The sequence below is a fragment of the Nesoenas mayeri genome (assembly GCF_963082525.1).
Source record: "Nesoenas mayeri genome assembly, chromosome: 3".
Taxonomy (NCBI): Eukaryota; Metazoa; Chordata; class Aves; order Columbiformes; family Columbidae; genus Nesoenas; species Nesoenas mayeri.
In genome coordinates, this window is record NC_137544.1 from 67,530,083 (window position 1) to 67,642,117 (window position 112,035).

At 41.6% G+C, this 112,035-nt stretch overlaps 1 protein-coding gene across 1 annotated transcript; it reads right to left on the bottom strand.

Moving 5' to 3' along the window:
* Positions 1-19,279: 19,279 nt before the first annotated feature.
* On the bottom strand, positions 19,280-69,904 carry PPP1R14C (protein phosphatase 1 regulatory inhibitor subunit 14C). Its single transcript, XM_080341720.1, has 4 exons — positions 69,052-69,904; positions 30,013-30,096; positions 28,633-28,665; positions 19,280-19,413 (listed from the first exon to the last, which is right to left on the bottom strand). Exons 1-4 carry the CDS (start codon positions 69,331-69,333, stop codon positions 19,339-19,341), a joined length of 474 nt encoding a protein of 157 aa, XP_080197846.1. The 5' UTR covers positions 69,334-69,904; the 3' UTR covers positions 19,280-19,338.
* Positions 69,905-112,035: the final 42,131 nt, after the last annotated feature.

The following is a 112,035-nucleotide window of genomic DNA, read 5'->3' on the forward strand; positions in this document are numbered from 1 at the left end:
ATCTCTCAATTCCTGTCATGGCATCGGTAACATTTCTGCCCTGCAGACAGGAGATACACAGATACTCTGCCTGTTTGCCTGCACCCATTCCTCACATACTGACTGCCTGCTAAATTAAAAGGAGGTTATACAAATACACCAGTGCAGTTTCAGCAAGATGCTGTTCTCCTGGTTTCAGGACAAAGTAGAGCCTGATGTGAAAGACTGCTGCAGAGATCTTTTCTGCTTACACCTGACAGCCTGACACCAAGCACCGCACAGGTGATCAAAACCTGAAAAAAAAGACATTGTTTCTGCCAGTTGTTTTCATCTACTATACAGTCTTTGTGATGTGACCACATCTTTTTTCCACAGGATTCTTCCCTTGTTCACTGCACAGAATAGTTAGGTTTCACCTAGCAGTTATTCAATATTTTGGTTTTCCCTTTATTTTTCTGCATGAGGCATAATTTAATCCCTGCTCTGGAGAAAGAAATAGTCACTTCCTCCTGTGTTTTTCAAGGCTGTCATCCCTATCAGATCTCTGAGCATGTTAGAGACATTCAAATGTCAAGTGGGGAAAAATATGTGCAAACCCTGCCAGACTATAAACATGCAGCTGACTGCTGCCACTCGAAAGAGAAGCACAAGTGAGACCCAAACTTGGTTTGCTTCTTTTATCATCTGCAGCATGAGGAAAGATGGGACATTTGCCCAAGGCTTTCCCACATGCCTCCTGACAGCAGAGAAAGAGGAAAAAATAAAAACTTGAGTTGTTGTTACGGGCTTAGGAGTAAAGGCTGCCTTGGTGGACACTGCTTTGGGTCCTCTACCCATGACCTAAAATCTGACCTCTTTTGCCTCTCAAAGCTAAAATAAAAAGACACTAAAACTTCTCAAATAAAATGTCACCGGTCCTTTTTTCAGCATAGTCACAGCAACATTTTCCACTGCATCAAGGATATGGTGGCTGGGAGATGGTCCATTCCCCACTCACAGCAGAGCTATCAGCAAAGCTGCATCAAGTCAGTCACAGCTTCATCTAGCTCAGGCCCAAAAAGCTCCAAGGGCCCTCTGGGTACCTTTTCCTGTGCAGCACTACACTCCTTTTTCCTCACGTCCAACCTAAACATCCATGGCACGCTTTGTGGGCACTGATCCTTGGTATACTGCCTGGCACTACTGAGTGGAATTTGGTCCTTTATCTTTGTGACTATTTTTCAAGTACTTGAGTACCTCAGCCTTTTCTGTGTCAACCATTGCTAGGCTGCCTCCCCCACCTGTGAGCAGATCCATATTTACCCTAAATTTATTCTAGCAGTGAACGTACCTGCAAGATTCCTCCTTTTTACCCTTAAAGTCTGTCTCAAGTCTTTGCTCCAGCTGAGCTTTTGTCTTCTTGATTTTGTCCTTAGGCACACAAGTGATGCTTTTTTACTCCTCTTCTATTGTCTGTCCTCACTTCCATCTCCTGCATGCTCCCAGTCTCATCCCAGTTGTCTTGAAATGCTGTTTTTCAAAGACATTCAGCCTGAGGCAGGCACCTGGTATGGAAAGTTACAGCCCAGTCATAGCTTCCTAGACCTATAAGCAACTGAAATGAGGATCTTTTAATGAGCAGGATCAGGAAATCTTAATAATTAGTAACTCTGCCCTTCACACCTATAATTATTTATTGTCACATGTTACAGTCAGCATTCACTATACTCTGGCCAGAGCCATGTAATCCTTTTAAGCAATCCCGAGGCGTATTTGCATTACCTGAATAAATACAGTATTGAATTATACTAATAAATGAATACACACTTGCTCTTTTTAATATTATTGTATTATTTACCACTATTTCTGCAGCGCCAGCCATTTTTACTTTATTTCCATGATTTTAATCTGCTTCCCCAGCCATACCTTATTTTATGCTCTCTGGCCCATGCTGAGTTTTCTATGTGGATTTTTATTATATCTAATATCACTTGCCTGTACTCTGTTCCACTTTTTCTCACTTGACCTCAAGCTGTTCCTTGCCTCTCAGGCTCCTGCTCCCTTTATTTCCCCTCCTCTACCTCACACACAAGCTGCTCCCCTGCATTTCTCTCTCACACACAATCAGTTCCTATCATCTTCCCATACACAGCTCTTCTGGCTTGACACAAGCTCACGTCCATCATACCCATTTTATCCCAGCACAATTCAGCATCACACATCTTCCCTCCTGTCACGGAGACCAGGCTCAAGCACAGCATTTCCCTCAGGCACATTCACCCCCTCCCCCTCCAGACTAAGCTCACCCCTCGTCTCCACAGCCAGCAGCTGTCCAGGCACCCTGTGCTTGGCAGTCCAGCCCCACATGCAGACATGTCCTCAGTCCACCTGCAGAGCCAGCAGCCTGGGAGAGCCATTCCTGGCCTTTGGCATCAGCAGACAGATGGGAGATTCTCTAAGCAGAGCTGCTCTTGCATCCAGGTTCAGACAGATGTTGGGTTTGGTTTTGTGGGGTTTATTTGGTTGCGTTTGGTTTTGGATTTGGGTTTTTATGGTTCGTTTGGTTGGTTGGTTTTTTGTGTGTTTTGTTTTCCTTCTTCTTGACAGCAACCTGTGATTAGTGTTTTACCTGGTACAAAGGCCATCAGCCTTTCCCAGAGAACTAAGGTCAGTAAGTCATACCCACTCCTTCCACTCCACTGCTGTAAAGCAGAGCGAACATCTGCCCCTCACTGTTTTTGGATGCCACCAGCAACAATGGGAGGGACACTGGGCCAAGCTCCTGTGGCAGCAGCCAGGGAAAACAATAAATTCAGCAAACTCAGAGGTAAAGCCCCTGCCCCATACTTTTCTGTGTGATCCTGGCCAAGTTGTTCAGCTGCTTTGCAATCCCTAATGAGAATAGCGCTTTCTTGAACGTACTTGATCTCCTCCACCAGCCTGAGAAATCCTGAAAATATATAAAGCACTATGAATATTGATCAAATAAACAGGACTTTAGAATAAGGAATCAAGATATCTGCCAAGGGAATGTTTTCTATTTTCTTTGACTGGGGGAAGTGCGATAACTATCCATTCACTTTGGCAACATCCACCCACACATAAGGGAAAATAGAAGGAAGCTGGCAGAGAGGGAGCTCCAGCTCAGGTCTACAAGGACATACCACAGGGAGATTTGCCCACAGCAGATGCATCTTTAGAAAGGAAAGTGTCTGGTTCCCATGGTGGCTGAGCAAAAAGGTAAATCCAGGAGCTGTGGAGCAGCTGAGTCTACAGGATCATTGTTCTAACAGCAACAACCATTGAACTGATCAGTCAGCCCCCCGTGGAAATCCAGATCAGCCAGATGGTCTCCCATCATTGTGCAGACTTCTTGGTACGAGGCAAATGGCCCTTGTGTGCTTGTCTTCTGAAGTGTCACCTAGTTTGTTTTTAACTGTTTAAAAATTAAGTGCATCCTCAACCCTTTAGCTACTCTTGTTTGTTTGCTTTATTCTGTTAGTAAGTGCTAAATAATTAAAAACGGTCTTATAAGGTACCATCTAACAGCAGGTTCAGTTGTTGTTGCGCTGCACGTTAATAATTTAAGCCCCCTCTGGAATAAAAACGAAGCCTGGAATAGTGCATTGGTATAATCTTTGTATTACACCTCTGTGTGCAGGCACACAGGAGATTACAGCAAGGGGCTGCTGAGACTGCAGTGAGATGGCTCAACATTCAAGAACCTCCCCTTCCACTCCTACCTCTCACAACTTCTGCCTCTCCGAACCTGATAATGAGCTGCCTCCTTCTCCATTCAACTCTCTCCCTTCCTTCTTTGCTCCACGCACATGTGGAGGCTGCTTGTCACTCCAGGAACACAGCAGCACACAGGTAGCCGTGCTGCCTCTGTGTAAGAGATGCTTTATCCCGGTGCCACAGGCTTACCGGCATTGGACATGCAGGCATCTCCCTGCACATTGAAGGAGTAAGAGACAGTCAACGCAGGGGACAAGCTGTAGATTGACCTTCCCCACTCCTTCAGAAAACTCCCTTTTTTTTCAGGGGAATTCCCATGACTGTTTTGGCTTTTGTTGCAAATAACTGTCTCATTTGCTCTCCCAGCAGCTCTCCTTCCACAGGCGTCCTTACAGTTCTCAATATGTATCACCAGGTCCCTTGCAAGGCAGCCACATTTCCCAGGCAGCTCTGCCAGCAGCGCAAAAGTTTCACCGAGCAGCAGATCATGCCCTCCTGCAAGCCTCCATCAGAGAGCAGGTCAGACATGCAAAAAGGAGCTTTGGGACTGTAATTATTTACCCTGTCAACTTGCCTGTGCATGTTCAGTGGTGTTTGCACACGCAAGCTGACTAGGAAAGCATCAAGCTGTCAGGCCAAAAAAAAAAAAGGTCACAGAAGCCATTTGTATTCCTAAGACTAATGTCACAAAGGCAGGTGGAGGGTGCTGGGACTCTGCAAGTACAACTCTGAGTATTTGAACCAGACAATAAAAGCTTTGTCATATTCAGGTTTCTGGCTACAAGACAGATACATATATACATTTTTATGCACAAGAGCATAAGTCTATAATGTAAGTAAAAAAGGGAGGGAAAAAAAAGGCAAACCAAAATCCAGAAAATTAATACAGGCACTTAAGTGGAAACACCAACTTTACCTCAAGTAACCTGGCATCTGGAGGCACTGCTGGGTAACAACGCTTCAAACAACACAGGCAGAACTTTAAAAATAGTAACATGGGAATTATTAGCACACCAGCTTGCTATTCCCCTTCAGCTCTGTAACCTGAGAGGGCTCTGCTTCTGTTGAGCAAAATGCAAGGCACATACCATAGGTAGCATTAGCCTTGTAAGTACAGCACTTCCCACACTGTTAAAAATAACCTTTCTAGTCTCTATACACTGGACTTTGGAGTTGGTTTTGTCTTCTGCTTTAAAATATCAATAGTTTTGAGGCAAGCTAAGAAAATTTACTTCACCAAGGTGAAACTTCATGGGTGAGTTACGCATTCTGTCAATTGTGTTCGATAAAAAACAGCCAAGTGGCCAATGTCATCACGATGCTTTCCTGCCTCTGCTGCATTTATCCTGACAATACCCCTGTGACACAATCAGCTCTGGATCATTACTGCAAGGGGGCTGATACCCAGAAGCAACTTTCTCAAAGAGGAAAGCCTTTCAGAGGAGGCTGCTAGCAGAACAGTGAGCTTAAGTCCCAGTTTGCAGAGGTAAGGAGATCCCTTATTGACTGATTTTTTTTTTCTGCATTGCAGCCAAGCTCATTTGTATTGCAACTGCCTCCCTTCCAAACAGGTGAAATCCCCAGAAAAACACTCACATACATCACAGAAATAATAGCTCAGGAAATCCCTGTAATTTCTCACAGGGTGATGCTATGCAGCCTCTTGGCTGTGAGCACCAGCCCTCAGCTCGAGTCGAGACCTGTGAACCTTCCTCACACTGTCAAACAGCACCAAGCTGATAAAGCTGAACAGAGCCCTGGGGAGAAGGGAGGGGGTTCAGAGGCAGGTCAAGATGCCAAAGCAGGCGGGGTCAGTGTGTGGGCAAGGGAGAGCAAAGACAGCCTCCAGTGCCTGGGGGCCACGGAGATGGGCATTGTAGGGTGCCCCAACAGGGCAGGCACAGCAGGAGAAATGTAGGGTTTGCTCTATACTGTGTCATTTGGCTTTTCTACTGAGCTGGATCAAGCCTCGGGCCAGAATAGGCTGGCAACATCTGAAAGGAGATGCGCCAAGGCAGCATTATGTAGCCAGAGTGGACAGTTTAAAAAAAGAGCAATACATGAAACTAAAAATGGACTAAGCACCCAAGAAACCCCACACATGCTACTTCCTTCTCAGAGCAGCTGTAGTGTTTTAATAGCACATTTGAGTCATCCAGCTCTTTTCATGCTGCCCACTGGGCTGGAAACCTTGCTGTCAGGCACTCAAGGTTTCTTCTTCCCTCCTGGCTGGGTCAGAAAGAGGCCCCCAAGGTTTTCTGCCATCTCCCAGGCAGGCAAAACCAGGCTACAAACCCAAGAATTAATGGCTGCATACACAAAACCCTTTAAACACCACTCACGGTCCAATGTTTCTTATTTCATTTTACTCCAGTATAAAGCCAGCTCACAAAGCAACTCATCTCTTGCACTTGTCAGCAAACATCGTTTGAAGCTGACCTTCACTTGGCCTGCAGTATGCCCAGACCCTGTAACAACCCGAGCTTCCTCCGAGCCTCATCCTGAACTCAGAAATGCACCATTTGGCTTGAGGATTTCAAGCTCTGTTTGCTGATCATGAACATTGTGCAATCAAGCCCTTCTCTTTATCCTGAGCTAGTTACCGGTGATTGCCTTGGCTTGGTTCATTGATTTATTCCCTTCCTCCGCCTGTTGCAGATGACCTTGGCGCTGCTCTGCATGCCGGAAAGGCCACGCTTTGCAGCAAAGAATCTCTCATGCCCTGAACCGAGGCACACAAACACACCGGAACGCCTCTCCTCGCTTCAAACAGCAGCGAGTGCTGCATACACATCAGGGACAAAGGAAGCAGTGATCAGCGTTAAATGAATACATAATGTTACCTACTGCTTTTTAAAGCAAGATGTTGGGGTAACCGAAGGCGGTTTGGGAGGGTTTAATGTAACCTATTATTTTTTATACGGCAAAAGAGCGTACTGCCTGCTATACAAATCAGATGCTAACACTATTATGTCAGAAAAAGGCAGTTTATGTAACCATAAAGCCTGGCTTTTTATTATTATTTTTTTTTTATTTACTGTTACCACACTAAGCGGCCACAGGCGCTGCCTTAATAGGTGTACATTATTCATTCATCTTATCGATATCCAGAAGATTTTCAAGAATGGCCAGTAAGCAATTTGGGAACCTCAAATTCATAGTATTCGAGGTGAGAAACAATATGAGGAGAGTCACGCTTTTTAAAATAGTGGTCCTTTTAACATGCCTCAGGTTGGAACAATGAGAAATCAAGGCACTTCAAATCAGCAGTTAATTATGAATGTCTCAGCCATTGGCCTTAAGAAGCTTGCAGCAGAATAAGCAGAATGTGTTGCTAGTAAAAGAAAATACTCAGTTAGGCTGGGCTAATCTAAGTAGACTATTTAGACTATAGGAACTTTATTTGTCCATAGCGTATTCCCTTCTGGTATAAAAAGTGATGCACCACTAATGTTCTGGAAGGATAGAGGTTATTTTCTCATTAATAATTATAAATACCTTAATCCTATTTAAACCTTTGAAATATACCCAAAAAAACAAGAAGTCCCTCAACAGGATTCCTGCTTGTTACATCTGCCACAGCACCCTCTCCCCACTCCCCAGTCATCTTATACTACACAGTTCACAACAATTATTTCATATTTTTCCAAGGTATCTTAACATACTATATTATTTATGAGTCCTGCCAGTAAGGAACTGAGAAGTGATGGAGGTAAGAAATAGAGAAACACGAGCAAGACTCCTCAGCACTCAACACTAAAACACATTAATCCTCCAAAATTAAAGAGGTCAGTGTGCTGCTTCTGGCTCTGATGTGTTCAGTTTAAATGAGGCCTATGCTGCCAGGAGGCAGGTCCAGCTGGTAGGGAAAGATGTTAGAAGGCCACTGAATCAGCCAAGAGACTCCCTGCAGATTCGCTTCATATTTCCAAGTCACTGCCAGCTTCCCACAGACTCCTCCTTGATGCTTTTGACATGTCATCTGCTAGAAGGACCAACTCCGCTCTTTTAGGAAACTAGGAATAAGGAAGAAAAAAAAAAAAATACTGATATACCATTAGATACTGTCCTGAGAAGCTCTGATGTCAAAACTGTGAAGGGCACCAGGACTTGAGATGAAGACTTTTCCTTTCCTTCTTCAGAGAAAATCACTGCAATCTGCTTTGACAACGTGACCTAGTATTAGATGGAGGAGAGTTCACATGGTTGTTTTCCTACAGGCAGACTGTCTAGTACACAAAGCTTTCAGCTCATTGACTGTTAAGAGCTCCATGAAGAGGAGAGGAAGCACCACTCCTTGTTCTTTGACTCCTCTGTTGACTAAGCACAGGTGACAAACCTGTCCGAGATGTGTACCAGTAGGGAGCACTACTCGTGTCTGGGCTTCCAGCTGTGGGACTTGCTGACACCACTGTGGGCAGCCTCTGTGTGTGTCAGGATCTGCATGCTCTACCCAAGTCCCAAGAGGAACAAGGTCATGCTCCCTGGAGCCCACCTTGTTGCCTAAGCAGTGATGGACAGTACACTGTCATGAACCAGCTAGAGACAGTGCAAAAGTAGGAATTAACAGCCAGTTTCTGTCATGGCAGTGGATTAATGTAAAGTGCTGTCTTGTATCCTCTTGTGGAAAACATTTCTCCAAGCAAGCAGAAGACAGACAACAAAATGGCAGACAGTAACACACATTTAGGTTGGAACAGGATGGATGAGACAGAAACTTCAGGCTGCGACAGGCTGAGTGGGCACCAGAACAACAGATGAAGAAGAGAGCTCAGTTCTATTTAATTGATGCCAACAAATAGGGGAAAAATATTTTGTGGTACATATTTTGAATATGAGTTCACTCATTTGCTGTCCCTAGGCAAGTAACTTCGAGTCTTCTGTGCACTCTTGAAAAAATGAGTTACCAGCACTTACCTCTGCTAAGCTCCAAGCTGTCCACCAAGTGATGAACAGGTGAGATCACCTGCCCTTCTATGCAGCCCTGCTCCTTCTCCAGGAACCCTTCCAATTCCCTGTGTTATCCTAAGCAGGGTGTCCCATGCACTGGAGAATAAGATACTGTTTATTTTTACTAACTCCCACCAGTAGTCACACACTTGTTTTATAAGATGATCCATGTCCAAAGCTCTGCACAGAAAGCCAACACTAGTTGTGCCTTTCCCTCAGCAGTATAATAGTCCCAGATTCTGTGGGAAAGATGTGTGGGTAACTGAACCACACACCTAATCTGTCATTTACAGAAAGAGGATGTCATGGAAACATTGTCATTTTAGTTTGTTCCCCCTGGCCCTCCAACACATGGCATAGAAAGCTGTGGATCCGTTTCCCAAATACCATTACACAGCTCTGAAAACAGCAAATTTTGAGCATCAACTACCATTCATTTATCAGAGTTGTTTGCTCTCAGCAAGTGACACTTTTAACAATAAGAACTCAAAGACCTCCATCATTTTCAGGCAGTCCAGCATTTGATAGCCTTTTCCTGTCCCCAAAGGGCAAAATTTGGAAGTATAATTGGTTGGGGTGTTAGCTAGGCTTCACTGAAACACTTTCAATCTAAGCACATTTTAAAAAACAGCTTGCTTCTTTCTGTCCTCAACTATTTACACAAAAAAAATGAGCTGTTTGTTTCTAGTACACATCCAAGAGGGTCCCTATGTACCGTAGCAAAGCACAGAAGTGATATACAAAAACCCACAACCACTAACCCAATTTAAAGGGAAGTTGCTTTCTTGTTCATGAAATGAGTAGCGTGCATTCAACTGGATAGAGGGTAAACTACATCAGCTCTAAACCCAACTGATGTCAGCATATTTTAATTTTATCTAGCTTGTCTATCTCATGTGTTTCTGTGCACAAGCAGACCTGGGGTCCTAACAGCACAGGGAGGAGTTTCACTGGCTACAAGAGGTGCACCGAGAAGGGCAGCAGAGCACAGCAGGAACATAGTCAGCTCCAGCATCTACAAATGTTATTTTCCTGGTTGTTCCTGATCTTTTTTTGTTTTTCCACAAGTCCAGCATCCTTCCTAGGATTTCTGTTCCTGAAATTGCTAGAGATGGGAAAAGAAGTTTTAATCCTTCATCAACAGAGTTAAAAACTTACAAGTGGCCCCTGAGAAAGCATCTCAAGAAACAATCAATCCCATATGTATTATAAAACATTCAGGACTCTGTAGCCTCAGAGTGACTACGTTACTTACCTCATGATTTTTAAGCATCTGAGACTAGCAAGCTTCAGACAGGGATGAAACTTTGAAATAAGTGCAAAGTCAGCATATTCCTGTACCATATCTGCTGTTTGATCTGGGTTCCCAACCCTGATACATATTTGACAGCTGCTCCTCAATTTCTAGTTAACAAGAGGCAGTGGTTAGATACAAAGGCTCTGAACAGTCCCTTTTTTTTTTAAAGCCAACCTCATACATGAGCCAGATCTGAGATATGTGAACCAACTCCTAGATATTTAAGCAATTTCTTTCATGTGCTTCCTGCCTAGAAAAACAGATGTGAAATTCAATTGGGCTGAGCAAGATAGCTGAACTTTCTTCAGCAAACACAGAAATACAGTGGGTTAATCTGATTTATTTGCTCTCGCTTGAATCCCTGCCTAGTTATATTTGCTGGTGCAGCAGAGGTGGCATAATTTTGACATACTTGAATCTCTATGTGAGCACTAGAGAGGAATTCTGAAGAAGAACAGTAGGTAGAGCAGATACCAACTGCAATCATAAGTAAAAAAACCAAAAAATACAAGTACTAAGTGAATTAGGAAGCGGCTAATGAGATCATAGCTAAAAGTCATACTAATTCCAGGAAGTGCTCAGATTTTCATATGCAAGAGGTAACCAGAAGGGGAAAAGTTAAACAATTATAACTTCAACTCCAGCATTAAAACTTCTGATTTTTGAAGAGTTGACATACATTTTTAAACATATTGTCCTTGTGCCAAGGACAGAAAATCCAGCCTCAGTATGATTAAGTGCTGAGCTGAATGTACAGCTTCATAGACGAAGAAATAATCAATACAATATGCTAAGTGGCAGCTCTTGACCAAGGCACATCAGAGGACAAAAGAACAAACAGGTACTTGAGGCAGACCATTAAAATTCTAAGCATTTATCATTATAAAACACACACTACTGTGGTACATTGTTGATATGGAAACAGAAACACCTTCAAGACAAGTATAAAGAGGCTAATCTTGCAAACGAGTTATAGCTTACATAGACTTTTTCCAATATGGGATCACTTTGTGCTTAAGTCTAAACCAGCATCAGAAAAATTCCCCAAAGAATTATGTTAAAGCATTTCTAATGACTGTGAAAGTGATATTAAAAGGGCAGCTGGAGTTTGGGCGGCATGAATTAATGGGTCCAGATAAATGAACATTAAACAGCCTCATTTTCTCCCCAAACCAGACATTATCAGTTGGTAATAGCATATGTATAGATATACCTATTTGAAATGCTTTTTAGGTACATATATCAGATTAACAGAGTTATTTTTATGTCTGGGTTGGAAACAAGCTCCTGTCCCTCCCAAACAAAAACCATGCTTTGTCCTAATTTCAAGGCTGAAAAGCTGCAGCATTCCTTACTAGCAGTAACAGCAGAGACTACACACATCACAGCCACTGCAAAATGGAGCAGGGTGATGACATATCCCACCGACGCTCTGCCTGACACACTGGCTTATTGGTAACCCAAACACTGGATTCAGGGCTGAGCAAGTGAGCTGGTACACGATTACACAAACATGCTTGTATCTGCACTACACCTGGCAAGCCAGGACTCACCTCTCCATGGGGCTACTGCCTGGATCCAGTGCAAAGCTCAGCAGAGCCCAATGGAAGGAAGTTAATCCCCATGACAAAGTGCCAGGCTCAGGAGACACTAATTTTATTTTACAAAGGGCAAAGAATGTCTCCATTTGGGGAGTCTCTGTGTCTGCCACCAGTTATTCCTTGTTTTGTTATTTGTGCTACAACCCCAAGTTTCTAAACAAAAACATTTCTGTGGTCCTGCAAATGCTGCTGGAGCATCTTCCAGGTATTTGGGAGAAAAAAAAAAAAAAAAAACAACACTAAAGAGCAAATTTTTTCTCCCCTCCATCCTGCACTGCCCCCGACCCTAAATGTAAGAGAAGTTGTTTTACTAGCTCCAGGATCACAGAATGTTGGAGATTGGAAGGGACCTCAAAAGATCATCTAGTCCAATCCCCCTGTCAGAGCAGTAACACCTAGATGAGGTTACACAGGAATGTGTTCAGGTGGGTTTTGAATGTCTCCAGAGTAGGAGACTCCACAACTCCCCTGGGCAGCCTGTTCCAGTGCTCTGTCACCCCCACTGAGAAGAAGTTTCTTCTCAAGTTTAAGTGGAACCTCTTATGTTCCAGCTTAAACCCATTACCCCTTGTCCTACCATTGGTTGTCACCAAGAAGAGCCTGGCTCCATCCTTGTGACACTCATCCTTCGTATATTTGTAAACATTAATGAGGCCACCCCTCAGTCTCCTCTTCTCCAAACTAAAGAGCCCCAGCTCCCTCAGCCTTTCCTCATAGGGAAGTTTCTCCACTCCCTTAATCATCTTCATTGCCCTGTGCTGGACTCTCTCCAGCAGTTCCCTGTCCTTCTTGAACTGAGGGGCCCAGAACTGGACACAATATTCCAGATGTGGTCTCACCAGGGCAGAGTAGAGGGGAAGGAGAACTTCTCTCAACCTACTAACCACCCCCCTTCTGATACACCCCAGGATGTCATTGGCCTTCCTGGCCACAAGGGCACAGCACTGGCTCATGGTCATCCTGCTGCCCACCAGGATCCCCAGGTCCCTCTCCTCTACACTGCTCTCTAATGGATCATTCCCCAACATATACTGGAACCTGGGTTTGTTCCTGCCCAGATGCCAGGCTCTACACTTGCCCTTGTGATATTTCATTACATTTTTCCCCACCCAACTCTCCAGGCTGTCCAGGTCTTGCTGGATGGCAGCACAGCCTTCTGGTGTGCCAGCCACTCCTCCCAGCTTGGTGTCATCAGCAAACTTGCTGATACACTCTAGTCCCTTATCCAAGTCATTGATGAATATATTGCACAGTACTGGCCCCAGCACCGACCCCTGAGGCACTCCACTAGATACAGGCCTCCAACCAGACTCTGCCCCATTGACCATGACTCTCTGGCTTCTTCCCTTCAGCCAGTTCTCAGTCCACCTCACTACCCAATTGTCCAGACCACACTTCCTCAGTTGAGAATGCTGTGGGAGACTGTGTCAAATGCTTTACTCAAGTCAAGGTAGACCACATCCACCGCCCTGCCATCATCTATCCACCTCATTATATCTTCATAAAAGGCTATGAGGTTGGTCAAGCATGACTTCTTTGTTCTCTCCTTATAGTGTGTGGCTGAGTTGCATTCACACACTGATGAAGAATTACATGGGAAAGCAAAGTAAAGAAATAAGGTAAAAAGTGAATAAGCTCCAGCAGGATAAGATCATGATTCAGTAGACACTAAAATTTACATTATCCTTTCTAGTCTTCTGGATTGATTTGCTATTGGCAGCAGAGGCTCTGTGGCAGAAATGGCACCAGATGACACATTCCTATTTCCACTGAGTAGTAAAAGGTCCTTGAGAGAAATAACCAAGCTGTTAAACTTGAAGGAATGGAGAAGATTAATACAGACTGTAGATAAATGCACCATGACAATACTGGAGGCAATGGATGCTAAAACCAATTCAGTAACTACTGCTTTGGTAGGCTTAAAATTAGAACCAGAGAGAGACACAACAGAAAACATGGAGTTCACTGAAGATTCCTAGTTGCAAGTGCAAGCTATGAAACTGCCCGAGAGCCCATGTTAGCTCAGGCTGAGCCCAATTCCACTTCTGGTATGGTAGTCAAACACGACACGTAGTCCTTTACATTTCTACAGGCATTAGGCAGTGCACAGCCACCTTCTGCCCACAGTGATGTCCAGGTACACTGAGTGGAAGCAACCCACAAGCAGCATCCAGAAGTCCTCTCTGTTGTGGCAACTCTTAGGACACACCTGAAGCCTACCTACTCAGCCTACCATAGTAAGTCAATGCTAGTGCCTTTGTCTCAGGAACCATCATAGCACACTGTAGTCTTGACATGGCTCTGTACTGGTTGCTGGACAAGTCTGAGGCACCTGTTGCAGCCTTTTAATTTGCTTTATGAAGCTACCTGCTACTTAGTCCAGTAGCAGAGGCTGCACAAATACAAGTCAGGCCCTGACCCAAAGCAAGAGCTGTGGGGAAACCTTCCTGCAGGGTCTGCACAGCCACGAGTGCCACAAACTGGCTTCTCTTACTGGGAGACAGTAGATACCAATACGAGTTTCAACATACCATCTCTACTGGGATTCCCTCTTTGGTATAGATCAATATATTAAATAAAGATTATTCAGACCTGGGGTTGCCTCAGGTCAAGCAACATGAAGGGATATACAGAGCCTGGATAAGCACAATCCTGCCATAGACCTGCATGCTCTAATTCTTTATATACCTGATAGCACTCACTACTCCAAGACACACAAGCCCTAGTATGACTATGGGCTGCATGAGGGCACACAGACCCATCTACAGAGCCAGGAAAAGAGTCAGAGCCTTGCTGACACTGATGTAGGGTCCTCATGTGGGGGAGCTTCTTGTGCTCTTGTGCCCTAGTGCACCCCAGAGGGGGTGGTCAGGCAAGTCTGTGTCCTTGAAGTGGGTCAGATCCTATATTTGTTGGTAATTAGTTACTTGCTTCAAGTCCAACCCAGTATTATACAGTTAGTCAATTAGACTGAATCTCTACTAAGGCCTATCCCAGGATATTATTTTGTTTTTTAAATTGGGGATGGGGGCGGGGGGGGAGGAGGCAGAATCAACTAAATAAACATCCATGCAGTGAGAGAAGACATCTAGGTTTACTACCAAAAAAACCCTGTTAACTGCTCTTCCAAAAGAAGTTTCAGCCTTAAATACATTTTAAAAATTCAAGTAGCCTGGTTTCTTTGATTTTAAATACTTAATGTTAGCTTTTGTTGGGAAATTAAAGTCTATGTAGTGTAAACTAATAGCTCAGAGAACTTGGTCATTAGTGCTACCAAAAAAAAATAAAGCAGATAAAATCCCATCAGCACTAAGATGCTTCAGAAACATTGTATTTACACTGCTAGCAGAGTCCTAAAATGGTAAGAATAAATTTTACAGCACCAGTTACTTTCTATGCACATTTTCTCTTCTTCCATTTCTCTCTGACTTTCCATAGAAACTTGAATTACACTCACACCATTTGCTTACTGCCAAGTCAAAAAAAAAAAAGCAAGTAACATAGAAGTAAAAAGTAGTAGAGTTATATATGATACATATAACCTGTACTAGTGATTTGTCCATTACATAAGCATAATACCTAAACATACAAGAGTTTCTTACTGGTTTCATCTGCTTTATACAATTCTAGAAAAAAAAAAAATTGAAGCAGGCATCCAATGTTTTAAGGCCTTTAATTATCTTGACTGAAGTGAATAACTCAGCCAACGAGAACTTACCCCCAAAAGCATCCAATTTCAATTTGAGTATACTAATAGATGGTGATCTTACCTGTTCTCTCAGTACCAGGTTCAGAGGGCTTCTCACCATCAACGTGCTCTACCTTCTTCCACACTTGAAGTTTCCTTCCTTCATCTTCCAGGCATTACTCTTTATGCTTTTCTCCAAATACCTGAAAAACCTTACATCTCTCATTTTCTTCCCATACAGAAGTATTTGCACCAAGGCAAGACTTTTTTCTTAATAGCTAAACATGTAACAGAGTAATTTTCTTAGTATTTTTTTTCTAGACTTCACAGTATTTAATCTCTTTTCTGACTCCCTCCAAAAACCTCAACATCCTTTTAGAAGCATTGCATGCAGTTATTCAGTACCTGTTTAACATCTGTACATGATGCTGGCAATGGCAAACTTTATGGAGCCAAAAAGCAATTAATCCTTTTGTTATAGCACTTCACCAAGAGTTTAAGTTCAACTGTTTGTTCAGAATGAGACTTGTAACTTCTTCCAGTCTCCAAGCAATGGACACTCCGCTGATGTGGCACACATTTTTTCCCCCTCCTAGAGGTACATGTTTACATTAGGGCCATCTTAAATTGCAAGCTCATCATACAAATAGATAGCTGAGTGATTCCAATATTACATACACTATTACACTTACCAGGGTAATGTGCTAAAGACTCTTACCAAGACTCAGTGTCAAAGAGTTTGAAGTGCACAAAAGGAGCAGACATGTTGCCCCTGCTTCTATCAGTCATTCTCTGACAATAAGGAAAGCTTCCCTCCCACATTTTCCCCGGGCGCTCCCTACACAAATGATAACTTTAGGAGTAAAATCCACTGCAGGAACAACGAGGTAGGGAGGGAGACAAAACCAAGGCTGGCAGAAGAATGTCTCTTCATCTTTCCTCTGTGCTGCAGGAATAAACTATCCTGTCACTGTAGCCTCACGAGGCACACTATGATTACAAGCATTGTCCTCCTCTTTCTGAACCAACTGGAAGATCAGCCACAGGAGACATCAGACTGTCAGCTTCTGCTGCAAAACATGCAAAGGCTAATTACGCCACGAAGCAGATTCCTGAAACACGTGCTCTTGCTGGCAACCTTTGCACACTGTAGAGCCACTTCAATACCAAAGCAAAAACCTCAGCCTCTCTATATACATAAGAGGGAACTCCAGTTCCATTCATTAGCCACTTTAAAAGCCTAGAGGAAGCTCTCACTGCAGCCAGGCTTGGCCCTTCACAAGAAGGCTGTCCAGCCAAGGCACTGAAGGGCCACGGCTGTAAGATTTGATTTCAAGTTGTTTCAGTAACAGTGTGCTATTGATATGCCCCTTGAATATTGCCCAGAGCCAAGAACACCCACACAGTATAAAGACATAAAGCACAATGAAATCTTAAGTGAATGGGTCAATTCTCCCCCTCATACCAAGGCCAAGAGTTTCTCCATTAAGTAAAAATCAGCAAGAATGAGACCCTGTAAGTCTCCAGTAAAATCAGGCCAGCTGCAAACAAAAGCCATTTAGAGTTTGTTTTTGCTCACTGACACTTGTAAGACAGTGAAACATGTAAAGCTGGAGAAGAGGAAGCCCTTCACAGAAGTGACTGTCCCATCCACAAGACAAGAAAATAGTAAGGACTGGCCCAGTCTTCATTGTTTAAGTGTTTCATCAAATCAGTTGGTTTTAGAAGGGGTACACTTATTTTCCACAGCTACTTCAATGCAAGACAAATGAGACAGAAGACACAAATGTGTGATGCACACAGTTGGGCAAGCATTTTTTAGCCAAGTAACATGAGGAAAAAGATAGTTGTGGAGTAGCATTTTGCTCTAGGAGGTGAGAGAACTGGTGCAGTTGCCAGTACTTGACATTTCTGATTTTGAACACCATTATTATAAATTAAAAAAATTATATTTGAAATTGTAAGTGAAGTCACAAAACATATCTGTGGATGTAGAAATTACTAGAGCCTTTAATGTTCAGACTTGGGGTTGTTTCTAAATATCACCTGCAAAATGTAGGTAGCTGTAACCACCTCAGAAGTTGAACAGGTGTTATCACATGCTCTCAGTTGTTTCAGCCCACATGTTTAAAGCACATGAATACATTTATGAGTCAGGAATAGTACCCATGAGCAGAAAGCATTTCAGACATCAGCTCAAAACTCTAAACATTGCTAACAAGCCTCAAATCAAAAGGGTTTTTTCCCCAGTTTGGGCATAATAAAATTGATGCTCAGAAAAGGCTCTCAGTGGTTTACAAACAGCCCTTCCAGAAAACAGCCTGTGGAAGTATGTGCACAGTCCATCTGCAAACCATCAGAAGTTTGCAAGTAATTAAGACTTCTTTACTAACACCACTGATTTCTGCCTCCAGAGTTGAGTGCAGGGGAAAAAACAAACACACACCACAACACACACACCCCACCATACAAAAACCCCCACAACTAACAAAAGGCCCCTTGCCTCAGGAGTTAAGGAAGCTTTTCCTGTATCTCTCTTTCCTTCAAAGGGTAATGATACAGACTTGATCATTTAGATCTATGAATAGCTACAACAGATCCTCTGCAAGGAGCACGTGTTGAGGAGAGAATCTCCTTATGGCAAGACAGGTCATTCACATAGGCCACTTCCAGAATGAAAGACATCCCACTGATAATGCTGACAACGACAGCAAGAGATCCCAACACAAAACCAGATGAAATCACAAACTCCCCCCAGTTTCCCTGGGTTCCCATGTACTTATCACTTCATATGCTTCTCTTTCTGACAAGCAAGTTGATTTACCAACTTACTCAGCAACAGCTTTGTATAAAGTGTACATGTAACAAGTCACAAGTTGTTCCATTTATTTGAGTAAATATCCGGTAAATAAAATCATCGGTAAACATTACAAAATTAAATACATTAAAAAAGCTTGCCAGTACACATAAAATTCACAAACATGTACTTCTTTTGAAAAATAAAATATGTTCAGAGCACCCTTGATATAAAATGCCTGACTAATGTCACCTACCAGCATATGGTAGCTTATTGAACATTTTAGTTAGGACATTTTCCAGGAGGGAGCAGGGATGTCTCCTCTGTTCTTGCTTTTGCAAGAAAGAGAGCCCAAGTTAAGAAGTCTTCCCACTTCTCAGGGCAGAACCATAAACAAAGATTATAATATTCTTCACCTATCTTAATAGGAGAGTAATCTGCATTTGATTCAGACCACAGCACTAAACACAAGGCAATTCTTGTAATTCATTCTGGTAGCAATGCCTTTCCTCCACTGGGAAGCAGATTTTTAAATGGTGATAGACATTTCTCTAGATATCACTGCAGGCCCTTAATTCAGTATAGGTTAGCATTGTTCCAAGACACTATGAGGTGGAGAGGAAACAACCTGGCGAAGCATCAAAGTCAGTCAAATAAATTTGAGTCTACAAATTAAGCCCTTAAAATTCCCAATTTTCATATGGTGCAGTATAAACAAGGAGATATGATGAAATTTTTCACTGGGCTACTTTAAAGGTATTTAGAAAAATGGCAGCACTCATTATAGTAATCTAAATTGGTACCTTCTGGTAACAAATTTGCAATAACCACCATTTAAATAATTTACTGTAACAAATTTTTCCTTCCATTCATGTGAAACAGTATTCACCACCCACTTTATAATTTATGTACAGACAAGCACAAGAAACTTGACATCCATGAGTTCAATGTACAACCAACTTAATGTTATCCAACTAGTTGCAAGAAGTCTCCTAGCTCTGTAAATTTACAAGATCTTCTGGATCACCACGTAGGCTTGCTGCCCCTCATCACTAACTCTTGGATTCTTCACTTGCTTCCGTAATCCTCAAGTGAAAGTTGAGCAGCATCCAAATTGTTGATATTCTTGATAAAAAAAATTGACACTTAAAAAAAGAACCCTTAAAACACACAAAAGAAATTCCTTGAGTCAAAACTGAATGAAATCAAAAAAGTTGTGGAGAAAGACAACTATTTTAATAAAGGCCTTATATTCAAAGTCCCTTTTCCCTTGCCATGTCTTTTACAGAGTGCTACTGCTTGAAGTTATTTATATACTCTTCTTTTGAGGGGGACTGAGTTTCCTCATTCCTCTTATCCGAGTTAGCAGCTCTTTGATAAATTCCTAGGAAAAAAAGATTAGAAAATATGAGTAATTTTTATGATCCCATAATACCATGATTGAGTTAAAAAAATTAACCAAACTATACATTTTAACTTAGGCTTTTACTGCTAAGCTGGAATCTCTCTGGCCTGACCTCCAGAAACCTTATATGCACACCCTTATCACACAGTGGAGGTGTGAACAACCAGCTTTTCCTCTGCATGAGAGTTCATGCTCAGCTGCTAGCCTTCTTCCAGGCTTTTTCTACACAGAGCCTTCTACCAATTGTTGAATCAAACAAATTCTATGGTTGGATAGAACACAAATTGTCAAAGCAAACTTTCACAGTTGAAGCCTGCACAGAAATCAGCACTCATGCCAAAAGAGGTGTTTCTCTCACCGCTCTCCACACCAGCACTAGCATTTTGGTTGGCTGCATCCTCAGCTGGAACAGAGAGCTGATCAGGCTAACTGCTCAGCTGCTTTTCCTCTTGCCCTGCTGCTTTCCAAGCTGGCTCAGCTCTGCAACCAGGCTCACTGCTCAGCCCCACACCAACACTCATGCCAATCTCAGGCAATGCAGGAACAAGGAGCCAGAGGCAATGCCACTGGCTTATGCTGGGTGAGCCTGGTTGTGGAGCATGTGACATTATTCTGAAAATATATTCATGGACCAGGTCTTTATTCACTGTTGTAATACTTCTCCCAGCTTCAGCAGATTTTCTCTTTTTAAATTGTGGGAGAACAAAAGCTTACAGACTTGCACCATTATCTAAAATTCTTTTGGGATACGATTTCATATAATAACTGTGGAAGCATGAAAAGCTAAATCACCCCCTTACTGTCACATTTTACCCTTAGCACTATGTTTACCCTTAGCACTATGAATACACCTACAAAAGTGTTCTTATCATGAAATCATTTAGCTATAAACATGGAAAGTAATTACGGATTTAGTCAGGCTGATGTGAAAGGACAAAAAGTGTGACTTCCTAGCTGAATGCTTCAGGCTAAAAATTCCAGCAAGCAAGGTCACCACCTAAATGACAACACAATGCCCTTCAAAAAGAGTCACACTGAAATATCTGTTATCCAGGTGCTACACTGTGCACAAGGGAAGTTTCTGTAAATGTGTATTTTAACTTGAGAAAGATGTCAGGTTTCTCTGGTAGGACGACAACCCTGGCAAGCATCACCCCAGCAGAGCTATTTCCCTTCCTAACAGCTTATGCACATCTATCCCGTACTGCATGCACTGCTGCACCACGGTTGCTGTTGCACCCACACCAGCTGTGGCATCAGCAAACAGTAGCAAAGGCAGAGCAGTTAACACAGCCATGTGGGCTACAAATGCTCACTGAGAGCCTTGTCTACTCCGGCCGCCCCTCCTGAGCTAACTAAAGCAGGGGTGTCAAACTCATTTTCACCAGGGACCACATCAGCCTCACTGTTGCCTTCAAAGGGCCGAATGTAATTTTAGCACTGCATAAATATAGGAGTAGGTACATTTATACAGTGCTAAAATTACATTCGGCCCTTTGAAAACAACCAAAAGGCTGATGTGGCCCCTAGTAAAAATGAGGAGCACATCAATGCATATCAGTAGTGCACTTCACATCTGGATAGACAGGTAGCCTAAAGAGATGATTGGAAAAGCAAATTCGTTAAGACCAAGTCCTCCTCCTCCATCCTCTAGACCACAGAGGCACAAACCACTGCAACTATATCCATTCTGAACTTGTCAGAGTAACAAACATCCATGCAGAAGACAAAAAAAAGGGATACAGGTTTACTCTAAAAATTCACAGCTTTCAATTCACTATGCACTGGTTCTGTGTTATCCTTCCACCATTGTAAAGATCGGCTATATAATGTTAAACCAATGTGGCATAGTGCTGTTTGAAATATATAAATACACTTTAGGACTTTTTACTATCAAACTTAAATGAAGCCCTGCAGTGAAATCATTATAGAAATAAACTCTCTAAAGTGATCTTTAAAGCTTTTTACTTGGGATTAATGTAATTACCATTGCCTTTCAACAAGCTATACTCCCATGCCAAAACAGACAAAGACAGCTTTGGGAAGGAACAGAGCGAAGTTCAGTTCTTCCCTTTGAATGACTCTATTAGTTGTCTGTCAAAGACACAAATACTCTACAGCACCTTTACCCACTACAAAGGCAGCAACAGGAAGCTGCCAAATGCTTCACTGATGTTGAAAGAAATACCATTATGGGAAGGATTCTGGACAGAGAAATCTTTGGGCATCATTCTACATGTACCCACTTGGGATATCCCTATTTGAAAGGCACTTCTGCCATTTTGCTGTCCCTTTTCTCCCACAACTCAGTAAAATTGGGAGCAAGTTGCTCTTGATTATAAAACACTGACAGGGGTCAGTTGCTTATCAATACAACATTATAGTATGGGAGGGGAGTTCCTCCCCTTATATTCTGACATGGTACCAGAAGCACCTTCTTTTGCAAAACAAGGTATTTGCTTGAAGCTTTCAATATTAACATCACCTAGAAACTTCTAGGTGCTGCCACAATAAACCAAACTTTATAGGCAACTCCCTAACTAGATCTGAAGTAGCTAAGGCTATTCTTAAGGAAGGGGAAAATAACTGTGTTCACTTGAATTATATATAATAGTTGAAAATGTTTTAACCCTCAGAAACTACTTCTCTTGAAATAAGGGTCTGTAGTACCAAGCAGTAAAACCCAGCAAGAGCATGTTATATGTGGCATATATTTCACATAAAGCAGCAGTGCTGTAGCACACATTCTATGGGTGCGCAAACCAGAGCACTGGTTCAGTACATTTCTGATTTAAGTATCATTTTGCATCTGGTGCATGCACAGGGCTGGCTGTCATTAACACCATTGTGTTCCTGTGCTTGTGACTTTGTTTTGCAGCTCTCCATCAAGGCAAGGCAGTGTTGTAGAAAAGATGCACATTTTCCCACTCAGAGGCAGGAAAGGAGACTTCACAGCACTTCAATAAGCCTTCACTTTATAACCAACCAACTCAGTTTTGTGACATACAGTAATACCCCTTTGTTTTTTTATAAACATCACCAAAAACTGCAGTTTTATTCCATGTAGAGATTTGACTTGAGGCTTAATACCCACATCTATCTTAACCTCATACATAAAATTGTACACAGAGCATTTTCTTGAAATCCCCTCTAGGAAATACGTGTGGAGTTTAGCAGGATGCTTTTGGAAGGTGGTCATATACCAATCTACATTAAAAGTAGTTCTGTAACGCAGTTTGGATTATCTACTGCTATATACTCACACAATACTTACTTAATTCACAAAATTGGAAAACATTTAATAATTCAGCTAAAGATTCAAGAATTTATTAATTACTCCTTGGAAAGCTACAGCCAGAAATACACAAGTCACATCTACTTTTAATAGATGAAAAACCTCATAGCAGCACTTTGGGTCTCAGTAAATGGAAAAAAGTATACAAACTCAGTTTAATTTTGTTTGGTTGTTTTTTTGAGGGCTTTGTTGTTTCTATAGATTTTGTGCAAGGAGACCACCTTTACATATAGTCTTGTTACAAGTAAGTCCTGTTAATTTATAATACAAAATCATTGTTTCTAGAAGATGTCTCTCTAATTCTAAAGGCAAATTTAAATGAGAGACAGACACTAAATCTATAGTTAATTTGAACTCATCTATATTCAGCCTTAGGCATTTGTCTTCTCCCTTCTCTAATGCTTTCCCTTGAATCAAAGGCATTCAGTTCAGCAAAAGCACTCATCTAACACAAGAGGAAAAAGAAAGACGACAAACAAAGGTGAAATGATAATTCAGGAAAGGAGAGGAAATCACTTCCCCTCTCTGCTTTGGAGGTGTGATTCATTGTTTTAATGAGGTCATTTGACAGACAATGAATTCTAGGCTTCCCAGTCAAGTCTTCCAATTAATTCTGGAGACTAATTAGATCCTGTCTCCCCAGATTTCTCTTCTATGAACAGAACACATGTTATAGGGCTAGTTCTCAAACCAAAACATGGGTTTTCTAGTCCTCCTGCTTCACTAGAGCATTAAATGTATCCTAAGACAGCTTTTCTCCACAGCTTTACTTCCCTGCAGCCAAGTAAATAAATAAAACCATCAAGATCTCCTTGACTGGTTGCCCAAGGCCATTTCCTGAAGAGAGTTTGATTGTTTGGATGTAAAACATAGAATGAGCCTCCAGAGCAATCCCCACAGCTACTTGAGGAAAAATCTAAACAAAAACTCAAAAATGCCAGTCAAGGTAAAAAAGGAATCCTACCAGAAAACACCTTCCCTTCCCCACAGGCTCAAACCTGAGGTCAGCTGCATGGGAAGAAGGGAACTGATGAGGGAAGTCACAGATACTTTGTGAGAAGGGGATCAGAAGCTGCCTTTTGTCAGTGAGAACTGGGGCAGTGTCTCTGTAGCCTCCCTGAACAAGCCCATCAGTGCAGCCTCTCCAGTGAGGCCACAGCACCAGCAGTGCCCAGAGGAGGACAACATGCAGCAATTCAGCCTCTCAGTGAGCCCTATACAAGGCATTGACTAAAGACCATAAAGTTTGGCTATGGGCAAGGCACATAGTTCAGTTATTCTCCAGTTAGGTGGCATGTAAACAAACTTCTTGTCAAATCACCATTTGCTCCTCCATTGTTACAATATTGCTATGGGTATTTGCAAGTTGTTTTCATTAGTACTTGCTGAAAAAAAAACAAAACATGTCAGCTTAATTCCCTCCAACATTGCTGTATAATATAGGGCAGATCTCAGCAGGCATATAAAGTTCTAGTTCACTGAATTCAGAGCGGTCAAACATATGAGCAAGAAACTATGTTTTTTAGACATGCCTCTGTATTGCTTTTAAATATGCATGTTTCTTAACTTTTTTCTCTAGTAAATGTCCTATTTGATTTCAAGTACTGTGGGTTAATAATTTACCACCCATCAGCTGAGCTACAGTAAAGTCTATGAAATTCTAGGTTCCCCCAGATGCAAGGCAGTACACAGCACTGAGGCTTAGGACACATCACTGGTTACTATTGCTTCAAATGCATATTCTACCTATTGCTGCCTTGCAGTTATATTAAAAACCAAATAGTTACATGAATTCAAAAGTAGTCATAACATAGTAGGAACAGAAATCCATGATACTTGAAAATTTTAGAAGTTCTATTTCAGAAGGATTGAGCCTTCTATTCCTATCTGAAACTAAGCACATACATTATCTGAAGACATACCCACAATAGTTTTTAATTAAAAAAAAAAAAACACCAAATAAACACAATGCTTAGACCACTAACGAGCTGCATCACAAGCCTGTCATTTGCTCCAACTAGGAATTAAACTTCGAGAACATATAAAGAGATGCATCTCTACTTTTCTTAACATTGTTAAAAGCTGCTGAAATAGTCTGGCCACTGAAGTAACTGAGTAGTCAGTAACTTAAATCTCTGCCCAAACTCCCCAAAGAACATGGACAGCAATTCAATATTGTTTGGAAATAATACTGAAAAACGTTATTAATTAAAAGTTCCCAGCAAAATAGCTTTCTTTTAGAAGACTTCACCTCCTTTTTCTACTGTGTTGCACTGTGAGAAGAATTATACTAATAGGATGGTCTGGACAGATTTAATCCTGCCTGCCTCAGTGGGAGAGATCTCTAGCCCACTTGCTTGAAGCTTTGTATTATTTCTATGGGGGGAGGGCTGGAAGCAAAGAAACCCCAAATCTAGTTTATCCATTTCTCTTCAAAGATTAGTTATCTGCAGACACTGTGTAGCTCAACCACATTGTTCAGAGTCAGTAAACAAAAATCACCCACTCATCAGACTTCTCTTCCATGGTAGTTTAATAGTCTCCTTGTCATTTCTCATCATCACTTTGGTAGTCACACCAGTGGAAGCTCTAATTCACACCAGCCACAAATACTTCAGATTTTTTCTAAAGCCTATTGCTGCTACCAATAATAACAGATTTACCCAATCTCCTTCAAACTATATGTCTTAAGAAAGCCATATTGAATTCATGCCCACAGTCTTCCTATACTAAATTAGTCTTTTGTCAAATATCAAAACCCTACCACCAAGATTACAGATTATATTTAAATTTCTTTAACATGAGACTCAAAATTCCCTGTGACATATATTAAGATTCTCCATCACAGACAGAACACAGACAACAACTTGACAATGGTCTGAATGGGATTTTCCACAGGTGATGCTTGGCACTGAGTGAAGCACTGGCTGTTCTGGAATGTGGGTGATGCAGGAGGTACCTTTTCAACCACAAAAATTCAGATCCAAGATTTGGTAATCACACTGATTTTGCAGATAGCCTATCCTTCAAGTCTGCACATATCTAGAAATTAACAGCTCTTCTCTCATGTCAAGCCTTGTCTCATGTCAAGGCTATTTGACGTGGTCTGCTTTCGAACTAGGTATGATAGCAACACGAAAGAAAGGGAAACTGAGAAAGTGTAAACTGTCTGAAGAATGCTTGTAGCTCTGTTTAATTCTGCATGGTGGGAAGACCATCACTTGTGAAAGCAGTGTCCACATTTGAGATCCCAAAGCCTATGCCTTGAGTCAGGCTGCTACTCAACCTTTCCTCAACAAGTGCAACTTAACTATATACAGCAAGGAGATCCTGGCTCAAATGAAATAATGCGAAATATAAATACAAGTCACATATTGCAGTGATTAACATCAGTAAACACATACTTTACCAATCCACAATACATGCAAAAATCCCTCAACCTTTCCTTTAACCTTTAGTCTAAGCAGAAGACACTAAGCAAAACTGCCTTAAGATATACATTTGGGGTGGTTGTTTTTTTGGGCATGGTTTTATGTCTGGTTGGTTTGGGTTTTTTTTGTTTTTTAACAGATGGGATAAGAGCTTTGAGTTAAGCTTTCTGTCTGTACCATTTTTCTTTATGTTCTGAAAAGTGGAGACATCACATTAAATACATTTTCTCCTCCTAGGGATTACTGGTTTTTGCAAACTGTATAATTCCTGATGCTAAAATCCCTAGTGCACTTGACTGACTGTATTTGATTGGTCAAGAGAAATTCTATCAGCTCACATCCTTTCTCTACAAATCTTCTAGAAATCCTTTCACAAACCAATTACCTCTATAGCTTTGAATGGTCTGCAAATATGAAAGGATGGCAGATTTTCTACATTAGGATCCTCATATAGCAAGTTTAAGCCAATTTAAAGCTCTTAGCTTTACACATAGCAGCCTAAAAGAGCAAAAAACAACCTCCAACACTATTTTGAAGTGGCCTTAGTTAGCAGTCATGCAGTATTATTGGCCTTAGCTACAGATGAAAAGGTGCTGTTGTGAAAACAGTCCTGGGAAATGACTCCCATTTTGGCAACTACCCTCACAGAAGAGTGGATTAAGTAATTCTCTCAATTTGGTATCTCAAAAGATTGTCAAGGAAGATGGATGTTCTTCCAGCTAAAAAGGAGATGCCTCCATTCCATCAGCAGAGGACTGAAGAGACAACTAACAAGTTCAATATTAAAATCTCGCCTTGATTCAAGCACATTGAGGGTTGTTGAGTACACATGTCCAAGATGTTGTTTCTTATGAATTGCCGTGCCATGTGGGTTAATTAAGTTGGCATAAATATTTCATGCAGTTCTATGACCAACGTTTCTAGTGGAAAAACTCCCTAACATCTGTCGTTTATGCTTATCAGAGCTCTGAAATTTGTCATTGCATCAAGTGTCAGACTTCAGAACTAAGGAAAACAATTCATATTACATGCTCAATGAAGGAGGAAGAAGGGTAAGGATTTGAATCTCTGCCTTCCTCATCTGCCTTCAGATAACAGAGATAAGAGATCAGCACAGGGGGCTGCTAAACCCTTTAGCAACCTGTTCCTCCCACCTACCTGCAACCCCCATTTCCTCTCACTAGCCTGGGACAAGAACCACATCAGGTTCCACATGCCACATTAGTATTCACACCAATCTTACAAACAACTAAGGTTCAACAGCACTTGCTGAGAGGTGGCTGGAGGAGGCTGATGGGTTGTTTGTAGTGTAGCATTACTACAGTGAGACATCTGAAGACTTGATATTTTGGTCTCGCATCTCCATATTGGGAGATTGGGTTATCTGCTGTGAAGAAACCAAGGTACAACACAGACCAAGCTCTACAAGGGTTGCCATGCAAGTCTTTCTGGGCAATTCCCTGCACTGTCAAAAAGTACCAGCAACTGTAATAGCAATTCTGGAGAACTTTCCCAGTCTACCACAGCAATTAATAGAAACTGAAGAACCCTGGAGAAGGTACCTGATGGACTGGGAAACATCTGTTTAACCATACCAGTGGTTCTCCCTGACAGTCCTTAAGCCCTAATAGTTTAAGCGCCTACAGCTACAAATGTCACCAAGGATCTAAGCTACATGCAGCCTTGTTTCAAACCAAACATCTGGCTTCTAATCACACAGCTGAAATGTCCCTGACTAGGGGAATCCTGTAAGCCACCCACTATATTAAATACTGCACAGCAGCTGCTGGTGGAAAAGCGCTGACTCTGTAAATTGAACTAGGAAACTGACCCACAACCTAGACTTTTTTTTTTTAAACAGCAAGTCCAAGTTTTTGTTACACTACTTACTCCTCCTAGTAAGCACATGTTACTATGAGAAGTAGGCTATATTCGCCCAGGACACATTAATGGATATTCACGTTAAATGTCAAGTACTTTTAACTAAATCCTGGTAGTTCAGGTTGTCCCACAATTCTATTTAGGTCCATTAACAAACACAATTAGCTGAGCTGCATTATCTACATAACAGTTCCCAGAATAAACAATTTTACCAGAGATAAAATTAAATGGCTTCACATTGAAGAGCACATAGTCCATCTCTCAAGTTGAAATTTCATGCAACAATTGTAGGGTTTTAAACATCTGATGATATTTGTGTTTAGTTCCCTTGTAACATGACAGCTCCAAGCATCAGTAAAGTCAATAAGGACATTATCGAAGACAATACTGGAATGACAACCATTTCTTCTGCAGAGTCCAATCCTGTTCCTATTGTAGTCAAGTGACAGGCACAAACATTCCCAGGATATAAAGCCCCAAGCTCATAATATTCCCATATTTACTTTATTGTAAGTATAAAACAAAGTTACTCTAGCTTGAACATTACCACACTTTTCATAGATGAATAGTATTTAAGTAAAGTCTGTTTACCTCTGTTGGTTTGTAGCAATCTACAAGAGTTTCCTAGAAGTAAAATATGAAAAAGTCAGTTCCAATAACAGAGTAACAGTGAACATAACCAAGTCTACAGTATGAAACCTGGCAAGGAATTGGAAAGAAAAGGAGCAAGAACCAAGAATCTCTGGATGAAGATGCTGCTGAAAACTGAGTGTTGTAGCAAGTCACCTTTTCTCCCCAGGTAGATCAGAATGATTCACAACAGGAGAGAAATTATGGCTGCTTCCTCCAGGTTAGGGTTTACAGAATTCCTCTCTCCAAGAAAAAGAAAACAAAAACAAGGAGAGAAGAATCCAAGAACATTTCTCCCAGTAACACACATGTGAAAGGCAGCTTTCTGTAAGGGCACCACAGCCTTTGTAATGTAGAAATCCAGGCACTAGCTAGGTCTGGAGGCTGCAGCTGCCAGTTAAGGAAGAAGGAAAGCTATTTATGAATGCTGAATCCACAGCCCATGTCTCTGAGCCTGGACAATGGGTACTTAAGCAGAAAGTACCAACAGGCACTACAATCAGACGTGGTGCACTGTGAGCACCAGGTTAGTCACTTCCCAGGAGTGAGCTGAGGGCAAACCACTCCTCTGGGACAGGTTTCCTTCCTTTAATACATCGGAAAAGATTATAAACAGAGACTTTCATATTGGTTTTGTATCTCAATTTAGCTATAGATATATATATATATATATATATATATATATATATAAGACAATGATATTTCTTTCCTTCATTCTTCCATTCATAAACTTTTTCCTCAAGCAGGATTCATAGAATTACAGAGCTGGTTTGAATTGTTTCATTTCAGCAGACAGCTTCTGAATTTCCCTAGTAATTCCTGTTGCTGAGCATATTATCCATTCCTCAAGCTTCTAGACAGGTTACTCCAAACTAACTCAATGGCCTCCAATTTCTAGCTAGTATAGACAGAAACAACACTTCCAGCATCCTAAAGACAAGGGAGAATATACACACATGTTATTTGCTGCAGCAGCAGAAATATACAGGTACATCATAACTGGTTCTCAGGTACATAATTTTTTCTATGTGGCTGTTATTTTATATAACTTGTAAAACTGAGTAGAACAAAAAAAAAAACCATGGCTTTCTAAACTGTCTCAGTATATCTCCCTATATTACTGGACTCTTTGAACTTTCTTTTACTCCTGTTATCACCTACCTTACAGAAATTTCTTATCCTAAAGGATTTTGATTACATTTGTAGAGTCCAGTAGATTATGCTAAACTCAGACATATTAACCTCTTTTCTAATTCTACACTTACAGTGGATTCAACACAAGATAGACCCAGATGCATTCTTTCAGCCACATTCTGATTTAAAATTAGTAAATAATATTACCTGTAATTTGAGAGTTCTCTCCTCTTCATTGGCTGCATCAAGAAGGTCATCAATGTCAATTTCTACATCTGGCATCTCTTCTTCCTGAGAAGCAAAAATTCCCAGTTAATCCATAGATAGCCTTTAACTAACCTCAAAAGCAGCCCAGTGATAGACCACATAACCCCCCTGCCTGCAGCCACACAGGGAGGAAATCAGTAAGCATCAGTGGCTTGATTCCCTGCTCCTGGGCCAGCAGGCCAAGCCCCAGCCACATAGGAGGTGACAGCTCTTAAGCAACCCTTCCCTCAGAGCCAGGAGTTGTGTTACTACCCCATACCCAGCAGCACAAGTCATTATTCTCAAGGCACTGGGCAAAAGGATGAGGAAAAAGTCAGGGAATGGGAAGGAGATAAAAGTGCAATAAGCCATAAAATTGCTTTGAAAAATGTTCTTGATTGGGCTGCTTATTTTGTTACACTACAGAAGATCTCCCTTGCTTAAAGTTGGCTTACAAAGATGACATACATGCCTCATCAGAAGAGCTCAGATTTCTAGTGTCTACAGTGAAGCGTGGCATAGAGAATAGGCAAGGCATAGAGAATTTGGGGGATTTTTTTTCCCCAAACATCCTCCACCCATACATTTCTCCTGTTGCACCACCGGCACATCAGATTTGTTGTTCCCTGAGTGAGAGCACTAGTCCACACATTCTGAAGGACCCCTGAGCTCTGAAATCCCAATGAGAATTCATCATCCACAGATATCACTGTTCATTGCATTCAGTTATGCAAAAAGATGGAACACATTCTGCTGGCCATTTTTTCACATTTTCTCATCATAAAAGGCACTTCGAAACAGTAAAGCAGCACATCACTAAACATACACCACACTCTGGTCTTAAGCTCTTCCCCACACCAAGTCCCACCCTCACAGGGGTCTCAGTGCCCCAGACACATAGCTCCTCTGTTGCCCCCCTACAACCAAGCCAAAGCATGGGCACTGCAAGCCTGTCCTCCCCCAGGACACTCATGGATCAGCTCACTGCCGCTGCCCCACCTTGGCATCTCCTGAAGGAAAGCAGGGACCTGAAAGCATCCAAAAGGGAGGTAGATTTAGGAGTCAAGAGGAAACAAGACCACTATCCTCAGCAGCAGTTTTCTTGTACCTCCTGACACTCTGCAAGGTCCTTTAAAGAACTATTTTGAGAAGAGTGTGGTGGGTTCCAGCAATTTGCAAAAAAAGTTTCCAAAACTCTGAAATAATTCAATAGCTCCAATAGCAGCCACCACAGCTAACACCAGAACTACTCTTCTGCTGGGTAAACAGAAAGAGTCCCAACGATAGCAAAGACAACAACAAAATAGCTCAAGTTGATCTAATGAGCATTAAGTAACAAAGTGCCAAACTACTCATGTCAGAAGCTCCCACTAAAATGCCAGCATTTATTTAGGTGTGAGGAGAAAAGGCAGAAATAGGATGATTAAGTTCCCCATTCTCCACCTCTGAAGGAAAAAGCACAAGGAACAGATAGCACAGTGTGCAGGCTGTTAGACCCAATGAATACAAACACACAAAGCACATCCTTTGCCCTATTAGCAGGTTCACTCTTTTCTCAGCATGCATTTCACTCAGAAAGGAAGTGTAGGCATTTGCTGAGATAAATCAAAAATACTAGTTACTGTAACACAATCTGGTAATAAGGGAGTTTCTAACCTAATTTAAAAACAGGGGGAAGAGGAAAGAATAAGTCTTCCACAGACTATAAAGATATTTAGTAAAAGCCATCAGAATTGGAAAGGATAAAGACTAATCCATAACAGTGGTACACTTACTGAGTAGCTTATTATCTCAACTCTACACTAATTCGCATATCGCACTAAGAACCAGAAATTCCCCAAATAGACAGTAAGCCTCCCAAGCATTTTATCTAAGCAGCTTGTTATAAACACTTAAAACAGGGTGCCTAGAGTTATTGTTAATGCTGTAAACTTATCAAAATACACATCCATGGACCTCTGTAAATGCCAATTATGCATCTGTCTGTGCTCAGAAGTGCTGTCCAGCACGTTGATTATTTTGTCAGATAAACATTTTGAACTCTTGCCTGTCAGAGTGGCATTCTGGCCAACTGAAACAATCTTGAAAGGAGACAGTGAGGGGGAACTCCCTAAAAGATACACAATGCTTTTTTTGTGATCACACAAAAGCTGAGCGTTCCTGAAAGGTTAGTTTTACTCTAATTGGTACCAGTCATGCAGGAGAAACCCTTGCTTTTATCCCTCTTCACTCTCCTCTTCAAATAAATTTTCTCCTGCATCATCAAGGTTCACATTGCCATCAGTCCAGAGGGCAACTGTACCAGTAATTCACCAAAGCTTTGGCATAAGAGGTAGCACAGTTCATCTAGACCAATGAAAGCCATAAAAAATATGCTAGGAATACTTCAGAAACAAGGGACTATAGTTGTGTCTGACATACCAGCATTCAAGTAAATTACATTTTCTGTAAGAAACACATATCTTCACCTCATAGCAGATTTGAACTCTGATGCACAGCACAAATGGTAGGGGTATGTCCAAAAAGGTAACTTGCTCCTGGTTTTGGCTGAATGAACCAAATCCCCCCATCTGAACAACTGTGCCCACACAATCTCAAGAGTTTCATGTTAGGCATGAAAAACATGTGCTTAGGTCAAGAGCCTGAGAACTCCACAACAGCTGTAATGACAGAGGGAAGGAAGAAATAGTCACATCTTATGTTTGTCTGATTTTATTGGTGAGATGTGGTTGATCCTACTACAATTAAGCAGCTCCATCCAGATTAGGCTGGAGCAAGCCTGAAAGGGTCTGTGCATAGCTGAAGGGTGGTATTTCAAGGGTCCTGTTAGTGCCATGAGGCTGTGCAAGAAAACCAAAGCACTACCACCTTCTGCTCCAGTGATAGGGAAACAGTATGTTGCAAACAGCAGATGATAGGGCAAAAAAAAGAAACAAGAAGAAGTATGCTGACAGGGAACAGTCAAGAAAAACTAAAATAGGTGTGAGGATTGTGGGTGCAAACACCACCCATCAATTGAAACAGCTGAGGAGGGGAGGATGGACACTCCTTTTAAGCACCCTCTCCAGTTTGCATTAACAATGTAGCAAGGACATGAGGTGATTTCTGTTTGAGTATTCAAAAGTCCAAAGGTAGAGTTAGCTTTGGTGCTATTTAATGCAACTTAAATTCAATCTTGCATTGGAAGACAGCTCCAGCTGTATTTAGGTTGCATTAATTCTTTGCAGGCTACTGGCAAAAGACCTTGAGACACAGATAGGCATTAAGTAGTAAATAGCTGTAGCTGTTTAAGAAATTACAAGCTCTCCAAATGTTGGCTATTTGGCCTCTGGCAGAGGTGATCACTGCCCCAAAAGTGAATGGAACAGAAAGAGGCAAGCACCCCTTTGAGACCAAGGAAAAGGGTATGACAGCCTCCAAAACCACATCACCCTGCAGTTTAAGCCAAAGGGCTGGATTTTGTAGGGGCAGCTGACAAATACTTCCACACTAGTCTGCTGACCCTAAGAACTGTATGTCCAGTACAGCAAGAGGAGGTCTGACATAATTACAAGTATTTAGTAATTAAACAGGTGAGGCTTTAAAACTTAAAGGGCAATAGTTGCGCTATAGATAAACTTCCTACTACAAACCCAACTCTCAAATAAGCCTGCTATCTCTCATCCTCACTGCCCATTCACTGTACATTATCTCATTCACAGTGCTTGGAAATAATGAAATAGGTTTGTTTGGGTTTTACTTTAGATTTTAAGTTTGAGAAAGGAGAAGTTTAGTGCAGCAAGTTACAACTATCATTTGTATAGTGAGCCTGGAAGTACCTTGAAAGAACAAAAAGATGAAGGAAAGGGAAGGAAAAAAAACTGTACAATTCAGTGGTATGATAATTTCAGACTACATAAATGACTGGTTTCTCTCAAAGTCCTAGAAGATGGCCAGCATAAGGGATCAAAACCAAATTAGAAAATAGGACCAGTTTTTCTAAAAGTATCCATTTCATATACAAAAAATACTACTTGTTTTCTAAAACAAGAGACATCTGATGGACATCTAGTACAGTGAGCCTTGAACAAGTCAATCTGCAGACATGGATGGCACTGCCTCAATGAAAAAAAAATGGTTTACATCTTAGGATGATAAACAAAACTGCCACAAAGTACCAGGACTAGAAATCATTGGTTGCATATGTAGCCTGGTAGGATTATTGCACTTAGAAATTACTATTTGGTAATGTTCTTCTATTTATTCTATGAAACACAGGCAAAACCCATGTGTTTCTTGTTTCAAAACTTCCAGTTGTTTTTGAGGACTTATAGGTCAGGGCAAGAGTGGATAAAAATGAAAATTAAAATAAGAGTTTAAGTGATCAAAAATTATGAATCCATAATTGGAGAAAGCTCTTTTTGATTTAAAGCTAATCCTAGTTAAGTGGGGAATCAAAATACAACAGCTGAAATAAACCTGTTTCCAACACAAAAAAAAGACTGCTACTGTCTACTGATCAGTATGAGGAACAAAAAATTAGGAAAGCATGTCAAAGACAGAAAGAAGAGACTCAGAAGTGCCAGAGTCAGTGACATTTGCAGCAGAAACAAGAATCCTCAGTGATACAACCTGATTATTAAATGACTGTATGTTTTCTTCAATCTTAAAATATTAAGAGTAGTAATGCCAAAGCAGCCATGATGATCCAATGTTAGGCAGGCAAATGATCATTCTCATTTCTGTTGATCCAGGTGAAGTGGTTCATGCAACAGTGAATATTAGTTTGCACAGCTGATAATCAGTGAATATATTTAAGAGGTTGCTCCCAGTATGATACAACCCTTATGCTGCAGTTCCATACTACTCTGTCCCCCATTAGACACTTATCATGAGCAACCACTCAGTTGCATGTGAAATCTCAAAGGAAACAGAGTGCAAGGCTGAGCACATGCCATCCGGTCTTGGCTCCAACTAAATGTTAGAAAAGACCGTGTTGCACCCAGGCTGTTCTAACCAGAGCAGGAGCTTCTTCCACCAACACCAAGCCTACCTTTCTTGATCACTCATTCATTAAATACAAGTGCAGAGATATTAAAGGCAAAGTTACCAGATTTGTCCACTCATTTTGAGTTAGTGATCCTATTGTTGCTGAATAATCATAATTTATCTGTGGCATTGTGCCTATCTACAGAAACCTTCTCCGCTGAGCCTGCCCTCATGTGGATCAAACTAAATACCCGGAAAGGGGGGGACACTAAGTGTCCACCTGGCAGAATGGCTTACACAAATTGCCCAGTATCTCATGGGAACATCAAATACACCTGTATCTGCATAACATGGTATAAATGGCTAGATAAAAGTCAAAGACACTGTGGTTTATCTATAAGGTCTAGATCTCACCTACCCTCACCACTAGAGCTAGCAGGGGACTGTGCCCACAGCCTTGCAAACACACTGCTAGAAGGAGACTTTACAAGTTGCTAGTAGAGCATGGAAAAGCCTTCTGAGACCTAGATTCAGTTCTCAGGCCTGGCGAACAGCAGTCTACCTTTTGTCTTCAAGGACCCATTTCCCTCTGCTCTTGTTCTTAAAAATTTAGTCCTTAGCTTTTACTCTCATGGTTTGGTTCCTGACAAATCCAACCTCCTCTGTTCCTAGTTTTTGGGATATTGCTTCTACCTCCTTCCTATGTACCCTTTCTCCTCAGCTGAAGATCAGAGGAAGGACCACTGCAAGCAAAGAAAGGAGCAACTCTCGCTCCCAGGCACTGTGACCAGGGCTTGCTGCCAAGATGAACTACAAGAGCCCAACCCCTCATAGTTCCCTACAGAGGAAGTTTGTTCACATAAGACCATCTTTCAACTTCTCACCAAACTTTAATGAGTTTGGGCACATGACAAGCACAAGTGAAAAAGGGAGATTCTTGATTAAACTGAGAACAGTCAAACTGGCCACAGGCATCTCCAACACAAAGCAAGTCTACTGCCTCCTAGATTTCCAAGATCAGACATACTAGAGTTTCAACTAAGCTATTGGAAATCCTCATACAACATGGAAAAACTTTTTTCCTCCTGATTATAGTCTCAACATAAGAAATAACTGAACTCTTACCTAAAAATCTGTCCAAGATATAACAGCTGAGGCAGGTACCTACTACAAACCTCTTCAGCTCAGATTATTTCCATTTGGACAAGTTTAACATTTTAAAAGTGTTTTCTACTTGATAAGCCAAGGGTAATGCCAAGAACAATGCTTATAGTGCTCTGCATGGAGGAATACACACCTTGCTGTGAAGCAAAGAGGGAGCTTACCTAGAAATCATCAGTGCCTGGCAATAAAGAGTATGTAACAAAGCTGCAAGGAAAAGACATTAAGCTGATGAGAAACAGACACACAATGATAGTGTCTATACAGGCAGGTACAGCTGAACCTCAGCTTGCTCAGCCAGTGTGCACAAAATGCATGGTCCAGAAACCATGGCTACATTAGTGTAGCTTTCAGACCAAGAGAATAAACCGTTGGCAGAGCATTTACATTTAGGTGCCATGGTTTATTAACACAGCAATCAGATTTTCAGACCAAAGCTTACCCACATCCACCTGGCTCAGAGAAGCAAGAGCTAGGTAAAGCCTAGCTGCATCTGCCAGTTCATCCCATGTTAGTTAGTAAATAGGTGGGCAAATAGCCTGAAGCTTGTATTAGGAAAAGCACATCTTACTCCAAGGATATCCCAAAAGAGGAGACCTGTTGGAGATTTATGTCTGAATCCCAGGAACAGGGATCATGCTCAGGCTCTCAGGTCTAGAGTGTAACCTAACGCATCCCAGATATGTATCAGTATGCAACTTTGGTGTGTGTTGCCCCCAAGCAGAGACATTATGAGGAAAAAGCACAGCACTACATGTTAAAAAGGATACCACCATGCTCCTTGGACAACTGGAAGAGCATGCCCATCCCATCATCTAGCCAGCCTTCACTGAAACAGCATAGTTATGAATTCTTCCTTCATACCCTTATCACAATATGAGCAAACATCCCTTTCTAACACATCCATTTCAAAATACAGAGATAGATTTCCAGAAATAACATTTAAGTCAGTAAAGTCTGGAAGAACAACACTGTGTGGAGGATATGACAGTGAGTGGAACTCTCTGCATTTTCCAGGCTAGCACCTTCTGTATAAGATATGCCTTCAATAAATCACTATGTCCACACACACCACTTTAAGCAGCTGATCACCACGTGATTTTTGAAAACAGGAGTCTTGTGAGCCGAAGCTTCAAAGAACAGGAAACTGGCTCTTAATCAGCAATGAGCAAGGGAAAAGAAAAAAAAGACTGAAGCTCCTTCTTTAGCTTTAGATCACCAGCTCACTCATTATTTCTGGTGAAGAACTACATAGCATTCACAGTATTGTAAACCACAAATATTTGGAAGAAGCACACAGGGCTGCAAAACTGTACTGTCACAAGGTCACAGTAACCTGTTGATCTAACACACTCATCTAGATGAACAAACCAGAGTATGCTCACCAATACACAGCAATACAGAGTTCAAGGGAAAATAAGAATGGGATGAGAAGGGCTTTTACTCACATTTCATATAAGATATTTGCAAGGAAAATTTTGCTGAAAAATATAGTTCCTTTTTATTGGCTTGGTAAGATGTCCTAAAGTTAACCCTAGACTAGTCCATGGTGCATCTGAAGTAAACAGTTTCCTTGGTCAAAACACAAACCAGACAGAAGAGAGGGATTCTCTGAGGGTGCCTCCTTAATGGCCATGACCGAGTTTTGATCCTTCAGGATCTCTTTTTCCTTTCTGAAGACTATGAAAAGGGGTCACAGCTGAAGAATAAGGGCAGCCTCTAAGTACCTCAGCTTCCTCCATACCCACAACTATCCCCATTATCATTTCCTGTTATACAGGCAGTAAACCAGTTTGAGCAGTATGTCCCTTGCATGCAAGAGGGGGACACAAAGTTGGGGTTTAACATACCTTCACAATGACAAGTTCATAGATTTTTAGAATTTAAAGGGATGTAATCAAACAACAGGGACATGTTCCCTCTGAGAGTTGTATTATCTGACAATGTAACTTCCAAACCAGTACTCCTGCAAGCTGCCTGGAAATCACAAATCATGAAGGTCACAGGTTTGGGGGGGTGTTTTTGGGTGGTGGGAGGGAGGAAGGAATTCAGGACAGAATGATGTTAAGCAGGACAATCTCTGTATAAGGATATCACCCTAGGCAAACTGGGACACTAATCCTGTATTTTAGTGTTACTTAATAGCCATGAACAGCTCAAACTTCCTTACTTAGAAACAAGAAAAAAACTGGTGCAAAACAAATTTAAAACAACGTCTGGGAATCACTTAAGTATAAGGGCATCTTAATGTCCATGTATGCGCCAGGAGTTATGTACAACTGTAGCTTCAGAATTCAAATGGAAATTAAAAATATATTAAGAGGGCAATGACTACACAGCACACACAAAACATTTAAAATTCTAGCTATGAACATCATTAAAGAAATTAACAACAACTGGTATTTTCAACAAGCAGCAGAGGAGCACCCAATCAAGCCAAGTTCTTTCATCTCATTACCCAAACTGGCTCTTCCTCCTCTGTTACTGTAAACCGTTGCTGTTTGTTTCGTGCTGGCACCACCACAGACCAGCTTCTCCTCCTGGCTTTCAAGCGACAGCAGAGCAGATGAAGTGGACAGCTGCTATTCCAATTACAAGTTCCATTCAAAGAATCAGACCCTCTAAAGCAGTAAAACACAGCCCAAGTGCGCCAAAACAGCAACAGCACAATCCTGGCACTTTGCTGATACAAAAAGTAGTGACTCTGTTGTGCCCTTACTTCACTTGAGGTGCCTTTGTCAGCACGGAGGGATAAGGGTTATGGGCAGAAGTAAGAATATAATCTCTCAACACAATTCCTATGAAAGCTCCTACTATGAGCAAACCTTTGTGAAAGAGGATAGGGAAAGGACCTCCACATCCAGAGTTAAGTTCCCACTTGGCTCCCCCAAATATCTCCACCCTCCCCCAGAACACCAGCCTGCCTGCATTGACACTTGACACAGAGGCAGCTGCTGCCTTTGCAGATGCTGTTGCGGTTTTGTCTTTCCTTCAGTTAGAAGGCTAGAGGGCAGAAAGATGATAGCAACACACCAGGATTTCCTCTGGACAAAATTCTTACAACTACAGACTGCCCAAATGCTAAATTTAAGTCAGCTGCTTAGGCCCTACACCAGAACATGGTTAGCACGTATAACATTTTACCCTGTGTAAGGGGTGGAGGAAAGGTAAGATAGCCAACTGTGTCAAAAGTCAGCTGGAAGAGGGGAAAGGGAAGATTAAGTTAAAGCACAGTGAGACAGGTACAAGTACTGCCAAACTATTCACTGAAGTTACTCAGGGAAAGGGAGGCAAGGCCAATTTCAAAGGACAACTCAATACAGAGAGGCTATGCAACTAAGGGGTTTTGGAATTGGCACAATAGAAGAATCTTGACCACCCTCCTGCCACTGTGTTCTGATACACTGTGGACAGATGCTGCAAAACATCTAAAATACCTTAGTGCCACACAGTTACACCAAAATAAGGCTTGGAATAAAACATGGTACCACTTAGCACACAAAAGACCAAATAGCTGAAAAAATGGATTTTCAAATGGAGGTCCAGGGCTCTCTTTAATCAGCAAAGGCTAATCAGCCATTAAAATTTACTGTATGCTTCTGCATCAATGTGACCAATACTGTCAGAGACTCCTCAGTGTTTATATAGACCATAAAAGAATGCCATGGTGACCTCTGTCAAATGCTCTAAAACCAGCTCTGCAGAGGAAACCCTGGTCCTCTTTCCACAGTTCTCTCTTATGCTTACTAGCAGGGCCACAAAGCTGCTGTTGAAAGAATAATGTGTTAGGAGAACTAAATTGGAGTTTTATTGCACTTCAAGCTCTGCCAGTTCAGCTAAGGCTGGGCTTGCCTAGGAGACACATGGCCTACTGTTGGTCACCAACACACCCATCATGTTTTCTTGGCTAGAAGGAAGACTTTCCATGCTCTTTTCAGAAGGCCATGCCTTTTGTGTTAGGCACCCTTAGAGCCAGCATGGGCTGGCTGCCACATTTCCCTGGCTGCATTCTCCCATCAGCAGCAGGGAGGTAACTGTATACACAGATGCAGCCTGCAATTCCATAAACAGCACCGGAGGCTTGTGCAGGCACCTCAGCCAAAAAGATAAATAACAGATCCTTTTACTTTTTGTCTCCACACTTTTGCTCAAGAATTTTCCTTCTCAGCTTTTTTTTTAATTATGAGAGATAGGGAAGTAATTTGCAAAGGATCAACAGGAGTAATTTTTCCCTCTAATTACCTGCTAAATGGCCTTTTGTAAAAGTAAAAAAAAAAAAAAAAATGGATACACACACTACTTACATTTTTTTGTTGTTTTGTTTGGGTTTTTTTTTTTTTTAAGCAATTTTGATTTCTTAGTATCCTATGTTTTAACAATAAATTTAAAAAGAGCCTATTATGCAGGTGACTGAAAATACTTATCCTGGGCCCTGGACTTGCTATTTTTGGTTGGCATTTATTTGTTGCTTGAATGGGTGACTGCAACACTAGTCAGGGGTCACGCTCTTGCAGTGCCAGCTCTGGTCTGTCCATACACAGTAGTTCTTGTATGAGCAGCTGTTGAGGAAGCACTTGCTCAGATCTCCTGCCACAAGGCATCCAACAGTGAGAAACCAAAATAGGCTCTGACTTGGAACAGAACAGCTACTAGGAATCCCATGCTGGCCAAAAAACACAGCTTGGCAAGCCTTGCTTGGTTCATGGCCCCATCATTCATTTAAATGCTTCCTTTGGTTCATTTTGGAAATAGAGAGTCAGATACAAATTGTTATTTACTCTTATTTTACTGTATGGGTATTTGATAACTTCAGAAAAATTGTGCCAGACCTTAAAAATCAGACTGTTTTAGCTATGACACTGGTGCAGCTGCCTAGTACAACAGAAACATGGCCACTACTCTTAAATAGGCAAAATACCTCTTTGTGCCTTCCTCTCCTGGCTGGGAAATCCTTGCCTAGTCTACAAGGAAAAGTCAACATTATGCCAATGCAGACACCACTGCTAACTTAGAAAATGGCTTATTTCCCCAACATTTGTCTACTGACAAAACAACAGAAACCAGTAAGAAACACACAAGGAAAACTCCATTTCTCTACAACTTGACAATTTAATAAATGTTTTTAATAAGTGTTTCAGCTGAAAATTCCATATCAATGGAAGACAGAGTAAATGAGTAAGCACTGGAAGGCAAAAGTTGAACATAAAAGTTCAGGCTGTGTTCTCTGCCGTTGGCATGGGTATATTAATTCCTTTCAAAATGGGGATTTTCAATGGAAGCATTCAGTTCTGTCTTGCATTGATGTGTTATCTTCCTAGCTGGTTTGTTAACCAGGATTTCTGCCTTGCAGCATCACCCCTCCTTCACACTTGCTTGCAAAAGCACCATGTCACTATCTGATTTATATGCTCACAGGCTTCATTTTAGAATACCTCCATTTAAAAGGTCTAAGAAGTCTGGCAAAAATGTCTTCCCATTCATTTAGTGTCAGGCATGCACATTCACTCTTTCAGTAAAGTCTCTGAAAAACAGGTTGTACAGAAGCACTATATTTCCACAGTAAAAGCACATCCTTCCAAGCAGAGCACTGAATGCAAGAGAAGAGTTCATTGCAAAGAAGTCAAAAACATCACTAAAAGAAAAGCTTCCAGCAAACCCTTCAGAGTCCCAACTCCTCTCACATTCTTCCACTCATTTCACTATGAAGCCACCTATGTCCCTATGGGCTACCTACCCCAGGAGAAGTGAACCTTTCTTTGCTCACTGCTAAAGAATTGCACTCTAAACAGCCAGCCAACTTTATAAAGGGCATTGCCACCTTGACAACATGAACTGTGTGAGGATCATTTGACAAAGTCTGCAGATGATCTGAAATAACTGTTTTAAGAGCAGATACCAGCCTAACTGCCTTCCAGTGTAGCCTGCAGCATCAGGACCTCCCACTTCAGCTCCCAGGATCCTTAAACAGTGCATTTTTTCCCAATAGAATTCTCAGTTTGTGGTGGTCAGCTTAAAATTTGTTCTTCTCCTACTTGAACTTCAAGATTTATCTTTCTTAAGCAGATGTCATAAATATGTTAAAATCTTTTCCTCCATTTCATAGAGACAAACATGCAAAGTCAGGACTTGTCAGCAATATCTAATCATCTGCATTGTTGAAATGGTCACAGGCTGAAGAAAAATGTATTTCTCTTCCCAGTGACATTTGAAAAGAATTAGGAGTTATGGATGATATAGATATATATACACACTTTTTTTAAAAGGGATAAGAGCTTTGTGGTTCCATAACCATAGAGTCATTTAAGGTATACTGACAGAGAAAAGTGTAACATAAGGCAAGAAATTTGTTGTTTTGGCTTGGTATAAAAGTAAAAAATCAAAACCATTCTGAAACATCTCATTTACTCACAGCTTTACTTTTTAAATGCTGAAGAGGCCATCTTCCAGGACATGCTATCTTGCTAGCAGCAAATAAATAGCAGACCTTTTCACACTGTATAATCAAAACTTGTGGTGGGCTACATGATCATGACAGTGTTAGCAAGCCCAAAACAGAATAGGGCCAAAACACTGAGGTGTTCCTCTGCTCTTTGGATATACAAACAGGCAATATTTTCCAGCTCAACTGTAAAAATTCCAGATGCTCATGGCAACAGCTGCTAGCCCTCACAAATCACAGTAGCTGAAAGATGACACAGGCAAACAGAGCAAGTCCAGGACTGATAAGGGACCTTAGATGAACTGACAGACTGGCAATATCAAGAACAGAGAAACTGCAATTGGGCTGAACTGATGGCAAAGAACCCCAACAGGCTGCTAAAATATGTACATTAAGTTTTTCTCCCCCCTCTTTTCTTAACAGCACAACTCCCATACACATGCTAAATAAAACAAACTGCTGAAACTCGTTTCCTATGACTGAAATACAGTTCTGGGAAAGCACTATTTTTGAAAAGCTACATAAAGCCTAGCCCTTCATTACTGGGTTGGAGCCCTGGCAGAAGGGCTGTAACACTGATGTTTTCAAGTTAACAAAAGAGTGATAGACTAGTCTTAAGTATGTTAATTAACACCGTAGGGAGGGAAAAAAAGGTGGGAAGGGAAAGAAAGTTAAGAGGAGTGTAATTTTCTCAAGTATCCCTTAAATGCCGGAAGGAGCCACCTCCAATTATCAGGGATACCAAAGAAGAGAACCATCATGCATACCCCATTTCTTAAAAGAGTTTCCTTATTCTGTTGGGCAACGCATACCAGCACTACCTGGGATCCAAAGAACTTTACTGTAAATCAGAGATTCTCTGCAACTCCTGGAAGCCCAGAACACAATTAGAGCAATGCTTGTGGTCAACATTCAGGCTTCAGAGGCTAAAGGAAAAGCATTAGCATGGGCTTCGTCTGCAGCTGACTACACAACTTTTCAGACACAACCCAAGTGAGTACAGTACTCTTTCAGTTTTTTTCTGAAGCTATTTAACTACTCTGCAAAGCATTTCCAGCAGCTTAGGTATATTAAAAACACAGCCAAACAGTAGCTTCATTCAGTTTGATGTTACGCTGAATTGCAATACTGTTTCATGTTACACCAACAGGATACTATATACACAGTTTACACATATATATACACACTAACCCTTCAGAGGCCCATTAATAGACTACAGATACGCACCTACATACACATGTGTATGAACAGTTACCTGTTGTTACAGAAAGTTACCAGAAGAAAGAGAATCTGTATGCAGATTTCTGCAGTGAAAGTATAGGTAAGCAACGTCTTGAAGAAGCAGCGCTTGCCGTAGCACACCAGAGCATATTAACAAGCCATCTGTTCATTCTAACACGCTCAACAGGATTCAGCTTCTAGCTGCAGAGATGCTACCTACAGCATGTCCCTTGATCAAGCAGACAGTTCTTGGATATTGGCAAAGTCTTGCCACATTCTTTTCAGAGAACATATTATAATGTATCTGCCACCAGCACAGCCTGCATTTAAAAACTGCTTTCCCAGGAGGCTGGGCCTTTGAGCAGAATTAGTCACACCAACAAGCAGCCCAGAGTCAGGTTCCTCCAGCTAGAGATATGCAGACATAACCAATGCTATTTGCTTAAAGCTTTCAATTTCTGCTCTTACCTCCAAGAAAGATGCATTGTATTTCCAGGAACACAAAGACTGAAGAACATGAAATCTGTTCTCAGAATAGATATTCGCTCTTAGAGACAAGAAAAACCATTCTCTCTAGTCCTTTGCAACCAAGATAACTAGTCTTTCAGTCTCCTCTCCCCCCACTCACCTTGTTATGTTTCTCCCTTCAAGCAGTGAGCTTATGAAACAGCTGTTGCTTTTGCCAGCTTTGTGAAAGGCAAAGAGCAGGAGTCAGAAGTAGCAGCAGGGGAACAAGACTGTAATACACTCTGGGTCCCATCTGTTGAGAATGGGCAACAGAAGATAGAGGGCAAGGAGACAAACAGGGACTTCAACATGGAGTCAAACAGCTCCTTTCTCACCACCTATCTTATGTTCTTTGGCTCAATATCCAGCAACTGCAGCAAAGGACAGGACACAACTCTTCAAGTTAAAAGTACAACATCATTCAATTTAGTATTCCAATAGCCTTCACAAGCAAGTCAATTAATACACTGTGCAGCCAGTATTTTGGCTTAGTTGTTACTCTGCCATGTGGCAAACCAGACAAAGCAGATGGTCAATGAGCTCTGTTAAACTGTCAGGGCCAGCGATTATGAAGAGACACAAAACAGCCCTGCCAGTTCCAAAATTTTTTAAGCTAAGTCTCAGCAACCTCAGTTCAGTTCCTCCTCCTAGATAAGCTGGCATCAAAATAATCAAGACTAAACTACTAACTTTCCCAAGGCTCCAATCCTGAAGTTTAAAGCGTGCCAGAGCCCTGTCCTAAAAGATGCTCAAGTTCATTAAAAGGTGAAAAAACATGTGAATATCCAGTATCATCTGCACCACACTAAGAAACCACTGACTTGTGAAACCAGCTATTTTGCATGTTAAAATAAGAAGGATAGCACTTAAGTCAGGAGAGTTGGGACTGAAGTTGAATATTGACTCCTTGGCCCTCAAATTCCAAACACAGAAACCAACACAGCATAAGACTTGCCTAAAAGGACAAATCAGTTAACAAGTCAAATTTCCAAATACTTTCTGCTCTTCACCAAAAAAAAAAGTTGTCACATTTAAACTCTGAAACAATCCCAGACACTTTACCTCACATGTACCTCCAGTGAGTACTTTGATCCTCGCAACAAAGACAGATGGCCTGAACAACCAAACAAGCAGAGTTGAAGTCTGGTTCAGCAAATAGCATAAGCTTTGCCAGGTTAGAGGAGAATGGTGCACAGCTGCACCTTGTTTTGTTCTGCTAAAATCCATCTCTTCCCACTACAGCAGCCTGTCCACCTGACCAAAAAATCTTGTTCTGAGGCATCTCCAGAGATGTGTGTTCACATTTGGACAAAAACATCCCTCTGCCCACCCACCACCTCTCATGACAGCAGGCTTGCCACCAAGGTCCTTCAGGTGATGCATTTGAACTTTTGCATTTCACCCAAGGAAAAGCACACCATGCCGTTTTACAGCAGAGCACTGTTATGACAGCCACAATGCCAGCTGCAAACTCAGCCAGCAAAACATGTATAAGGAGACTGGTGTTTCTATAGCGCCCAAGCAACGTATGTTGCATTTTACCTGAAGAACATGGGAAGTTTTGCTTTCCCAAATAAAAGCAGCTGTCCCTCTACACCAGGAAACTAAGCACTTTTATTACTCTATGTTACAGCAGATCAATATCTTAAACTGAACCAACCAAATAATGAATGTGCTTGCTTAGTATAAGATATAATAAAAGTGAAGTTTTAACATATTTTAAGGCAAACTTTGACCACTCAAAGGCTCATGCATCTACATTCACAGACTTCAGACACAGGGCATCATATAAACATGCTGGCATTGTTATAGTCTTTCTCTCAGGGTCACAAGGAACCCAGGTAATATCTATGCATACTGCTCCATGGCTAAGCACAAGATGTGCCTCCTGTTTTAGCACTACATCTAGCTAAAGTAGCTGAAGTCTGCTTAGTATTTTGAAGTTTTAAGCCCAGTTCTCCCTAAACCCACATAAAGAAAGGCTAGAAGCTTAAACCCATCTTCCAGACCTCAGAACACATAGTGTTGCAAAGATACAATAGTTAGAAGTTGGTTTGATTATGCTATTTCTTATTGCATTTTAACCTTTGTATTTACAGTAAATGAAAGGCTCCCTTAACAGACAAACTGTGAACTTTACTAGAGAGTCTTGACAGGGTGCCCAATGAGCTGATGCCCCTGTCTGGTGTCAGCCAATGCAATACATACAGAGCAAGGAGCCAGACCGTCTTGAGCAAGCACCAGGTGAGGCTCTAACAGCTAGAGCTTTCTCCTTCTGCACAACATTGGCTAGTCTCTAGCCTCTAGCAGACTTTCTAAGAACCATTCAAAGAATTTACCTGGATTCACACTTCAGCTACTCATTCCTGTGAATTTCACTTTCCTTCCATTATCATGCATCCTGGAAGCACTGGGAGGTTAGCCTTCTCCATCCTTCATCTTCCTCCCTTTTGAACACACACATTGATCACATGACAACCAAAACTCATGCACTTGGTATATAAACAGTTATACTTAACTCAAGAGCAGCCATCCTCCAGAATGAAATCTTTATCTGTTCAAAATCATTTGTGTTGGGCAATATTTTAAAGCAAAGCAACAAACATTACTTTTACCAATGCCCAAGACTCACAAGTTGGGCTTTCTCTCACCTGACCTTCTACATCTGCCATTCATCTACAGTAAACAACAGGAGACTATAAAGGTAATATCTAGCATGGAAGACCTATATCCTCCTGGTACAGTAGCAGCTGAAGTTAACTGCTGCTATTTCTGATCCTGAAGGCAACACACAGCACTGTCCTAGCCCAGAAGAACTGGGAGCCAATGCCTTTCAGATCTGGATGAAGTTAAGCAGTGTACCTTGGTAAAGGTTGAGTCAGGACACAAGACTAAGGACAGTCTGCCTTAAAGTCTGGCTGATTGTGTTATATTGCTTCATCAAAAGAGACATATTACAAATCACAATTAATGTAATTTAGTTTTTCCATCTGTTACACTGTATTTTAAGACTAAACTTTTTACTACCAGATCAAAAGAAACATCAAAAGTTCTAAAGATGGGCACTACCAGCTGGCTACTTTGAGCACCCAACAAATGTTAATTACAGTGCCAAAAAAACTGAGCCTGCTTCAGCTTAAACATTAACTTTGACAGATTTTGATCAATTTACTCAATATAGTGCAATAGTCTTTCCTGCACAAAAATATTTTCTACATCCAAATACCAAGAAGAAGTAGTAAGACAATCTAAGCACCCTTTCTGTTCTAGTTTTAAACAGAATTTAGCCTTTTCTCATTAGCCCACCAGTTAAAGAGCTAACTATTTTACATTCTGCTCACATTATTCCACCTTTGAAATCAAAGATAGGATTGGAAATACAGAAGAAAATTAAAAGCAGTTAAACATTACAACTTGAAATAAAATGGTATATGTAAAGGGTGGCAGTGTTCTCACTGACATGCTGTATTTAGCATATACATTCAAATCCAGAGTCTTTGGGTGGCAGTGAAGTACATATAAGAAACATAACACCATTACACCATAGGGCACAGATAAGGAACTAACTCCGAGTCCACATGGAGCTCCTTCTCAGATGACCCAGGTCTACAGAACACTTGCACACAAACTAAGCTCCTGCAGGAGCCTATTTCCATTCTAGGGATGAAACAGTAGCCCTGAGTCACACACTTTCTGCACACAGAAACCCCAGTGAGTCTGACCTCAGGCATGGTACAGAACCAATGCCATCAAAAGAAATCCAGAAGCACATCTTCAAAGTACCAGTTGTGTGCTAGTCTATGTTTAATACAGAACAGCCAGTTCAAAGGAACTTTGAATTCAAAGTATGATACTGTGCTAAACAATCAACCAAGATCTTTTTTAAACGGCTGCTTTTCTTACATATATCCAAAGTCTAATATTGAGGCCCTTCTAGAGATCAGCCTGGACACAAACATGTTCATGAGGAAGATTTCTACAATCCTTGCTCCTCCAGATTCTCACAGTCCTGTTTCTATTTCCACCTACAGATTCTCAAATGGAAGATATTCCAGGGACACCAGAGACGATAATCAGGTCTTCAAACATGAAGCTGCATGAACATGCATGCAGAAGCAGGTGGAAGGAAGAGAATAAGATCAAAGGTGGACACACCCTCTCTCTCCCTGGGAAAAAATGATAAGAGAGGAAGCTCCATGTTGCTCCTGTCTTATATTTGTTGTTTCTCACTTTAAAATATTTCCAGCAAGATAGTTTTCAGGACACACACTACATCCAAGGTATTCTGAAACAGCTGACTTGCATTAATTAGACTTCTTGTAGATGAAACAAGAGTGCTCACCTGGCTCCCACGGTAATGTACAGGGGCATATTTTGAGGTGGACTGTTTTGTTCTTTAGTTTGTTATTTTACACTACAGCACACAAAAGAACAATGACTCCCTTTGCCAATGAAATGGCACAAAGGACATTCAGGGAACAACTAGTAGCTCAAAAATAAGTTTCACATCGAAGTCTGACTTGTTACTAACAGGTAATTTTAAGGTAACATCTGCTTTAAGGTGAACACTGTCTCAAATAAGCAACAACAGAAAAAGGCACTAGGATCTGCTATGAGTAGCAGACTTATGGCTGGTCTGTCAAAGACCAACATAGGAACTACTCAAAAGAGGGCTATGTACCACTTCTGTGGTTGGATCCCTCAAGCCTGTTCTTACATGGAGCAGAAACAATGACACAGGTTAGGGAGCACCAGATTTAAGGAAGCACAGGTTTCCTGTGGTTTATGTCTTGATCCTCAGGTGCCCAAATAAAGCTCTTCCCTTATTAAGAACATATAGAAACCTATTACAGCTCACCTGTGTGGATTTGCTACCATCTAATAAAGGATGATCTTCCCTTAAGGTACTTATGGGGTCTCCAAGTTTTGTGAAAACAAGCAACTAAATTCTACAGTTATCATGCTATGATATTATTATCCTTCTGGCCCATTTTAAGCTAGTGTTATAAGACTTAGCATGGAAGAAGACAAACACACACAAATATTTTCTTGCCAAGCATTTTTAGCTTGCCATTTTAGCTTAATAATGGAAACTAACATACTCAGTACCTTCAAAAATACAACCAACCCTCTTCTAGGGACAGTCCAAACTGGTATAGGCCAGAGAAGCAGCTTTCAGGATTTGTATTTGAATGGGTTCAGCAAGCTGTTCTGAGCTTGGAAAGAGTGTTTATGCCCACAAAAATAAAAAGCTGAGCAGGAGCAGCTAAGCACCAGGTAGCACCAGTTCAGAAGACTTTCTGCAGTAGAAAATGACCCTCTTAGAATTGGTAGTGGTAAGATCAGTGCTCAGATAGCAGCCCCAAAGCCTCTTCCTTTCCCAGATTAAAAGCCTGAGCTTCAGAAGACCCCACATGCAGCATCATGATCGCATGCAAGTGCTCTTCATCCAACTTATATTACCAGACCTCTTTAAGACTCTCAAGTTCTCTCAGGCATTCTAAAACGTTAGCATACCACATTAGCCACAAGCTGCAAGGGATGCACATTTAATATTTTCTCTTATCAACAAACAAGGAAACAAAACAAGGAAAGAATTGGCATAATCAAAGTGACAGGTGGATTTTGAAAATCACTTCAGGCTACAGCTAGTAGTAGAATACCCAGTTTCAAAATAAAAGTTTGGATGAATAGTCTGACGCCCTCAAATACTATGGAACAACTAGTGTTTTTCCAAGAGCTGGTCAGGGAGAGTGAGCATGCCAAAATATAAGAGCAGCATGAAAATTCTCATGCAGTAATTGGCCTGAATCCAACCTCTGGGACAGACTTTTTCCTCCAACTAAGGGGAGGTGGGCTGCACACATATGCCACCTCTAAAAGGCAAGCTTTGCTCCAAGCAAACCCAAACCAGAACATCCTCAGCCTAGCTCAGAAGGGGCACTGGCTGGCACAGAGTCACACTAGTCAGCATAAAGTGGTATCATCAGTTCTAGCTAGCTTGTGCTAGCTTTCTTAACCATTCAAATGGCCAGCAAAAGCAGAGTTTAAAGCTCACCTCACCACTTTCAGTATGCCTCCAGAATGAGCACATGGTTAGATATTACAAATACCTCCAGGAACAGCAGTACCTGTACTTTCCACCCCTGCACGCTCCTGTTTACTGAACTTCACTGTCAGAGCAACAGCTTAAGCAACATCTGACTCCCTCCTGTGACAAAGGGCTTGGACAGCTTGAGCCATTTAAGAGGTCTCTACCTGCTGGTTCAAAGACAAAGAACTGGGGGAAGGGAGAACTGTTTTCTGAAAATAAACAAAGGGAAAGACATTGAGATGTTTCTGAAGTAGCTACATCTGAACACTGTTTGAGGACCCCACTTCCTTGCTGTTGTGCAAAGCTCCCAAATAGCTACTTCAAATCCTCCTCAAATTCTTCCAAACCCAGATGTTTCAGAAGAAAGATGGAGCAAACCCTTCGAACCCACCTTCACAGCTTGTAGAAGATACATGTAAAGGACACTGTACCCATATTCCTTCCACAGGAAGGCAGCTTAGATAAAACACAAAAGGGTCTGTGTTTCTGCATACTGTGCTTGGCACAACGTAGTCAGGACTCTAATAAATCCTACATTCATAATAAGCAGTTCTACCTTGCATAAGAAAAGTTTGTAGGATAAAATCTACTGAATACAGAATGGGTGCAGCAGCCACTGCCTGGTCATTTCAGCACAGCAGAACATGGGCATTCAAGGAGCGCTTTATGACCAGGAAAGAGTCTAACCCAAGGTTTTTAACTGGCCTATGGACTGGAGAGGTAAAAGAAGGTTGCACAATCCATCTCTGCTCACTAAAATTGAACATTTCCAATACTCCTTTGTTGAAAATCCACTTTACCTACAGCCACAGGCAGGAGATGAGCTATGCCAAGAGTACTCTTATGTGTATTCCACTTTAAAATGCCAAGAGTCCTTCATATAATGCCTTTGGCCTTTATGACTGAATAAAGGCAAGCCAAGTCAGAAGACCCTTTATAACAAAAAACAACATTCAAACCCAAAATACACAACCTTGCAACAGCATTTTCCAATCCAAAGGGATTAAACAATTATGTACTTCATTAGAAAAATTAGGACATCATTTTCACCTTGTTTTTACACAGATCAGAACTCATTGCCTGTTATGGTTTCAGATGTAGCTCTGGATGACTACTTAGCAAAGACGGCAGGGAAAGTAGGGTAATTTTTAAGTTCCTACATGTTGTTGTTCTTAACAAACAGACAAAAAGTACACACAACTCCTTTTTGTAATTTGAAGAGGAACCAAGATATATGTACTCACATAGGGAATATTCATGTGATATCCTGATATACTTCAGATGGAGCCAAAGGTGAAATAACAGCTGGTTGAACTTCCAATCTACAAGGAATATTCCAAATATACATAGGAACATGCAAGGGTAAATTGAAGTTACAGTTTAAAATTACTCATCCCTTGGTAAATGACACTTCGTAGCTTACGTTACATATACAACCTGGCAATCTGGCTGAGGTGGTAAGAGTTGTTTTGAGCACTGGGCCAGTTTTACATCAAAGCAGCTTCAAATTGCCTTCATAGCCAAAGCAATGGTATATGTCTTGACTTTATTTCTAAGAAACTACTCTAGAGTTCTTTTAACATTGTTTTATAGTAAGTCAACTCTAGCCTTTACTTCTGCATTGCCCCTAACAAGCTCCTACCCACACAAGTAGTCCACTATGCACTTGGTGCTCCACTCCCAGCCACCCTGGCATATTTGGAGGTACAGGCAAAAACCCCACTGCTGCTTATGCCTGGGCTGGTACTCTTCCACCTTTTGATGATTATAGTCCTTTGATTACAACCCTAAAGCAATTTCAGCCATTGGATGCTTTCCCACAATATTTTCCTCCCTTCCCCTCAAAACATGCCCCAAGGACAGACAAGTTCCCACAATTCACTGCGAAATAACGAGCAGCTCAGTTTACTGCAGCCAAAAAAAATATGGGGATAAGACACCAGCAGTCCTGGCAACAGGCATATAGGACTTAAGCATCTTGGTACACAGTGATCCATACTGCTTACAAGTGCACAGGACCTGGGTGCCCAGGTTAGTCCACCTGCTCTGCATCTGGCTGTGTTTTACATGGAAGGCTGTCTGGCACACAGAAGAAACACTGAACTCATTTGTACACTACAAGACTGCTACCCAGGGTTTGCAGAAGTTCACAGCTCACAAGGAAGTGTGTATTCAGAAAGAGCAAAGAGCTGCACACCCAGGAAAAAAGGAATTACAGACAATTAATAAAGGGACTCCTGCAAATAAACTATATGAACAAGTCCAACAACCTTACAGTAAGCTCTTACCATAAACTATGTGTGTGACGTTGGGCAAGTCATAATGTGATCATTACCATCTCTGACGTGGAGGAAATACTTAGCTAGCCCTTAGTTCTGAAGCTTTGTTCATTAACCTTTGAGCACTTGAGACTGACTGTGCTTCAGAATTAAAGCAATGTAAATATTTACCCGGGAAATGGGTAGAATAAAATTCTGTTAGTGAGACTTGAATTAAAACTAACCTCAGATTTAAAAATCTGCCTTCCAGTCGCTTGAGTGTCCTCCATCGCACAGGTTTTTTCCTTTTTAATTGCATATGATTTTTCTTCATATGTGTGTTTAATGCTGGAAGTTAAATGGATCATTAGGATTGGAAACGTTCATCTCTTTGGAGATGGTAAGTTTCTGTTTTCAAGGCTGCCATTAGCCTGCTGATAGCTTTCTTTTAGGCATCATTAACACAGCAGCAGCAGAGACTGGCTTACATTGCTGCAAAGTATTATCCAACAAGTTTAATCCTTTTTCCCCCTTATCTACAGCAATCTCTGCAGAAATCTTTGCAGGTCAAGCAGTACTCTGAATGTTATGAAGATATAACTGGAAAAGTCATCAGGTCCTGTATTTCCTTTTATTGTGTGTTATCTGCCACCTGGCTACCATGACAGAGTGACAGGAGGCAGTTGCATTGCTGACTTCTGGAGGAATACTGGATCAGAAATAGTGCTCAAGCTCTCACCATCTTTCCTCCTCTTAATACCTCCATTCAGCCCCAGTCCTTCACAGGACTGCAGCCAGGGCCCCAGCAGCCCGCTCTCCAGGTGCTCCCACCTGCCCCTCCTCAGAGCATTCATGGGCTCTGGGATTTGCTCACTCTTTTCCCTTCCCCTACTCCGCCTTGTATTGCTATTTCATCCTCAGCACCGAGAGCATATAGTAAGCTGAACGTTTCAGTTTATCAAGTGGTTGTGATATGAGGAAATCAAGATAAGAAACGTCATTCCAAAAACTGACATTTAAATGTGTTTCAAGGCTGAACAAAAGCTCTTCAAAAAAAGGAGGTTTTGCACAAAAACTGAATGGTGCAACACACCTCTCCATCAGGGCCCACGCAGCCACTCTGGTTATGATAACACAGCTGGGTCTGCACCAGCAACTTCAAATGCTCAGCCCCTCACACATATGTTATAATATACCTTACACTGCCGCACTACAGCCCATTTTCCAGATCTGGAGCTCTCCCCACAAGGCCAAATTTCCCACTTTTGCCACCAACAGTTGCAAGAAACAGCCAGGACTAAAGGCTTTTATAAGCATGTAACCTAAAGCAAGCCCTGCTCACAGGCCATTCCCAGCAGTGCCCTGGGGACACCAGCAGCCCTGACTGACCCTGCACAGTCCCCCAGGGCTCCCTCCACAGCCCAGGACCACATACCAGCCCCTGGGGCCATCAGCCTCTGCCCCAGCAAGACCACAGCAGGGCTGGTCTCGGCTCCCCATAGCCCTACCCTATCCAGCTCTGAGTCCTGTCAAGGCGGGCCTGCCTGTGGGCCCATGTCCCAGCCTGGCTTCAGCCCCTCCCCAGGGAGGTGCTCAATGCCCAGGCTGGGGCTGTCCCAGTGCCCCCGGCTGCCTGCTCCTGCAGCATCTCAGACACTAAGTCAGAGTAATGCCAAATGGGCATGTCTTTGCATATATTAATTCCCCTCCTATAAACACATGCTGCTTGCTATTGTTTCTCCCCTTCTCCTTACACTATGACAAGTGAAGACTCCTCATCTACAGCAGCAGAGCTGCAAGCCAACTGCTCCACACACAGCTCCTCTGAGGGCCAGACTGCTAATTCATGGGTGGCTTCCCTTCTTTTTTGTCTTCTCTGCAAATTTTGTCATTTGGGGAAGAAATTCCAAGGCTGGGTTTTAATGCAATTTTCATCATGTTGATTTGCAAAATGACCCCTTGAAAAGAAGGAAAAAAAAAATCAGAAACACAGATGACTGCTAAAAGAAACAATCATACAGGATAGAGTCAACAGGAGAACAAGCTAGTGTGGGAGGACAGACATATTCTAACTTCACTGCTTTTATGCTTAACACCGCAGTTGTGAAAAATCAGAAGGGAAGAAACCTGCTTTTTCAAGGCATAGCCAGCCTGCCTGCTGCCATGTTTCAGAAACACATCCCTAGTGCTTCTGTTCAGCACTGTGGAAATAATTGCATGTATAGTTCAGGTTTTCCCTTGTTGTAAAGATTTTTAAGTCCAAAGGATGAGAAAGTAGTGGCAGTCTAGATAACCAGCAGATGCTATGATGTGACAGGGTGAACAGGTCACTTTGAGACTAATGTTGAAAGACCATCATTTTCTAACACTGTTTGTACCATAGCTGTAGTACTAAAATTAAATAAGTGTTAAGCCAGGCTCAGCAAGTAGAAAATGGTTTCTATTAAAAATCTGACTCATAACATGCCTCTAGGAGGCACAGGGTGCTGAAAAATCAGCTCAAAATAGTCTATATTTAATTTTTGCTATCGCCTGTACCTCAGACATTTGGACCTGGTGGTTTGTTTTCCAAGAGAAACTCCTTATAGCCTTCAACAATTTATCTTACTGAACACCTGTCAGCCCAGACACATCTGCAGAAAAGCCATTTACAAGACCACTTCACCCATTAGTGACAGGCTTGGAGTGAAGTGGCAACTGCCCAAGTATACCTGAAGACATTTGCCCAGATCCAATGCACAAGCTACAAAAAACATTGGACAATTTCTTTACAAGCATTAGTGTATATCATATGCCTTCGGAGTTAAATGTACAGACATAATTGTAGAAATATCAGCAGTTGACAGTGATCATAATACCTCCTCCAATCCACTTCCAATGTACTCTCCATTACTGACATTGCTTTAAACTTTATTCAAACAAGTTTTCCTAAAACATACAATTCCAGCACCCACTTGTCCCAAAAGCAACCTCTAAAGCAAGAGAAGCAAATCTATAAACTGTTGTCAATCTCATTATCCCTACAAGCTCTGACTCCTTAAGTTCTCCACTACTGTGGGTATTCCCACAAGTCTTTGACAGGGAAGAAAAAGACCAAAGGAGATAAGCTGGATCAGGGACTTGGCGGCAAAGGAAGAAAGTAGGCTGCAGAATATTTACATATATTTAATCAGTTGTCACCTTCTACTGCCCACGCTCCTGTTGATAGAAGCACTCCAGCAGAGTTTAGGCAAGGAGACATATACCCACATACCTGTATCAGAAGTACAAGCTAGTGAAAGAAACAACATGAAAAAGAGACATGACAGGCCACCTCCCATACACATTGTACATGCATTCCACCATCTCTACCTTACTTTTGCCTCTCCAGGTCCATACAACTTTCCATTTTCTCCTTTGATTCTACAGTCTCTTCCTACATGGCCATGATAACCCACCCAACACTTCCCATTGATTCAGAGGCAGTGGATATCCTTCTACTGCCTATTTACACAGATGGACAGAAGTAAGTTCTAGAGGAGAGAGGAGAATTTCATAGAATCCTAGAATAGTTTGGCTTGGAAGGGACCTTCAAAGGTCATCCAGTCCAAGCCCAAATTTTTTGTCCACTAGTCAAAGACATGGTGTGTAGAACAGCACAGAACCTGCTGGCACAGAACTTTATCTCCACTTGCTGGCAGCAGAGAATTAGGTAGAAGAAGGATCAGGAAATCCTTATCTCCTCAGACCCCTATCAATAACTGCAGACTTTGCACTTTCAGGACAAGGGTTCCCAAAAGAGTTCCTAACGACTCCATCCTCTCAAGTACTTAAATTTTAGAGCAATTCTCAAGGCAGGAGATGTGTCCCTGCAGTATGCATCCTAGGAGGGTAAATTGCCATAGAGCCACAGGCAGTAAGAGCAGGGATGTAACCAACAGGTAAAAGCGTGGGCAAGACACAAGGTGGAGCACCAAGTTCTCTGGGATTCATGCCATTGCTGCTAAATTATGGAAAACAAGCACCACAAGGAATAGAAGACCAAATGCCATGAATTTTGACAACTCTACACCTCATGGTGCCCATAACTTCAATAATAAAAGTCAATCCCCTGTTAAGATGACTGCAGCTCTCTATCATCTTTATCACAACACAGAATAAAAATCAATTGGTAAGAAGGTGTGATTACAAGGAAAAGATTTTAGGACACCAGAACATCTGTTTCCAAAAAGAATTGCCAATAATAATATAGCATCTCAGACATTCCATTCAGTCATAAGGTTAAAAAAAAAAAAAAAAAACACCACATACCTCTTTTTATTATGCAGAGAAAGTAAAGAATCTTGCAGTCTGCAACTGCAGAGTCATTAGGAAGCATAAAAAAAAGGAACTGACATCCAGTCACAGTAAGGTTTAGACTTCATTTAGTCTTCTTCAGTACTAACACTGGTATTTTACTGTTTTCATAACTGAACTGTCAAAACAGCTTTAGCTTATCCAAAAACATCCATAACATGCTAGTTAAGGAATTACCTAATTTGTGCATCTCTACACAAGTCTAAAGGAATCACTAGACTGTGAAATTGCCAAACGAAGAAGAGGCATTGGTCACAAACTACACTAAGCAGAGGAAGAGAGAAGCATTCAGCACTTCCTAACCATACTCACGACATGAATCCAAGACATTTGTTAAAAATCAAGTGCTGTCTTCAAAGCAAATGCCTTGTGTTCTTAATATAAAAATAGGACAGGCTAAGTCTATGCTTGGTTGTCACTTCTGTTAAACAAAACATTCCAAAGCAGATAGGAAGGACATGTCATGTTTTTTGTCATCATCCACTTTCACACAGGGCAGAAATAGTTTGGCATTAGCAAATACACGTTGTGTGCTAAATCATGGTTACACAGTCCTCCTTGGGAGATACAGTAACTCAAGCCATGCAGAGCCTTCTAAATGGTGGTACTTTGAGGATTATGCCAGTGGAACAACTTTCCACCTAGCAATTACAGGACATGCCTACCTCTGCGCAGTTCACAGTAGCAGATCATTCTCCACCTCCAAATAACAGAAGCCCAGTTGACTGCATCCCTGCAAGTTGTGCATAATTCCACATCTGGGAAGAATGTAATAGTGTGATCACAGCTGAGCCCATACTGTGTTGTTGCATCACATGGAGGGCAACGGTGAACCAGAGAAGCTGAAGAGAGGACTACATGTCCAAGAAGAGGTGTGCTTGTGAGAGCAGGCTGCACTACACAGAAGCAAAGTTTGAGCACGCTTTGAGCTCCACAGCTAGAGAAGACAGGAAGAACATGCAGAGCATTTTCTACAGTTACAAGTTATCGCACCTCATCTTTGCATTTCCGTGCTAATGCAGCTTTACTTGGAAAGCACAGGCCATGCATGGAACTGTCTAGCCAGTGTAAGGATCCATTTCCCTTTCAGAAAGGAATAAGACTCAGAAGTCTTAAGCTAGAGCTGTGTAAGTGCTGGTCTAGCACTTCAGAAGGGTCTTGAGATTCAGTTTTCTCCTTCACACTATAGTGATGCCACACTCTCCTAGCATGAGCTTTGATGACTAGGACCACTCCATGCTAGGTCAAATTTGACGGATTGACTCTTTTAAGAGTGGACATGAAGAAGAACCAAGGAATACACTCTGAGAAAACATTTTGACCAAACAGGATCAACACTAGGTCCTCTGCACTCTGGGAATTTAGGCTAAACAGCAGTCCAATTAAGTAAGTCTGCCTCTTGGGGCACTTCAAGGATTAATCACTCCATCAGATCTCTTGTGGGAGGGGGGAACCAAAAAAAACACACACACAAACCACCCCCACACAAGGAAAGAATATGTGAGATAATGAGGCCTCTAAATGGCTCTCCTTAGCTTCAGCAGCCCTGTAAAAATAGTCTCCAGTATTGATTTTCTTTACACCAAGAGGCTGTGTGTAAATTGACTTCTGCAATAAAAGTCATACAGTACAAGTACATCAAGCATCTGACACACTTATGGGTCTTCTCACTGCATTTTTGTCTTACCAGCCAATTAAAGTGTTATTGGTTGGAATAAGAGACAGTTTTCAATTGCCAATATTTCTTTATTCAGAAGTATTGGGTCCTGTCAGATTTGACATAGGAGACAAGACGTCTGCCTCCTGTGGTAGGGGGGAATGTTTTATTCAGTAGTACCAAAACAAGTGCTCTTACATCCTGCAGAATCTAGGAGCAACTTAATCTTCTTGTTGAAGTAATTTAGCTGGCAAGAGATCTGGAGCACTTTCCATAGTTTGTAGCAAGTCGAGTGGTGCCTGGGCGTAGCAGTGCACTCTACACAGTGATGACTGCTAGAGTTGTCCCTCCCCCAAAACACTAATTTTGAGCAGCAGGCAGGGGATTGGCAGTGGATGCATTTTGGCCCTGGTCCACCAGTATCAAAAAAACATCAGCAGGAGTTCTAACACGCTATGAAGTAGACACTCCTCTTCCCCAGGGCCAGAGACACCATTTCGCTCCCCAGGCATGTCCCCAGACTGCCAAAGACAGGGGAGTGCCTGAGGGATCTTTAAAATGAGTTTTCTTTACAGCTTCATATCTAGGAAGTGGGATAATCTGCTGTGGCTATCCTGCTCAGGATGATAAACACTGGGAGATGTGAGCTAAAGACTGTATGGGACCCTCTGCTCAATTCCAGTGATGCTTCTCACTATCAGTTCTCCAAAATGTACTTTGGCACATGGTCCTGCCTCCTTCCACTTGCTACAGCCAAGGCACCACAAACTACTAACCCAGCATAAAACCTAGCAATTTTAACATCAAATGTAGTCGTTACATATTTTAAGGTGAAATCTGATATAAAAGTGAAAAAAAGAACAAATAGTGTTCAGAGGTCTACCGAAAGAAAAGAAAGTGATGAGACTGCTGACGTGTTTTCTTTTACAAAACAAGTCCTGGAAGCTTCCACTGCAGGCAGCCTGAGACAAGGCAGCCATCAGATTATCAAGTGAAGGACTGACCTTGCTTCCTTGTATAAACGCATTCTTTGTTATCAGAATTACTTCAAGACATTAAAGCAAGTCTTCTGTGTAAGCGTTTGGTCTTGATAAACAAATAGCAGCTGGACACCTATAAGCAAGTTGATTAAATCTTTAGCTAAGCAGAGTAATAAACAAGTAGTACACTGACAGCTGATGAGCTGAGATGACTCTGGTTACCAGAGGGCTAGTTCCCACCAGCGTTACTCCCCACATTATTTTCTACAGAGTGCATTCCATTTTCAGTATTATGAGGAGGAATGCAACCATAAACCAAATTTGGGGATTTCTGTTAATTTTCTTAGAAAGAAGACTAAGCAGTTTTGCCTCAGTGCACCTGAAACAAGAATACATAGTTTGATAGTGAGTCTAAAATGGCATGATTACTATCAGCATAACAAAAAAGACCCAATAGTTTATTCCAGAACATCTGGACTTGTTTGACCAAAAAAAAAAATGCTATATGTGCTTCAGGTATTATCTTTTAAAATGTAAAGCAAACAACTGTAAAAGCTCAAAGCATTTTTTTTTGTGTGTTTAAAGTAAATATGTCAGCATATCATATATCAGTCACCTAAAGTAGAACAGATCATTTGTACCACACTAGAGTTAATTCAGAGATCTACTTCAAAAAAGTTATCATTCAAGTGCTAAAATAAGTTAAGATCTTGAGCAGCTAACATCACATACTTTTCCAAGTACTGCTAAATTATTTCCATTAAATACTAGTGGGCAATTTCTCCCAACATCTGCAGACATCTCCTCAAAAGACAGATTTTGTTGTAAGGTTGTAAGTGACCTGCTGCAGAATCACTGTCTTGATACTTCTGCCCCTCTGCTCATCACTTGAGCCCCATGACTCCCAGAGTAAGGACAGTCAGTAAAGTGTATTTACAATCTATTTAAACGTCACCCCAGAGTGAAAGTCTGGGCAAGCTCATCCCAAACAAGCACTGGTCTTTTGTCAATGTCTTTCTGTATTTTATGAAGGGGATCAGAAAAAGCCTAGTGTCTAAAAGGTTTAAAAGGTATATTTAAATCCATGAAATAATGTGGAAAGAAACATCACATAACTGAGTTACTCCATTAAAAAGTGATATCAAATGCAAAGAGCTTATCTGCAAATGAGAAAGCAGACCCTGTGACCTAGCAGATCCTGCCCAATTCTGTGTTCTGGAAAGTAATCCTATTAAGACAGTCTGATAAGAGGGATTTTCATTAGGCATTGATTGTGCCATCATTTGCATTTATGAAGTCCAACACACAGGACTGAAGTATGTGATCCCCTTGTTGGCAGCACACTCAGAGTGGTGAACTCTTCTTGGTCACCATTGGAAGTGTCACCGCTAGACTGGCACCACTGCACAAGCTAGCCATTTACATACTAACCATTAAGCCACTTTAAATCAATGTACTAGTACTCTTGAACTAGCTTGGCTCCACATGCATAACAGTATTACATTGAATTAATTATTAGAATGCTAGGAGCTTATTTAAAGACCCATAATACATGCTATGTTTTTTCTCTAGGCTTAGATCCACTAAATTTGCACCACTGATAAATATCACATGGATTGAAAAGATACAAGATGCCTTCTGGGCCTGTGATCTGTGTGTTCCCTGAAAATAATTTAAGATACCATGTAGAACTGGTTCCTAGAGTAGATATTATGCTCCTTGAGGAGGGTAGGGATGGGAGGTGGGGGAGGTAACAGTTCTGCTATTCAAATGTGGACCTCAGAATTAAATACTTATCACTTCAAAGAAGATTTCATTTGTTTCAGTGTGTACCTGTGCCCAAACAATTCCCAGTTCCAAGAAGATCTTTAACAGGCTAAATTTATTCTACCTTTGAAATACAGTCATACTGGTACTGTATGGACTGCATGCCATTAAGATTTTATCCTTCCCTACTCCAATGTTAATAACTTGTGGAAATTTTTATTTCCATAATTCCATGTGTCACACAGGGGAACAGCAAAAGCAAGTGCCAGTGTTTTACAACAGGCAGCCAAAGTTGCAATGACACAGATGGATGATCGTGTCTAACCTACTCAAATTGTGCTGTCAAGTACAAGTTTCTGGAGTTAGATGGAGGGAAGGGAAATAAAAAGGGGGAAATGAGAACTTAGCTTTCTTATACTGCAGACAAAACAAGGCCACTAGAAGAATGGATTGATGTTGTTGCTGCTGCTTTATCAGCCATAGTGACTAGAGACAAAGTGAACATAATTCAGACTGAATCAGGTTTGAGACAGGATAATGTATTTTTTTCATTGTCATCTCCTGTAGTCCAAGAACTGCTTCACACATATTATGGACAGTAATATGCACTACAAAATTACTTAGGGTTTTTTTTGTTGTTGTATCTGGAGCCAGGAACAGTGCCTTTTAAGTGGGTGGGCATAAGCTAATCTAAAGAGAGAGCTATGAGAATGCAAACAGGAGCTGGGCCAGCCTTTGTAAGGCACCCATCAGAGAATTAGTTTAGTCTCATGACAACACTGAACTATCACACTGCTTGTGAAACAAAGTCTTACTTCAAGCAGAACATCTTTTTATTTAGATACAACACCTATTTAGAAACATCCCACATGCCTTTTAAAAAGAGGCGGATGTGCCATGAAATACATCATTTCCTCATTTAAACAGGGTTATCTTTGTTACAGGCATTTGCTCCATAGCACAGTTTAGACCAGATAATGTAAAGCTATGAGAAAAATGGGAGAGATCCACTCTGTCAGAATACAGAAGTAAAAGGGACTAACAGAGCAGCATCTTCAAAGCACAACACCACCAGCTCTTGGCTCTCTGAGGATAGATCATCCATGTTGTTGTTTAATTTCACTACAAGTACAGACACATGCAAGCCAGACTCAAGTCCAAAAGCAACGTAGATGACTTTGCATGATGAACCTGAGTGGGAGAAAGGGGTAGATTGATGATTGATTATCCTTTCCTCTTCAAGCTGTATGTTCCCTGCATAGCTTACTATTATTTTTTTAATTCACTTTTTTCCGTCTTATGCTATTCTCTCTTACACCCACTCCCCACCCTTGTTACCCTGGGTAATCAAGCACTGACTATGTAAAGCAATTTGCCTAAAGGCAGAAGAGGCTTTGTAGCCACAACGGTTGGAAACTACTTTTTATAAGAAGTACAATTATAAAAATTTAAGTGATGTAAGCAATCAATTATTTCTTTGCCTTGTTACAAAACAACCACACCTACCAGTTCAGCAAAGAGACCAGTTGAATCTTGAACAGAGAAGGGAAGGACAAAAGATTTGCTATGAAATAGCTGATGGAAGATAAAAATTTATGTAGTGAATCTTCTAAACTAGAAGTCAAGAATATTGCAGCTACTTAAGATAAAACAATGAACTGTGACCAGTGCAGAACTGACATCCAGACTATACAAAGCCCAAGCAGTAGAAAAATAATTTTCTTGAACTCCTTTGAGATGTAGTGCAAATTTTGCATGTAAGGAGGAGGAAAGTAGCTGAATAGTGGTACATTTCCTACTAGATTAGGGTCTTCAGAACCTAAGATCAGAGTTTAAGCAGGGCATTGAGAGACAAAAGGCTCTGGTCTCACCTACATCAGGTGCTTGGCACCCTCACAGGTACTTAAGTCAATTCCTTCTCTGAAAGCAGCAGCATTACAAGGGTTGTTTCAAAGCAACATGCATTTTATAGGCCATTTTGTGCTTCCTAATTTTCACACTTGGGTTCAAATGCATTTCTGTGGTTGCTACACGATATAAGAAGCCTTTGCTACGCCAATGTTGCCTCTGTCCTTTGTAGGTCTCTGATTACAGCAGCCCTCCAATTATCACAAGTCTGTTGAGCAGCATCCCTGCCCTCAAGTGAGTGCTCCAACGTTTGTGCCGTACCACATACAGATCTGACATCAGTAATAGTTGTCCAAAAAAACCAAACAACTCAAATATATTTCTAAGCAATCTGATGGACCTTTTAGTACTTCACTCACTCCAATGCATCTAGACTGACATGCTCGACTTCCTACAGAAATCCTTTATTACACTTCCTACTAACTTGCATCCTTTTAAGGAGTGACATTCTCATTCTCAGACTCCTTGCAGTCTTTCCACTTCTGATTCATTTAGAAAGGAGTGCACACAATTACTATTTGTGAGACCTTAGTCCAAGTTAGAGAAAGTCTATTGAAAAAGTCATCGAGTCAGCAGAAGTTGGTTTCTGTAGTGTTTTATTCAGTGGATTTCCTCAAACACCTTGTGAGAAAGGAATAATGAATTTCAAACATTACCTCACCATAGCCTGAGGAATAAGTAGTACCTGATCATACTATCAGGTCCACATCACACACAGCCTTAGCACCATGCTGACCAGACTGTTTTGGAAAGGACAGAACGTTTGGGGTGTGGGGGAAAAGTGTTTGGTCCTGATGTCCATGTACCATTTTATTCAGTGTTCTTCCAAACCCAGAGGAAAACAGATGACTGGTCACTATGGCAACTATCTCACACACAGGATCTGCAGGGTGTGCAGAGCCACTGACCCATGAGAGAGTGGGCTGGAGAAGGTGGTCCATACTGTGCAGAAAGTCACTGCCCCATATAGAAAGAGTCCTGAACAGTAGGGAGAAAAACAGCTGAGTCCATCAAATCACAAGACGTGCCTCTGGGGATGCAAATGCACAGAGGAACCAACACCCTGTACAGCATCGTTATTCAGCATATGCAGCACTGCTCTTGGTAGACCACTAACACGCATCTGTCTGCAACTAGATTCAGTATTGAAAATACATTTTGGAAATACAGTCAAGGTAGCTAATTTGTCCAGATGTCAAGGTTAAATGACTAGAGCCCTTCTTTCAAAAATCCATCCTTTTCAGAATATTTGACAAGACAGACAGCTCACTTTTCCTCCACAACCTTCACTCCACCTTTTACACTTTGTCACTAGCTTTACCACCGGAGCCAAAACATTTGTGCAGCAGGAGAGGGAAGGGCGCACTCTCTCTAGCCTAGACAAGGGCCTGCCTTTTGTCTTCTCCTGTCTAGCATCAACCAGGTCAAATTCAAGTGTGTACAGACTGACAGACTCCCTGGTGCTATATTAGGGACAAGCTCTCACTGTTAGAAAATCCCAGCAGCTTCAGGAAGGAGGCCAAAGAGGGTGTTTTCCAATACTGTGCTCACAGAGCACCCAGGGAAAGGGAGCTCAGTCCATGCAGGACCAAGTTAAATTGCTCCCTTCCATCTCATACCCCACCAATACCATTTGTTTTATAGCCACAGACTGGTCCTGCCAACATGAAAGCCATTCTCCATTTCGGAGCTTCATGCCACTCTTGTCATTGCAGTACCCATAGCAGGATGTAGAAGAGAATCGTACACATGACAATTCTCAGTCTAGCATGGCTTTGTACTCTTAAAGAAAATGCTTGAGGGGCTTTTATGGGCAGCTCTTCCTGCTATATTTTCTTGTACACTGAATTTTTAAATGGAATTCCAGGATGTTTTGCCCTGGAAAAGGGGCAAAGCTTCGACATAATTCCCTGTTACTTCCAGACCAAAATCATATCCTCCAACAAGCACCATAAATGAGCAGATACAGTCTAGTAAAATAGTTGATTATGCAACTAAGCTCAGCAATATCTTGTATTAGAAGGTAAGCCTTATATTCAGTTTTTAGAGTGCAAAAGCTAAGGGCTTATTGGATTTGTAAATGCATGTCTCTACATTAAAAAACACTCAGCAAACCAATCCATAGCACATGCAAAATCTTTCTTCATTGTCTACTAATGCTGTGCAAAATCTGTGTGCCCTCAATACACTCATTCCATCAGCATTGTGCTTCCTATAGCACATGCTATAATTGCAGGTAGATAGGACCCTTGAGCACAGTAATTCACCTATAACATCGAATGGTTTCTGGGGACAAATCCAGTGGCCTTTTTTTCCTTCATATATAAAGTTGTACACGTTTGGAAGGCACAAACAGCATAGATCATACATCTGGAAAACTAGACTGCCACCACTTTCATGCTGAACTACTAGTTGCAAACCATTAGGGAATGAATAGTGATGATGTAAGTTGTTTCATGTAACCCTATTTAGCAATTCTTAACTAATAATGGATTTAGCCCAAAACATGAAGCATCTATGAAGAAATTCTTTTTAGAAACAAGATACCTAATAAAGGTCAACATCAAACTCAGTTCAAGTCTTGCAATTAAGGCACTGCATTTTCAATATACTAATCTGTGACTGCATCCTCAGTTTCACCATTCATAGAAACCAAAACAAACAGGTTATAAAATGGTTTTTTTTTTTTAATGAAGCAGTTCCAGGAGCCAGCAGTTAGACTGACACTCCCCTGAAGCACTTGACCTCAGTACATTAGCCTAACAGGTTTTGGAGGCAAACAAATCCTTCTTAAGAATCTCTGGTCCGACTAACATTTTCTACCTTGGTAACCCTTTACCATTCAGGCTGGTTTTCATCTCTGAAATCTGCATCACATTGAAGTAGCCCCTCTGAAACTGATCTTTGTATCACGGATCTGTGGTCAGCATTAAAAATAGTCTTAAAGAGATTTTTCTAAACAACTTTCCCCTTCAACTCAATTATCCTGCTCGGCATCCCATTTTAAAACTAAAAATGTACTGCTGAAGACAAGATCCACTAGAAAAAGAGCAGATAGGTTTGTGTTCATTTCCCAACCTCATCTCCTAACCTTTGTCACCAAGCCAAGACAAGCTTATAGCTGATTTTACTTGCAAGTACTTGAGAGACTATGAATGCAGGTTCAGCTTTGAATAAAGGGAGTTTTTCTGCAAATGTCCACTTACTGATAAATCTCAGCATAATTTAATAGAAAACATTTGAACGGAAAACAGTGGGCAGGTACTACACATATGCAGTCCCAAAAAGAGACACCCAGGTCTTCTTGCAGATTTTCAGTACACCACACTGCAAGCGCCCTCTACTTATTTCTGCTCTTCCCAGGAACAGAGTGCACAGCTCCTTAGAAACAGAGCTCCTAAGCAGAATAGCAATGAAACACTGACACCACTTAGCTCTTCCAGCAATTCTGTGGCTATTTTTGACACCTCAAAATATTTCAGGTTGTTTCAGAGCTTAAGTGTCATCACATGAAGTTATGGTAGATTTTCCATGGAAGTTAAAAGTGAACGATTCCCAACCCCCCCAACCTGCCTTCAGACAGGCTTATTAACTGTCTGCATAGGTGATTAAGTCTCAGGCCAAGAGCTCCATCTCTAAGCCTAAAAGTAATTCAAGCAAAGCATCTTGCATTGAATTGCTATTGTCTTTAATCGCTATACTCATCATGCACCTTAAACTTTATTCTGACAATATTCTAATTGCTTAACCTTTTCACTACTGTCATCTCTGCTGACACTAGAAAGAGTTCACGCATAACAGCAAAGAATGGAAAACCTAGACATTTTGTCCTCAATCTCCAAAGCTAAAGCCATTTTCATCTGTGAAACCATTTTTCCCCCCAAATGCCAAGTCCTCAAAAAAGTTATTTTTATCCCCATCTTAATGTAGAGCCCTCCTTCTAATGCACATCCCTTCTATTCCAGTCAGAGTCAGCAAACACAATAAGAAAAAAAACCAAAAAATTTTTTTCCTCCAGCAAGCCACTTATTTGAAGACCGTGAAGAGCAGCAGGAATTTCCCCTGGACCTTGGTTTTGCCTCATCTATCACATCCTTACATACAGAACAACTACACCTGTATGTCAAAAGCACGTGGTCCAAACAGGCTTGGTGTTTCTGAACAAGGAGAACCAAACCAGCAGCAACAGATCCAGTAGGCCAGCGACTAACTACATTATCAGCTCATGCTGACACAAAATCATCATTTTATGCAAACAATTTTAAGTACCTCTGACCTTGGAGTAATCCTTGCAGCCCACAAATCATGAGGCTGGAGAGGCAAGTCACACCAAGAAGAGTAACAACTGTTTATTCTTAACCCTAGTTTCCATTTGTATCTTTCCTTCCTTTAGTTCATGGATGTGAATTGTTAAGTTTAACTTGTCACATGCACATTTTTAATGAGGGCAAGTCCTTTTGACAAATTTGCTGATAAACTGGTTTTGAGATGAAAGGAGGTTTCTTTCAACACTTGTATTAAGTACATGCCAGATATTCAGGCCTGGTTTTGTAGGCCCTCACATCCACACCTCAGGCACTGCCAAGCTTTTGCCTTCCTAGCTCCAGAATACCTGGGAGCCCTGGGGTGAGATGTTGGCTCGAGGGATGCTAACTGCAAAATTCACATGTGGCTTCAACAAATCCCACTTCAGAAGCCTCTAATAAAAGCAAACTAGACAGCTGATGGAAAAAGTATGTGCGAATCTCAGTTTAGACCTAACATTTTGATCTTTTGTAACAGTAAATACTCGAGGTGGCAGGGAGCTAGGAACCCCTGGAGACTAGCAGGTCTACATTTCTAATGAAGCTTTGACAAAACAAAGTACTGGTACTTCCTTTATTTACAACATTATCATCTCTATATGGAAGATAAGTCACTATACCTCTGAATAATCTTGAAAAATCCTCCAGTTCACCTGTCCTCTACAGTAGAAAATTCATTCTGGCAACACTCTTTGCCTAGAGTAACTGAAAAACAGGTTTGATATCTACAAATCAGATACAACCTCTCCAGTATTTTCAATCCTCGTCCTAATGATCTTCTAACTGCTCATTGAAATTTCCTGGCGAGTATCTGCCACGCTCCTGGAGGCCAGAGTAATACAAAACCACGGTCTAGCGGCGACCGTACTCGCACCAGAGTCCTTTCTCCACAACAGCCGCCTCCGCACAGCCCCCTCCTCCTCCTCGCCCCCGCACACTGCCGCACCGCACAGGCAGCTCGAGTCTAATGGGGACCAACAGCCTCCAGTCCGGAGAAGGCGCCTCCGTGCCCCAGGGGGCCACAGGGACAGCGGCTCCCGGCCAAGCACCGTCCCGGGGCTCACAGCCGCGGTACTCCCGCGCCGCCCGGCACACCTGGACCTGCCGCAGCAGCCGGGGCCCCCCGGGAGAAGAGAGGCCGCTATGTGCCCGTTCGTGCGGTAGCCGCCACCGTCCCCAAAGGGCGGTCCCCTCCCTCGCCTCGGAGGAGATGGGGCTGGGGACACCTTCCTCCCCTCCTCGCGGAACACGGGCGGCGGTGGACCGGGAATGTCATTTGGAGGTGGCGGTGACAGCTCTCCCTTGCCTGCCGCCGAAACGCGACTCGGGGAGGGAGAAGGACACCGGGGGCGAGGGGACTGCAGCGGCCGCGCCGGGGACCCCGCCACCCCGGACCCGCACCTCGCAGCCGTAGAGCTGCCCCAGCTGCTCCACGATCCACTCCTCCAGCACCAGCCGCTTCCGCAGCTCCTTCCGATCGTATTTCACCGTCACTTTCCCCTGCTGGTGGCGACGCTGCTGGACCTGCACCACCGCCGCCGACACCGAGTCCTCCCGGGAGGCGCCGCCGGAGGAGCCGCCGCTCCCGCCGCCGCCGCGGGGGCTCTGGAAGAAAACGCGGTTCCCGCCGCCGCCGCCGCCCGCTGCTGCCGCCGCCTCACTGCCCCCGGTCGCCACCGACATGCTCCGCTCCGCCGCGGCTCCCGCCGAGCCGAAAGGCGCCCGCCCGCCGCTACCGCCGGGCCGCAGCAGCCGCTGCTTGCACGTCTGCCTCACTCCCCCGCACCTGCCGTTTAAAGCCGCTCATGGCACAGCGGCGCAGCCGGCCCCGCCGCCGGGAGGGCCGGGCCCAAACCGGCGGGGGGCGGAGGCAGCCGAGGGGCGGCTCGGCACGGCTCAGCACGCCCCAGCACGCCCCGCCCCTCCCGCCGCCGCCCCGGCCCCGCAGCGGCGCGGAGCCGAGCAGGGAGCAGCCCGAGGGGGCCGCGGTGCTGGCGGCGGAACCTCCGGCCCGGCCCGGTGCCAGCAGGGCGCGGGAGGCCGCTCCTCGCTGCCAGCGGAGCCAGAGCGGCATGTGCCCGCGGCAGGGCGCTCCCCGGAGGCTCCCCGGGGACTTCGGCTGCCGAGTGGTTTATGGCTTTTTTTTTTTTTAAGGAAATGCAGTATTGCCCCGTCATGCACACGATGTGTATAAATGTTGTATATCTGCAGCATTAAAATGCTGAATGCGATCGTTTTCTTCTTCTCCGGGGCAGGGAAGAATGATTTCAGGGTAGTGGACCGAAACAGAAAGCAAATATTTCGAGAGATCAGCAGTTAGTGTAACAATTAGCCATTTGGAGATGGCTGCCTTTCTAAAAGGCACCGGGTAGCATTGGTGTTCTCAGCAGCTTGGTGTCTCGGGAGGGACAGAGTGAAATCACCAATGGTCCATCATGCACCACAATCTGCCTGCCGATGACTGCAAGTAAGCAGCCAACGTAATGCAGGTGCTGATTAGGGGCCCCAGACCATTTCCACTAGCAAAGACGTTTGCCTGTGACAAGGGGCAGAAACCAACCTCCTGCACATGCAGACCTGGGACTAGAAGTTCCCAGTGTCCCAAAGCCTAGGTACCGCTGTGGGGACTGTCCCCTGCATATACTGACCTGCATCTTAGATAAGCAAGGGGCAGAGAGGAAGGAGACATGGATTGCTGGCTGTGATTACCTGGGCATATCTGCTTCAGTCAAACCCTTGCTGCTGTTCAGCATGCCCCTGTGGTTGTGGTAGCATTTCAGCCTCTTCTCTCTGCATTTGACACACCACTGACCAAGAAGCTAGCACGAGGCATTTGAGCTTCATCAAGCTATTTAGGTAAAACTCAGCTCGCGCTGCTGAAGGGATCATAGGCTAATATGATCAAGAGATAAAATGTTATTATTGGTCTTAAATGCTACGATAGCTTTTAGATTTTCATCTAAAAAGCGACAGTTCTTCAAAGCAAAGCGGATGGAGTTGAGCTCCTTATCTGTGCATAGGGACCACTTGATTTTCAGAGATACTGAGCAGCTGCAACTAGGCATCACTGCAGATCACTCTTGAAGTGCCTGGACTGCAGGCAGAGCTTGAGAGAAAGTCACATCCCACAATACTGCTGGGCAGTCTTCTCTGCCATTACCCAAGAACATCTTGACTTCCAGCTGCAGCTGGGTAGTGTTGCCTGCCTGGCTTTTATAAATCTGGGCTTGGGTAAGTACAGTAGGAAAACACCATCATCAACAACTTGTTCTTAGAGAAACCAAAACGATGCAGAGGAGTTTTTGAAAGAGGGCAGCAGCTGTCTTTTAAACTTTTGTGTTTGGAGTGGCCTATAATTTGGGTCTTCAGCTCTGCATATCATGTTGGAATTCTGGTGCTGACGTTCTCAGCCACAAAATTTGAAACTTTCCCATTTAGAGCAGAAACATTTTAATCTTTATAGACTGTTTTTGGTTGCTGAGAAAAAAAAAATGCGAAAGAGGGTAAATATTGCACAAGAGGCTTCTTAAAGCCATACTAAGCATCATACTTGCTCTCCTAGAGGATATAAAGCAGCAATTCCCAAACTGTCACCATAATAGGATATTTTCTGGAGCCAAAAGAACACTGAGGTGTTCCACACAGGACCTAAGCAGGCTGTAAATACTGACATTTTTGTTCCCTGCTGTAGGAAATAGCAAGTGTACAGAGAGCTAAAACATTGTCATTGTCTCTGAGTGTGAGAAACCAGAAAGTCTCAGCTGAAGGATTTTCTCAGTGCTATTATTAATAGGATATTATAATCACTGCAGACATTTAAAACCTGGCACCCGCTATTCAAACAGCACTTCCGCAACACTCTTAAAGTAGAAAATGAGGTTCTGGTGATTAAAAAGCATGTCCTCAGAGGTTATCATTTCAAAGTTACAATTCTAACATAATGCATAGTGGTTGGTAAATGTGGGTGGATGAGAGACTGGTAGAACTGCCAGCATTGTCATACGGCACTTTTATGTGCCATTGGTTTCTCATTCAGTTTTTAGAGCCAGTGCATTCCTCAGGAAGCCAGGGCAAAAACTGCTGCCAAGAATCTTTCCTGCAACAATGTTGCTTCATTTGAAAGAAAGATGTAGTTGTTTAAGAGTCAGAGTTGAACAAAAACGTTTAGATCCGCTAACATCCTGGGAATGAGCAATGCAACCCTGTGTGGGCACAATCTCTGCTTTACTCCTGAGTGGCTGGAGATGCATGAGAGCATTTCTTGGGGTGAGAAGTTGCCTTGAAAATACTTCACAACAGAACCATCAATGGTTACACCCATAACAAATACAAGAGTTAATGTGGCAGAGAAACAATCTTTCCCAACCCCTCAGCCCCAGCTTCAGACCAAATTTCAGGAATGAATTCGAACTCTAAGAGACCAGGCTTCATAGGTGCAGGTCTTCCAGCAGCAACTTCCAGTGCTGTATTTCATCTAAAGCTAATGGCTGATCAATAAAACCAGAGGGAAGATAGAATACACTTCCACTCACATACTGTGTTTTCTCAGCGTGATGGTGCCTGGGTCTGTCTCTCACAAGAACATTGTATCCAGTGGCAGGATAAATAAAGAACAGACAACATGAACTAGGAAACACCAAAGGCAGAGGAATAGTTGCATCACTTGCACTTCCCAATGTTTCTTTCCCAAACAGTGGTGTGGGAATCTCTTGTGAATGTAAGCAACATGAAACTATATCCACTTCCCATGCATGCACAGCATGGTCCTAACCCATTTTCCAGTCAAAGACAATATTAAAGAGTATCTGGACTAGCTTTTCAGGAGTCTTATATAGTGACCCTTGGAGGTTCAAGGCCCTAAGCGTTAATTGCCTGCTCACCTTTAGTAACCCTGTTTGACAGCAGGTGTATTTTCTTCCTGAACAATTGACACTTCCGCCTATGCTGGCCACAAATGTCAGTGTTGACTCATTTCTGTGGTTAAAAGGTTCTTCTCTAGGCAAGCTTACGATTTAGGAAACAAAGTTTAGGCTTGTTATCCTCAGTGATAGTCTAAATCCCCATTTCTCTATACTGCCAGATACCACACTGGCCAAAACTAAAACCGCTTTCTTATGCTGCTCACCATAGGTTTTCCCTCACCGAGGCTGCTCAAAGGAAGGACCCCTGCAGCTTGCCTCTTCTCCATGGCTTTCCACTGTCTTGTTGTAGCTTCTCCTAGACATTTCCATGCTCTTTTCTGAACAGCTTCGAAAATAAGAAGTTGCTGGACTCTGAAACAAACCAGTATGTGTAAGGAAATTTCATTCAGCTTAGTACCTGTTATTTCCCTGTGACATTTGCTCTTTTAAGGGATTCACATATATGTGATTTTGGTGGTTTCTACTTTACATGATGATGTGCTCAGGAGGAAATTAGAGTTGAGTGGAAGACTGGAGATTTTCAGCAACATGGAATTGTTTAAAACTGCAAAGTACACACCAGCTGGTGATTTTCTTTCCCTATTGAAATGCACATTAGCCTTTACATGTTCTCAGAATCATAGGACTTATTTCATACTTGTATTTCTTGGCTTGCTAACAAAATACTTGAGTTAGGAGTTGCTAGGGAATTTCAAGCATGTGTAATGACAGATTCCATTATTTTTCAATGCTGGACAGTCTTTGTCTACCGGCTACCCCATCATCTAAGAGCTCTGTGTGGCATCTTGGTGAGCTGCGAGACTTCGCTCCAGGCACATTAGAGAAATTCAGTGTTGCGGGGCTTCTCTTTTGCATGATTGTTGGAAACTTCTGTCAACCAGCCAGTCTGTCTTGTGTCTGGTGACTGAATCTGAGGAGTGTGATGACACTGTACTGAGTTTTGTAATGTTATTTCTGTGCAAGAAAAGTGTTTCATCAATGAGGCACCTTGACACCCCACTCAGAGAAGCTTTCACCCCCGTGGTGTGGTTACCAGGGTCACGCTTGTGCATTGTCTTGTCTGGATCAGTGTTGCCATCGTCCCCACCAATAAGCAAAAGTGGTTCATAAACCACTGCAAAACTCAGCTTTGCTTTCATCACAGCAGTAGCCCCTATGTGTCAGACAGTGTAGTAGTGCCACTTTTGTGTCTTCTATTTGAATTTACCTTGGGGCTATGAGCTGTTAATGGGCTTTGTGTCTCTAAGTGATTTTCTGCCTGGCATGTCCTAATTAGTGCCCCTCCCTCTGATTGGCAACTTCCTTGTCTCCCAAGACATATTATGATTTTGTTTTCATTTTCAATCAGTTTTCATCTGTTTGTAATATTGATGTTCCATACTCCAAGGATGATGTGTTTGTGCTGATCTATCATTCTCAGCACCACTAACTTTTTGTTCTTGCAGCCACCCTTTTGATGCTCAAAACCCTTACATTTTGGGTTGTTTTGCCTTTACTAAAAAGCACTTCAGACCCTGGATTTACAAGTGTTTATCACCATGGGCTGTCTTCTCCTTTGTCCTTTCTTGTAAAAGAGAGTTCACTGGTTCATTGTTCAACTCCAGTTATTATACCTGTGGTCAAAGCAGAAATTCTAATACTAGTTGTTGATAAACTAATGACACAAAGCAAATATTTGTTACATTGGAGTGTTTGCTCTGGTCCCTCTTGGTTATGATATAATCTGTTTATAATTTGAGATTCTCTGATAATGAAACTTTGGAAGACTCTTGTTGGGTACTCCTGAGTTACACAGGCCAAGCTATATTCAGACACAAGATAAACGACACATGAGGAGAGAGAAAAAAAAAAAAAAAGGAAACATGAATTTGTTTGCATAAACACATGATTTCCTACAAAGTAAGCATGCACAATGACAGCCTCTGTCTCAGAGAAGAGCCTCAGGCTTGGAATGTGACCATAGCTTCATTTCTCCCCTACACCAGTAGTGGCTGGAGATTGCGGTGACCTGAAGTCTGCCAGCAGTGGCCATTCCTCTGTGGTGGAATTCCTCCAAACTCTCACCTTACACACATAGGTGTAACAATGCACCTTGTTAGCCGCTCCCAGACAAGAAGGTGAATTAGGACCCCTCCATACTCTATCTATAGGAACCCCCTCTCCTTTGCCCAGTCTTGTCTCAGAAAGCAGACAGAAATTCAGAGCACTCCCAAGCATCAGGTACAACATCTCTGAGCATCTCTGGTACATGCTGTTCAGTCGTGTTAGGGTACACAAGCTGTGCTGTCATGGTATTTTGTGCTGAGGATAGGTAGCAACTAAAGAAGAAGTTTACTTGCACTTGCCCTCAATAACATCAGCAGTTCCTCATACAAATAACCTGTGATTGTTCATCTGAGCACTACCACACAAGCTGTCACTTTTATTTAGAAAGATGTGGACAGCCTTCCTGTTTTCTGGAAGAGATGAGTGGGGAGGTAGGGAATCAATAAAGGAAAAGTTTTGAAAAAAAAGAGAACAGCAAAACAAACAATGAAGCAAGGCTGAACAATTAACATCCCACAGCCTCTAGTAATATTGATTGGTTTTTTGCCCTTGAATCCCACTCTACTTACATAGAAGGATTAACCCTTCGGTAAAATACAAAGGGAGAAAATCAGTGCCATGGATAAAGTATTTTTATTAGTCCATAAAAAGAGACAAACAAAACATTAAAAGAAAGTACAGGTTAGAGAGTGAGACACTCACAGTATCTAGATTAATACTATTCTGGATCAGTTGTCTCTCAGACTGGTACCTATCACCTATGCTCCACAGTCCATTTCACTTGCACTCAAGAAATAATGAAGAATGATAATAAGTTATTCTGCATAGCTTGGCCAGCCTGCAGAGGAGGAACAGAAAGTGTGTTACTCATTTTGCTTGGCAATTAGCGGTGAGTGAGGGCACTCAGGTGCTTGGATCTGGGAGAAAACAAACAAACAAACACACACCACACACACAAAACAAACAAACAAACCCCAAAAGCAAGACAGAAAGGAATCACTTAGCAATTTGGGTGTCAATAGTCCCGCTTTGCCTCTTGTCCTCTCATCCCTGCACCTCAAAGTATTCTGCGGAAGAATATATGCAGAGTGAGCCTAAGACTCTCTAAAATCCAGCATGGATGTGTAGCTAAAGTGTGGTGCTGTTCTCAGTTGTTGTTCAAGAAAGATTTACTAAACTTTCCAAGCCCTTGGCTTTCCTTGGGGAAAGCAGGAATGATACTGGGCTGTTTAGCATGGAAAGAGCCTGTGGTCTCTTTGGCTAAAACAAAAGACATAAAGAGCACGGAATTGTTAAAAGCATTAAGTAACTGATGCCATCCCAGTACATGATTTTTCAAGCTAAAAGCTATCTTGATAGAGCAGGCATAAACAATCAAGGTGGCTAGCTGGTGAAAGCTTTCAGACATGGTTTGAACAGAGAACAAAATGAGGAGCAAAGGCAGAACAAGCTCTACTGCTCAGGTGCCTTTTTGGAAGATTTTTATGAGTGCTGAACACACTTTTCAAACCTTAAGGATATTCCAAGTTGCCACTCAAAATCTAGTAAATGAAGAACACGGAGGATGCAGGCATTGAAGAAAGAAGATCAGCAAAATGTAGAACAAAAAAAAACCAAACCAAACAAACAAACAAAAGTTCATCAGTTTTATATGTAGATCACCGGATGCAATTCAATAAAAGAAATGCAAATACTCCATATTAGACTGGAGTAGTCAGCTGTGCATTATGATTGGAAAATGCGAATTTGACAGCAGTTCTACCAACAAGAACCAAGAGGATCTGAAACACAGACTGAACATGAATCAGAAATGTGCTGTGGTGGAAAAAGCTGCATTGCAGTGGGATATATAAAGAAGAGTGTCATGTATACTGGACATGAAGCAACTTTACTGTGCAAGATTCTGTGGGTAAGGCTCTTGTTAAGAGTGTGAGACTTCAGAAGAGATTGGACCAATTTGGCAGAAATTGGAGAGAAGTAACTGGAATGACTGGAGGTCTAAATGCTGTGTCCTTTCTGTAGTAACCTACAGGGAAAAACTAAAGGAATCAGAAATATTCAGTTCATAAAACGCAGAAGCATCAATAAAGCTGAGAGAAAAAATGTGCCCTCAGTTTCATGTGGTGAACGCAGGGAATAATGAGCTTAAACTGAAGCAAAGAAGATTTTGATTAAACATGGTGAAAAGTTTTCCAACGGTAGGGATAGAGAAACGGCAAAATACGTTGCCTAGGAACACTGTGGAATCCACTTCTTCAGAGGTTCTCCAGAAAAAAAAAAAAGGCAAATATTTATTGTTTATTAATTTCTCTACAGGGAGAGTTTATCCAGCTCAAAGGTAAGGAGAAGAACCAGGGGCCTCTCAGGCTACACCCATTCCTGTAAGCTGTCCAGGCCAGGAGCAGGCTCAAGCACTGGAGCTCAGCCTTCTACTAGTCACTGTCCTGGGGATCTAATCCCCAAAGATTGTTCCCGACAGCCACCACGGACCAAGGCCACCATATTCAGGGGGGAAAGTATTCAACTGCACCATGGTATTTGGTCTCAGGGCAAAAGAGGAGGTCACAGCCCTGTTTTTTGTAAAGACGTGGCCTAAAAGTACCCTCCAGTCCTAATTTCTGTGGGTATTTCTGTACCAAGCTATTTTTAACAAGGAGAATCCAAAAGCCCTCTCTAAATATATGTAATTTAAATGAACAATCTTTTATGTGTACAACAACCAGCCAGCTCTGGGGCATTAATGCAGTTTTGCTGCACTAAGCAGCTCTCTATAAATAACATATGAAAAGAAATATTCCATGTGTAATCATGAGGTGTTCATAAATACAAAATAGTTACAATAATTCATTGCAACATTACCAAGATGAAAGTCCCATTATCCTAAATCCTTTTACAAATTCGTTAGAAGAGAAACTCCCTGTCCCAAACTTCACCCAGTATGGTTAGAGACAACAGAGCAGGGGTTAAAAACACATGGTCACGTAAAACATTTGGCTACATAAAGGAATTTTTTCAAGTGTAAAAATGGGATTGTCTGTAGTAATTTTCAGTATAAGACACAATTTAGCATTTCCTCCCCCACTTAGGCTTAAGCCATTTTCAAGGAGGTTCAGCTCAGTAAGGTTTATACAATGGTATGACTGCTTCAAAATTTAATTTTCCTGTACGAATATACACGTTAGTTAATCTGTTAAATGCCTGCCTGTATTGCCTCCATTTAACAAGCTTCAAAGAACTGGATAGTACAGAGATTATTTAGGAGCTTTTACCTACAGATATTGTCCTATATTTAACTTCCTAATTGTAATGGGAGGAGAGTGAAACACAGGTTCAATAACACAAGTTACTCTTTTTCAGCTGTAGTCAGCTTTAAAGCTATTCTGACATTCAGGCCTTGCAGGTTTCTAAACACCACTGAGAGTCTGGGTATCAGTATTTCACAAAGCTGTTTCCTAGAGTGAAATTCAGAGAAGTGTTGCAAAATGGGGACATAAATTTCTTGCAGTACTGAAAATACCATCTACATCTGGGTTATTTTAATTTCCTTTCAAACCACCATAAGAAAAACACCACAGGCATCAGCTAGTTAGTAACCTCTTAGTGCACTGACTTGTTTGATGTTCACAGGAGGGTTAGTCAATATATTAGCCTTAGATAGAGTACCATTAGTAATTTATCCATGAATTTTATTACATAGCTCAATTTCCATCTGCCTCACAGCCTGCAAATGTCCCTGCAACACACACTACTACGTAAAAGGGTGAGTTATGAAAAAATTAAGCTATTAATTCTATTTATATTTTGGTCCTAAGCAATGTGAAAAGTATGTCTGTAATATTTTGCAAGTAAAAAGCAGTAGTATGTTACTAGTTTTACATAAGGTAGCCTAGTTAATGTTAAATTAATCATTAATCATTTAGGGCATTTCTAATGATTCCTATTCCTAAACCCTTCTTTATTGATTCTCAAAATCTCACTAGATTGACCTGAAAAAGAACCTTTGGCATTTGAAGAAATCAAATGTAGATATATGCTAGCTTCTGTGGGTTAGTACACCAGTAATTCACCTCCCAAGAACAGACAATAAAATGTCCCTGGTATGTTGTAAATGGAAAAAGATTGCAATCTGCCATGGATCATCCTGAGAATGGAAGAAGCAGCTTAATGAATCAAAGAAAAAACAGGCAGAAATTGAATTTGATAAGAAACACCTGCTAAATTATGTGCTTTCTGATGATGAGGCTGGTTCTAAAGCAGCTGTTCTAGCAAGTGTAAGGTGACTGAAAAAAATAGAAAGGCAGAGCACATAAAAAGACTGAACCAATATTTGGTGGTACATGAAATTGTCCTTCAGCTCAGGCCTGCTGTTCTTGAATTATCTATCTATGCTTATTTTTTGATATATAAATGTACTTCACACTAATATTTTTTCTAGCAACAGCACGTTTATGTTCATCCATCTAAATTATTTCTGGAATGATACATAGTACAGCTCTGTAGCACTAGGAAATGAGGCAATTATAGGTGAAGACAATCAATCCACTTTGACAGCACTCCCTTTTCAGAGCTAAATCCCCAGCCCCTGGTTGGGCAGCTACATTTTCTGCATGATGCAGGAGGCACTTCACAAGAGCAATACAAAAGACCTCCTGCTTTGGCAGAAGATGCCTGAATTGAGTCAGAAATGGCGAGCCTCATTCAGAATTGCCGTGGCTGATTCTGAACAAGAGCTCAAAGCAGCGTAGCAGTGTCACTGCAGCACATTATTTGGGGTTTTATACCCCAATTCTCACAGTGTGACTTTAGCAGAGGCTGTGGGGGCTGCACTGGCAGGCACTGGGGTGACTGGAGCAGCCTCCCTGGAGAAGGCATTTTTTTTTAGGGTGACTGAAGCAATCCAGCTCCCCAGCTTTTTACACAAGTCCTCTATGAGGTTGCTATTTCAGTTGGCAGAAAACAAACATTTACTCACTATATCTCCTTAGCAGTTGGCACTCTCCGTCACACCCTGGCACACTTCTTTCTGCCAGCAGTTGTCTTGAACAATGCTATTCAACAGCCTTTCCTGCAGGTTTTTAAGTGAATACAAGTATTGCACTCTTCCATGGCTGGAGCCAGCATCTCCTGCTAGGCTTACTCAATTCTTCTCGCTAGGATTTGGGCCATAGAATTTGGTTAAAGGATTTTGGCCTATGGTCTGTTAGTGGAAAGAAAAATTAAAACAAAAACAAACAAACAAACAAACAAAAAACCAACCAACCAACCAAACAAACAAAACCAAAAACACAAACAAAAAAAAAAAAAACCCACAAAAAACCAAAAGGCGCTTCTATGAAAAGACACATGCCTGACTTCACCTCTAGTCTGATATACCTGATAGCAGAAGCACATCCCTGCATCGCTCAAAAGAAGGCAGCACAGTACTTGTCTGGGTTAAATTTTTAGGATTCTTTTTTTCTTTTTTCTTTTTTTTTTTTTTTAAGATAAAAAGAAAAAACAGATGCTCCTTAATGGCTGAAGAGAAATTAATTCTGAATTCCTTCTGAATTGATAGTACTCTACATTGGACCATGCCTGGATGAATATGCCTGCACATGACTGTACACTATTATTATTATAAGACATATAAGACATATGATGTTAATGACAGTAACTATTTTACCTGTAAGTAATTCAGCAACAACCAGCTGTTTGTTTAATAGCATTTGTACCCGGCTGATCTCCATCTTTCCTATATTAGCTATGGAATTTGTTAATCCTCTAGGTTCATAAATTAACACAGCATAACATGTTTCTTTTTATGTCAAAGCATTTATACTATATTTATCAAAATAAATAGAAGGTTTTAATTAAGCCACTCTCCTCACAGCATGGCTAGGTTGTTTATTTCTAATTTTCTTATGAGTACTGTCAATAAATTTTGTTCCCCATAGCAGAGTCCTCTATATTTTCAGCACAGTCAACTGAAGTGTTTCCTCCTTTACTGTTCCCATTAGCCACAACAAATCTTTCTCTTATTGCCTGTGCATGCTCTGACTGCTATTTCAACACTGACTCATGACTGAGAAGAGATTAAGACTTTGACTAGACAGGTTCTAATCCTCTGCCTGCAACAGGAACGCCTGCTGCCTGCAGAGCAAAGCTGGGCTGTGATCGCTTACAACTGCCTAAGGAGGCATGATGGCCCTATCTCATGTAATTCAGCTTGTCCTGATTAGATAGGGGGGAAAAAAACCCCACATATATAATTGAAGCATGGGAATTATTTTATTGGATTACTAATGCACTTGGAAAATCTATGCTTACATTTATTAAATAAGTGTTTGGTCACACATGTAACTTGCCTCACTTCACTGCACAGCAGGAAGGTTGGAAACTGCCTCCTGTGAAGTGGTTGGAGATTTTCTTGATTGCTGAAAAGGCAGCATTTTTCATGTTCTTTCCAAATCACCCTTATGATTCACAATTATTTTCTCTCTCTTTCTGAAGCTTGATATTATTGCACAAATGCTAAGAATGGCACCTGTTCTACAAAGCACTGCCAGCACTTTAATATGTATCCAGTATATTGCATACATTGAAAAAACTTAAATAAAATGTAGCAATACAGTTACACAAAATACACCTCTTTTGTATTTTATTATATGCTTGGTTTTCTACCATCTGCTTGGCACACAATAATCATGCTTGTGGAGCAGCTTCCAGGATTTTGGCATTTCTATTGCAGATGCCAGGCTTCTTCCTTATTACAATGCCAACCTTTTCTTTAATTTGAAAAACAACATACAGGGCTTATACACTAGCAGACAAAGCTGAAACAGTGTAATTGAAGAATAACAATTTCAGTAGGAAACAACTTAAGAAGCCTGCTAGGGCTACATCATGTCAAGCTGGCAGATGCTAATTCTTAATTTATATTTTACTATCATTAATTGCCATACTGAAGTAGCATGCCCATCCAATTTAGAAAAATGCCAGAAAAGTCATTAAAAAAGCACAGTTTTCATTAATGCACTTCGGAGTGTGGAACTGTACACTGTGTTTTACTTCCCAGAGGGCATAGCAGGGAATAAGACAAAAGCGGATTTATGGCACTGGTGGAACAGGAGGACCCTGCCTGGTGTCAGGGGACTCCCTGAAGACACTCCACAACCCAAGCTGTGTTGGGTACAGAGCATGGGCCCTGTCATCTCTCAGCACAACACCTACAGAGCTGCAGCTCTGGTCCGAGTTGGTGTTATTTCAGTTAATACAACACAGTATTATCACCATTATCACTATTATTATTATTTTCTAATTTTACCTCCTGAGTGGGAAAAATACTGATTTCATCGTCTCTGTGATTATTCCTAGGACTTTTTCTTCCACACTCCTCTCCCCACATGGAGTTCTGTTTGTGTATTTCTGAGCCTTTTGCAGTGATGAGCCACTTCAGAGAACTACAGAGCTCCCTTTATTTAGCAGGGAACGTTAAATTAGGCAATTAGACTGGGCTGCTGTGGTTTACCTTGCAGACTGACCTTTTCTTTTTTTTTTGGCATATTGATTTTGTGGCTGAATTTCTGCGGTGTTCAGCCATGTCTGTGCTTGTCACCTGCCTTTACATCTAACAGCACGATTCTGTCCCCTTAAAAGTTCTTTTTTTGCTGGTGCTCCTCTCAGCAGAGGACACGTTACTGCACAGAGGCGAAACGCTGCATCATCACCCATTTGACCTGCAGGTTGCCCCAAGCTGGGCCTCAGGGGAACAGGGTGAAAAGTTGAGCTAAAAATAGGTGAGAGAAAAAACAAAACAAAACACACACACCACACCTAGAAATAGACCCTGAAAATTGGGAAATAATCCCAAGGCACCTCAGTTTATAGTTAATTCCTGACTAATTTCTGCAGATGTCCGAAAGGTCCTACTCTCCCAGCACAGGCACGGGAAGCTCTCACAGTGGAGCGGTGCTGGGTCACTGTTCAGGGCAGGTCATGGTGGTGCCATCTGCAGAACCACATGGCAGCTGTGGATGTGCAAAGTGCTGCTGTTTCCCCGTGATGCTACAGCCAAGCCTACCACCCACTGGCATGCCTGGAGGCCGCGGGGACACAAGCCGGCCACAGCATAGCTGGCAGAAGTCTTCTCACTGCCTGTTCTTCAGATGTCCATCCTAACTCTGTTCCTCTTCTCCATGTCTGGTGTAAAACCTCAGAGTGAAAGTCAGCCCCACTGAATTCAAAAGCAAAACTCCACTTGAACAGATGAAGTTCATCCAATGCCTGGAGCCACATTGTGGGTCTCATCTTTCTGAAAGCGGTGTCTCAATGTCAGTGTCTGTGGAAAAAAGGCTGAGCGGTGTGAAGGCTTAGAAACAGAGAAAAAAAAAAATATATTTTGGACATGAGGCATCATAGGGGGAGGGGCAGCTGGCTTGCAACATCTGAACACCTGGGCAGTACCTAAGCGCCACTTCCACAATGGACCGGCAATAATCTCAGTCCTCCAGGTCCTTGGTTGCATAATCTCACTGCCGCTGGTGTCAATGTGAGCACTCCTGCAGCTGCACAGTCATCCAGACCAGGGACCCGATCCACCAGAAAACATCCCTTCCTCGGGTGTGATAGGGAAGGAGGAAGGACATGGCCCCAACACAGCTGATGTGGCTGCATGAATGCCCAGGAGGTAGCAAGTGGAGATATTTGGGGAGGGGGTAGCAGAAGGTGTGATGGCCCATTTTGGAAGCAGCTAGTGCTTAAATCAGTGTAAAATGATGGTTAAATTATGTACTTGGGTAGCAAAGTGTGTGCACCCATTATGTTTTCAGAGCATAATGCTGGACCTCACCAAACTGAAGTTGTAGGTCATAACGTAATATGTCATTAGCCACCACAATATTAATTCCAGTACTCATAGACAAGGTTCACTATGAAATTCATAACAGTAATGAGACACTCCAGTTGACTGCTGCAAGGAAGTGGACCATCTGCCTTTGTGGCTATGTAAGAACAGGACAGACATGAGTAAGGTGCCTCCCTGCTTCCCAGATCCCCTTTTCTGTGACTCCACACACACACACAAAACCCAACATTGTCAAGGTATTCTAAAACAATTTCAAAACCCAAATGCATTCAAATACATCAACATGCATTCCAGTCGAAGAAAGCATCAAAGCCATCAATATGTTCTCCAATAGCTACAGCTTTGTCCCCATGCTTCCCTGGGGATGTCCCACATGTTTGGGGTTTGGATTTCCATTAGACTTACTCACCTATCAGGTCCACTTCACCTGCTCTCATTAATAATGGAAAAGGTTTGATATGCAGCAAATTTGGCCTTTATAGACAACTAGGTTAAGGAAGTATCAAGTCTTTATCGGTCATCCTTTAGAGACTTTTTTTTTTTCTATTTATTTAGCTGGAAACCATTTCACATGTGCAGGGCTTTTCTTACATTTACTGGGCACCAGAAATCAACCAGAGCATGGGAAACAAAAATCTTGATGGTTCATCAATATTTCAGGCCCCATCAACAACACACTCAATTTTATTCAGAAAGGAACTGGAAATTCTGCTCAGTTTGTGGCTTTGGAGTGGAGCCAGTCCTGTTCTGCAAAACCTAAGCCTCGAGTAGGCAACGGTGCCAGATGTTCCCGCTGCCCCTCGCTGCCACCCAGCCCAGCAGCCCCACGTACAATGCCACCCCTGCAACCAGAGGACTGCAGAGCAACAGAGGTTTCACATGATTTGTTTGCTTCTGCAACACTTGATGTGGCACAGGGCCCTGCCAGTGTGGCAGGACAGAGGGAGCAGAAAACTTGAGCCTCTCTCAGAGACTTCGGCCCAAAGCTCTCGTTCTTCTCCCCGCACCCTGCTTACAGATGGCACTGACCACTGGGGGAGCAAAAATTCAGAGTCTTTACTGGGAAGCTGTCCTTTCCGCAAGGCTGGCTTTTATGTTGCTGATTTTTTTTTTTTTTTACCTCAAACACAACAAAAGATTATCCATAAAAAATGGACTTCATTTTCTGAAAAGACAAAGTCAGCAGCACGTCAGGCATAACAGACTCAAAGATATTTAGAAAGATATGAAAACTTTTTTTTTATCTTTCTTTTTTTTTCCAAGACTGCAACAGCTTTCAGTTCTTTCTTTTTTCTTTTTGGTTTTCTTTTTTTGCAAGATTATTGCAGCTTTATCTTTGCTTAATAAATGGTGGGCATTTCTGTGGCTTGGACTACAGTAGCATTTTGAGGGCCTCTCAGGCAGACCCCAACAAGATCATAGCGTATCCTCATGTTTTATTCTCTGCAGAGGTTTAATTTTCTAAAACTAAGCTCCCTAGTTTCTGTATTTTCTGTGTGACTATTTCACTTCAGGCTAAACAGTCTTCTATCTGTTGAAAGTGCACCAGATTGACTAATGGAACAAGCGTCATGATTCTGGACAAGTATTTCCAAAGCATGTATATTCTTGTTCAGCTCATGGTGTTTCCCTCAGTGAGAGAGTTACTATACTTAGATTAACATGTTATGTACCAGTTAGTCAGGTACCTTGGTGATTACACGTAGCTTCTCAAAGGAACATCATGCCTTTTTGTGCAGTTTTGACTTGCTTTTATGTACTTTCTTGGCAGCTTGCTCTTTCTACCTTTTTTTTTTTTTTTTTTTTTTTTTGTCCCAAACTGCACTATTGTTTTCAAGAGCCTTAGAAAACTAGATATGTTTTGATTTTTTTATTCCTGTTCAATAAGCATGCACTTCCCTCTCTATTTTTGCTTTCCTCCCATCCCAATGTGATTAATGTAGAGCAACACAAAAATAAATCTTGCAATTACTGAAAACACAGTTCAGGGCTACAGTTTCCAGAGATCAAAAAAAAGAATAACCCACAAAGAAATGGAGGTTTGATTTTTCCTTTCTGGCAGGCAAGGCAACACATATCAAACATATACTTAGGACCTAGCTAAGATGGTAAGCCACAATCTTCAACAAGAGGCTGCATGGACTTGCATTGCCCAGCAAAATCACAGGGAGGGAGGGATGCTCCCTGAGGTCGCCCCAGGGAAACCCCAGACCCTGCTGCACTCTTAAAGGCAGGATACAACATATTTTTTTCCCACCGTGGCCGTTTTACACGAGTGGGCAGGAGCGTGCTCTGCTCCCTGTCTACGTGCCTGGTGTGATGTTCTCTGCCTGCAGCTGCACTGGGGACCCTCCCTGACACTTGGGGGAGGTGGGTTTGGCAGCCACCCCCCTGTCCCCTGTCCCCTCTCACCCAGGGGCAGTCTGGCCGCTGACAGCTGGAAAGCTGCGGATGTTAAAAAAGCCTTTTGCACTTTTTTGCACTCCTTAGGATAAACAGGGATCCTGAACTGCAGGCAGCCTGCCCAGAAATGCAGGCAGGCTTGGAAAGGGAGATTAGGGCTTTGTCTTCAACACATCCAAAGAAGAAAAAGATGCTTTCTTTACTTTGGAGTAAATAATGGGCATGTGATAAATTTGCAGGAGAGCCTGGGCATGGCAGTTTTACTGGAAGAAAAACTCAGTGAGGTGAAGCACTAGACTCTGTCTTTGCCTTTTCTCTCCAAACACCATTTGAGGCTAAACTCATTCTGACCTAAAGTTGTAGGGTTTTATGCACACATTTTTTTTCATTTTTTAACCTCAGGAGACTTGATGCATGTGAGGTACCCCAAGGTGTAAAATACACCACTTTTTTGGGGTGGAAGACACAAATAAACAAGAAAACTCAAGTCCTATGTTGGACTGGATGTTGCTCACTTTAAACTCTTCCTTCCCAGATTGCTCTTGTTTTCTATGAAAGCTGCATGCCAAAAGGCACTCCTTCCTTCCTTGGATGATGTAACACCAAGGAGTATGTGGTACACAGCTGCTGTGTTAAGTCAGAATTTGGGAAGAACTAGCAGTTAGCCAGGAACATCACAGGAAAAGTGTAGCAGGAAGACACTGAAGGAAAAGTTTATTGAGGGTTAGAGACAACCCTGGAGGTGTGAAGAGGGCCTAAGCTTCTCCATTTGCAATAGCAGTGGGGAGATCACGACTCACCAGGGAATGCTGAATGTATTTTACATGTCATCTATTATGTGACATATGCAGCTAGTTACACAGACTTTGAAGGGTTAACTCCACACCCTGAAATTCCCTTATAATACCAGTAAGAATCACACGCAGATAAAATCTGCTGTGCTACATCATTCTTTCCATCCCCGCCGGGAAGAGCGTATGAAAGCTGTCAGGGCTGGCACCCACACAGCCCGACGGCTGGTTCCCCCTTCCACATCCCCAGGCTCATTGTGTACACACCTCCCTAATGGACTAGAATTGGCTTGATTTGATCTTGACAAAATAAAATTAAGTAGGCGCAAAACCACTGAAGTTGTTATAAAGAATGTCTTTCTGAATCATATGTAGCTTCATGCCATGCCAGGAGATAATCTTCAGCTAAATCCAGACTCAACTGAAAAGAAATATGGACCTAATACAGCTCAGTATGCTTCAGATCTCAACAGCACAGTAACTACAACTACTAACCACTCTTCTAAAACCTCCTCCTTTGCCAGGCCATTTTAGGAGGCTAATCTAGATGATCACCCTCAAAATTGTTTTCAACTTCCAGGTGGACCTATTAAATTCAAAAAAATATCTTTTTCAGAAGTCTCTCATCTCCCATAGGTTTAGACTGTCTAAACATGGCTATCCTGCAATGTTTAGACTGCCTATTACACTGCTTTCCCAATTTGTTCAAGTTGATCACAGAGAAATGGAAAACAGTTTTGTCTTTGTTGCAGAACAATGAGATGTAAGGGTATTCAACTGACAGCAGTTGTGATTAAATTGTGATTAAAATAGATTCACATTCAGATGACACATCAAATCCTGAATAGGTGTAAAATCATTATAACCCTGTTGAATTCATTGAATTTCTGCCCATTTTCATCAGCTGAGGCTCTGACTAGACCTGGACTCTTCTGAGTAATCTTCAGCTCTCTATTACTAACAAAATCAGTAATTTGCTTTTCTAAACATCTTGCAATGTTTCTATCCATTCATTTGATTTAAGTGGAGTTCCTCTTCAATGTTTCTTGTAGCTTGAAAATGAAGCAGGGATCGTGCACCAATTCTTGCTGAATCAGGGCTCAGTGCATACACTACCAATCACTTTTCTCACAAGAGTGCTTAAAATAGCACGTTCAACCCATCCTAGCTCACTGGGAAATCTGTCAGCAAATTTCATGTTTCTATTATTACCAGACTGATTTCAGAACCAGGAAAAAAGAGTCATAGCAGTGATAAACCTCCAGAGTGTTTTAAAGGAGTTCAGATGGACATGGGTCAGTACTGCAAACACTTTCACAACGAAGTGCTGAAATTTCAGGGTGAATACCCTTTTAACATGTTTAACATCTTGAATTTTCTTTCCACAAACATTTGGGTGATTAAAATGTTGATTGACAGCAGTGTTTACGCTTCCTTTCTTATGAAGCCGCATATGCAAGTATTCGTGATTAATGAGCTTCGCATTGGCATTAGCGATTACTCTTGCTAGAAATCCTCACACATTTCTAAGTTTAGGAGAGCAGGCAGGTGTCTACCTAGATCCGTCCCTATTGCAGGCAGCATTGATGTGCATGCTTACATCCCACAGACCTCCTCCAGGCACAGTTCTAAATTCATCTGTTGACACATGGGACCCCAGAACTGAAGCCGTAATGAGACTGAGGGAGGTGGAGACTGGGTGCCATATGACTTACCAACTAGTAACCTTAAATAGCTGACACCTTGCTGTTGCCCAGAAACTTAAAATCATAAAGGCAAGTGGCTGAAGAATTTCTAATAATACATCTTGAGAGAAATCACAAGTGCTTGTACATGTCCTATAATTAAGAAGCATCCATTACTTAGTCACTGCTGTCAAACATCACTATAAAATCAGACCACTCTAGCACTTACAGTTTTTTACGTGAAAAAACATGACTACAGGCAACCTGGTTAATAGCATAAGGTAAAGGAGTTCTGACACATTCATAGAAAAGTGGAGAAAATTCCTCGACATCTGTGAGCCCTATATACCAGTAAAAAATCAGGTAACTCCTAATGCCTTTGGTAGTTGTTGTGTTGAAGGGAAAGTCTGATTTAAGTGCACCCACCCACCTCCTGAAATAGTTTTCTGGGCTGTGTAATCCTATTTCAACCATGTTTTGAAGGGTGTTTTAAGTCCCTCCCAGTGCAGCACAACACTGAGATGGTCACAGTGGTGCTGCTGACCTGACTCGCTCGTGAGAGGGCAGTGGGAAATCAGCCAGTGTCTGAAAGGATTTTAAATAATGTGGAGAAGTGGCTGAATTCAGTTGGAAACTGAAGTGAAAAGCAGAATTAAACTCTAATAACTTGTCACACCTGTGAAATTTGAAGGCTGAACCATGCATTGCAGATATGTCATTATGAAATATGACTTCATGGTTCTTCATGGATGTGTCCCTGAGGAATCAAACATAGCTCTGCAAGACTGTTTCACATTTGGTTGACTTTGAGCAAACCTATAAAATCTATTATTGTTACCACAGTTGCTGTAAGAAATACTGATCACAAAAAATGTATTAAAATCCTTATTACTCTCTGCTTTTTTTTTCAGGCTATCAAGTAGAAAGATAACCAAGAGCAGGGTGTTTTACATTTATGAGCAGGTTTTTGGTGTAATGTTGTGTTCCAGTCCTAGGGATAGGCATCAGGACACAGATTTATACATCATAATTTTGGAGTACCAATAATAAAGATGCATAAATTATCTTTAAAATGCAACAGTAATTAGGAACCTGAACACTGCATGCTGTTATAAAACAAACAGCCTCTCCTGGGCCATAAAAACGTCCCTTACCCATATGCTTGTTCAAAGAAAATGGAATTTATAGTCTCTAGGTATTGTTTTGAAAAATTGATGTCAATAAAGGAGTAAGACATGAATATAGGAAGGATTCAGAAAGAAAAATAAAGAAAAAAAATCCAACCTAATGATTCTGTCTGGAATCTAAATGTTGTGCTAATAAGAAAAAGAATTGCTAGCTGGTGCTGCTGACTTGTGCTGTTCCTGCTGCATCTGCCACCATATTATTATTATTTTGCCTCAAGCGGTGCTGTGGAGTTCACTTTAGCTAATGATCATGCAACTAACAGTCTGTCAGCCTTAGTATCTGTGGGAAACAAAATGGAATTTGTCCCTACACTATTAGCCATGCTTTCTAAACACACTTCCTTTGGCCATATGTATTGAACATTATACTTAATGGCTGCTCTAGTATATGCCTATTGGATATGTGTAATAAAGACAAGTATTACAGAGCAATAGGTAGAAGTCTACATAAACTTCTTTGGCATACCCTTGAAATATGAAACCGCTTAGATCATTGCTCAGGTTTTGGAGTAAGTGCAAGAGATGGGAAGCAGTGGGTCAGTAGACTGGCGGCCAATAACAATGCCAATTTACTGTAAGACTCGGTTTTGGCCTGAGGTCATCTAATTACATGTTTTGTAACCACAATGAGATGTAACACGAGAACAATTAAAGCTTCCATTTTGAGGAGGTAAAATAGTCTCACTCAAATGTGAATCAAAGAGAAGTACAGGCAGCTAGAGTAAAATCAGAAAGGCTTCCTGAGCTGTGAGACATTTAAACACAGGGAGGGATTAATCTCTTTAGCAATAGCTGCCCTGACCGCCACTGCCCCCAAAGCCATGGGTACGAACGGTGTCAAGAGAAAATCTGGTGCCCGCCAGTGCCTGGAGCCAGCTGGGGAGGTTCAGATGCCCGAGTCCTCGCTCTGCTCTGCTGTGTCTGTTCCTGTGCTGCTGAGATGACCCATTTGCTGCTGTGCTGCTGAGATGACCCATTTCTCATGGCAGTGAACTAATCGGTGAACTGTCGGGAAAGCATGAGAGGAGGGAACTGGGGAAAGCAAGCAGTGGATTCCTTTCAGGCAAACTATTGCTGTGTCACAGTCTTTCCCTCTAGACTACATTTCCCTGTTCCACAAATAGCTTTGCACTAAAGAAATTGGGAAAAGTAAAATGACTACACCTTGCTTTTACCACCGCTTTTCCGTTTCTGAATGTCATTCTCACTTTCCCTCCCTGGTCACTTTTTAACTGCTCAAATTTCACCCCCTTGGCTAAGAAGAGAAGTACTTGAGATCTGCTGGTTCTTTTCAAGTGTTCAGTGACAGAGACAGGAATCTGCCCTCCTGACTTGGACTTGGGAAAACTTGAGTTTAGAACCTCCTAACATACAGACAAATGAAGTGCAAGGAAACATTTGAACCCATAGGGATCTCCATTTATTCTAGAATACATCCCAAAAAAGTAAACACTCTCTACAAGGCAACATAAGGCTCTGTCTCTACATCTCAGCTCTGCTATTTTCCAGCAACCAAGATTTTGTCTCTGAGCATTTAGATATTCCTACTTTGAAGAAGGTAAAAATACAGGCAGTGTGCTGATACCTGTTTTAGTTTTGCTTAAAATAAGACTAAAGGATTTAATTCTTCATGCTGTAGGGTGTAGTCACCAGAAGCGGTCTGAAAGGGTTGAGTATTAAACAGGTAAGCATATTAATTCTCCAAGTCCTTTAATTAGTTTCATTTCCGTTTCCACATCAGATTCTACTTCCTTATACCTGCCACAGGGCCTTATAAAACTCATTATAACTCCCCCACATGCTGCCACATTTTGCTTAGTACCAGCTTTCCGCCAAAGCCAGTCTGTACCTTTCACCTTTTCAATACACATCATCCATTCCCTTACATCTCATCAGTTACTGACATTTTTGTTTAACTGGAAGATCTCCATTACGTATCTACACTCTCTTTAAAAAAAACACCTAAAAAACCCCTACAAATAAGATTCCTGTGGAACCTCACTTTGCCATCTTACACCTATTTTTTTAATGTATTCTATATTATGTATGTGTTTCACTGTTGCAGCTTCAGAGCTGAGTATCTCAGGAATAAAGACAGTCTCACAGAGGCAGGGGTGCTGTGTGTCAGCACTCAATTGGAGTACTGTGCACAGCTGTGCCTGTCACACACCTTAGGAAAGATGGAGATCATCTGGAGTAAGTCTAGGGAAGGCAAGAGGTAGGGTTGTGAGAAAAATGGGGTTAGTTAGTCTAAAAAATGGGGGATGTGACAAGTCTTTCAATATTTAAAACAATTTTGCAAAATAACCTGAATTAATTAAATTCCATGTGACTGAAGACAGGGGAAAATGTGATGGGTTTATGCTACAGCATGAAAGATTGAAAATGGCCTTTAGGAAAAATCTTTCTAATGGTTAATGGTAGTTAAACAGTGGAGTATCCACTGGGGAGGGAATGGAGTACTTAACTGAAGTAACAGGGGATAAATCCACTTTCCATTTACTGATTGATAAAAATTCTGTGACAACTCTATGGACCCTTCACTCCTAAGTGGAAAAACAATCATTCCAGTATTCAGGTGGCAAGTGACTTGTTCAGCTGGTTAGTAAACACTACTAATTACTCTGTGGTTTTGAAGTCTTGAAACTGCAAATTCACACTACTATGCTTGAGACACCACAACAGAGGCTTGAGGAAATTAAAACAAAAATGAAAAGCAAGTTTTTGCTTTATAAATCACATGCAAAATCATCAGAGTCTTCAGAAGTCCTTTTGGCTTTTCAGATAAGTTATCTCAAGTTAGATCTTTATCTTCAAGAGTTTCATAAAAAATTGAAATAAGAAAAACGTTTAATGTAATAAGCAATCTGGCAAAGCACCCAATAGCTGTGCTACCTGAATACTCTCCTCAGTTTCAAACCACCTGTGCTAACTTCACAGAAGTCTGATGCACTGTAGTATTTTATTCATTGAAAAGGTCCTTTAGTTTAAGGAACAAGTTAGGTTACAAGCATCACCTGGAGGTAAAAACATTCAGCATCTCTACACTAGAAATGTCAGAACAGCAAAAGGCATAGGGACCAATCCTGCCACAGCAGAAACCAAGGCGAGGGCAACTGGTCGATGAGTGAAGGACCCGGAGAAAGCTTAATTGTTTACAAGCTTTATGAGGCGTGAAATGTACTCATTTTATACAGTAAATGACAAACTAAACATAAGGCTAAATATAGGGTCTTATACATAACTACATTTACAAGTTTATATTTACATTACAAAAAATAAAATTATTGTTAAATCGTGTCAGTCTTTGTTACTATACAAATTTGAGTAAATAATTTAATATTCTCTAGTGGTGGTTAGGTTCTACATGCACACTTTTATTGTAGCAAGTATTGCTGTTTTCATTTCCATCGGTTGTTAGGATTATAAATGTTTGCACTTATTACACATCGTTTTATCTGGAAAATTAACTGGAAGTGGTGGACATACACATTTTGACACTGAACAAAATCTGCTTAAGCTTAGCAAAGCATCTCCATTGTACAGGAAAGAATATACATTTACATATTAGGACAAGACTAATGTGGAAAAAGCCATTTGCATTTTACAGGAATGGTGTGTGCTCTTCAGGAAAAAGGGGAAATCTGAGTCTGCCCAATATTTTTGTCTTTATGGTAACTGTGCTGTCAGGGTAGTTCTTCCAAACATAAACCAAATGGGGCTTATAGTGGAATAGGGCACTTAGAGCATTAAAGAACATTACAATCTTTCTCTGTATTTCAGTTTTTAAAAATGAAGTTAAAACAAAGAGCTCCTACTTGAAGTTTCAAATTCAAAGTAAAATGCACTTAAGAGTTAACTGTGAGTGCATATAGGAAGATTGACTAATACTGTAAATAAAAGAACTACATTTTCTCCTGCTCAGAAGGAATCACAGAATCACAGAATCACAGAATCGACTGAGTTGGAAAAGACCTCAGAGATCATCGAGTCCAACCCTTAAAGGTTGTATGTAACCCTTAAGGAAGGTTGTATGTAACCCTTAAGGAAGGTTGTATGTAACCCTTAAAGGAAGTATGTATATTCTTTCTGACATTCTCTAGCCAACTGCCTGGTCCCGGCTATGCTTCTGACTTATAATCAGCATAATTTATGGAGTAATCAGTATCTCAGTTTTTATGATAAAATTATGTCTTGTGTCCAAATGAAAGATCTCAAAGCATCTGTATCAGCATGGCAGTAATCTAATTGTTTCATTGCTCTGTATCACATGCAGGGAACACAACACAGGAATAAAGAGGGATGGTCACGTAGAGGTGTAATCTGCTAGTCAGAGAACAGCCACAGTAACAAGCCTCTGTGAAATACACCCTGCTCAATTTTCTGCTTCCAGGGACCCAGTTAATTTAGTGCACTTAGATACTCAGCATCTCCACTTGTCAGTCAAGCTACCATCTGTTCCCACTCACTGTGACCCCTTCCAGGTTGCCAGTGTACTACCACGTATCTTCAAATCCCTTCTACTTCAAAGAGTTTGAGACAACCTCTGATCCTTTCCCTCCAGCTTTGAGCATCTCCCAGCTCCACATTACACAGGCTGAGAAGCACTGGCCTGTTAGAAGGTTATGTCTACATTATGTTTCGAAAACAGATGCAAGTTTGCTTCAAGTTGGTAGGAAGTGAGCCAGTTTGGATGCAGAAGCCACGTGACTCTATGATCAGCACAATGCTGAGCTTGATGCAATAAGCCTGACAGAGAAACAGAATATATTAGCTGAGCTTCAGTCAGTGCAGAGCACAGGCAAAGCAAGCTTACATCTGCCTGCAATCTGTCAGGCAGCTCCACATTGTGCCTGAATCGCTTAATTCCCCCTTCAGTTTTATTAGCCCACACACAAACTGAAGTAGGGACAGAAAACTATTCTGTTTGCTTTCTACAGATGAATTTGCTGATATGAGGCTTCTGTCAGAGACAGCACACCTGCATGGTTGGAGTTCAGCTCTGCTCTGCTGTACTGCCATTTCTATCACAGGTACCAGGTCTACATTTGCCAGAAAAGCTTTATACTCTGCAACTGTATTTACATTTGTTCAGTTTACCAGCAAGAGATTATTTTCTGCACTGCTGCTTGCATCCATCCACTGAGAATCAGCTTGCAGATCCCTGAAACATTTATTACAAAAAAAAAAAAAAAAAAAAAGCAATTCTCTTTCTGCTTTTGGTCTGTCCAAAAGCACGAGAGTGTTGATATTTAAGACTTGCAAAAGCACTGCTTGCTTTCAGTGGTCTAGCATTTCTTAGGATGAAACCCGTGATTAGCCATTTTGAAATAGGTAAACAGCATTAGACAATAAAGAGACTTTACTAAACCTTAGTACCATATAACCCTGGGAGATTTTACATTAAAACTTTCCCAAGGTCCGTTTTCAGTATTACATCTATTGAGCATAAAGGCTGCACACTCTTTTATGAGGCCAGCTGCCAGATGCTCTGGCCATTGAGGGCTCTTCTTTAATAAAACTTTGGGGACCTCTGGCTTAGAGCTATCTGTCCATAGGCATTTTCTCTTTCCTCGCATCCCCCCAAAGAATCCATGATATGGGAAACTGTCTTCCTCAAGGAGACACAAACCTGCTGCCTGCAGCATTGTGGATCAGCTCCCTGAAGTGGCTGCCTACTGCTTAAGTTGCACCATGGATCTTAGGACAGCCTTGATCCCTTTTTGCACATTGTTTTCCAACAAGTCTGTAAATTCCTCTCTCAAAACACAGAATTTATGCTGGAGAGATGCCATCTACACTGCTTTCTTTTATGGATGTTGAGGGTGTTACTCAACAAAAAGTGTCCAGCTTTTCAATGGGGCAACACCATTCCTGTTACCCCAAGGAACAGGAATTCCCAGCCTTGTCATCCTGGGTTTCCAGCTTTCTTCTGACTACCTGCCTTGTCACCCTCAGACTCTCTGATTCAAAAAAATTCCCATTTCCTGGGCTCAAAAGTAGTCATTGCTTTGCCTCTCTGAGCTGTGCCCAAGTGACCATTTCTGTGTCTCCTTGCCTCCCCACTGCAGTCTCCACTACGGACGCCCCTCAGCTGCCATGCCCCGGGGAGGCTATTTCACACCCCTGCTGATGCTCCCTGCCTCGGCACTGGCAGTGTCTCTGCTTTACAACCCACATTTCAACCATAAAGTTTTACTTGAAGCTTTCTACTACAGGTCACAATAGCTTCCTGCGAGATGCCCACTCATTTACAAGTAATGGGTGAACCTTCACCTGACTTACTCACTGTTAACCCTCCCTGACTCACCCTTCAGTTCAGGGAGTTCAATCCTGCTGTGCTCTGGTGACATTTTATTTTAAATGCATCAATATTTTGAGAGGAGTGACCTACTTTTAAGTTAGACAGAAAGAGAAGTGGAACTAAGCTTCTTCCCCACGAAAAGGCCAGCTTTGATAAACCCAGGGAACTAGGAGATGAAGCTTGTTCACCTGAGGATCCTGAAGAACTGAATTCTCACAATGTTCCACAGTTTTTAAAGTAGAAGATGAAAATGTATATAGGATTCTTTTTCCTCAAGAAAGGGAAAAAAAGCCACCACAAAGGGATGTAGACCTTAGTGGATGCACACACATATCAAAAAGCATATTAGGATGAGGCAGGGATACAGAGGGGATGGATAGAAGGATCACTAGAGAAAGCTGTTTCGCAACATCAGTAGCGGAGTTGAAAAGACAGACATGTCACCAGGCAAGCTGATTTACTCCATGTTAAATCTTAGCTCTGATGAAATCTTCATTTCAGCAATATCTCATAACAATGAGTCCTTTGTGACAGTTACACATTTACCCTCTAGTTTCACAATTCAGTATTTTTAAATATCTTTTGTTGCTATTAGTTTGACCGCCCTTAACATTAAATCACTGCTGCTCTGACATTCAGTGCAGAACAGCCTCATGAAATGTCTCACTTGGTAATTGCTTCCACTGCCCTTTCTTCCCGAGGCAACCATTAGTGTTTTCCTCCCAGATTTGCAAATCTTCCAGCAGCTCCCGGAGTTGTCTCCCAAATGCACATTTCAGTGACCTCATCTCTGCAGGCCACAGTCTCCCTCACACTTGACATCAACTCAGATCAACAAATCCACTCTCCAAAGCACGACTAATTGTGTTTCTCTACTGTCAGGAAGCTCCAGCATGTCCCTCTGAATCGCAAATCAAATGTGGAGCAAACCTAGATCTTTGCAAACAGGTGCACTCCTTGTTACTGCAGATGTCTGTGTGCATCTTCAGTTTGAGTATGGATGTCCTTGGGGTATGCTTCTGCAACAGCAGTTTCTCTTAGGCATCCTTTCATGATCACTGGGAGAGATGGCATTTTTTGAATTGTGGGGGAAACAAAACAAACAAACAAACAAGAGACAGTTTGGTTCTGTTTCCAAGTGTCCTGCTTCATTGCTTTCAGATACAACCAATGTTCAAGTTCCTCTCAAAGTCATTAAGCTGCATTTTCAGTGGGACAAAACTAACCTAAAACCAAAGAAGCTTAAGCTGCAATGGGACAAAAAGAACTCTCATGGAGAAAGAAATGGTTAATAGATAGGACACAAAGGATAAAAATCAGTGGAAGAAGATCACCAGTGGAGTCCCACAAGAACACACTGATTGATCTAGTCCTAAAAGACCTGGGAAGTGGGCTAAGATGAAGTAACAAAGTTTGCTGACAATACTAAGTTATTTGAAAAAGTAAATCTAAAGCCAACTGCTAAGAGCTGCAGAGGGATGTCATAATACAAAATGGCTTGGAAATAAAAAGGCAGCTGAATTCAATATTGATAAATGTAAAGTAATGCACATGGGAGAAAAAAGCCCAGCTATACATATGCAATGATGGGCTCCAAAATAGCTGTTACTGCTGTGGAAAGCAATCTTGAGGTTATTATAGAGAGGTCTATGAAAATGTCAGCTCAGGGCTCAGTAATATTTAAAAAAGCAAATCAAATGTTAGGAAAGAAATGAAGCCCAGACCTGAAAATATCATGATGTCATTGTACAGACTCACAACGTGACTGCATTTGAATAGTGTGTGCTGTTCTGTCCCCATCTTCCCAGCTCAAGAAACTGTGTGGGAAACAACAAAAATGCTCAAAACTCTGGAATGGTTTTGATGTGAGAAGTGGTCAAAGAGACCAGGAGCCTTTGCCTGGAAGAGCAGGAAACCAAGGAGCACACATGACAAAAGTCCAAACAATCTTAAGTGGCTAGGAGGATGCAAAAGGCAAATAACTGTTCACTGTCTTCCAATATACCATCAATTTAAATAAACAGTGATAGTATCAAAGAAAGCAAAAGGAGGTAATTCTTTGAACTACAGCTGTTCGGCTGTGTAATTCATTGCCACAGGAGTCTGTGGGCACAAAAACTCTCCGTGAGCTTAAAAGCTTCATGGAAAGGGAATCCATTTGAGAGTTACTGGATACAAAGACTCAGAGTTTCCCAAAGATACAGATCTTGAGAGTGTGAGAGAGGGGTCTAGCAGCATGGCTGTGTCCTTGCTCTGTTTCTGTGTCCCTTTTCCTGCTAGGCATCCATTATTGCCCAGTACTGATGAGCGGTGGTGGGACCTGCTACACAAGTTCTGGTGTTTTAATGTTGTCCCCTTAAGGGATCAGAGTCAGCCCCAAAGCTCACCCTTTTCCCCTCGGAAGTGAGGCAAACTTAGCTTTGATGTACATTTTATGCTGGAATAAAATATATTTTGGTCTAAATCAGAAATGAGGTGTAAGCTGTGTGACTTGGACTAATTTGGCATTCAGTGGGTGTACAAATGATGACATCCCACCAATGGAACAGATGGTCTGGGCAGCAGAAAAAATAACTAAATAGCTATAAAATAAAGCAAGCTCCCTCCAGGCAAGTTCTGATCTTCATTTCACCAGGATATACATGAAACTATTTCATTGAAGGGACTGAGCTGTTTACCTCTTTCACTTGAGGTACATCTTAGGTCTTTGCCTAATTTGGCCCCTTGCTGGAATTTACTTGCTGGAAAATGATCTCCTTCCTCGAGGCTGAATTTGGGTCCTTATGTTATTAACTCTCTTGTAGAACCTCTTACACCGTGTTTATGGAGCAGCACTTAGACTGATCACCAGAAAGGTGAAATCAGTCTCACGTACACATCTCCTCAGCCCTGCACATCTTGGGTGTGGCAGCTGGGGTGAAGAGACCCCAAGGCCGACAGACAGGAGTGATTTTTATGTCTCTGCAGGCATTGCTGAGCACCATGGGCAAGCAAAAAACCCTGAAACCTCTTTCACTTGAGCTAAATCAATCTTGAAGTTATTGAAAGCCAGCTAAGGTATCAGTCAAACAAAACCACAACCCTAGACTGCTGTAAATTTGTATATATATATATATATATCCCTAAGAAATGCATCCACCGTCTCTCCTTTTCTTCTCTTTCCATTTCCATGCACCCCACATAGTTCTTTGTGCTGTGGCTCCTTTGGTGTCAGAGGCAATGACAGCAAGCACACAGGTAACACCCATTATTGAACAAGGAATTTATCAGATGCGTTGGAAAGCAAAAACCTTTTTACATGCCCTAAAGTGACAGCAATATAAATAATGACAGTGCAATAAACAAATGTATTCAGATTTTAAATGTAGCACTAAAATGAAGAGCTCAGTGTCAGAGCTTTATACTAGAATAATATTTTCCACATTGTAGAATGCACTTTTCTGTATTTTCATGTAATCTGATAAACACAGTTTCTGTTATCCTAAGCATGAATGTTTGTCAATACCAACTTTGAGGAATAAGAAGCTGATTTGGTTGCAGGAAAAAAAAAAGAATGACTCATCTGGTTGCTCATAAAACAGTGCATTTTTGTAAATGTGTCTTGTATATCTGTATACTTAAACAAGCCTAAGATATGATGATGCTATATTGTTTCCAAGTAGAAACAGTATCCAGATCTCTGTGTGGGTGGATAGGCAGTGGGTGGATATAATAAAAACCTCTATGATGTATGGTACATATCCCTCCGTTGTTTTCAAATATGCTTCTGAATTATTAATACCTAAAAATGGAATTGTCCAGTTCTGCCCTTATGCATCATTGTTTTCTTCAATAAATCTAAATTTAGCAGGAAATGCTGACTGTTTAATTGTGCAGCATAAGTAAAGAATACTCCCAAGTATTCTAGAAAGGCCCTGTTTCAGAGATGGCAACAGGCTTGGAATGAAGTGCTTAGTTTTATTTTCTTATTGCTATAATCTGCTGCTAAAGTCTTCTGATTCATGACTCAGCCACTTCATATGCTGGGATGAATTCCTGACTTTCACAAACCAAATGGAGAAAACAGAGGGGTCTCTGATTTCATCCTTCACATCCAGGGCACCATTTACCAAGTAGATGCTACCAAACACCCATCTGCATCAGGCATCCTAATTTGACTTCGGCTTACCTTTTCCTTTAGGATCCACTAGTGGAAGATGCTGAGTCCTCTGCTCATTGCTTCCTGGGCTGGTTTTTGCAAACCAGGCCTCAGTGCCTGCTCCATCTGTCTTTTTCCCTTTGGGTGTTGCCTGAAAGCAAAGCTGTGTGCCTGTCCATGTGGGAGGCTCCCTGCATTTTTGCCTAGTACCCCAGACAGTAGAGGCATGGCTGCCTGTGCTGGAGAGACACCCTCGGAGCCAGCCATGAAGTGCCTGAGGTGGTTTGCAGAGCAGGCACTTGTGGTGGCAGGTACTGATAGGAGATGCACTGGCAAGAGGCAATGTTGCTCTCCTTCAGTTTTCGTCTGTAAATTCTATGCAGGCTTTTTTCCTCTTTGTTTTGGCACTGGCACATGTCTAGTGCCCCTCCATCACTGCTTTTGATCTACACCTGAGTGTTTTGCAGTTATGAAAAGTCTGTGGTTAAGGCATAACTGGGCTGTTTCCTTCCCCTAAATCTCCAGGAAGTCCACGGCCTCTTCAAAAATCCAAGTGGGATTCATAAGGCTAGACAACTCAAGAAAAATATACAAATGGGGTGCATCTTGCTGGAGGGCCAGCATGTAAATCTACAGCTGTATGCAGTGGGGCTGTGCTGGGGGCAAATAGATATGTCAAAACCACACAAGCATCCTGGAAGAGCTGCTAAGCACCTCCAGCAAGCTCCGCTCTCCCCTGCCCCACGGCAGCCCTGCCCTTCCCTAATGCAAGGGTGTTCTGGGCTAGTCAGAGGCTGCACAGTCCCTGTCTGTCCCCACATGCACCCCTAAAACCATCAGGATCCCTTGTCACCTGCTCATGCAGGTACCAGTGCCATGCCTACTCCTTGGGTGCACGCAGCCTAAAACCCCCTCTGTACACTCAGGGCCTCTTCCCCTGCGCACACAGAGACACCTGGGGGGATAGTGCCACCCCATCCCACACAGTCATGGACATCCATTTAAATAAAACAGGAAGCTGAAGACAGCCTCAGGCCTTGGAGTGCCACTGCCCAGCCTGAAATACTAAATAAACGCCGTGTTTTGTGAGTCTGAGGAGGTCCATCCCTATGTATTAATGGGCTTATCCCACATCTGCTTTCTATTCAGTGTACACTCTCATCTGGTGTATACTGGTGAAGGGTCTGGGGCACAAGTCTTATGAGGAGCAGCTGAGGGAACTGGGGCTGTTTCACCTGGAGAAAAGGAGGCTGAGGGGAGACCTTATTGCTGCTTACAGCTACCTGAAAGGAGGTTGCAGTGAGGCGTGTGTGGGTCAGTCTCTTCTCCCAAGTAGCAAGTGATAGGATGAAAGGAAATGGCCTCAAGCTGCACCAGGGAAGGTTTAGATTGGATATTGGGAAAAAATTCTTCACCAGAAGAGCTGCCAGGCATCAGAGCAGGCTGCTCAGGGAAGCGGTGGAGTCACCATCCCTGGAGGTGTTTAAAAGACATGTAAATGACGTTCTTAGGGTCATTGTTTAGAGGTGAACTGGCAGTGTCACGTTAATAGTTAGACTCGATGATTTTAAAGATCTTTTCCAACCAAAACAAATCTATGGTTCTATGATCTACCTCACTGACTTTAGCCCTTCTTTACTCAGTACCATACAGCTTCACTAGATACTAATAGGTAGAACCAGAGAAAACTGCACATTTATTAGTCTTTTCCAGAAACTACCTGTGTGTCACTGCACGAGTCAGCCAGCTGCCCAAGAGCTGCAACCTCCCATTCCTGAAATCCATCAGCCACAGGGCAGAGTGCAGTTTGGCAACACGTTTGCATGGAACTCATGAGTGTGGCTTGGGGTTTCGGGGAGCTAGTGACAGGAAAAAGATTCTACAGGAGAGATAAGCAGATACAAAGGCATGGTACACATTTCTTACACACCAGATTGTATCTTAATTCCTATCTAGACTGAGTATCTAGGCAATTGTGAAACTTCTCCAAGCTAGCAGAGCTTTCTACATGTCTTTTCTCTCCAGAGCTCCAGAAAAGTACAGATGCCTTCTTCAACTTGTCCAAAACACAATTTATAAAGTGGCCCACCTAACAGTAAAAGTATTTCTAAAACATGTTGCTTAAACATAAAGGAAAAATCCCTATTGATTATTTCTCATTAAACTTATACTGATTTTCTATGTTCTTCCATTGTAATGCAAATTATGAATCCTGTAATTTCACACTTCCATTTGTTAATAATGATAAGCAATTTCAGCATGACAGTTAGTGCACACAGTCTGGGTCAGATCTGCAGCTTCATGTCCAGTGAAGATAAAAGTTATTACATGTACATATTGTATCACATAATCACATGCACACAATATAAGTTCCAGAGGGAGCGGACTGAAAGCAGTGCCCAAGTCAGGAGCTATGGAAAGGTGTCTGAGCATGACCACAGAGCTAGAGACTGACAGAGAAAAAAATTGGTAATGAATAAGGAACACTCTTAGTATCAGAAGATGCAGAGACTGCCATACGATTTGAAAGGCACTTACCAGGGCCTGTTCAATCTTTTCCTATAAAAAGAAAGGGAGCAGGGAGTGCTTGCTAACCTGGTAACAAGGCATATTATTGTGCTGAAGGAGTGTGAAGCAACAACAAATTAAACTTGTTTGAATTATTCTTTCAGAGCCCACTGAGGAACGAACAGCCAGAGGTAATACAGAGTACAGTAGAGATATAGTTTATAGCAGTGTATTGCAATTACAGATCATATAACTGTTGTTCAAAATGAAAGGCTTCAAAATCCATACTTAGAGGTGCTGCACTAGGTGCTAACATGACGGCTTGTAAAGCAGATAAGTTGCCTGGTCTACAAACAGCTTGCATGCTCCCCACTCATAATACCTAGTTCTGGCCTCACACAGGTTAATTACAGTGTCTGAGGGCAGATAGGAAACACTTCTTTTAAAATATTACAGTAATCATTTTTCACTCTCAGGTAGCTTATGCCTCAAATGCAAACCTGCCTTGTTTTTTAGGAACTCATTCAATTGACACTGAAGTCAAGAGTCGGCCTACCGGTGGAGCTAGCAGATAACTTTTTTACCACTGACAGCATCCCAGCTGATGATGGTTATCAAGGACCTAGACTTCTTAACAATAATTCTGGGTTGGTTTTTTTTGTTGTTCTTTAAAAGCAGGTGGGAGGGATAGCATAGTTTCTCATGCATTTGTTTAACACATAAAGACTGCAGTTAACAGCTCCCTTCCTGAGATAATATAACAATTTCCACTGTGAGGTTACAGCCCACCCGTTAATATTTTCAGGACAGAGCCTGAGGCTAAAGAATAAACTCTTGCAGCCACTAAGAACCACCTTAAATATTAGCATCCTCCACCTCTCAAAAAAGATATTCCTCCTGAGCCTTGCCTTCTCTGAAAATAAAATGTAAATACATTTACATAGATTTATACATACAAATGTATGTATACATGTATATATATACATATATATATACATAAAACATAAACAAGACCCTATTAAAGGAAAAACCTAACCCTATTAAAACAAAGCATTACTCCAAACACACAATTTTCCTCAAGAGAGTGATGAGGCTGAGCTGTTACTGACAAATAGCGGATCCATCATTTCACGTTTGCGCTTTGATATGACTATGAAGAAAGTAAAATGAAAAGCCACATCAAGAATAATGGAGCACTCACTCTACATGTGCCAGAACCACCATCCGTGGAGAAGAAGACACCCTTGTAAGAATGAAGAGCTTGGCACAACTCAGAGCTGGGGTAACAATTGCAAGGTGCTTAACCCTGTCCCAAACCTGTAGGTTTTTTGCAGCACCTGAACTGAGGAGGAAGCAAGGGGACCACAAGATTTTACTCATCGATACAGGGTCCACTCATTTCCCTCATCTTCAGAGCACAGAAGGGCAGATTCTCTCTGTGCCTCTAATCAGGTCCCATACCTGTTCTGCTAGCAAGAACCCGATTGTTTTGTAAATGCCACATTCACATCCAGCCTTCAAACCCAGCTCTGCTTTAACTCATGCCAACACGATGGTGCTGTGCAGGCAATCACAATGCTGCCCCAGTTCTTGAAGTGCTTCAGCTGCTTGCAGGACAGGGTGGCTTCACGTGGAGGTAGTGCTAGGTGGCATCTTGGCAACAATGTGCAGGTTTCCATGTAAAAGTTTGCTGGTGGGGCTGTGTCTGTTTTTATGCAACTGTGAAGTGCAAGCTAAGGGGCAGAGCTGGGATAACCTGTGTGGTGCACATGGGTTGGGGCAAAAAAGTGAATTTGGGACACAAAGTTTGAAGACCTGGCTAGCTGCTTCAGCCCCTTCAGCTTGACCAAGCTGAGGATGGTCAGGCTTAACTGAAGTCTTCTCAAGCACCTCACCACACTATGACAAGACTGACCCACATGCAATCTGGGAGAAGGGATGCAGAAAATTCTGGACTTAATCTATAATGCCCGTTAATGAGACTGAGAGTTCCCCTCTCTCTAGAGCAGACCAGGATAAATGTGCTATGTTATCTTTCCCCAAATTAATCACAAGGTTTATTCCAATAGAAGGTATTGCAAATTATCAAATGAAATTACTAAATTCTTAACCCATCATTTTAATGTAATTGAAGTTCAACAGGATGCGGGAACTTGTCTTAGCTAAACAAGAAGTAGTACAACACCCCTGAAAACTAGGTGGGGAAACAAGAAAAAACAGCCTTTTCAGAACATTGGTGAGTACGTTAATAAACACCCTTACCTACCACTGTACTGTACATAATAAAGGCTTTACATTCAGAAAGTGTCTCTCCTCTCTTTGCCTAATCAAATAAATCAAACCAGTTTACAAAAAAAAAAAAAAAAGAAAAAAGTAATTAAACCTAGGTTGCATTTAGCTAGGAGAGAGGCATGGGCTTGAAACAGGGAGCAAAGGCACACAAGTATGGTGGTCTGTTTGGGAGAGCTGGTCCCAGTGTGCAAAGGAAGGCAGAGGAAAAGTGGCACAAGGGCTGTCCTGGTTGGGAAAGGTGCCGTGTGCTGTGGGAGACAGAAGAAGGGACAGCAGGGTGCAAAGGGAATAAAATGGTTGTGTCCTGCTTGGGAGAGATGAGTTATGATATTTCTGGTATAGGGAAGGAGTGGAGATGCACAAGAGTTGTGCCCTGTTTGAGAGACAGGGTGTGCAGCTAGGAAGAGGGAAAAGAGCACAACGATTGTTCAGTATGCAGACTTGGGGTGAGAGGTATGCAAATTTATTTCTAGTATAAATTAAAGCTACATCTCAAAGTGCAGGGCCAGACTCTTCCAACTGATCAGGCTCCACTTACACAGTGTCCTGATTGGGAACTGGGATATCATAGGGGAATAATTGCAGCAAGTGCACTGAGGATTTCCTTCAGTATGTAACAGCTACCCATGAATTCACTTAGAGAAAAAGTCATGCCATTGAACTGGTGAACATGGAAGTTGTTTAAGTAGATGTTTCCTTTTTGCTTACTATCTAGTGAGTGTAAAACCCTGTAATGGAAAGAAAAATAAGAAATAAACAAAAGCCCAAAATGCTATTTCTCAAATTCTAAAGCTGAAGGGTTGAGCGAGTGTTTACCTGGTGTCCCTGGGTTTCAAAAGGCAACCTGAATTAGCACAGCTGGGCAGATGTTGAAAGGCCATGAGCTAGCTGGGGCACTACAGGGTGGCACTGAGGCAACCTCTTGCAAGGATTTTGCAGCTTTGTTACAGGAGAAAAGTTATACTGGGTATTTATGCAAGCTATTGCTAAGCTGTTTAAAGCACTATGCAGATTAATAAATAATTGAAATAGCTCAAAGGAACAATAGGATAAATTTATTGTAATCAAGTAATAAATGATGCAAAATATGGCAGGATCCCAAACTCCAGTAAGAATAGGTGTGTGTCTAAGTAGCATCTTGATCAAATGCAATGCCAGCCTGTGAATAGGTGTGTTATTTTCACTGAACAGACTACAGATACTTAAGCAATACTTAAATATGTAATAGGTCTGCCATTCCTTTCTGTGTCAGACAACTGGAGAGACAAATGGCAAATATCCAGAGGAGGCCATGGAAGACCCAGACATCATGGACTCAAACACCAGATTTTAAATAGTGTTTACCTTGAAGCGATATTCCATCTCAGGATATACTGAATAGCGAGTAATATCAGTGAAATGATCCTCAGACTTGAAATTGCAGCAACAGCTCATGAAGAGTGAGTAAGCAAAGCTGAAGTGTCCTATTAATATCATAGCTGACAAAACAACAGTAAAGTCTTTCCCTCTTTGTCATGCAAGCTGTAACTAAAACATGAACTGGCTAATGGCACAATTCCTTAAAAAAATATTATATTAGTATTTTCCTGGAGTATGCCCACTCATAAAGACGGCATTTCCAGTAAGGAGAACAGAGTTTTGCTGCAAGAGCTGAGAGAATTTTCTACAAAGTATGGAAACTACCTTAATATATTTCACTTATTTTCTTCCTGAAAATAGGAGCTGAGTAAAAGTTGTATAAATAAAATGTTATTATAATATAGTTAAAATACTAATTCATATAAGGATTAAGTTACATGTTTCTCCCACCTTTTTTCTTGGAAAAAAAAGAGAGGGTGAACACATTCTTGCCTCCTCTAGGTTAAAAAAGTTTCTGGCAGAAATGAAAAAGCTGAGGAATGAAAGGAGACACTTTTTTTAACAACTTTAAACAAAACACATAGGCTTTACCAAGAGCTGTTCAAAGATACCAGAAAACCCTATAGCACATACCATTATCACTTCAATCTACCTCTCAAGTAAACTGTCAATCCCACACACTATCCAAACTTTCCATACCATCTGGCAGGAAGTTTACACAGAACCAGAGAAAATTCCTTGTATTCCAGTCCAGATGGACCTAACACTGTGATCTCTGAGGTTGATCTAACTAAGCAATACATTTGGATACTTGTCTCATGCATAGCCAAATTTCTTGGCCCTTGGAGAAGGCATTTGGTTTTTATTGAGAGAATGGAAAACAAAAAGTATGCATTCAAGTATTTATTCAAGCATTAGGAACCTGAACACTTGTGGACAGAGAACAAGAGGCTGAAGTCGAGCCCTCCTGACAGAGATCCAGAAAGATATCTTCTACAAGACTTACACTGATTAGAAGACCAAATAAATTCAGTAGTTTTTATCGAAGTGAGCTACTGCACTGTATGCATGCTTTGTAATCAAGCAACAACAACAACAATAATGTTCTACAATCAAGGAGCTCCATAATATCCTACAGCAACACCTCAGTAATTCTTCTGGATATGATGCGCCTTCCAGTCAGAAACATGAGTTACCAGCCACACACATCTCAGTCAGAGAGCTAACATCTTACACTGGTGACATGGCCCCAGGATTAGTCCTTTGGCTGTTCTGTAGCTGTTAGAGATGTAAAAATACAGGCAGGCTTTCAGCTCCACAAGTGCCAGGAATCCAGGCACTCCACGGTAACCTGACTGTGCAGGGAAAGCCTTTTAAAATGGCTTCATGACACAAATGGAATACACACGGACTGTGAACTGCACTGCTTCTAACCAGTTTCCAAATTTCACATATAAATAACTTCCGTGCAGTATTAGCAAAAAGAAAGGCTCCTGAAAAGTATGCTGCACAATGCATATAAACTGTGTTCATTCACAACCCCTTATACTGACTCAAGCACTATCTGGTTAAGCAGGTAATAGTAACTTGATAAAATAAATATACAGAAAAATCAGTATTGCTCCAGTCCAAGTATTTCCTTTTTCTCTCCCTAAAAGAAACACAAGAAGAAACTGACTGGTTTAGTCAACCCATTAACCTGCTGGAGTCTTCACCTCCTGCCAGAACTGAGCTTCAGAGGAGCTGCTTCTGAGGGTCTGAAATAATTCATTTTTCACTGTTGGTTTCCAGATGAGTCCAGGTAAGGAGTGCAGAAACAGGAAGCGGGGTGGGGGGGAAAGGTGGTTATCACAAAATTTCCAGGCCACATTTGAAGCAAGAAAACGGCAACTCATTTTAACAGTGTTTTTCAAGAATATTACCTGCCAATTCTGGAAATTCATAATGTGCCATTGCTTAGATATGTATTCAGTCTCTGGGTCTGTATTAAAGAATAATGTAATCCAAAATGTTGGGAAAATTGGAAACTTAACACTCCCTGAAAAAACATCTATAACACAATTAGGACTTTTTTTGCTTAATGCAACCAGTGCATCCTCATTGCATCGTTACTCTGTATCTGAGCCTAACCAAACCCCAAATAGCCTCCCATAACAATTTATAAACTGTGATAGTATTTAAATTATAGATGGCTGAGAAGCAATGTCTGGGGTTTTGTATGCTGACACCCTCTGTGGCATTTGCTTAGCCAAGTTTGTCACCTGTGAGGAAACACTAGTGTCCTCCAAGACACATATGGGAGAACGTATGGAAGAACACTGGAGGATTATCTGCATTCAAGTCATTTGGTCTCAGGCTTCACTACAAAATGTGTGATTTGCAACCCAATTTAAAGAAAATCCCACTCCCTCATCCATCTAAGCTAATTTAACAGCCCTCCTGCTCTGAAGTCCAGAAAGACCTTTTAATGAGGATAGAAGTAAAATGCTTGGTAGAAAACTCATCTAAGAGCTCCAATTAACAGGCCAGTTACAACACACCTGAAATCCATTTCTCCACCATTAGCAAAGAAGGAACATCACTGAACCATACCCTTGATTTCACCTGGAGAGACTTGTATGTGACCTACAACACAACAGTGACAGCAGTTCTAACATGACAGTAGCCAGAAATACAAGGGAACTGCTAGATTTGTACAGTCAGTGTGCTTGGGGCAGGAAACGCAAATATAGTAATCTAAGGCAAATACAGGCGGCTTAACATGCAAAAGAGGAACTGGATTGTACCAAGTGAAAAAAACAGACAAGAATGTTTTTAATTACATCATTTAATTATTCAATGCAATGACCTCAAAGTACGTTATTAAGATGACTTATTTTTTCTATTGCAACTCTCTCACCTTTTGTAGATACCTATTAGTAATACCAACTTGCAAATAAGAGATGCAGGTTATGAATTTGACCCAAGGCCCATTAGAGCCAGAAGTCTTTTCTCAGAGCTGAGGGGACAAGCTATTTGATCTGCTCTGGAAGACAGAGAAGATCTAGTGATCTTGTTTGTACAACTCCAGACTATGAAAAATCTTGTCCTTCTAGCTACCGTGGGTTCATTTTTTATGCCCGCAACAGGAAAATGCATCAGGTCCTACTTCTTTGACAAATTAATAGCTAGGCAAACCAATGTGGCAAGGCCATAAGCTATCACTTTTATTATTAAAAATTACATTAAGACCTAAGAACAGTCTTTGCCTATTTTTAACATGGAGGTTAAGAATTAAAGCAATAAATTTTATTGCCTTTCCACCTAATCATGGCTGCACTCACTTAAGACAGCAGAAGAAAATGAAAGCAGCACCTCAGGCTGCTGAACAGAACTGCACATTTTCACCATTCTAGCTGATTTATTAAATTAGCCAAAGCATTCTCAGCATTAAGAGACAAAGCTTTATCCAAGAAATCACATTAGAAAAATCATTGGGTGAACTATCAGCTGTAACACAATGGGTTAAAGTTATCAATAATAGTTGCTATACTCATTGCTATGGTTTATCACCAGAAAAACAACAACAAACAACAAACCACAAAAACCACCAAAACCAAAACAAAACAAAAAACCCAACCCAACACCACCACCACACAACAGAGAACAGAAGCCTGTGGCAAAAAAATGGAAGTAGATTTGAGTTTAAAGTGAGTTTTGTATTTTGTAAAGGAGGTTAAAAGGAAGCCTTAAAAAGTGAAGGTGGCTGATTTCTGGCATCGCAGATCAAGCTATCCAGTCAGCTCATGACTTCTACTGCTGCCATTAAGTTAAACATTATTGTAATTGTAGTTCTGTTTTCATGCAGAATCAATAAAGATGTGAAGAGTCTACTGCCCTTGCAAGCATTCCTGAAGCCCTGAATTTTCTGAAGCATTTTGAAACTGCTAGAAAGAAAGAAGTGCTGGAAAGCTCAAAATTGTTCAAGAGCAGCATGATACATTCAGTGCATAAAGGAAGAATTCCATACAAATTGCTCCCAATGATCAACTACTTGGCTTCTTTTTGCCCTTCGTATATTAAAAAAGTCAGAAGGAGCTGCTAACAGAAAAAGGAGTTTTAGTGGTCGCATCCAGTTGATTCGCAAATTCAGTGGCTTCTGCAGAGCCTGCTATGATTTTGTAACCTGTTACAAAATCTTGACATTATTGATCAGCACCAAGGCTGCCACCAACTTCCATTAACTCACTATTCATGAGCTTATTACCCAATTGATTTTTATCAACATACCATACCGCAGAAGAATGCCTGGCTGAAATAGCAATGAGTCAATTTTTCAGCTAGATATTTCCCTTCTGGGAAGCAATCCTTTGTAGTTTTATGCATAATATCAAAGCTTCATGTATTTCAAAAAAATCCAAGTATAAAGGATTTAGGCTGTCAGTTATGTGCTTTCAGCCAGTACATGAAATGGTTTTATGCGTTTTTAATATGTAGTAGGAATTTTTTTCATTGACTGGTGGACGCAGATTATACAAATCTTTGCTTAGCTAACACCTCAGAGCACAAGTTGTTATACTCCAGTACAAATATAGGCAGAGTCAGTGTCTTCAAAGGTTAAAATATGGTAACTGAAAAAAATGCATTATGTTGACCCACCTTCATTCTCTCAGCCATTCCTCTACTAATGGTGCTGTTTACAAGCAAAATTACCTTTTCTACTCCTAGCTTAACCTGGGCTCTGGTTGTTAAGTTAGATTTTTACTGTTTGTAAATCAGTGGTAACTTATCTTTACAGTTACAGGCTGAAATTCCAGTTACAAATCTACTGCTCTCATATCACCTTTCCCAGAGAAGTATTTGAATAACTAAAAAAAGAAATCACAACTGTCCTTCATCTCTCAGGCTGCAGTTTTACAGCCTTTGTGCCCAAAGAAGCAGCTGCCAGTGCTAATGCACTGACCAGAACGATGCTGAATGAGCATTTGGTGGATTCCAAGTTGAAAAAAAATGTTGTATTTTTCCAAGATCCAGCTAAGAAATGTGGTAAGAGTGGTACTATTCTGTCAGCAACATTAGGATTTCTTTGCTCAGCTTTACCTCACCTCTCTTTTTTCCATGCTCGCATCTATGCATGATTTTGATGAAGCAGTCAGTTCACCCTAATAGTGCCTATACATTAACAGCAATGAGTATGATCACTGTGTAACCTCTCCTCCCACACTGAATTTCGCCTTACAGCAGGCAGTAAACACAATTAATAAATTCACTTTACAGAAATGGCTCCCCCCCTTCTCACCCCTACCCATCCTCCTTCTTTCCAAGGAGGTGGGTTTTCTTAAGAAAAAAATAAAAGGTTGATCTAAGTACCAGAGCCTCAGTGCTTTTTCCGTCAGAGTAGCTGTGCTCATACCACGTGGTGCCTGGCTAATGCTGTGCAGTCAATTATGCAGTATCTGGGCAGAGAAGCAATCACAGCACGTATGAACGTAATGTTAAAGTCATCACCTCATGTCCCTTTCTTAGCCCAATATTTACTACTGCTGCTAGTGGGAAAGAGTCTCTAAATAACAATCTCATGCCTTTTTTTTTTTTTTTTTTTTTTAATTCTCTGTCTCCTTCCCTGTTTTAGTAAAAAACTTGTTTTGTATTAGCCACAATTACAGTCAGGCATATAGAAACAAGGGAGGGTTGTTAATTATATTCCACTGTAGCAAATAGTAGAGGTCTCACTTTTTGTACACCAGTATTTAATATAGCAGTAGAAAGACAAGCACAATTACAAGCATTCACACACATTGTCAACATTGGGTTTGGCCATTTTTCTCTTCTTAAAGAGGGCAAGGAAAACCATTTACCATACTTGGACTAAAACCATCTCAAGCTGTCATACCTTTTTCACTAGCATCACTGTAGGATATACATATAA

What these genes read in the sequence shown, in the direction of transcription:
- PPP1R14C (XM_080341720.1), bottom strand. Translation starts at nt 69,333, where the DNA reads ATGTCGGTGGCGACCGGGGGCAGTGAGGCGGCGGCAGCAGCGGGCGGC. An exon ending in GGCAGCTCTACGGCTGCGAG is followed by an intron (nt 30,097 to 69,051) that starts GTGCGGGTCCGG and finishes TTTGCTTCTCAG; the next exon opens with GAAGAAGAGATGCCAGATGT. An exon ending in AGAGAACTCTCAAATTACAG is followed by an intron (nt 28,666 to 30,012) that starts GTAATATTATTT and finishes TTTTACTTCTAG; the next exon opens with GAAACTCTTGTAGATTGCTA.